A 121,896-nucleotide genomic window follows, 5' to 3' on the forward strand; every position below is an offset into this window, starting at 1 on the left:
GCACAGATGTGTGGAATGTTAGAGCTGGATAGGATGTTGCTGCTGCTGCTGCTGCTGCTGCTGCTGCTGCTAAGTCACTTCAGTCGTGTCCGACTCTGTGCAATCCCATAGATGGCAGCCCACCAGGCTCCGCTGTCCCTGGGATTCTCCAGGCAAGAACACTGGAGTGGGTTGCCATTTCCTTCTCCAATGCATGAAAGTGAAAAGTAAAATCGCTCAGTCGTGTTCGACTCTTAGTGACCCCATGGACTGCAGCCTACCAGGCTCCTCGGTCCATGGGATTTGCCAGGCAAGAGTACTGGAGTGGGCTGCCATTGCCTTCTCCAGGATAGGATGTTACAGGCCCTCTAATCCAGGTGGGGAGTGGGCACAGAGGCTATGGGCTGACTCAAGGTCATACTGCTTTGAAAGGGAGTTTGCTGAGCTGGGTTCCTGGCCACAAATAGGAACACACCTTTCCATGCCAGCGACTCACTGGACAGAAGCCCTTACTTCGACAGTGGGCTCTGAGACAGGATGCCAGCTGAAGCCCTGAGACTCTGCATTGCCGCATGGTGTGATCCGGAGGTGGAGGACCCTCCCTCCTGGCTCAGTCACACCCTGCCACGGACACTAACTGCAGAACCTCAGGCTCAGGGGCAGAAGACCTTATTCCTCGAAGACACTTCTCTGAAAGCACCCGTGCCCTACTGCCTCCCTCCAACTACGGAAGTCGCACCAGAGAGAGAGGTCTAGAACCCTGTGGTCAGCCCTGGATGAATGCTGGCCCCAGGCTCCTGTTCTGGAGGTTTTACAGCCAGAGATGCTGTCCTTCTACTGTCTGCTCCAGCCTGACTCCTGCCTTCACTCCCCTCCTTCTCAATCTGGGCTAGGGATGGGGAGGGGGCATCTCAAAGCTAGAAAAGACCGAGAACATGCCTTTCTGGACGCAGGCCCAGGTCAGGGGTGGGAACTAGGGCCTCCTCCTGCCTGCCGCTCCAGTGGCTATGGGGTCTCCAGCGAGGGCCGTATCACCTCTACTGGAAGGAGAAGCTGCCTCAAGAGGGTGCAGGCGGGGAGGAGCCAGGAGGCTGAGAAGAAGCAAAAGGAGAGGAACAGGAAGAAGCCAAATGACTAAAACTGAAAAGCCATAACCCCAAACAAAACATAATTTGGGACCGGTCTACATCAACACAGCCAGCACGGAAGAAAGAAAGCAGGGGCAGGAAGAAGAGACACGGTGGGGAGATCCAGAGAGGGGAAGACAGAGGCTGGGGAAAGGAGGAGGAGGAAAGCGGAGACAGAGAGAGAGGAGGGAAGGCCAGAGGGAGAGCAGAAGCTGTAGGCAGAGCTGGGGGAAGGCAGTGGAGAAGCGATGGAGCTGGAGCGGGGCAGGGGGCCTGGGGCAGGCAGATGCCTGAAAATATAGCTTTATATATTTATATTTATATTTCACATTCCACACAGCAACTTACTAGGGGAGGAAGCAGGGGATGGGAGGAGGCGACCCTGAGGCAGGGGTCTGGCCAGCGAGAACCTCTCACTGGGGAAAGCTGGGGGCACTGGCCTCTCACCTCCTCCCCATTCGGCCTCCGTGGGATCCAAGCAGGGCCATGCAGAGGGTGCAGGTGTGGGCTTCACCGAGGGCTGGAGCTTGGGGAGATGGGGGGGCAGGAGGCAGGACTCCAAGGCCCCAGGATCCCTGGGCTCATGAGGTAGCTCCTTGAGAGCCATGTTGGGATGACCCTGGGGCTGGGCTGGGGGAGCCCAAGAGCCCTGGCTGCAGGGGGCGGCCAGCAGTCAGTTAGGCAGCGTATCAAGTCCCAGGGATGCTGCGTGCTGCTTGGCCCGCAGCCGCAGGTTCTCAATGCTTGTGGTTTTACTGTTCAGGGCAGCTGAGGCAGGCGCCAGGCCTGCGGGGGGCGCAGGCAGCAGCGGGGACCCCCACACGCCCTGGTGGGCAGCGGCGGCCGCGGACAGCGACTGGTAGTACGACTGGCAGTGCAGTGAGCCCAGCGGGGCCACGTTGACGCCCAGGTAGGGCACGGCGGCCGCGGCGGTGGGGGCCGGGCCCCCCACTTCGAAGGACGAGTAGTGCACCAGGTTGCTGGTGGCGGCCATGTGCTGGCGGAACTGCTCCTGCAGACGGAAGAGGCTCAGCGGGGAGGAGGAGTAGGAGTGGGAGGGGCCCAGCAGGCCGGCCCCCGGGGCTGCAGGCGTCAGGGCCAGGCTGCCCGGGGAGTCTGCAAGCAGAGAATCAAGAACCGGGGACTCAGGACAAGGGTGCTGGTCTGCCAGGAGGGGCTCCCCCGGCCTCGCCTCCCACTTGGCACTGTAGACAAGACGGGCTGTGGCTGAAATCATATCCACCCATCTCAGCCCGGGTGTCCCCAGAATCCTGGGAGGGAGGAACCCAAGCTTCCTGATGGCATGGACTCTGCCAGGGCCCTCATGTCTGACATCTTAGGGAGTCTCCTTTTCTTGTTTTGGTTTTTGCTGTTTGTTGGGTTTGGTGGGACAAAAGAGTTCTATTGACTCTCAAAATCGCTACAACAGAATCAGACTGACAAAGGGAATGGCTGAGCCATAAGCAAATTGGGTGGTACTGAAGTGTTCCACCCCAAGATTCTTGTTCTTTCCAAGGCTGTGCCTCCCCTTTCCCTCGCCTGTCTGTGGTGCCCCTTCCCCTCCAGCTCTCAGCTCACAGCCCCGTCCCCTCCCTGCCTGGATGCAGGGTTTGTGACTGAGGTAATGCTTCCTGCCAGGGCTCTGCTCCTTCAAAAAACACAGCCCAGAGCCTCTGCTACATGTGGGGATCTCTGGTACTCGTGTAGCACTCACTCAGTATGCACTGGCACATCTGTGCTGTTGTTAACGTACTGCACTGATAAATAGCTTCTACCCTGAGCTCCTCAAGTATCCCTCCCCTGCCACACAGCCCCTCCCCCCAAAATTCCCTTGACCTTGCCATGATTCAGCGACTAAAGGGGGATCACCTGGCATGGACCTGCTTGGCCGTGTCCTTTCTCTGGGTCAGGGCCAGTGCCACGTGTCCAGGGTTAACTCTATTTCTGCTCTGACACCTCTGGCAGAGCCAGGCCCCTGGGCAGCTAGACCTGGCCATTCTCCCTAGGCGGGGTCCCAGACCACCCATAGCCCCTGCCAAGCCTCACCTGCCTTGGGGCTGCCCCTCTTGCAGCCCAGCCCCTTGCTCTCAGCCCCAGGGCTCTTCTCAGTCTTGGGATCCTCAGCCCCTGCCTGGGGGTCTTCCTCCCGGTCAGGCTGGTCTTCAGGGGCCGACTCACTGGCTGACTGCTCAGACAGGCTCAGGTGAAGCTCAGCAGGGGGGTCGCCACTGGGCAGGTTGGGGGGCTGGTCAGTCTCCAGCTGGGTGTCTGGGGTCGGGGCCTCGGTCTTGCCTTCCCCATGGGAGCCCTCAGCCTCCTTCTGCTTCTGGAGCTGCTCTTTCTGCAGGCTGCGCTGCTTCTTCCGGAACTTGGCCCTGCGGTTCTTGAACCACACCTGGGAACCGGGAGAGGGGCCGCAGGAATGGGAGGGGATGCAGCGGAGTCATGGAGCAGGGTACTCCCCAAGGGAGGATGTGCAGGATAAGGTCGCCCGCCCTCTGGGAAACACGCACCCACAATCCCTTCCCTCCCCTCCTGTCACCGCAGCCATTCATGGAGACACCGGGTGCAGTTTGAAATGCTGGCTCCTGGGCAGTGAGAAACCAGCCAGTGGGCTGGTGCTTGTCTGCAAGGTCTAGCTGGGCCTTACCTGCACCCGAGCCTCAGGCAGGTTGGTGCACATGGCCAGCCTCTCACGCATCACCACGTCCGGGTAGTGAGTCTTCTGGAAGGTCTTTTCCAGGGCCTCGAGCTGCTGAGCTGTGAACGCCGTGCGGCTGCGACGCTGTTTGCGGTGCTGTGAGCCATAGCGGGCCTCCAAGATGATGTCTTGAAATGTACAGCCGTTGGAGGGCAAGGAGAGGGGGCCCATTTAATTATGGGAAATAGGTTTTAAATCTTACCCTGCTCTGACCTACTGTGGTCCTGCCAGAGCTAGACCCTGGTCTCTTCCCCATGGAAATCACCCATTTCCTCTCCATGTAGCTGGATTTTCAAGATCACTCCACACTATCATTTACTATCAGGCCACTCAGTTGTGTCTGACTCTTTTCGACCCCATGGACTGTAGCATACCAGGCTCCTCTGTCCGTGGGATTTTCCAGGCAAAGGTACTGGAGTGGGTTGCCATTCCCTTCTCCAGAGGATCTTCCCAACCCAGGGATCGAACCCGGGTCTCCCACACTGCAGGCAGACGCTAAATTTACCGTCTGAGCCATTTGGTAGGAAGTTACTATCAGGCCCAATGAGCTTTAATTCATCTCTAAGAATGGCTGTTAGGAATATGCCTGAGGGGGATCTTCCTTATTTGGTTTGAGGTGGGTAGGTGGGTGGGTTGGCTTTACCCTAAAATCCATAAATTCCTAAGATAATAAGATATAACATTCTGAGAGTACAAGATGCTGGCAATTTGGAAGTCCATGTCACAAAAGTTCTAAGAGCCAATGACCCTTAGATTCTGGATACCAACAGAATATCACACTGACCATGAGAAGCCAGGCCGTGAGCTTGGGACCTATCTGCAAGGTCTTGTTAGGAGGAGTCTGACTAAGTAGATGGAATTCACTGGCTCTTGATCTTGTGTCCTCTGGCTATGAACTTCATCATCCCAGCCTATGAATCTCTGATGGTAGGACCTGAGGCCTTGGTTTTATATCTCCTCAACAGAAAGGCTGGCTCTGGCAGGGCTGGCAACCTCAGAAAGGCTAGTTGCGTGCAGTCTTGGCCCTTCTAGCTGCTTTCTCCAAGAGGTAAGGACAAAGAGAGCAGGTACTAACCACCACCACAGGCTAGGAGAGGAGACAGGCCTGGTAGACCACAGATTCCACAGTCCTGCCCATGTGCTGAGAACGTGAATCTCCCAGCATATATATCTGCCTGGGGTTGCTATCTATCCTCCTGCTCTTCCCTGATAGCTCAGTTGGTAAAGTATCTGCCTGTAGTGCAGGAGACCTGGGTTCAATCCCTAGGTAGGGAAGATCCCCTGGAGAAGGGAATGGCAACCCACTCCAGTATTCTTGCCTGGAGAATCCCATGGACAGAGGAGGCTGGTGGGCTACGGTCCATGGGGTCACAAAGAGTCGGACATGACTGAGTGACTTTCACTTTCACACTCCTGCTCTTCTGCTTGACTAGTCCTGGGATGATGGACAGTCAACTTCTCTTTCCCGGCCTCCCATCACTCATAAGTGGGCCCTGGACTATCTATGCTGAAGGGAACCCAAGCTGCATCAGCCTTTGCACAGGGCTGCCTGCACTTCAGGGACTGGGAAGTCAACACAACACTCTAAACGAGGAAGGAGGTAGCTGGGTCTCCAGAAAGCCTCAGACTTTGGGCTGCTCCTTCTTCAGTGTAAAGAGGGAGCCCTGAACTCCACACAAACCAGCACTAATCCCAACCTGGACTGAGCCCCAAGCTCATGCTGGTTACACTGGGGAAGGGGAAGGAGAGAACCCCTCTCAGTGGAACCCTGGGTGCAGGAGCAACAGCTCAGCATCCTGCTGCTGGCTCCAGGAGCTGTAAGTGAGGGCAGGGGGTTGCCACCTGGGAGACCAGGCTGTCTGCACCATCAGCAAAACCTCCTGCTGGAAAGCAAGGCCTCCATACGAGGGCCCGCCTGGAGCTCGTGTGCCTCCTCCTAATTTAAGATTAGAGTTGTGGTGGGAGCACTGAATACTCCACTTCCTCTGTCCCTGACCTTTCTTCTCTGAGCTCTGGAACATGGTCAGGATCTATAATGTCACCACCAGGCCAGGCACAGGGAACTCACTCCAAACCAGAGAAGCAGCCATAGCCGGGCAGGCCTGCACACACATTCCTACACTGGAGACTGATGCTCATCCACAGAAGGTGACCAGGGGCTCGGTTTCATCCTCTGAGCCCTTCCCAGAGCCTTGCAGGGTGGCTGCCCCACCCTCCTTGTCAGGCCAGATCCCCTGCCCAGGCCTCACAGCTCATCCTAGTTCTGTGCCTTTCTCATGCTAGTCCCCCTTCCTTACCCTTTTAAGGCTGGGCTCCTGCCGCATGCCCTCCAGGAAGCCCTCCCAGCTGATCATGCTTCTCTGGTCTGCCCCACCACTTGATCCTGGCCACATTCTTTCTGCTGTGCCCTCTCATGGGTATATGGGCACCTGGCCTCCCTGGAAGTACCCTAAAGCCCTCCCAGGACCATCTGGCACAGGCCCAAAGCAGTTCATCTGCTGCTTGAGGTTTGGCCTGGGACAGGATGGGGTGGGTGGCTTCACCTCTCAGGAACTTAGGTTCCCCACCCAAGCCATCAAATCCTTCCCATGTTCACTGAGGGACTCTCACGGCAGAGCAACCATGGGTGAACAGGAGTAGTGGGGACCAGGCTGGAGCTCCCTCATGGGTGCTTCCCACAGGACCTGGATAATAATTTCCTCTGAGCACCCACTAGTCCCTGCTGAATACCCTACATGTGTTATCTCAAGTAATGTCCCCACCATCCTATGGAATGGGCCCTACCATGTTCCCTGTTTATAAAGGGGAAGCTGAGGTTCAGAGAAGAGAGGAGAGTGGGCAGACCCTACAATGATGGCAAGTCTGCAACTTCAAAGCTCAGATCTTTAGCCATAAGATCCCATTCTAATCTCCCACCCCAGCCCTGCCTAAATTTAGCCTCACTGAGCCTCCGTTTCCTTATCCATACAATGGAGATAATAACCTCCCTTTACTGGAGTTGAATGGTTTGATGCACAGAGAGACAAAGAGCAACTCACTCCGTGCCTGGCCACACAATCAGTGATCAAAATGTGGGCGCTGTTACAGAAGTGGCTCCTGGGGCATTCTGGCATTTCCCAGCTGGAAGGCTCTGGGCTAGTCCCTTACCTCCTACCTCAGTCTCTCCACCTGTGAGAGGCTACTGGGCCCCTCCCCCCGAGGGCTGTTAAGGAAATGTGAAGGAAGGCACAGGGCAGCTCCAGGGTTCAGGGCCCAGGCAAACATGGGTAGTCTGGATACGCACACAGATTTTGAATTGACATCTCCCTGTGCCATAAGTCACCTGGGTCTTCCTGAGTTTCATTCCCAGTGCTCCCTCCTGCCTTCACCTTCCAGACAGAGCCTTGTCCCCCAGATCTCTCCTCCACCCTGCAGCCGCCATCCCCACAAACGGCCCTTACCAGCCAGGCGCTCGGCCAGTGTGAGTGCATGCACTGAGGGCCGGTAGTCGGGGGCGTGCTGGGCCTGCTGGGCCGCCTGCTGGTGCAGGTTGTACATGGTGCTGAGCGAGTTCATGGCATGCAGCGAGTAGCCATTCACCCCGTAGTGCTGCATTGCGGCATGTGCCTGCAGATGGGCGAAAGGGAAGGGACATGAGGCCATGCGGTCACACTCTACCCTGGGGAAGACACCACCCCTGGCCCAGACCTTGGATGCCCACCTCACCCCTGAGCTTCTGCCATCTCATGGAAAAGAGGCCCGCCTTGCCCATAGCTAAGAGCCAAAGGGCTCCTGCCTCTATTTATTTATTCAATCAGCCTCTCATTCATTGATTCACACAGCAGGACTTGTGTAGGGCTTAATGCTCTGGGCCCTGGAGTCAGATTGCCTGAGCTGGACTCTCAACCACCTGCAGGCTTTCTGGCTTTTATAAGTCACTTAACTTCCCTGACCTTCAGTTTCTCCATCTGCAAAATGGGGTGACAGTACTTATTTCATGGGGTCATTGCAAGGATTAAGAGAAGCCTTTACAATAAATAGGGTCTGGTATGTAGGGTATGCTCGAACACGTTAGTCATTGGGATTCAACAATCTGTTTGCTGCTTCATTCGGTCATCTCTTCATTAATCACCCAGGCACCTATTCATTTGCACCTCACACACATATTATTTGTTCAACAAAAAGCCAAGGAGGCTCACGGGACCAAGTCCAGAGCTGGACTGGGAACACTGAGGCATTTGCTCTGGTGAGATAGTGGACTACAACCCTCATGCACCACACAGCTTTAAGAACACTGTTTTAAGTTCTTTAAGTTCTTTAAGCTTTAAGAACATAGTAACAGTGTTACTTTGACTGCCATACACAGACTGCCATTGCCTCCCTCTATTCTCACCATGTGTCCAAGAAGCAAGCAGGCCAAGAGCAAATGAACTCCATTTACAGATGAGTCTACTGAGGCTTGGAGAAAGAGCAGTGACATGTTGAGGCCACACAGCCCATGCAGGGCCTCCTTCACCCCATAGCACTTCAGCCTCATTCTTTGGCGGCCAATGCATCGGAGAGCACATCCCTTCTGCTGAGGTGGCTCGGATCAGCACAAGGCTGCCGGGGCCCCACCAGCCCCAGGGCTCCTCCGGACCCTCCCAGTCCTTCTGCCCACCAAGTGTTGCCCTGAAATGTCAGTTTTGGAATGTGGACCATTTGACAAGAGAAAGACCATGTCCAGGTGTCTTGGCTCCCTACCCTCACTGAAGTGGACATATCACCAAACATCCATAGCACACACACGCGCACACATGCACACACATACTTCATGCACAGACACATATGCAGACACTCTTCACATACACACAAATTCATCAACAATCACAAATGCAATGTCATTATTCCCACAGTTGCACACATACACATTCTCACAGATACCTATCCACACAGCATATGTATCTACACACAAACCTGACGCTCATACACTTTCATATATTACACATATTCATTCAGCAGAGACTCATTAAGCACCCGCCTACTAAGTACCAAAGTCCTTGCCTTTGTGGAATTTTTTTGGCCACACTGAGAGGCATACAGTATCTTAGTTCCCCGACCAGGGATTGAACCCATGTCCTCTGCAGTGGAATTGCAGAGTCTTAACACTGGATCACCAAGGAAGTCCTACCTTCATGGAATTTACCTCCCAAGCAGGGAAGGCTATAAAACCAATAAACCTATATAAATAAAGTCAGACAGGAATAAGTACTCTGAAGAAAAATAGAGCAGAGGAAGAGCATATCAAGAGGAAAGGTGAGGCTGTTTTAGGACATATGGTCAGGAAAGGGCTCTCTGATATTCAAAATAAGCCATGTGAATTTTACTGGGGTGGGGGGAGACTTTCCAGGTAAAAGGAACAGCAAGGACAAAGTCCCTGAGGCATGAACAACTTGGTATGTGTGCGGAACGGCAAGGAAACCAGGGTAGCTGGAGCTCAGAGGGGGAGAGGGGCAAGTGGATGAGACGAGGTGGGAGGGAGAGAAGGGGCCAGATCCCAGAGGGCTTCACGGCCCATGTAAAGAGTTTGAATTTTATCCTGACTGTGATGGGAAGCTCCTGGATGGCCTTGAATAACATGATTTGTTGTTAAAACCTCACTTTGCTGTTGTATGGAGATCAGACTGCAGAGGGTCAAGAAGAGATCAGACTGCAGAGGGTCAAGAATCCCTGGACTGGATTCACTGAAGAATCCAGCCCAGGGGCCAAAGGGCTTTCCACTCAGGCAGGATGGGTGGAGGTGGGGAGAGTCAGGACATGGTATGAAGGCAGAATTGACATGACTGCTGATAGGTTAGTTTTAAGATGTGAGGAAAAGAGGGCAAAAAAGATGACAAGTGGACTGGGCTATTGAGTGAAGATGAAATTAAGACACTTGCTCCTTGGAAAAGCTATGACAAACCCAGACAACATATTAAAAAGCAGAGGCATTAATTTGCCAACAAAGGTCTGAATAGTCAAAACTATGGTTTTTCCAGTAGTCATGTATGGATATGAGAGTTGGACCATAAAGAAGGCTGAGCACCGAAGAATTAAAGCTTTTGAACTGTGGTGTTGGAGAAGACTCCTGAGAGTCCCTTGGACTGCAAGAAGATCAAACCAGTCCATCCTAAAGGAAATCAGCCCTGAATATTCATTGGAAGGACTGATGCTGAAGCTGAAACTCCAATACTTTGGCCACCTGATGCAAACAGCCAACTCTCTAGAAAAGATCCTGATACTGGGAAAGATTGAAGGCAGGAGAACAGGGGGACAACAGAGGATGGGATGGTTGGATGACATCACCGACTCAATGGACATGAGTTTGAGCAAGCTCTGGGAGTTGGTGAAGGACAGGGAAGCCTGGTGTACTGCAGTCCATGGGGTGGCAAAGAGTCGGACACGTCTGAGCAACTGAACAACTGAGTGAAGATGGATCTTTTCCCGAATTGCAAGCTCTTGGAGAGAAGCAGGCCTGGGAAGGAGTGGAGGAGAATGAAACCAGGCTTTGGGGGGACATTGTTGTTGCTGCTGTTTAGTCGCCAAGTCATGTCTGACTCTTTTGTGACCCCATAGACTGTAGCATGCCAGGCCCCTCTGTCCATGGGGTTTCCCAGGCAAGAGTACTTTAGTGAGTTGACGTTTCCTTCTCCAGGGGAATCTTCCCAACCCAGGGATAGAATGCACGTCTCCTGCATTGGCAGGTGGATTCTTTACCACTGAGCCACCTGGGAAGCCTTCTGGGGACATGATAGGTATAAAATATGGCTGACTTCCAAGTAAGAATGTTAAGTTGGGGGCAGTTCCCTAGTGGTCCAGTGGTTAGGACTGTTGCTTCCATTGCAGGGGGCATGGTTCAACCCCTAGTTGGGGAACTAAGATCTCACAAACCACGTAGCACCACTAGAAAAGAAAAAAGAATGTTAAACCGGTAGCTGGATGTAAGATCGGGAGCTGAGGTTTGGGTTTACAGGTTTCTGAGTGGACACTCACCCAAGACACCTACCAACAACACTTACTCACAGAATCCCACTCCATGCACCATAAACATGACCCCAAAGGCAGACATATAGGAGAAGAGAATGATGGGACAGAATAAAATGTTTAACCATTTGTGTAACAGAATATACCGTAAACAAAGCCAAAAGGCAAACAACAAACCTGGGCGAGAACTTGCTGTACGTGACATAGCAAAACTGACCAAAAAATAAATAGCACAAATAAAAACAAAACAGAATGCCCATAAGATATAAAGAGCTCTTATATAGAAACAAAAAGATGGTCACCTTAATAAAAGATGAGCTAAGACCTTCCCTGGTGGTCCAGTGGTTAAGAATCCACCTGCCGATGTAGGGGACTCAGGTTCCATCCCTGGTTGGGGAACTAAGATCCCATATGCTTTGGGGAAACTAAACTCACACACCTCAATTACACCACAGTTACAGAGCCTACACACTCTGGAGCCCACGCTCTGAAATAAGAGAAGCCCACACACCACAACAAAGACCCAGCATGACCAAAATAAAAATAAAACACGGGCTAAGTAAATGAGGAGACAACTTATTAAGGGAGAAAAATAGCTGTCTGATATATGACAAAAAAAGCTCAGCCTTCCTTGTAACCAAAGAAATAAAAACAGAAACAATAAAATAAGAATTTTTACCAGTTTAGCAAATACGAAGAAAAACGATTACGCAGGGTTATTGAGGGGAGCGAGAAATGGTCCTTTTCCTACCTCACTGGCAAAAGAGCTCTTTCATCCTTGCATCAAAAGTCTTTAGAGAGAGCATCTCTGGACTCAACAATTCCATTTCCAGAAATTTATCCTTCAACTACACAGAGATATGGATATAAGAATATTTATGATGGTTCTGCTTATGATGGCAAACAACTGGAATCCTCACTGTCCATAGAGAGAGGATTAGTTCAGTAAATGAGGAAACAGTCACAAGCGCCATGGAAGACAGTGCCACGGTTTAAAACAATGATGTGTATCTGTATATGCTGATGCTCACAGTATACTGGTGACTGAAAGAAACAGGTAACAGTATGCATGAGGTGATCCCATTTCTGTAATATATGTATGTATAAATATGCAGAGGAAAGAAATATGGAAGTAACACAGAACTAACAGAGGTTATCTCTGGGAGTCAGCAGATGGGATTACAGGTGATCTTCACACTCAAATTCTTTCCTTCTTTCTTTAAAAAAAAAAAATTATTTATTTGACTGCGTTGGCTGTGGCTCTCAGACTTAGCTGCCCCATAGCCTGTGGGATGTCAGTTCCCCAACCAGGGATAGAAGCCAAGTCCCCTGCATTCCAAGGTGGATTCTTAACCACTGGATCCCAGGGAAGTCCCCTTTCTTTCTTTTTTTTGAGAGTGGGGATGGGGGAGGGTTATCTTTGTGTTTCTAGGGATGTGGAAACAGAGCCGGTCTCCAAAAGGTGTCACAAGGGCCAGGTGGGAAAGAGGAAGAAGGGTTTAGAAGTGATTTTATTCATCCCCCATCCCCTTGCTGGGCTGGAATGCTCCCCCCCCCGCCCCCGCAACCAAACTCAGGAGCTATGTTGCCTTAAAACTAGCTGCTGTTAATGTGGTAAGTGACATTTTAATTGACTTAATTATTGCTGATCTCACATTTTTTGATGGACGACAAGTCTTTATTAATAGAACCCAGGAGCACTGCTTCTCTCCAACCTCAACCGCTGGCCCTCTGAAGGCCTCCAGAAGCTTCCCAGTCTGACATCTCCCCTCCCTCTCCCTCCAGCCTGATGCCCTCCCTTCCCCCGCTTGTCACCTCCGTGCCTTTGTGCCCACTGCGCCTCCACCTGAGATGGCACTGCCCTTCCTGCCCCTGGACCTGATAAAGCCCCAGTGACACCTACTCTTCAGAAACCGGGCCTTCCCCACCTGCCCCTGAGAAGGTATCTCTCTCCTCTTCAGGTTCCACATAACTACTCTCCGATCCTAGAAAGAACAGTAACAGAAACAGCAGCAGCTGTCATTTACTGGACGCACTGAGCAGGCACCACACAAAGCCTTTATGTGGATTTTCTCAGTTCTAGCCCTGCACCAGAGTAGTGTGGTGACACTTCTATTTCCCCCACAAGGCTGAGCTCCTTGAAGGCAGAAAGTGTAACTCATGCCTTGCTAGATTCCCCACCTCAGCCCACTCACAGGGTCTGGCACAGAGGCAGAGGTCAGGAGACAAGGATCCGATGAATGAATTAATAATAACGACTATTTATTAAGTGCCTCAGATACATCAGACATCCCCATCAATCCTCCCAATGCCCTAGGAGGTAAGGAATGTTATTACCCCCATCTCACAGATGTGGAAATGGAAGGTGAGAATGACTGGATAATTTGTTAAAGACCATGCAGCTAGGAGGTGGTGGAATAGGTTTCCACAGGTGAGGTGAGGCTCTTCCCACCAGCTAGTATTTCCTAACCCCAGTCACAGGCTCTTACTCCAGCATGTTCCATTCCCTGACTTCTAGCATCTCTGGTTTGGTCCATGGCAATAGGACAACAGCAGAGAAAAAGCACCTCCCCTGGTGTTTCTCATACACACACGTGTGTGCACCCATAAGCGTGCGTATATGTTGTAAGATAGGCCAGCCTGAATCCTCCCAGCTGAGTTCCTCTCTCCCCACCTTCATGCTCTCTTCCTTCTCCAGGTGGACATCAGAGCCCCAGGTCTCCTCTGAGGCCACATGATGCTGCTTACCATCCGAGCTGCACACACGTGGGACCACCCGGCCACATGCTTACAGCTCATCGCACTGATCATGCTTGTACATAGCCTGGCTGTGACCGGGCATGTGACGGCAGGCATCTGTGTTTAGGTGGGCATCTGTGGTTATGTACATGTTCGTACGGGTGTGCACATCTGTGGGCCGGCGTGTGTGAACGTGTGTGTGTGACCAGAAGAACATACACTAAATGGTACTCTCAGAAGTCATGTGGCCCTGGACAGGGTCTGAATGAGAGAAAAGAGAAAGAAATAAAAGCAGAGATGGAATTGATGCAGATGGCAAGACAGATCAACACAGAGAAAATAAGCAGATCTCCCTTACCCATTTTGGGTTTCCGCAGCACTTAGCACAGAGCCTGGTAAACAGTCAATGCTTAGTAAAGAATAAATCTTGCATGGAGGAGAAAGACGCACAGCCTAAGAGATGGTAGGGGAGGCAGGGCCCGCACAGCCCAGTATGGTCCTCGGGGTCCTGGTACCACCACCTCCTCTCTCCCCAGGACTCTGAGTCTGGGACTGGAGGAGCCCTGTGCAGCAGGCACTTTTCCAGCAATAGGGCAGCCCAGACCTGCCCCCCTGGGGTCCTCAGCCAGACCCGGCAACTGGAGCTCCATCCACACCCAGTTCTGAGAGCTGTGGGTCCTAAGGGGAAGCCAAGAGCCGCCCAGGCTGGAGTCCGGCAGGGCCAGCTGGAGCCTCGAAAGGGGGCCCAGCACCTCTGGCCCCAGGCCAGGCCCTGCGTGGGCTCAGCCCACTGCACACTCCAAACAGAATCAATTATATATTTAAAAGGTGCCGCCCCGCAATTCCTGGCGAGCCAGGAGAGCCATCCATCATGGCGCGGCCGTGTTTCACAAGCTGTCGAATTGTGCTTACATTGGTTAAAAGAATCTTTATATTTCATTAAGCAAGCAGATCGGCGGATCTCCCGCCACAGGCGCCATATAGATGGCTTTAATTTTCCAAATCTGCAAATGCATCCGTTATGTCCCCGCGTCGCTGCTGGCTGCGGCCTAATGCCCAGCCAATCGAAGAATCAAGCAGAATTTTATTAGGGGGCATTTTTTTATAAATTAACAGCAGCACTGCTAAAAAACCACACGTAAGGCGTCTTTGATTAAAAGCAGAGTGGACTCTCCCTTCAGCTGCACCTGGCTCAGCCACTCCACAGGCCTGTCCCTTCTCTTTTCACCTTTCCTCTCTTTTTCTGAACTTTTCATTCCCTCTCCATTTCTTCTCATTCCCACACACAGTGAAGAACCAAGCAGAACAACTGTCTTTAAAGGAAAAGGAAGAAAGCAGGAGGGGAGGAACCAACACTCTGAGTGACTTGTCTCCTCTGTTCCAAGTGTGGTCAGACACATTATCTCACTACCCATGACAGCTACCTTTTACTGAACATTCACCTTGAGCTAAACCCTCTTCTGCTCACATTAACAAGCTTCAGCACAACCCTACCAGATAGGACTTATTATCACCACTGTATGAATGGGAAAACTGAGACTGAGGGAGGTAAAATCACCTGCCTGAGGCTCTATAGTGACTAACGGGATAGAGACAGGACGGGAACCCCAGGTGGCAGAGGATCTACCTGTACTGATTTCCAGAGTGTAGCCAAGACCTGGGCCCTGGTGAGGACTAGCCCTGGTGCCAAGGGCAGTGGGAGGGGCTGCAGGGGGCCTGCTGCCCTGGACTTTCTGCCCTGAGAAATGCTGCCTCCCCTTCACCACCAGAGGCTTTCCCAAGACCCTCTGGGGAAGAGGCCCCTGCAGCCGCCCCCTTGCCGAGTAGTTGGGAAACCAAAAGGACTCTGGTTTGGCGGGAAAAAGAACATAAATACATAAGCTCAGGAGGTCCAGACCAGGGCTCCTGCCCCAACCCCAGGCTGCTGTGCAACCTTGGCTAGGAACCTGCCATCTCTGACCTCTTCTGACACAACACTGACCAAAATCTTGGTCAGGTGAAGTGTGTAGTTCAAGGCCATCCAGCCACCTGAGGACACTGAGGAGGAGAGAGTCCTTTGTGTGTGTGTGCACGCACACATACATGAATGTGTATGTGTTGGGGTGGGGGTAGCTGACCAGGATGACCTAGAAGTTGTCCAGCTCTGAGCTGATGGGTCCAGGATTATTTTTTTATTCAAAACATTTTTTTAGGGACTTCCTTGATGGTCCAGAGGTTAAGAACCTGCCTGGCAATGCAGGGGACGTGGGTTCGATCCCTGGTCAGGGAACTAAGATCCCACATGCCAAGGAGCAACTAAGCCTGCACGCCTCAACTAGAGAGTCCATGCTCCGTGATGAAGATTCTGTGTGCTGCAACTAAAACCCATGCAGCAAATACATACATAATTTTTTTAAGGGTTTTTAAAGTATAGTTGGGAATTCCCTGGTGGTCCAGTGGTCAGGACTCAACGCTTTCACTGCCAGGGTCTGGTTCAATACTTGGTCAGGGAACTAAGATGTTCCTGCAAGCCACCCCACAGCCAAAAAACTAATTAATTACAGTTGCTTTACAATACTACGTTAGTTTACAGGATTTTAAGAGAAACTCTCTGCCCAGAACATGCCAGATACTCAAGACTGGTAATCTCATGAATCTCTTATCCCAATTCTGTGAGGGAAGCACTATGATTATTCCCACTTTACAGATGAGGAATTGAAGCTCTAAGAAGCCAAGTCACCCTTGGTTTATCTGTTTGGGAACTGGAAAGGATGAGCTGCCATCCCAGTAAGCACCCCTATTCCCACACCTCTTCTGAGTTGCCAGGAACCAGCAACGGGAGCATATCCTGTAAGAGAGCATCGAGACCCTGGCCTTACTCTGACCAGGGACTCTGCAGGTGCCAGGGCTAAGGGCAGACCCGAGATGAGGATACCCCCAGTTGCTCCCTCTTAGATGCTATTTATTTTTCAGATCCATTCTCAGGTCACTGTCAAAACCCCCAACCTCTCGAATCTCCACTGTCAGTATCAGGCACACAAAGGTGCAGAAAGTCCAGGAACCAGCCTCTCTCCCCTTGCCAGGCAGCAGATTCTCCCCAGCTATGCCCCACCCTTCCCAGGAGGGTAAGCCTGGGCACCAACAATTCAGTGATTCGATACTGAAAGCAAGACCACAGAAAACAGTCAAGGACACAGTCTAGACACATATTCGTCATTTCCAATCCCCCACTCTTGCTTCCTCCTAACCCACTGTACCAGCACCCTCTCACCCGCTGAGACACAAAGTCACCCCCAAAGTCACCATGTGACTGCCTTCCCCTCTGGGAACACTGTCCCTCCACCAGCATTACCTGGAGAATTCCTGATCCCTCATACTAGGCTTGATCCCTCATATTTACCATCTTCTCCAGGACACCTTTGATGGGCCAGGTTGGGGCAGGTGACTTCTTGGAACTCCCATGGTAGCATTACCTCATCAAAATGTAGTTGCCCATTTGCCTGTCCTTCACCCAAGATATAATAATGACTATTTTTCACCAGCCATCCTGAGAGAGACCTGACAGGCAGCATCTCATTTATTTCTCACAACAATCTCATCCCATTTGACTGACAAGGAACCCAGAGAGATAAAGTCACTTGCCCAAAGCCACACAGCTAATCAGCTTAGCCAAGATGGAATCCAGGGAGTCTAACTCCAAAGCATGAACTCCATGCTCACCAACAGCCCTTAACCTCACCAGTCTGGGGCTCCTGCAAGGTAGGGTCTGGATCCAGAGCCAAGACTCGGTACCCAGCAAGGAAAATGTTAGGCATTCATCCCACAAGTAAAGATAGAGCCACTCTTTGTCCGGTATAAACTCTGGGGTAATATAAGGAACACCAGCTCCAGAGGCTCCAGTTCTAGCGTAATGGTCAGATGGTCTAAAGTCCTGGGTGAGGGGAGAACAGCTCTGGGAGATGTGAGAAGGCCAGCAGAATGCAGAACTGAGTGAGCCAAGGCCCCCAGTCTCCTCCTCACCTGCCTGCACTGCCCTACTCCCATGGACGACCTCATGACCCCACCAGAAGCCAAGCCACCTCCTGGCCATAGCTTCAGCCCTGATTTTGCCACAGACTGAGCCCTGATCCTGTCCCACACCAAGCCCTGGCCATTGCTCCCATCCTGACCATGGCCCCCTTCCCCGAGTGGCATTTGATACCAACACCATGACTTGCACACTGCTACCATTAACCCACACTGCTTGATCCATGTGCTGAGGGAACAGGCTGTTGGGGTCCAAAATCTCCAGCATCCTCCTTCCAGTTCAGCTGAGGGACCCCAAAGTGGCCCCAAAGTTAGAGCCAAGGACCTCAGACGGTGAGCTTCAGGCTGTGTGGCTTTGCCAGAGTCAGATCTCCAAGCCCTAGAGCCCTTCAGTTTCTCAAAGGAGATGCTCACCTAGCCTCTGGGTTTGGGATGTTGACAGAGAGGGGAGGGAAAGAACGCCATCAGGGAGAGCCCCAGAGTTCTGGGTGGGTCTCAGGGCAGACCCCACCCCGGGGCCCTCTGGAAGAGCCCAGGCGCTTAGTTCCCTACACAAACTGTTATCCATTAACATCCAATTATCCCTCGGTCCGAGCCATTAATTATAAATCAGCCACTAATTGGGGTAATTAGCCCCCTGCAGGCTAATGGGCCGAGACTGAGAGAGGCCCCTCCACCTACCATTCTCGGATTTTCCGAGGAGCTTAATGTTGGGGGTGGGGTGCGGCGCAAAGAAATCAGGCGGCTGGGGTTTTTTTTTTTTTTTTTTTTTTTTTTAAGGCAGCAAAATGCATCAGGGGAAGAACTGGAAGATGAAAAGGGCCGATTTTTGTTTCTCCTCGAATCCCATCCAGCGTGTGCTCTGGAGCACAGGCTGGCTCAGGGGAGGTCTGACCGCAGGCCCTGGGAATCGAACTGGCAGGATAATCGCTTGATTCTCCGCTTCCTTTCCAGCAAAGATGCAGCTGGAAAGCCAGAGAAGACGCAGGAGACCTGGACGGACCCGGAGTGGAGCGGCGCACCAGTCGGCCGCCAGCACGTTTCCGCGTCTCACCTGCCTGGAGGAGCCGGCCCTACTCGCCTGGTTTGCCCCGGGTCCGGAGGCCCGCAGGGACGAGTTGGGCTGCTCCAGGATCATCGAGACCTAGGCCTGGCCAGCCCGGAAACAGAGTCTGCAGAGTCTCTGCAGAGCCACAGCTCCAGGGTCAGGTCTGGGCCTCCGGCAGCTGGTGGGGTGTCTTGCTGACTTGGAGACCCCGGATCCTACTCTCTGCACAGACAGACCTATGGATAGGTAGGTAAAGGGCCAAGCAGCCACAGGGACTCAGACAACCCTGATGCATAGAGCTGTGGGAGCTGGAAGGGGCCTCCAGACCCCGTGGGCTCCAATGACCTAGGGACACACCGAAGCAGCGCCTGCGGCAGCGGTAAACCATTTACAAGTAGTAACTCCGTCTGGGAAAATGCACTCTGGCCAAGTGACGGCAGATCCAGGGGACTCTTCCCTGCCGCTGCCAGAAACCCAGCTTAAATTGGAAGAACAGACGGGCCAGAGCTGTGATCCTGGGTCTGTGTGAGCTGGGATGTCCACCCATCCGGCAGCACTGGGCCGAGTCAAATAAGTTGTTGGAAGAGCAGAGGGGTGATTAAGTGGAAGGACAGCTCGCTGGATGGCGGCGGGGGGTGGGGGGCAGAACAGGATAACGGAGAGCCCAGCTCACCCGTCTTACCCAAGGGGAAACTGAGGCGGAGGGAGGAGCAATGACCTGCCTGAGGTCAGAGATTAGGGTACTCACTGCAGGACGAAGGTCCAGACCAGACCACACGCTTAGCTCACCACTCACCGTCCCCCCAGTACCCCTCCCTAACCCGCCCGCCTACTCAGTAATGGGCTTTGGCGGGCGGCATCGCCAGGGGCCTTGATTAGATATTTATTGCTGTCATTTACATGGGCACCGCAGGGCGGCCGAGCGGGACTGTGAAAAGGGGAGAGGAAAGGAGGGGGAGAGGACTGGGAACTTGGGGGAAGTGGGGGTTGGCTCCACCAAGACCAGAGACTTCCTGGAAGGGGTGAGAGGCCGAGTGAGTGGCGATTCCCCAGGCTAGCGGTGGGAATGGGGGTGGGGGGGAGCAGAAACGAGGGCAGGAGTTATGGACTGAAGCCCATGGGCTGAAATGGTTGAGGAGAGAAGTGGAGCTGTTGGGCCTCAGATGGGTGCCCTGGGAGTGTCTTGTGTGATATGCCTGAGTGTTCGTATGAGTTCAACCTGTATACGTACAGCAGTGTCTGTCTCAGGAGTTTTGTGAGTGTGTGTCCAGCAGATTTACCTGTGTGTCCCTATGTATATGGTTCTCTACCTATGTGACTTCTCACCTGGGTGTGTCCTTGTTAGCCACCCGTAATTCAGGTAACACTAACCCATGCCTTTGACTATGGGTGGTGGTCAGCTGTACATGTGTCTGTCCATCTGGATGGCTACAAAATGTGTGTATACAGGACTAGCTCAGAGATTGAGGGGGAGTTTCTTCCCCTCCTTCAGATTCTGCAACCTATAGGCACGTCCGAGTGCTCTAACCACCAAACTCAATTGGGTATTTTTTCGGAACCCAGGTTTAAGGGTGGTAGGCTCATCCTCCATTCCAGACCTGACAGGGCCAGAGTACTGTCAGTTCAGAGTCCTCTGGAAGCTTCTGTTTCTGAAAGATTCACTAAGCGGCTTGTGACTGGATGTATGGGGCCAGATCTCCAGAGCCAGTTCTCTTCGCATCGGATCAGAGAAACGGCTCCAGTTTCAAGACTACACAGGATTCTGCATGTGAAAGTGGTGGGCACCAGTGCAGGGATTCTCCCAAAACTCACCCTTCACCCTTGAAGCTGACTGGCCAGCCCGAGGTCCGGTGGGGCCCATGTGGAGGCCCGGGTGCTCACCTTTGAAGCCACCTTCGCCCAGGGCGGGTTTCCTTTCCTATGCACTTTCGCTCTCTGTTCCACTTTCTCTGCAGAGTCTGTGTGGCTGCATGGTTCCCGCTTCCCAGCAGGATTCATGCCCATAACATCTGAGGGGGTGGCGGAAGGTGTTTACCCCCATCCTGAGTAGTGAATCCCTGCCTCTTGTCCAGAGACTGTATCTGCCCCAGCCACGGAGATTTGAACCAATTATTCAGATAATTTGCTCTCACTGGGCAACAAATTTTTTTTTTTTTCTGACCTCCTACACACACATGAGCACAGCTGGTTTGCAGAGAGAGGATGTAGGAACCAAATTCACCGACCCTTTGGTCAGACTGTCTTCTCTTTTGGGAGAAGACTGAGGATGAAGAGAAGTGAAACGCAAATCCCTGCAAAATTAAAAACAACTCTTCAGCCCACTCCACCTAAAACTAATAGGCAACAAGACCTCCTAGGAAGATGCTGGGTCCGGCCAACCCGCCTGCAGTGCATGGGTTCCAGAGCTCCCGTAAGAAAGACACCGGGCCACCCAGCCGTCGGGACTGCAAACCGGGAACCTATGCAATTTCGCAGCTGCGGCGCAAACAGCCTCCAGGATGCCAACCGGGCCACTCCTCCGGCCAGCTCGCAAGGCCGATCCAGGCAGTAAAGCCCTCTGCTCTCCCCGACGTCCTTAACCCAGGGCCGCCTCAGAAAACCAGCCCTAGCCCGATCGACTCCGTGCCTTTGCAGAATTTTCTAAAACGAAAAAGATAGTCCCATGCCCTGGGCGGACCGGCGCTCGAGGCTCCACGGGTTCACTACTTTGGGGGATTCGAAACAGGAGCAAAGGGTGGAAAGGGCGCAGATCCCCGCCTCCTCCCACTCCCCAATGCGGGACTCCCTCATCGGACAAACAACGAACCTGAGGAACACACACACACCACCACCACCACCACCACCAGAATCAGGGAAAGTTCAGGCCCCAGATCTGGGGCGAATTTAGAGGAGGAGAGGTTCCGCTCGGCCCCTAAGCGCACCACCAGGGCCGCAGCGGCCCCTGCGGAGAGCCCGGAAACTCCTGACGGACGAGAAAGTTCAGCTGGCAGAGTCCGGGACACCGCCTGTCCCCGTCCAGAACTGGGTCACAGCTACCCGCCATGGGAGGCCCAAGGAGGAGAGTCCATGGCAATGCCCCCTGCCTCTTGACCGCTTCACCCGAAGCACCACGAAGAGGCTCCGGTGCTGGCCCCAGCCTACCGTTCCACACTTAGCTCACCCGACGCACGCCAGTCGAGGCCGCGGAGGCAAAACGAATTCCAGGGGACTAGGCCCGCTGCGCCCCAAACACCCACCTGGGGGACTCCAGCCCTAGGCTGCATTTACGAGGACAGAAGCTGGCTGAGCGCTGAACCACCCCCAACCGGAGAATTCTCGCAGAATCGCAGTCCGGAGAGAAAAGGCTCACTCGCCGCTGGTGGAGTGTGAACCGGAGACGCGCAGCCCGGACCGATGCAGGATCCCGGGCAATGCCCAGGGCATCGGGCGGTTCGCAGGGCGGCGTGGATGCGGAAGCTGGGGAGGCGTGGGGGCGACCCCTGTGCTACCCCGGCGGGGACCTGGGCTACCCCGGCGGGGACCTGGGCTACCCCGGCGGGGACCTGGGCTGCGGGCCGTGCCCCCTCCCCAGTCCCGGCCCCGGGCTCCGCGACGCCCCGAGGCCGCATCTGCTCCGCATTACCCCCGGCCACCTCCTCCCCGCCCCCCTCCAAACTGAGAAGGATTTGTCTACGCTTAATATCCAAACCTTTTTTGTATTTATTTTTTTTCAGGGGCGAAGTAATATCTTCCAAATGAGGCAAAACCGTGACCGATCCGAAGCGTTCTCTGCGGGTGCCTGCGTCTCCGCGGGCCGAGGCTTCCGTCTGGGCCTCCGCGCGTTTCTGCCCACGGCTCTCTCTTTTCCCTCTTTCTGCCTCGGAATTTCGAATTCTGCTTTCGGTCCGGCTCCTTGGGCTGTTCCCTCTCTCTGCCTAGGTATCACTCCCTCCGTCTCACCCTACGCGTCTCCCGATCTCTCCCTGCCTCTGTCTCCCCGGCCTGTCCCTCCTTCCTCTCTGTCCCTTCGCAGTCTGTTTGTCCGTCTCCAAGTCCCTGGCCCCAAGCAAACTTTCCGGTCCTCCCGGAGGATCGGGAACTGCAGGACCACTAGAGGGGTGGCGGTCCCCAGAGTTCTCCCGCGTCCTCCCCGTCCCGGCGCCCCCGCCCAGCTCGGCCCCGCCGGCCGTACCCGCTCGCACCTGGTCTCCCAGGCCCGCGCCGCTGTCGCCGCTGCCATCTACGCGCGCCTCGGCCGGGGCTGGAGTTTTAAACGGCGTTTCCCGGGCGCCCCGCGCGGGCCCACGCGCTCCCCAATGGCCCGGGTGGCTGCCAATCACGCGCCGCTCCCGCCCCCGCCCCCGCCCCGCCCCGCTGGTGCTGCAGAGCGGCTCTCGGCCTAGACTGCCGGGGTCCGACCGTCCTTGGGTCGGTGGGCTCCAGCCGCGTCGGTCACCTCCTTCGAATCTCCGAATCTCCGTCTCCCGGTCCCTAGATCTCTGCCTCTCTCGGGTCTTCAGAAGCCGTAGGCCAATCCCTAGGGCGAGGAGGGGTCTTGAGTAACCTTCCCCTTTAAAAGCCTAACCCGCGGCTGGACGCTTAGCACCAGACAGGGTCAGCAAGTGACGGCCTGGGGGTGCCCTGACTGACTCACACGCTCACCATCTCTCCAGGATCGGTCCCGAGCTATGCATGCGCACACACCACACACACTTCTCTCTCCCCCTATCAGCCTCGCACTACCCGAAGCCTTGTAACCACCGTGCCGCCATGCCACCACACCACCCCGCAACAGAGATCAGAGCTCACCGCCCACACTCTCAGCCCATACACAGGACTGCGTTCCTAGCAGCTGGTCACCTGTCAGTTGGAGGCCTTTTAGAGAGGCTGCTGGCCTGAGACTCAGCTTCACACGAAGCTCACCCACCTGTCTCAAGGGCAAGGGACACCCAGTGCCTGGCCTACATGGGGAACGCCTTGGGCCTGGGATCCTCCCGTGCCTACTAGCGCCTCACTCCCTCCAAGCAGGACCAGTTCACAGGAAGACATGTTCTGGCCTGGCAGTGAGCAAGGCCGGCCTCCTGAAAGGTGCCAGAGGGGCAGGTTAACGCCCACACTGCTGGTGCTGTTGAAGTGGCAAGGGCCTGCACTAAGACTGTGTGTGTGGCTGCTCTATGTGGAGGTGACTGTCGAGTGCTTGGCCAAGGGTGGGTAGGGTGGGGGGTGGTATGCTGCGTGTGCCCCTATTGTATAGTGAATTCTGTGTGGCCTGCCTTTGGGCACAGTGGCAGCGACTGTGAGTCACACGTGGACTGTGTCCTTATGACCTGTGCCTTGTGACCACAAGTCCACCGTGGAGTAACCGTGGAGCCTCATACAGCTCTAAGTCCTTGTGTGGGTATCACCAATCCTCGTGCAGATGTGAGTTCAAGCATGGTTGTGAATCCAGGTGACTGAGTGCAGGATGGACACAGGGCAGGCCCAGGGTCTGACACTCAGGGCAGGGCAGCTGGACCCTGACTCTGGCATTCCCTCTGGTCTGTGAGTGACAATTCTGGGTCTAGCTCCTGGGAGCTGGTTGCTTCCTTGGGGGCAAAGGCATGGAGATGCAGGAGGTATTGACTAGCCGATGCTGCCAGTAGATTTTAGAGTTCTGGCCTGGGTGGAAGAGGTCAGGAATTTTGGCCTGGGCGGGCCAGAATGGGGCACAGACTGATTTGAGGGTCGATCCCCAGGCAGAGTTAGGGACTGAGCGCCTCAGAGGGGGGCGGGGAGCAGTGGGCCTCAGAAGGGAGGGGAGAGGAGGGGGCGGTAAGAGGATTAGGCCGCTTAGACCCTTCTCTCCCACCAGGATCCCCCACCCCCACCCCCAAGCTCCAGAAAAGATTTCTTCTGCCAAAGCAAAACCGTTTAGGCTCCATTTAAAGGGACAAGAAAGGTGGAGGCAGGGGCTTTAAATAACCTTTTAATTTCCCTTCAGGGATCTGGCCCTGTGAGGGAGAGGAGAAACGAGGGAAGGGAAGGGAAAGGAAGGGTACCACAGGCTGACTTTTTGGCTTAAGGAATTGGGACAGCAGCCAGGGGCATGCTTCTCAGGCTGGAGAAGTGGTGGGAAGGACACCATGCCCCCACCTGGCTGCCCTCCACACACAGACACACACACAGATCAACCTCAACGCACACCAATCAGTTACACTCACAGACCTGGATACAGGTGCCCACATAGAGAGTCACATTTAAAGACACACAAATGAAGGTGAGGGGGTCACCAAAGTCTCTCCAGCGGTAACCCAGATGTGGAGTCCCTCCCTGCCCCTAGTCATTCCTACTTGGTAGTCCCAGGGGCGGGTGGGAGTTGCTAAGCTCACTCCCCCCAAGGAATCCTGGTTTCAGTTGGGGCTCCCCTTCCAGCAGGAGGGAGCATCATCTTTCTTTGCCCAGGGACCCAACTCCAACCCATCCTTCCCTTGTCCCCTCCCCAGACTGGAGAGGGCTTGGTGGGCAGACTGGGTTGGGGCTGAGAACCCCACCCCTGCCTGGGCCTGAAGCGGGGCTGGGCCCAGACTCCTGGAGCAGACTTTGAGGATAGCACAGGTTCTGCTAGTGAGCTGAGGGCTATGGAAGGCTCCAGCCGGTGGGTCACAAGGCTCACCTAGGTGCCTGCTCTTTGAAGGGACTTGTCTGCCACACAGACTCTGAGCCCAGTGGGGGGATCCCTTGCTTGCCTCCTATCCCAGACCCTCGCCAGTATCAGTTCTCCCAGTCCTTGAGGTCTGGAGGTGGTGGTGGGGTGGCCAGTATGCCTGGAGTCTCCTGGCACACTCTGGGCCTCCACACATGGGTGGGCTACTCAATCACACTCCACCCCTGTGCACTTCCAGAGACACTGTGACACAGTGCTGGGCTCTGAGATGATGGTGGATTCTTATGGGGAGGGGGAGCACAAAAATAGCTGGCCTGTGCCAGGACAGAAAATCAGAGAGGAAAACAGGGTAGGAGGGCTAAAGGGAAGGTGTTCCTGGGGAGGCCTGGGGCAATGGAGAGCTCAGCATGCCACAGTGTGGGTGGGTTTTACTGATTTACCAAAATGATTCCTAAGGTGCCACCGTCTAGACAGGAGCTAAGAAGTGGAAATGATTCAAGGCCTCCCTTTCTAGCCTGTTCCTGGAGCCTCCCCACCCACCGCCCTAGGGCTGTGGCTGACACCTTCAAAAGACTGACTGGGGACCCGCCCCTAATAGACTTTCCTGGGGTGCAGGGGCTTGAGAGAGGAGGCAGCAGGGGCATTTCGGGATAGGCTTGTATGTTTCTGTGTGTTCATTATCCTGTGAGTTACATGTATGTTGTGGTTACATTACATAATCCTATATGTGTGTGTAACATATGTGTGTACACTTTTAAATATTAATATGTAATACATGGATGCAGACTGCGCCTTTGTGAGCCATGAGCATGGGTGTTCTGGGAGATGTTCCTAAATTGGACAATGGTGATAGGTGGGCCAGGGATGGGTTAACTTGAGAACTTTGGAAAAGCGGGTGCTCACAGGGCTTCTGGGAGGCCTGGAAACTCCGACACCCCCGGGGTGCCAGACGTCTGTGGACAAAGATGGATCCGAGGTTCCCCTGAAGTTCCAGGTCATACCCCAGCCCTGCCTTTTCTGGGCTCCGTTTAGAGTAGCGATGCCAAACCCAACCCCCCAACTCCCCCACCCCCGCAAGTGTACACATTCTGAAAGAGAAGCCCCACTCACAGCACCAGAGGGGAGGGGGCAGATGCCGGGTGCGGCCACCCTCTGGGCTCCCCAGACGGGCAGAGGAGACCCTTGAATTTCGGTAACACCCGACCGGGATGTCGGAGGCTCGGCCCAGAGACTGGAGACCCAGCCGCCTCGCGCTCGTTCCCGGAGGTTCACTGTCTACGTTCCGGACCTGCCGGGAGTCGGAGGCCTGATCCCGGTTTGGGGTTGGGGAGGAAGAGTGGGGGCTCCGGTGCCACTCCCCGTCCTGGCCCGCTCCCGCCCCCACGGCTGGCTCTCCCCGGGGGCAGTGGCTAGGTGGTGGGCGGCTTAGAGCTAATGCGAGAGCTAATGGCTGCGGCCCGGCCCCCCGCGGCCCCCTCTATCGCCCTCCCACTCCCACCCCCAGCCCCGGGCAGGGCCGCGGGCCGCCCGCATCTGCGCGGTCCGCGGCGATTCATCATCTTGATCCATGGCGCGCGCTGACGGCGGCCCCGGCCGCGCTGACAAGACTAACAAAGCAATTTGCCACGAGCCATCTCCTGGACAGGTTATTAGCGCGGCCGCCGCCTAAAGAGCCCTACTCCCCGCCCCTACCCCAGCGCGGGGCAGCTACCTGCTCTGCTCCCTCCCTACGACCGACTACTGCCCCCTCTCGGCTTAAGATACCCTTGTGGATTCCTGGCCATCCCCGACCACCCCAAAGTGCCCCCCCCAAACACCCACTTAGCTGCCGTGCGCCCGGGTCCTTCCCCCTAGCTGGAGTCGCTACCTGTTGGGGGCCCCCTTCCTCCCACCAGTTCCTGCCTCCAACCGCTCCCCAAATCCCCTACAAGCTCCTGGCCCCTTCCCACCATCTCTCAGCCTTTCCCCTTGCACTGACTTAGCTCCTCCTCACTTTCTCACTCCCTGAGGCTCCCTCTTCTCTCCACCCTCCTCACCTCCTCTACCCATCCCATTGCCTTCAGGGATTGGAAAACCCTATTTATTCCCAGCTTTTCAGGGAGCAGTTCTCCTACCATGCCTTTGAGTCTCCTCTGACCACTTTTGCCCCTAGGTAACCTTGCTGTGGGGGTGAGGTGGCCCAAGACCGGCTGGGTGGCTATGGAGGAGGGAGGACACTGGGGCTTCTCCAAAGGTCCCCTGACCAGGGATAAGTCTGGTGGACTTCCTCTGAGGGGAGGCCACGAATGCTGGGGGGAACAGTTTGGGCCCCATCCAAACAGAGGCTCAGAGAGATGCAGAAACTTGCTGAGAGTCACACAGCAGGTCAGAGCAGAAGAGGGACTGGAACCAAAGTGTGTGGCCTCCCAAGCCTGGGCTGCATTCCTGGCTGCACAGCTCTGGGAAGTAATAGAGGCCAAGAGACCAGGGTGCCCTCACTAAGCAACCCACCTCCCACTTGCAGAGAGGGGTAAGGAAAGCTATATATGTGAGTGGGTGTGTGTTGGGCCAGAATTATCAGTGGATAACATAGATAACATGGTAGAGGACCGAATCATACATTCAGATCTCCAAAGTGAAGTAACTATGTGGTCATTTCAGACAAGCCTATTTCTTAAAAGAATTCTCTAGGTAGAGTGGAAGCAGCCTGGTTCTTTAGATACATGGTAGATTTGCGTGGGGAGACTGGATGTACACTGGATGAGCTCCTGGGTGTGTGTCTGGGTACATGGATAAAACCAAGCATCCACCTGCTTGCACAGGTGGGGATCTGTTAAGTGTGTCTCTCTGAATGTATGGAGGGTGTCTCTGTGTATGGGTACACTGGGGGCTAAGTATGTCCCTTTGTATGTACATGGGGGTCTGGGAGAGGCCAGTGTGAGGCAGCTGTGTGAATGTACCAATGTGTCTGTGCACAATTAGGGTAACTGGACTTCAAACCAGGAAGGTGCCCCCAGCCCCTTGCTCCCTCTTCTCTTAGATCCAGCCTCAGTGCTCCCAAACTGTCAGCCTCTGCAGCTGGGCAGTGAGGAGAGACAGAGCCATGTTTTACGAGTCTGGAGGAGCTGCCTCTGCAGGTCCTGGATCTAGGAGGGGTGCTCTTTCTTTAGGGCAGGTAGTCGGGAACCTCCACCATGAGTCAGGTTGGTGCTTAGGGTGTAAGTGGGGGCAGGGGAATGGACCCTGTACCCGGAACCTGGCTTTTTTCTTTTTCTTTGGCCAACCAGGCTGCCAAGCCTTCACCCGCAGGGAGACCCAGCTCTGTCGCTGCCTGCGCCACCACTGCGTCCCTGATGTGAAATATGGGGGGCGCAGGCCGCGCTGGGGAGATTTGTCATCTGTGCTCAGCGGGTGACTCTATCTGCAGACTATTAGAGTATAAAATATATTTTACAAGAGTTTTAGCTACAGGTGACTTGCTCTTTATTACTAGATGTGGGCAAAATCAATACTTCTGTAACTAAAAGATCATTTATTTTGCTTTTTGCAACATTTTTCAACAGGGGCACTGGCTAAGCTTGCAAAGCTATGATTAAGAGTTATGGCGGCGCCTGTTTCTCTTAACCCTTGAAGGTCCGCAGCCTAGACGCTCCTAGCGCTGGTACCTGCCTGTGGAAAGCCAGACACAGACACGCATCCCAATTGTAGCAAACACAGGCACACAGACTGAAGTACATAGGCCCCCACTCCCAGGGTATCTGTCTTGCAGATACACTGATTCTTACACATGTTTACAAAAAGTCTCCCAGGTACACACAAAAATATAGCAGTATACACACACCTTCCTACCCAGAAACCCACAAATCAAATGCACACATGCACAAATGCATGCTGCAAGAAAGTCACCAGCACACACTCACACGTACACACCATGACACTAAGATGTGCAGTCGCATTGTGCTAACTTCTGACCAGTGGCCAGACAAGGGTGGAGATTCTGAAACAGGGGTTGGAAGATGCTCAGGCAGAGCCTCATGAATGCAGCTCTGGGAACTCCTGAGCAAGGGATGGAGACAGCCCAGGAATGTCAGGGATCTGTGGAACCAGGGCCTTATCCTGACAGAGCCCAGCTGTCCTCAAGTCCTCATCCCCATGACAGCCCAGCGCCTCTGTTGTCAATTAAAGCATGGGGTGGGCTTCCCTGGCAGCTCAGCTGGTAAAGAATCTGCCTGCCAATGCAGGAGACCTGAGTTTGATCCCTCTGTTGGGAAGATCCCCCAGAGAAGGAAATGGCAACCCACTCCAGTATTCTTGCCTGGAGAATCCCATGGACAGAGGAGCCTGGCAGGCTACAGTCCTTGGGATCACAAAAAGTTGGACATGACTAAGCAACTCATACACACACACACACACACACACAAAGCAGGGGGTGGTTTTTCTGGAAGCCCTATATAGGAAAGCTGTGAAGTCAATCAGTCGTGTCAAAACTGCTCATTGGTAACCACCCCTGGCCTGGGTGGGTTCAGAACGATGAAGTGGCCACATACCATTCCCAAAATGGCATCCCCCTAACCAGACTGAATGTGTCCTTTAGCTTGTTACCTCAGCATCAGCCAGTTATTATTCATCCCAGGGTTGGGGAGAGACATGGAGGAGACAGTGACTTAACCTATCCATAGGTGAAGCTCTGATGGTGAGATTCCAGACCATGAGGATGCCCAAGTGTATCAGTTATCTTTGGCTGCATAACTAATTACCCCTTGGGAATTTCCTGGCAGTCTGAGGTTACGACTCAGCGCTTTCATTGCCAGGGCCCAGATTCAATCCTTGATCAGGGAATTAAGATCCCATGAACCGAATAGCATGGCAAAAAAAAAAAGAAAAGGAAGAGAAACATATTACACTAAACTTAAGTGGCTTAAAACAAATGTTGATTATATCATAGTTTCTAAGCATCAGGAATCCAAGAGCAGCTTAGCTGGGTGGGATCTGGCCTGGGATGTCTCATGGGTTGCAGTTACACTGGTTAGGGCTACATCATCTGAAGTCTTATTAGGGCTGAAGGGTCCTCTTCCAAAATGGCTCATTCACAGGGCTGGCGGTTGGTGTTGGCTGTCCACTAGGATGTCTCAGTTCTCCTCCCTGTGGTCTCTTCAGCAGCATAGCCTGGACTTCTTTATATGGTGGCTGGTATCCAAAAGAGAGAGAGAGAGAAGGGTCAGAGTATTAATAGAAGCTGTAGTCTTTTGTAACCTAACCTTAGAAGTGACATCTCATCACTTCTGCTAAATTCTAGTCATTATAAGCACATCACTGTGTCCAACCTGTACTCAAAGAGAGTAGAATTAAGCTCCACCACTTCCCAGGTGGCAGTGGTAAAGAATTTGCCTGCCGATGCAGGAGATGCAAGAGACATGGATTCAATCCCGGGTTGGAAAGATCCCCCTGGAGTAGGAAATGGCAACCCACTCCAGTACTCTTTCCTGAAAAATTCCATGGACTGAAGAGCCTGGCAGGTTACAGTCCTTGGGGAGTCAAAGGATCAGACACAACTGAAAGACTAAGCAGGCAACATGCACTCAAAGGAGGAAGTTATCGAAGAATTTGTGGACGTATTTTTTAAATTACCATGACTAGGCCAGGGGACACTTGCATTCTACCCAGCATCTGCAAAATGACAAACACCTCTTGACAGCTCCAAATCCTAGAAAAGCAGTGGGGCATTCTGATATGGGGAGGGCATGGCCAGATGGTGGTAGGGACTCAGAGGTAATCCTTGCTCAGGACCACAGTAGAGCAGTAATGAAATGCATGGACCCTGAAGCCAGGCCATCTGGGTTCAAATCCAGCCTCAGCCACTGACAAGCTCTGTGACCTTGAGCAAGTCACTTAACCCCATGCTTCTTCTTCTTACTTATAAAATGAGGAAATTACTAGTCCTTACCCCTAGGACTGTTGTGAGGATTAAATGAGTTAACATTTAGTGTAGAACCTAACAAGTGGTAAATAACACATAAGCATTGGCTAATACTGTCAGTTCCTACCTCCCTGGCAGCCTGTGGGTTCTTTCTCACAAGGGATTTATCGAGCACCTTGAGTGTTCCTCAGACTGACGCCGTACACCCGCCCACCATGACCCCAATTACCCTGGGCCCCTCTGTAGCCCCAGCCCCACAGGCTGGCCCAGAAGGAGGCTGGGCAGGTCGCTGGGCTCCGTGAGCGCCATTTGACCCCGCCAGCCCAGCACTGCCTTTTGTGGCCTCTCTGGGAATGTTGTGCAATATGTTGGCCACAAACAGTTTATGAGCGAGAGGACAGGAAGAAATTTCCCTCTATCGACCCACAGTCAGGCCTGCTCCCTCCCCCTCCTCTTCATGCATCTCCTTGGCAATGAGGGGGACAAGGCAAAGATGGCCCTTTCAGCAGAGCCCCTGAGGAGCAGCCCAACCTCAGGGCCTCTTCCCCCAGTCACCCCAGGGCCAGACCTGAAGCAAACTATGCCCCCCTCCCAACCCCTGGCATGAGGGGTGGGAAGACCCAGATCCTGGGGACCTGGATACATAAGATCTCAGCCTCTTGTGGCAGGCACTCCCCACAGGGTCACCTGGTCTAGGAATCCCAAGACATTTCACGCAAACATCAAGAAGAGAGAAAATAAGGATTTTGGAGGACATTGTTCCTAAAGCTACATCTATTCAATAGGAGGCTCTAACCTCTCTATTTGGGATTATATCTTTTCAACTTTTGACACTAAAGTATCTTTTCTTTTATGAAATGATTCTGACAGCAGTTGGTAGTTTTTCTCAGTGTCCTTATATGGGCAAATTAATAGCTGGCAACTTTATGCTAGAACCTCCATTTTTCCAATGTTTCTGTCTTCCCTGCAGGAAGCACAAAACTGTCTCCTGCCTCATCAAGAAGGCCTGCTGACCACTAGCCTGGGTGAAAGGGGGCGCTCTCCACATTCCTGACCCAGCTGGACCAGCAAAGCGCTGTGACCCAGGACACGGCCCTTCCTCTCTCCAGCCCCAGTTGGTCTCCCCACCCATTCAATGAGCCCGTTGGACAGGTGGTCTAGACCAGCTCTGGACTCTACCCTGCACACCCCAGCCCTCCTCACCCTGAGACAACCACAGGTGGATGCTGGTGTACTGGGGGCGGCAGGCAAGTCCTGGAAGTCACCTCTAACTGCCCTGAAATGCCCTTCACCGGGTCCACTGGAGACTCATTCTCTGAGCTGGGGGCAGGGAGATGGGAGGGGTCTTCAGCCTTTGGCCAGGGAGATCGTGATGCGCCAGGGAGGGAGAGAAGGATTTGTCTCAGGGGCTTGGTTTGTGCTGAGTTCTCGGGACCCCCTCCTGTCCCTGCCCCCAAGGCTTGGCTGGAGCACAAGGGGCCCCTTTGTGGGGCCTAATCTCAAAGCACTGCGGCTTTAGCGACCTTCAGGGATGAAAGAGCCAGGAGCTGGCGGCCGGGAGGTGGTGTGGGGGCAGCCCCACTAATCCTTGCGCGCTTTCGCCAAACAAAGCTGCCAGGAGGGGCTGGCTCCCAGGAGATGATCCAGAGAACCAATTCCTGGAGCCTAACCCGCTCTGACAGCCCGAAAAGGAGAGGCCCGCTGCCCGCCCCAGTGGCCCCAGCTCGGACTTAGAGGCTGAGGGGGCCTGGCCTGGGACCTTCAGCATGTCCTCCCACCCAGCCACGGAGCCCTCTCCCTGCCTAAGAGAGGATGTTTCTCTACTGCCTTTGTCTCCACGGCCCCCTGGTGCCTCTGCCCTGAACATCTCAAAGTCTTTGAGACTCTGATTCTCTAGTCCCCCCAACACCCCAGCTCTTAACCCTTAGTCCCTAAATTCTCCAATAACTCAAGTCCTCAGCCCCCCAATACCCTGATCCTCAGTATCTCAGACCCCAATCCTTTAGCTCTCAGGCTCCTGTCTCCTCATTTCTCAACCCCAGTTCCAACACCTGACACCCAGCCTCTCAGCTTCCCAATCTCCTCTCTTCTAGATTCTCAGCCTCCAGTCCTTAATTCTCCAATCTCCTAGCCCTCCAGCTCTCATATCCTGTCCTGCCTCCAACCTCCGTAGCACACCAACTCCTGTTCTCCCAGCCCCTCCCCTCCGCGTCTGACCTGATATTCCTACTGTTCCTGGGGTATACCTGGCTATCATTGTCCCTTTCCCTCCCACCTGGCCAGGCATCCTGCACCCCTTGTGCCCAGACCTGTACTCAGCTCCTCATGAAGAAGACTGAGGAGGGGAGTGATTCTGACTCAACCCTGATTAAACCCACGCCTCCCACCAGCTGTGATCACCCTGGAATCCGATGCTTCATCCCAGCCTCACAGGTAAGCACATCACGTCCAGAGGAAGGGGCCGGAGTCCTGCTGGGCTCACTTGTCTGAGAAAAGAAGCCCAGAGGAGGGGAAGGGGTGTCAGCACAGCTGGGCTTTCTGCTGTCCCATCTCCACCCCCCAGGGTAAGGAGACCCAGGATACAGAAATCTCCACCAGACTGCAGAAAGCCAGGTGAAAGGTGGGATCGCTCAGGCCAGCAGAGGCCACTGCAGAGCCAAGATGGCTTTGGGGCCCACAGGGGAGGGCTTGGGCAGGGCACGAAGGTTGGATTCCCAGGAGAGGGGTGGGGGCCAGGCTAGCCCAGAGCATTTTCCCACCATAGCCTCTGCTGTCTCCACTCACTAATCTGATTACGATATTTACCAACCTCCCATGGCCTGCTTGGGGCCAAGCTGGGGGTGGGGGGGTGTTACACTGAGGATCTCAGTTCCAGTTCCCAGCAAAATGGGAGGCCCAGAAAGGTGTTAGTGGGCCTGCAATGACTATACCAGGCCCTCCCTCCTGCCTGCCTGAGGTCACAGTGCTATCTGAGATCCCCCTCCCCGTCAAGTTTAACCTTCTTCAGCAAGTGTCCCCTTGCCACTGTCTGTCTCCAAGTCACTTCTGGGTCCTTCATGCTGTTCCATCCCAGAACCATGACTACTGTGACGCTATGCAATCCTGGGGCAGTGCCTTCCTTCCTAAAGGTAGAAACTTGAGTGGTGAGCTTTTGGGCACTGAGGACTAGGAGGGTGGTGGCAGGCCCCACGGGGCTGCTCCGCCTAATTGGAGTCAATGTCACATACTTGCTCTGACCTCATACCCAGGCTCAACCCCTTCCCGAAGTGTGTGTGTGTGTTTGTGTGTGTGTTGGGGCAGCGGGGGGTGCCCGGTAGCACCTGTCTCAGATTTGCTGAGAAAAGAACAGAACAAGCCTTGTTTTCACCTTCTCTCTTTTCTTTCCCTCTCTCTCACATACACACACCTGTGCACACACACGCATTCACTTTTTATTAGTGTGTCACAGACATGGTCACACCATCACACAGGGAAGGCCCAACCTTCCCCTCCTCCGTGGACGGTCCGGCCTGGTCCCTCGGGCTTGGCTTGGGTGTGTGTCCTCCTCCGCTGATTCAGGGGAGTCCAGTGGAGGGAGAACACTGCCTGTGGGTGGGAAGGGAGAGCTCTTAAGGGGGCCGAGGGGAGACTCGTTAATCCTTGCCTCCCCCAAGTGGGACGGTTTACAAGGTAGAATGCCAGTATCCATGCGGGCTGAGGACAGTGGAGGTGGCCACCCCCCAGAAGAGGAACGACAGCAACCCTCCCACCTCCCTGTTCCCCAGAGGTCCAAGGCCAAGCTCATTCATCCCTCTAGAAGTTCAAATAGAGAGGTTACTCTGGGACACAGGTAAGTGTTTCTTTAAAATGCAAACAGTACAAGACCAAATGCAGTCTGGGACAAAGCTCACTCTCTGCTGAGGGCCCGCTAGGGGTCCAACCCTCAGTGTACTCAGCACTCACCCCTATGGGCAGGTACAGCTGTGGGGCCTGAGTAGAGAAAGGATTGGGCGCCCCCTGCTGTCAGGCCTCCAGAACTGCGCCCTCTCCCCATGGTGCTCCCTGGCCAAGCGACCCCACCCCAACCCCCAATCACACAAGGCCTCCTCCTTCCACCCCCACCTCCAGATGCCCTTGGTTGGAGCAGAGAACCTGTCCGGTCTTGGGGTCAGGATTCCCCACTGGCAGCTGATTGGAAAAGGGGATGGCCCGGCTGAAGTAGGAGCAGTTGGTGGGGAGATGGAGTTTCACAGGCTGTCTTAGCTTTTTTTTAATCTCCTATGGGGCCAAGTGGGTGGAGAGACTAACACAGGAAATTGGCTTAAAAAGAGGAAGGCTGTGACCCAGGGGAGGGGAACAGGGAAGAGGAACCTGATGGGGGAACAGCAACAGAGCAGAAGGGCACAGGTGAGAGGACATAGTGGGCAGGACAGGTGAGGTAGGCACAGGTGAAGGAAGGACAAAAGGCCTGCACAGGTGAGGGCGCCAGTGATCTTGGCAAGACTGAAGGGGGCAGGGAGGGCATAGAGTGAATGAGGCCACCAGGGAGTCCACGGGCTGGAGTCGGTGCCCCCCTCCGCCTGCCTTCCACTGGTGTACACCCAGCCCTTGTGTCCAGCCAGCCCTGTGACTGATGGCCAGGCCCCCGCTGGGGCACTGAGGGCAGGCACTCAGGAAAGGCAAGCAGCTTGGATGTCTGTAGCCTCTGGACTGTGGGGCACAGTGGGGGCAGTGGGCAGAACAGATTGAATTCAGAGCTGGGGGTGGTTTAGGGGACCATGGTTGTGAGCCAAGCCCCAGGGGTCCTCACACAGGCAGGCCCAGCCCCTCTCTCCTGTTAAAAGCCTGGAGGGGAGGCCTGTCCCGCTGGGCTGGGGTCCAGAGTGCTCAGGCTTCCAGTCTGCTGGGCCCCCTTCAGGGAAGGACAGAGCCCTGTGTTCTGACCACCACCACCACCACCTCCTCCCCCCGCCCCCCCCCCACACACACACACAGTGTCCCACCTGGGACAGCCAGGCCCAAAGAGGGGAAGGGGCAAGCTCCTGCTCTACTCTCAGCTCCATCTTCCTCCACACCCTTGCTGTTTTGTGTGTGTGTGTGGGGGGGGTGTTGTTAAGGAGACCATACATACAGATTGTCCCACCCCAAATCCATGATTTCTGCCTCCCAAAGCACTTACCCAGTCTGTCCCCTGAAGGAGAAAAGCCAGCTTCATTATCTCCCTTTCTCAGCAAAGGCCTTTGGGGAGCAGGAGGGAGGCAGGCTAGGGTGGGCAGTGGGTAGCTCTCCTATCGCCACCCAGCAGATGCGCTGGACTAGGACCTGGGTGTCCTGCCCTATCCGGGGCCCTGTGGTGGGTTCATCCATCTGCTCCCCAGCCTCTTGGAACCTTTCCAGACACGTATTTCACAGAAGCCAAAAGATCTGTGGCCATAAGGAGGGATAAGGTCCTGGGGAAGCAGACTTGAGACCCACCCCCCACCCCAAGTCCTGTGAGGTTGTCTTAGTCATAAGGTGAATGCCCCTAAGGGGTCTCAGGGCTCTGGTACCAAGAATGGCTACTCAGGACCCCAGATGAGGAAGCACAAAGCAATGAGATGGCCAGGATGGTGCTGAGCTTCCCGTGTCTCAGAGAGTTCAAGAAGAGGCTGGAGAAGGAGGCTGGATGGGATGCTCTTGAAAAGTCCTTCCAGTCCTGGAGCTCCCGACATTCTGGGTAGGAATGGGAAGTCACCCACCCTAAGTAGGGACCTCTTGCTCCCCAATCCCCAGCGCATAGTCAGAAGAGTCTGAGTGGCCTCATTTCTCCAACTTCCCTCCCCCGACCCCCAGGTTCACCCAGGGAGCCTGGAGTCCGAGGTTTAAAATGGCCCAACCCAACCCCTGCAGCCACCCCCTCCACGAGCTCCCCCACCTCCAACAAGCCTCCTGCTCTGCCTGACTAGGTGGGGGATGGGTGTGCCAAGGGGCTGGGGAGGGGGGCTCATCAGCAGTCGCGGGGCTGCTAATAGACCATCCTCGGCCACATCCTATTACCGAGCAGCCCCTCCTCAGCCCCCCAGCCTGGCTGGCCTGCGCCTCTCCGCGGCCCCAGGGACCAGGCATCAGATTGGAGTCAAGATTCCGAGAGTGTCATTTGCCGCCGTTGATGGTGCTGATAATAGGGACCGGCTGGCGGGCGGGAGCGGCGGCGCAGAGGCGGATTCTCTATTAAGGCTTCCCCACTCAGCGCAGGCAGCGAGTGTGGGAGGCAGGCCAGAGAGAGTCCGGTGATGGGCTGGGCAGCTTGCCTCTGCCGCTGTCTGCTCCATTAGCGCAGGCCGGGCCCTTGGCAGGCAGCTTCAGGTCTGGGCATTGATGGGGTCAGAGGACGCCAGTCCCGGGAAGGGGGTGGAGGACAAACGGGAAGCCCAGCCCACCGCTTTGTCGCATGGTGCCTGGAGAGTCAGCCTACTCCCATCCCGTTTCACTGCCTGGGACCCAAAGCCTCTGATGCTGAAGGGAAGGGAAGGGAAGAGGGGTCCTTGCTATGCTACCTGCTTCAGAGCGGAACCATACAAAAGGCTAAGAACATACCCACACACCCACCCACGCACATATACACATACACACCCAGCACCAAGGAAACCTGCCAGAGCCTCGCTCAGGAGCCAAAGCCCTGCTGGGAGCTTGGCTAGTGGATGTTCTTGTAGAGGACATCGCTGCCCCTGCACTCCTCCGGCACTACCACTGCCCAGCCCCCTCCATTACCATCCCCCACAGCACACAGCCTCACTATCTGTCCCCAACGCCATCACTGTTGCCGCTCAGCAAGTGGTTAAGCGCACAGACTCTGGAGCTCCTCCATTTACTAGCTGCGTTACCTTCATCATCTTTAAAATGGGCATAATATTAGCTGGTTCATTGGGTTAAAATGATTAAACAAGTTACTACATACAAAGAGCTTAGACTAGCACAGGGCACATAATACTCTGTGTTGTTGTTATTATAATTCCTGTTCTCACCATGATCAATTTTATTACCGCCATCTCCATGCTCATCGTCCCCACCTCCACTGCCTGCTTTAATAGTAGCAGCAGCTATCAGGTACATAGTATTCACCAGGTTCCAGACACTGGTCTAAGTACTTTACATATATTAACTCATTTCATCCTTATGACAACTCTATGAGGTAGACACTATTATTATCAGATGAGGAAACTGAACCACAGAAAAGTTATAAAATAACTTGCCTAAGTCCACATGTCAGAAGCAGAAGTCAAATCCAGGCCGAGGTCTGATCTGCTATGCCAACCTGTCTCCCACTAGGGCCTGCTTCTTTACCTATGGGATTGCCACCTTTTGACTGCTGCCAATGCTTCCCTACCACCTCCCTCATTATCAGCACCCTAGCTCTTTCCTTAGTACCACCACCGCCACTCCCTCCATGACCGTTTCCATCTCCATGATCATCAACTCTATGCCAATCTGAACCACCACCAGCTTCTCAGCCCTGTTACGCACAGCCTACCCAGAATCCAGTCTTGCTTCTGTCCTCCCCAGGCTCCGTGCCCTAAGAGGTATGAATGTTCCCAGTGATACAGACCTGTTCATGTGGTCAGATCTGGAAAGGACAAAGAAATTTAAATTGCTACAGAGGTATTCAGGTGCCAGCTAGAATTTAAGGTTGGCTGGAGCCTGCAAGATGCGTTTTGCAATGCTGACTTCTCAGTTCCCCCCAGGAGGCCCAGTATGGTTTAAACACCCTTTTAGCATTCTGAGAGCCTCTGATGTTAAAAGACACCTTCTACCTCACAAATAGGTGGGCTGAGAACAGATTTATCTACACAGACACAACCCCCACCCCATTAGGCTACTTAGAAGTCTGTCTTCTCAACCTACTGAAACTCTGGAAGTGAGCAGGGGGCACAGCCGCATTCCTCTGCTTGTCCCATTTCTTCTCCAGTACATCCTTCACCCCCCACCTCCACTCCACAACACACACCCAGTGCCTGTGAATAAATGGACAGAGGAGCTCCCTTTGGGGCTGGAAGGGGAGGAAAGATCTTGCTGTCCATGGTCCTGAGACAGCCTTGCTCTTTAGGGATACAGGGGCATGCATGTGTGCTCAGTCGTACCCAACTCTGCAACTCCATCGACTGCAGCCTGCCAGGTTCCTCTGTCCATGGGACTTTTCCAGAAAAATACTGGAGTGGGTTGCCATTCCCTCCTACAGGGGATCTTCCTGACCCAGGGATCAAACCCATGTCTCCTGTGTCTCCTGCATTGCAGGCAGATTATTTACCACTGAGCTACCAGGGAAGCCCTTAGGGACACACAAGTTCCCTCTTATCCTTTACAGATAAAAACCAGTCTGTCATTTTTCCAGGGCCCATCACAAGTTGCCACTCCCACCACCATTCCCTGAGCCTATCCCTATTTACAAGGCCCATTATTATTTGCTGAGCCTATCACTATTTGCAGAGCCTTAATTATGTGCCAAGTTCATCAGTGTTTGCAGAGCTCATCACCATCTGCAGAGCACATCCCATCACTGATTCCTGAGAGTGTCACTGTTACAGATCCCATCATAATTTGCAAGGTATGTTACTGGTTTTAGAGTTCAAGAATTCACAAAGACCATCCTATTTCCCCTTCATGGATCAGAGCCTTGTCGTGGAGAAGGGGCTTGCACAACTCAATGAAGCTATGAGTCATGCCTTACAGGGCCACCCTGCAAGACAGATGGGTCAGGAGAGTTCTGACAAAACATGGTCCACTGGAGGAGGGAATGGCAAACCACTCCATCATTCTTGCCACAAGAACCCCATGAACAGTATGAAAAGGAAAAAAGATATGACACCAGACGATGAAACCCCCAGGTCAGAAGGTGTCCAATATGCTCCTATGGGGAAGAGCAGAGGGCAATTACTAATAGCACCAGAAAGAATGAAGCAGCTGGGCCAAAGCAGGAATGACGTTCCATTGTGGATGTGTCTGGTGGTGAAAGTAAAGTCCAATGCTGTAAAAAACAATATTGCATAGGAACCTGGAATGTTAGGTTTATGAATCAAGGTAAATTGGATGTTATCAAGCAGGGGATGACAAGAGTGAACATAGATGTCTTAGGAATCAGTGAACTAAAGTGGATGGGAATGGGTGAATTTAATTCAGATGACCATTGTATCTACTACTGTGGACAAGAATCCTTTGGAAGAAATGGAGTAGCCCTCATATTTAACAAAAGAGTCTGAAATGTAGTACTGAAGTGCAGTCTCAAAAACGATAGAAGGATCTCTTCATTTCCAAGGCAAACCATTCAGCATCACAGTAATCCAAGTCTATGCCAAACCATTGATGCTAAAGAAGCTGAAGTTGACCAGTTCTATGAATACCTACAAGATCTTTTAGAACTAATACCAAAAAAAAAAAAAAAAAAGTACTTACTTTTCATCATAGGGGATTGGAATGCAAAAGTAGCAAGTCAAGAGATACCCAGAGTAACAGACAAGTTTGGTCTTGGAGAACAAAGTGAAGCAGGGCAAAGGCTAACAGAGTTTTGTCAAGAGAAAACATTGGTCATAGCAAACACCGTTTTCCAATAACCCAAGAGACAGCTGTACACATGGATATCACCAAATGGTCAATACCAAAACCAGATTGATTATATTGTTTGCAGCTGAAGATGGAAAAGTTTTGTACAGTCAGCAAAAACAAGACCTGGAGTTGACTGTGGCTCACATTATGGGCTCCTTATTGCGAAATTCAGACTAAATTGAAGAAAGTAGGGAAAACCACTAGCCCATTCAGGTATGACCTAAATCAAATCCTTTATGATTATACAGTAGAGGTGAGGAATAGATTCAAGGGATTAGATCTGGTAGACAGAGTGCCTGAAGAACTATGAGCAAAGGTTCATAACACTGTACAGGAGGCAGTGACCAAAACCACCTCAAAGAAGAAGAAATGCAAGAAGGCAGAATGGTTGTCTGAGGAGGCTTTACAAATAGTTGAGGAAAGAATAGAAGTGAAAAGGATGAGATAAAGGGAAAGATATACCCAACTGAATCCAGAATTTCAGAGAACAGCAAGGAGAGATAAGAAAGCTTTCTTAAATGAACAATGCGAAGAAGTAGAGGAAAACAGCAGAGTGGGAAAGACTAGAGATCTTTTCAAAAAAATTGGAGATAATAGGGAATATTTCATGCAAGGATGGGCACAATAAAGGACAGAAATGTAAGGACCTAACAGAAGCAGAAGAGATTAAAAATATAAGAATACACAGAAGAACTATACAAAAAAGGTCTTAATAACCAGGATAACCATGATGGTATGGTCACTCACCTAGAGCCAGACATCCTGGAGCGTGAAGTCAAGTGGGGTTTTGGAAGCATTACTACAAAGATAGTGGAGGTGATGGAATTCCAGCTGAGCTATTTAAAATCCTAAAAGATAATGCTGTTGAAGTGCTGCACTCAGTATGTCAGCAAATTTGGAAAACTCAGCAGTGGCCACAGAACTGGAAAAGGTCAGTGTTCATTCCAATCTCAAAGAAAAGCAATGCCAAAGAATGCTCAAACTACCGCACGGTTGCTCTCACTTCACATGCTAGCAAGGTAGTGCTAAGGTAGCCTTAAAGGTAGCCTTTAAGACAGGCTTCAGCAGTATGTGAATGGAGAACTTTCAAAGACAGAGGAACCATGATCAAATTGCCAACATTTGTTGGATCATAAAGAAAGCAGGGAATTCCATAAAAAATATCTACTTCTGTTTCATTGAGTCCACTAAAGCCTTTGACTGTGTGGATCACAACAGACTGTGGAAAATTGCTCAAGAGATGGGAATACCAGACCATCTTACCTGTCTCCTGAGAAACTTGTATGTGGGTCAAAAAGCAACAGTTAGAACCTTACATAGAACAACTAACTGGTTCCAAATTGGGAAAGTATGACAAAGCTGTATATTGTCACTCTGTTTATTTAACTTATATGCAGAGTACATCATATGGAAATGCCAGGGTGGATGAATCACAAGCCAGAATCAAGATAGCAGGAAGAAATATCAATGATTTCAGATATGCAGATGATACCAGTCTAATGGCAGAAAGTGAAGAGGAACTAAAGAGCCTCTTGATGAAGGTGAAAGAGGAGAGTGAAAAAGCTGGCTTAAAATTCAGCATTCAAAAAACTAAGATCATGGCATCTGGTCCCATTGTGCATGCATGTTAAGTTGCTTCCATCATGTCCAACTCTTGTGACTCCATGGACTGCAGTTTGCCAGGCTCCTCTCTCCATGGGATTCTCCAGGCAAGAATACTGGGGTGGGTTGCCATGCCCTCCTTCAGGGGATCTTCCCAACCCAGGGATTGAACCCATGTTTCTTGTCTCTCCTGCATTGGCAGGCAAGTTCTTTACTGATAGTGCCATCTGGGAAGCCCCTTCTGGTCCCATCATTTCATGCCAAATAGAAGGGTAAAAAGTGGAAGCAGTGACAGATTTTATTTTCTTGGGCTCCAAAATTGATATGGACAGTGCCTGAAGCCATGAAATTAAAAGAAGCTTGCTCCTTGGAAGGAAAGCTGTGACAAACCTAGACAGCATTTTAAAAAGCAAAGACATCACTTTGCTGACAAAGGTCCATATAGTCAAAGCTATAGTTTTTCCAGTAGTCATGTGATGTGAGAGTTGGACCATAAGGAAGGCTGAGTACTAAAGAATTGATGCTTTTGAATTGCAGTGCTAGAGAAGGCTCTTGAGAGTCCCATGGACTGCAAGGAGATCAAAACAGTCCATCCTAAAGAAAATTAACCTTGAATATTCATTGGGACTGATGGATGAAGTTGAAGCTCCGATACATTGGCCACCTGTTGCAAAGAACTGACTCATTGGAAAAGACACTGATGCTGGGAAAGATTGAAGGCAAAAGAAGGGGACAGCAGACAGCGTGATAGATAGCATTACTGACTCAATGCACAATAATTTGAGCAAACTCCAGGAGATAGTGAAGGGCAGGGAAGCCTGGCGTGCTGCGGTCCATGGGGTCACAGAGAGTTGGATGCAGCTGAGCAACTGAACAACAACATCCTTATTTGTTGAGCCAGACCCCACATTTAGATCTCATGGTTTACAGACCTGTCACCATCTGCAGAGCCAAGGTCAAGGCAGAGTATACACAGGGTGCTCAAGCAGCTCTTATGATCCATCCTCCCCAAGTGTAGAGTCAGAGAAAGACAGAAGGAAAGGGAGTCAGAAGGAAAGAAAGGAAAAGAACAACAGAGAAATCTGTATTAACAACACTCCTGTGGGCCTAGGTCTGTGTTGGGCTCTGTAAACAAATAAATGGCATGATACAATTGTCCTGGAGTCAGGCTCTGTGTTAAGTGATATATAGTCATGATCTCATTTTATCTTAAGTATAGTCCAGAGAGATAAGGAGGATGTACCTGGCTAGGAGGCATTAAATAACTTACCCATCATCATAGAATTTGTTAATAGGCCTGGAACTTGAACCTGGATTTGTTTGTCTCTAAAAACCATCTCTCCTGCTTTTCATGGGGTAAAATGGAGGGAAAAAGTGGTGAGAGGGTCCAGGGAGGCCGGCTACCTGTTTGAAAAATAGACAATGCCCTGCGTTTGAAACAGTCATAAGGGGGAGGTAGGCCTTTGAAAGCTTTCCTTTGCGTGCCCCTAGCCTGATGCAGACTGAGTCCAAGAGGGACCGAGCCGTCCACTGAGCATCTAGGACATCCTGTCTCCCCACCTTGGCACAGGCCAGTTTCCTCTCTCCACCCAGGTCTGAAGCTCCCATGGCCTTCAAATCTGAGCATGAAGACATCAGAGAGCCACAGAGAGGCTTGTCCAGGGTGAGAGACAAGCCCTGGAGACAGAGAGACACAGAATGAGAACCATCAAGATTCAGAGAGATAGACAAGTCAGAGACAGAGTCACAGAGACAGATAGACAGACAAAGTCAGACACGGGGAGACCCCTGAGAAACAGAGAGCCCAGGAGTGGCAGAGACAGTGGGTAGGAGCTGGGAGGGCATGACATGGGGCAGGGCTCAGGGCATCAGTCTGCAGGAGCACCTCTTCGGGCCCCACTCAGAGGGTCCATAGCACCTGGAAAAGGTGGGGGAGGCTCCTATTAAATAGGCCTTCCCAGGACGCTCTGGATACAGGAATGAAAGAATCTGCTGGACACTACCCCATTCCTTGGGCACATAGCCCAAGCCCATGGTTTATGCCTATCTTTGTCCCCCTTTACCACCTTGTGGGTGATCAAGAGATTGGCACATTGAGCTCAAGTGGGCTCCAGGCATGGAATCTGGTAGATGAACGCTTTCCCTGAGCTTGATGTTTCAGCGCTCTCCTCAATCATCTGCACCGAGTCACCCCACACAGGCAAGCAGTCTTCCCAAAACAGCACACTTGCAGTGGAGACTCAGCAGGCAGTGTCCTGAGCGATCCCTTTGCCTCTGGTTGGCCGCCCCTGCTATCCCTATATGGAAATCCTCTGATTCCTGCTGCCAAGTCTTGCCCCCCAGGCTAGATAATTGGATGCCTTTCTTGAAAAGATCCCTGCTGGTTTCCAGCTGTGTCGAGGGTACAAAGTAAACATGAGATGCTTGGGGGACTTGCACACAGTAGGTGCAATCAGTTATCAAGGCACTGTGGGCAGGGACCCCTTCCTCTTTGCTGGTCTGTCCCCACCTTCACCCCCAGGGCCAGCATGGAACATGCCTAAACTGGAGAAGACTGAGTTGGACTTCATCTCTTCACCTGATCAGAGAAAAGATATCTAGGAGGCCCCAGGCAGACGTGGGGTCTCATTCCAGTCTTTATTCCACTCGCCCCTGCCCCCAGCCTCAGATGGGCCATGGGCTTCTCTCTCCAGGAAGGTAATGGCTTCTGGCCTGAAACAACTGAGCCACTGAGCCACTTCAGGTCGGTCTCCCTCTCCCCACTCACTCATATACATGTACTTGGGGGCTGGAGGGAGGGGGTTTGGGCTCCCCTCCCCTAAGGGCAGACTGCCCAGACTGGCTCCCCATCCTCTCTGTGCTCTCCTAGGTAATAAACATGAATGGGGGAGGGAAATTGTAGTGGGTCCCAAGGGGTTCCCCTTCTCCCCAGCCTCCCTCCTTTGGAGGAGGGATGTGAGATTTCATTGGCTGCTGAATTTTTCGGTGGTCTGCCTCTTCTAAACTAATTATAATAATAACAATAGTAGAAGTTCCCACAGCTTGAGCACCTACACTCTGCTAGCCACTCTGCCACATGCTTTACATCTCTTTTATATAGATCCTAGGAGGAAGGGTCATTCTATCTCCATTTTAAAGATGGGGCCTGAGGCATACAGAGGTGAAGTGCCTCCCCCAAGGATATGTATCTGTTGAGTGGTGCAACAGAATTTGGATCAGGGCAGGCTGGGGATAAGGAGGGCCTGACCCAGCCAAGGACCACTGAGATGCCACTGAGCCCAAATCTGGAGGACCCCTGGATGTGTCAGGTGGGTGCTTTTCCCATCTTCATTCCCTTTAATCCTGCAGGCCTCCTCCCCTCCCCAGGGTGTACCCCTGAGGTGTCCTCTCCCCGTAGCCTGTGCTGTGTGCTCAGTCATGTCCGACTCTTTGCGACCCCATGAACTGTAGCCCACCAGGCTCTTCTGTCCATGGGATTCTCCAGGCAAGAATACTGGAGTGGGTGGCCATTTCCTTCCCTATAGCCTGGCTGCTGATTAACTGTGACTCAGCCCTCCCTGTAGCCAGCTAATCAGATCTGCTCCATTGGCAGCCAGAGGAATCCTCCCTGAGCATGAACTCAAGACCCTCACACCTCTATGGGTGTGAGGGGCCCAGCCAACTGGAGGGTCCTATCTAGTAGGTTGGGAATACCCAAGAGAATTTCTTCTTGATGGTCTGATTCCTCCAGCTTTACCTCCAGGGGTTCCGGACCAGAGGGGCTGGAGCTGGGAAGGTCAACGAGAGAGCCAAGCCTAGACAGCATCAGCATGTGGCTATGGTTGTACAAGGAGGGGACTCTCCTCTACCGTGCGCAGCAGCCTGAGATACCAGAGCATATCTTCACCCCACCATAGAACTCCCCTTCCTCCATTGCCCAGGATCCAGGGGTCAGCCCAGACCACCTAAGGTGGATCCCAGATTTTGAAAGTAATTCTCTCTCTCTTTCTCTCTCTCACACACACACACACTCACACATATCCTCTTGTCAGTGACAACAATGGTGTGTGTGATGGACACAGGCACACATATGCACACAGCACAGGGGCTGGAGGCAGCAGCTAAATGTTTGCTAAAGACTCATTAACCCTGACCCCACTTCCCCATTGATCGAGTCAGCCACAGGCTCACTCTATCACTGCCTAGGGCACAGAGTAAGATATCCTCAGTGCCACAGCAATTGCCCTCTGCCACCTTGGCAGTATTCACTGTCTGCCAATGCACGGGACTGGCCTCTCTCAGGCGTGGTGTGCATGTGTGTGATGTCCGTGGTCGTTTTGTGTGTCCAGGATGAGTGCCTGTTTGTGTCACTCAGTTGTGTATGGCTGTGACATTCGTGTGAGGGGTGTGAGGCTAGGGATACACATATCAGCAACCACAAAAGCATACATGTTACCACGGGCATACACTGAGTATGAAAGCATGTGCACTCCCTGGACACACGCCAGTCGTACACAGTGAACATTTTACAGATGAAAAGTGGCCAAGGCATTCCTGACAGCTTGCTTGTCTTGGAGCTAGACTCTGTGCCCTTTTCCCGGAGGGTTAGCAGTAACCCTAGCCCTCTTTCCTCAGCCTCCTCCCTGACCACACCTAAGGGAAGCAGCAGGCCCAGAGACCTGGTGAGGAAAGTGACTCCGAGCCCCGCAGAGAGGACCCCCAGCCAGTCACCAAGAGGTCTCAGCTTATTTCCCAGCCCAGCTTCATGCCTCAGTCCCTTCCACCCTATCGCAGAAGCCCAAGAGGAGAGAGATTTAGAGATATGGGCCACGCTGGCAGGTTCATACTCAACAACACACACACGCTCACAGACACTGGCACACACTTGTCCCTGGGGTCCTTCCAGGGAGGAAGGCAGGGAGGTCTGTGAGCGTGCAGACAGGAGCTGTGCAGCCGGACCACACGTCTGCAGAGCCCAGTGTGCAGCCGCATCTCCACCTATGCCAGGGGGGTTTCTGCTGGAGCGGCTGCGAGGCACCAAGTCTGAATGCAGGATGGTGTGTCTGTAAACGGTAAAGGGGCTGCCTGTGTCTGCAAGTGTGCATGTGAACGCTCGTGTGACTGAGCCAGTGTTGCCTCAGTGTGTGAACGATCGTAGGCTTGGCTTACACGTGATGCTGAGCCTGGATGTGCCTGTATACACGCCTCTGTGTGTTCTCATGTGTTTTGCAGCTTGGGAAACATACACAGTGTGTGCGTGTGTGTTTGTGGGCTTGTGTACGTAGTGAGCGTGTGCCTGGAAAGGTGCGGCGTCTCGGGCGCGGCCCCACCTCGGGCTCCTCTGCGGCCGGCGGCCTCCGTCACCCAGCTGGGAGCTGTGGGCAGCCCTCCCGCCCCGGGGAGGCCCCGCCCCCTCCTCCCGAGTAAACTTTTCCCAAATCCCCGAGCCGCTTAGGGCGAAGCCGCCCCCGCGGCCTAATCCGCGCCCCCCGCGGATCTGCATAATCGGGTTAGCGGCCGCGCTCCCTCCCGCTCCCGCCGCCGCCGCCGCCGCGCGCGATTCTCTCGCTGTCACTTAGGGAGGCTCAGCGCGATTTGCGGCCTAATCCCCCGGGATCGCTCGGCCGCCGCTCCCCGAGGGGCCGCCAGATTGTTCCCTTCATAATTGATTGACTCTATTTGCCGGATTGGGGACTTCAAAGCGCCGGCGGCGCAGGGGCGCCTGGGAAGGAGCGGGGCCCGCGGCGTGTCGGCCGGCCTGGCCCGGCTAGGCCCCTGCCCCGGCCGGCGCTGTCCTCCCCGCGGCCGGCCGGGCCCGGAGCCGCGAGGCGGGGCAGGAAATCCGCTCGTGAGGACGAGGGTGGCGGCGGCGACGCCGACGAGGTTGATCACGTCGTGACTGCCCTCGGCGGCCGGCGGTGAGGTCTGGGCCGGCTCGGTGCTCAGCGCTCCCCGAGTCCGGGCTTTAAACCCCCGCTCATGACCTGAAAGCCTGCAGAGTGTGAACAGCCACCCCCCTCCCCAAATGCAGGTGAGGACACAGGTTCAGAGAGATCGCTTCCGTCTGGGAACACCTTCTAGGGGCCGTGCTGTGCTAGATGCTGGGACCCAGCTGTGAACCTCACCGACCCGGCTCTCAGGCACATGCGCCCTATTCCAGTGAAGAAGGCAGGTGGGCACATAAGAAATAAGTCAGGAAATAACATGCACAGAAAATAAGGCAAAGTGGTGTGATAGTAACTGGGGCCTGGGCAGGCAAATTAGCCTGAGCTGTCAAGGAAGGCTTCTTGAGCTGTTGATGTGTGTTCTGGAACCTGAATGTTAGGGAGGAAGCTGCTCTGTGAAGAGCTGGGGGACAGGCCATAGGGCAGAGCACCAGCCCTTACCAAGTAGTAAAGCTATGCCTGCAACTCAGGCTACCTGACTCCAGCGCCCAGAGAGTGAAGTCTCCCCTTTCCTTTTCCACCTGCCCAGCCTAGACTAAGCCCCAACCTCTACACAGGCTGAGCCCTTAACAGGAATGCCTAGACTCTCTTGCTCAGGCAGCTGTCCAGTTCCATCCAGCCCACCCCGCTGCTGGCTCCTGGACTTGCTGATTTGAGCTGACCCCTGAGTGCTTCTCTATCTCACTGATCAGAGACTGCCTAAGTGGGCAGTCCTGAACCCAGAGACTTTTTGGAGCTTGGGTCTGCTGCTTCCCCCACTCCTGAGGAGGCAGGGGCAAAGGCATGAGGGAAGCTGGAGGGGTTTCCTGCACCCTGCCCAGCCTTAGCCAAGCTCCCAGGAATCCCTGGCCCAGACATGGGAATCCCCAGAAACGCTTAATTAATTCTTGATTACCCACTGTCTCTGCAGCTGCCATTAACCACCTCCCCAGCCTGGGCCCAGTTAGGCCACGTAATTAAATTAGTGCAGGGAGAACACTCCCAGGCAGGAGCAAAGTACTCCTGCTGGGCCTCTTAGATATTCTAGGAGACTGATAAGGAAAGGCTCAGAGATATCAGGGTCACACAGTGGGGCTAGAATGAGGGCGCAAGTGTAACTCCCCCACATCAGTTCTGGCTCCCTCGTCCCACCTCTCTTGAGACCTCTACTCTCAGCACATATTTTAAACCTTAAATGTCTTTATAATGACAAGAGATTTGCTTGCTGTCCTTAATTAAATTTATGCCAATTCACTGAGCTCTTGGAAGGGTGGATTTGGGGCAGGAGAGGGGAGACCCGGATTTCCAAGGAAGCAGGAGATGGAGATGAGGGGTGTTCTCTATGGAGGCATTTCCCACCTTCAGGATCAGGGGGCGGGGCAGAGGGAGATGGTTGCTGCAGGATGGCAGCATGGTAGGGGGAAGGGGGGCACCACGGAGGACTGAGACTGTCCACAGAGCTCACTTGGAGCAAAGGGGGAGTCACTTTCCTTTTCACAAGAGAAACTAGAAAAAATAGCCTAAAAGAACACCCTGAGGGTGGAAGTATATCCACCATGTAAGCCAAGGAGAATCTGGGCCTCTAGAGTGAGGAGGGCCTAGCTGGAGTCTCCACGGCGACATCCCATGAGCCAGGCTTCCCTCCCTTCATCTTCCCTCCCTCAATCCTGGAGGATGCTGGCTGACAGCCCTCCCTCCCCCAAACCCAGCTCCTTGTCACTTCAGGAAATCAGAAATAAGCCTTAGTGATTAGAGGGAGACGCGAGTGAGATGGGGCTTAGAGGCCTGAGCTCAGGGAGGTGTTAAGAGGCAAGTGGGACTCAGAGTATTAGGGGGGCAGAGTTAATAGCTTCTCTGGATACTCCTCCCCCCAAGGACTGTGGTACCCAGAGGAGGAGGGAGAAGGAGAGGGAGAAGGCGAAGGGATGAGAAGATCATGGGGAAGAGAGAGGAAAGGAGGGGAAGGGAAGTAGGAGGTGAAGGAAAAAGAGGACCTGATGGGAGTGGGGGACAGAGAGAGAAAGAGAGGAAAGGCAGGAGGGATGGGACTGAGGAAGAGGAAAGAGTGAGACGTGAAAGTAAAGGAGAGGCGAGGGAAATAGTAGATGGGAAGAGAAGAAGTACAAATTAAATCACAAGATGTCATTTTGCCTATTTGGTTGAAAGATAATTTTTTAAAGATAATACCCACTATTGATAAGAGCAGAGGAAATGCAGAATTGAGTACAAATTGGCACAATCTTGGAGGTTCTGGAAGTGGAGAGCATTTTGGCAGTAATTATCAGAGTTTTAAATATGCATCCTGGGGCCAAACAGTTCCATCTGTGGGTGTCTACCCCACAGTAGTGCTGGCCGCTGTGCACAGCCCTGGAGGGACAGAGGGGCTGCTGCAATGGTCGTCATCGCAGACCTCAGAAACAACTCAACGTCCATCGAGAAAGGACTGACCAAGTACATTATGGAGCAGCCACACTGTGGATTACTATGCAGCCAGGAAGAAGGAAGAACTCTGTCTGCCGATGTGGAGAGAAGTAGCTGATGAATTGTTCAGTGAATAGAGTAGGTCATTAAACAATATGCATAGTAGGGTTCCAATCTTAAATGTTAAAAAGAAACACTTAAAACTACATGTGGTGTATATATGTAAATGTACAGAATCAAATATCTGAAAGGAAAGAGAATCCCTGATTACTGACTGTGGGATTTATGGGGCAGGAGGCAGGGTGGGGACTTAGCTTTTCACCTTGTATTCTTTTGCATTATGTTTTCACAATGAGGTTTTTTTTTTTTTTTTTTTTTCCAAACCATGTATTAGTTATGTACTAGGACAGAGGAGCCTGGTAGGCTACGGTCCATGGGGTCGCTAAGAGTCGGACACGACTGAGCGACTTCACTTTCACTTTTCACTTTCATGCACTGGAGAAGGAAATGGCGACCCACTCCGGTGTTCTTGCCTGGAGAATCCCAGGGACGGGGGAGTCTGGTGAGCTGCTGTCAATGGGGTCGCACAGAGTTGGACACGACTGAAGCGACTTAGCAGCAGCAGCAGTAATATTTAAGAATACTACATTTTTAAAGAGGGATGTGGAAGGAGGGGAGGGTGGGAGTAAAGACTGGGAAGGATGGAGGCAAAAGCAGGAGAGAGCTGGAGGCAGAGAACAGACAAGAGGGCAGGAGGAGCAGGGCTTGTGGGGTGGCAAGGGAGGGGGGCTACCACCAGGCAGTGCCCCAGAGTGCCCAAACACATTCCTCACCCCTGTCCCCATTACAGAAAATCTGGCTGAGGCCTGAGTAATTGAAGGCTAATTGGGTTTTAGGCTTGTAATGCTCCTGCGAATGTTTGCAGTGAGGAGAGCCAGTCGATCCGGATAAATGACTCCCCGTGGGACTCCAGGGTGGGAAGAGACACAGAGGAGGAAGGGCCTTATGGATGATGAGCAGGGGCGCAGGGTTTTTTAGCCCACCCTGAGGGGAAAGGGGTGAGCAAGGGAAAGTGGATGAGTCCTCGGACTTTTGCGGGGGAGGGAAAGTGGAAGGGAAAGGCCGGTTCTGGGGCCGAGCAATAGTGGGTCAGTGTTCAGGCAGGCGGCAGAGAGGACACTGGGAGCCAGAGCAGGGCTGATGAGCCCAGCCCAAAGCCCACAGACTGCAGGTCTGCTCTCCAAACGCAGTGAAGTGAGAAGGCTGGCCACCGGAGGTGCCACTGGGGCCTCTGCCCACACTCAGGAGTGGGTTGTTTGGCTCACAAAGGGATGGGCCCCTTTTTAGAACTATTCCCTGGGCTGAGCTGCAGTGGACCCTTCACACCCACCAGAGTATCCTGTACCTCCAGGCCCACACTACAGCCCTCCCTCCCAAATTCCCTACCACTGAGTCCAGCCCAGGAGCTGTCCAGCCAAGAGGCAGCTTGCCCACTGGGCTGGAGAATCTCAGAAGCTTGCCCTTCTCTAACCAGTGGGCATTGTTGGCTTATGACTGTGGAAGCTTAGGGAGGCACCGTGACTCTGATGTAAAGGCGGTGGAAGTGGGGAAGGTGCTGGAGGAAGCACCGCATCTCTAGTTCTCCCTGAAGAAATCGGCTGATGCAGGAGACTCCGTGAAGGGGAGTCAGACCCAGGCAGCTAAAGAAGAGAGAGGGAGACTCTTAGCATGGAAAGGTTTTGTCTTGCAGAGTAGCTGCCCCGGGGAGCTCCGTGTGCTCCAGGAGATGGAAATCCTGACTCCTGACTCCCAGGAACCCATGAGGAGGCCCTTCTGCGGGTAATCCCCACCCTCGATAATCCCCTCTCTTCTCCAGGGGTCAGGGATACAGGATGTGCTTTTAAAGGATCAGCTGCACATTTGTTCCCTCCTCCTCCTCCTCCTCCTCCTCAGGCCTGACTCGGGGACTCGGGTCCCTGTAACAAGGCAGGGAAACGTTTAATGAGTTTGTATTCCCCAAGAGCACAGTGACTGACAGCCGCCCCAGGGGTCACCACTCTTCTTGTCCTAGAAGGCTATGCAGCAGCTGCTGGGCTCTGTGTGTGCGTGTGCATGCACACCTGGGGCTGGGCCCGAGAGGGCCTGGCCCGGGACACCCTTCCCGTGAACAGAGGCCACCATGAGTGTCTGAGAAAAGGGGAAGGACACGGGGACTGCTGTCCCTTTGTGGGGTACCTCTAGCCACACGGCCCAACCCTTTGCCTGGTCTCCTCAGGTCACCCTCCACACTCAGCCCAGGCCAGCTTGATGGGAGGGAGGCCGGAGGCTGCCCACAGTGGGGTTTGAAGGAATCGGGGGGCATGGTCGATGTGGAGGCCTGCGTCTGCATGGGTAATGAGGCCAGGGACTGGCTTGTCAATAGCATTTAAGTACTTTTCTCCTGTTTTCAAGCCAGACTGAATTATTTATTCGTTTCTGGTCAATCGCTGGTAATGTCATTAGCATTTGTCCATCAAAGGTATGGAATAGAGGGGAATGGTCCCCCTCAACACACCCCCATATCCCAAACTGACTCTCAAAGGTCAGTCAATCCAGTCCCCTAGCCCTGTTCTCAAGTTGCCCAAAGACCAGGATTTCTGAGACCTTGCTGGTATCCAGGCCATTCTCTGTCCCCACGAGCCACAGCTTCTAGCCTAATGTGAGAAGGACCCAGAGAGTGGGCATCCCTCCTTTTCTTCCCACACACACCCCATCATTAACTTAGAAAGCCGGCCCACCCACATTCATGCATCACAGTCCCAGGCTGATCCCTCGGACAGCAAGCGAAGCTGGCGGTAGAGGACCTGGGTGGGCAGTGGGGTGGAGGGCCGGGGCGCAGACAGTCTGAGCTGGGGGTGCCTCTTCTCTTGTTTCAGAGCCTGGCCTGCTTCCTCAGACTCAGCTTCCCCACAGACTAGGCTCTCAAAGCAGAATTCTGCTCTTCTTCTCACAGGAAGCGACCTGCTACCTGCTCAGATGAAGCTCTCAGACCAGGTGCTTTCTCTCTCCTCAATCAATCCCCTCTAGACAGAATCTGCCTCCCCTCTCAGGCCAGGATCTCCAGACTGGGTCTCTCTCCACGCTCAGTCCGCTGTTCAGCCTATACCACTGAAAAAAGGGGGCAAGGATTAATCCCAGGGGAAGGACAGCTGCGCTTCTGGGCTGCAGGCATCTAGGTCAGGAGCTCCTGTATCCAGACCCGTCACTGATCAACCTAATCTTCTCTCCCTGAACTTGAGACTTAAAAAGGAAAGGGAAGGGTGAGACTTCTCACAGAGATGTGGGAGGGATTGTGCAGGGGGGCTCATGGGGAGTGCTCTGGGGAACAATACCCATGAAAAAGTGGGGGACAGGGCTGGGCAGAGGGAGAGGTCGCACTGCGATGCAGTTGCCACAGCAGCCTCGGCCAATCCCGCAGGAAGCTCTGGCGCTGGAATGTTCTTTCAGAGTCACCCCAGATGGAGGTGAAGAGGCCAGAGCTTTGTACTCCTGCGTTGACCAGTCACCCTGTGGACTGCCTCCAGGGAGAGGGCATAACCCTGGGGGAGGCAGCCAAGGGCAATACTCCAGGGAGGAACTTGACCATGAGCCCTCAGAAGACAACACTCTGGCAGCTGCAGGAACAAGTGCCTCGGCCCTCAAGGAGGTTCCGGGCGGCACTGAAGCATCCACTGTGGGCTCTGGGTAGCATGGATGAATGGGGCACCTGGAGCCTCCGTGGGGTGGCTCAGTTCATGGACATGCAGGTAGCTTTGAAAATTGATGAGCACGGCCGGCCAGACAGTTCCAGTAAGCACAGCAGGGTAAGTTTGGGGGCCACATGAAGGGCAGGCACAATGTTGGGGACAAGGCAGAGAGAGTTAGGAGACACCAGTGGACCAAAAGTTTGGAGGAGAGGGTGGGGGCAAGGGGCAGTCTTCTGCCTTCTGCTCCAGCCTGGGTCCAGGCCAGGGCCTGGTGGGCCCGGCAGGTCTGAGCAGCCAGACTGGTTGGGAGGAAGGCCCCCCTCAGCACTGCCAGCTCCTCAGTCGATAAGCAGGATTAGCCTCCTCTTCCTCAGGAGGAGGGGCTCGGCTCCTGCATCAGCCACCAGCTCTGGCCCTAATCCCCCTCGCTTTCTAATCCACCCACGACTTTCTTAGGCATTAACGTTGGGCTCTCAGCTCCCTAAGCACCACCCTGAAGATGGGAGCCAGGCTCTGAAGGGAATTAGGCCAGCCTCAGAGGACGGCTCTGCAGACAACTGGAGGGAGGCTGAGAAGCACCCCCACCCACCCCACCTCTCCTCCTCTGCAGGCCACCCCACCCCAGACAGGGTCCTGGGTCTCATGGGGTCTCTTCCAGCTAAAGCCAGGCAAGGAGGGGGTGCAGAGAGGGGCTAAAGAGGAAGGGGATCCCCTCAGCTGTGTGTGAAGTCTAGGGGTGGTGCAGACGTGGAGATGAGGGTAACCATAGCTTGGCAAAGGCAGAGAGGAGAGTTCAGGACACGCTGTGCCACGTGAGAGCCCAGAAGGCCAAACTTAGGCCAGGTTGTGTAGGGCCTTGAGATGCCCCTGCTGAGGAATTTGGACTTCCCTTTGGGAATAGAAAGGCTCCTTGGTGGGAAAGCGGTAATATTTAGAGCAGCTGCTTTGGTGCCTGTGAAGCACTCGGGAGAGGGGCAGAGACTGGGGGTGAGCAGGTTCTTCTCACCTGAGGCAGGCAATGAGATCCTACAAGGACACTCGCCCAAGGTCACCCAGCACCATCTCCCAGTGCGGTGGGACAGCACAGCACCCCCAGTGGTGGCAGGGGCGGTTGCAGCCCCAGCCTGCTCAGGGGCTCCCTGTGGAACTGTGAAGGAACACCCTGGGGTGCCCTGGAGAGGCGAGATGGAACAACAGCCCATTAACTGTTGGCAGCTGTCCTACCAGGCCTCTTCGTTGTTCATTATTCCAATTATTCAAAACAGAGTGCAGCAACCAGGCCACAGTCCAGGGACAGAAGTGACCTTCACCTGCCCCACGACACCTCCCTCCATCAACCCCACTCCTAGGTTCGTCAGAGCGACCACACACAGGCTACTTTCCTCTGAGTGGGGCCCCAGGTAGGGAGCTGAGAAGGCGGGAGAGGGTGTGAGGCTGGGAGTGCCCGGGTCCTGGAAGCCGGGATGGCCCATGTCTGCTCAGGAGCTGCTTCCTGGCAAAACCCAGCTTCTCCCTCTCCACCTCCCAGCCCCCATCCTGGGTTAACTCGTCTGTAGATGCTTCTTGTTATTAGTATTCATTAAACAAAGTACTTACTGAAATTCTCCTTACCATATCCCTCGGGCCGGGAGATGGCTGTTTGCCCACTTTTTACAGATGGGAAAAGCGAGGCTCAAAAGGCAGTCACTTTTCCTAGACCCACAAGCTAATGACAGCATAGAAACCAGGGAAGCGGAGGGGACAGCCACCCACAATGCGGGAAGACAGAGCAGTGCAGTGGTTACAAGTGTGACTGTTACAGTCTGATGGGTTGGGGTCCAAATCCAAGGTCTGTCTGCCAATTTCTAGCTGGGTTCCAAGTTTCTCATTTATAAATGAGTTGATAACGCTGACTCACAGGCCCCATTCTGTGAACAGACACACAGGGTCGCAGCGGGAACCCCAGCGGAGGGCAGAGAGACACACAATTGCTGTTCTCGCTACCGCAGGACCCTGAGCGGACAGGCAGAGGCAGAGGCTGGTCCCCCACTCTGTCTGCTTCCAGAGCTCTCAGATGTACCGGTCCGAAGGGGTTGTCAGGCAGTTGGGGTCCCCAGGCTCCTTGAGGGTGGGCGGGCAGTAGGGCCACGGAGTATCGAGCGGGCGGTGGGATGTTACAAGGAGGGAGGTTCATCACGGTGGGTTCATTAGGCCACCCCGGCAGGCCCCTCTCATTGGGCCCCGATAATGAGCTTGCACTGGATTATCTGCTCCTCCCTCCGCTCGGTTTACTCTGTCAAATCGAGTTTGCATTTTAAATGGGAATTTGACAAGACGGGCAATTTGTCTGCTGACGAGGTTAATAGGTGTTAGCCCTGCGGACTGAGGCAGGAGAACCCCTGCCCCAGCCCAGCCTGGCCTCTGCCCAGATCAATGACCCTGACTGCTGCTCCTCCCTCCACTGCAGCCACCCTGGGCCTCCCAGTGGCCAGAGGCTGTCCCTGTGTCTGGCTCACCACCTCCAAGCAGTCTTCCTAAAGACACTCTGCTACTGCTCAGGTGGGTTGACATCCCCTCCACCTGGACTCAGGGCTCCTGAGGGCTGGGCCATATGATGCGTCTCAGACCATGGGCCTCCCCTCTCAGACTCAGGTTCCCAGGGCAAGGCCATCTTATCCCTCAGTGTTGGGCTTCCACGGTCTGGGCAGTGTCCCTTCCACCTCCCTCTCCCACATGGAATTGGAAATGGAGCCAGGGCGGTGAGGGTGGGAGGAGCTGGCATTGCCACATCTCAAATTTTAGCACTGGAATGTGGCTGGAATGGTTTCTAATCTTGGGGCCCCATCTAGACCAAGCCTCAATATTGGGGCTCACGGGGGGCTGGGGAACCCTTCTAAGACTTCCTGATGGTGCCTGACTTCCTCGAGCCACCCCCTCCAAGGCTGAACAAGACCCCAGGTTTCTGGGACCCTCGCAGGAGCCCAGGAGAGGCACCAGGCCAGGGTGGGCTCAGACTGTAGAAGAAGATGCTTCAGCCACCCCTCCTCCCGGGGCCCAGCGCCCTTCCCCACCCTGGCTAATGTGCCACAATTACCTCCTAAGTGCCCAAACAAATGTGGCTGCTGGGGAAAGTGACACGGGCTCCAGGTGATGGATTCGTGCCATCGGGGAGCCAGGCGGAGCGGGCCCCGAGCGGGGGGGCAACACTAATATTGTATCAGCGTCGGCGCCGGCACCACGAGCCGGTGATGAATATGTGTCACTTTACACGGCGCACACTCGGGGGCCTGGCTGCGCAGGCATGGAAAATAGAGTGTCTGGGATTAATGATATTGAAAATGATAGAGAGCAGATTGGAAATGGCTTCGCCCGCCCGACCCGCGGAGATGGAAACGTACCTCACAGCTATCTGCCCGGCCTGGCCCCCACCTGCCCCCCACCCTCTACCAGCTTCAGAGGCCCATGCACCATGAGGACACTGCATCTCTTTCCCACCAGCAGCTCCTTGGGCTGGCACTTATGGGGGTACACCTATAAGCAGAGAGAGGGGGCATCAGGGAAAACTCCACCTCTGACTGACCTTTGATCTTGGTCCCAGCGGACCCCAGTCACCCAGTGAATCTTGACCTTGGACACTGAAGAAGCCCCGACCCTGGCTCCAGCTGAGCCCTGCCTCTGGCCCCTGCTGGCTGAGTCTGCAGGAGCCTGAGCCTCCTACCAGACCACAGGGGCTGAGCAGTGGAGAGGGGGCAGTGCAGGGATGAGGCGGGAGAGTGTGGACCCCTCGGTGTAGTGTATCCCCTGCTGGAGGGCAGTCAGGGCCCAGTCAGGCCCTTCATGGTGAGGACTCCTGAGTCAGTAAGCCAGGGAACAGATGTCTTGTCCGTTTATGCTATTTTTAATGTTTAATTATGTTGCTTTTATGACTGTGTCTGCACACACATAGGTAAGTGTGTGTTTGTGTTTGTGTGTGCTCAGTCACTCAGCTGTGTCCAGCTCTTTGTGACCCCATGGACTGGGGCCCACCAGGCTCCGCAGTCCATGGTATTTTCCAGGCAAGAATACTGGAGTGGGTTGCCATTTCCTCCTCCAGAGGATCTTCCCGACCCAGGGATCGAACCCATGTCTCTTGCATCTCCTGCATTAGCAGATGATGCACCTGCTCTTCACCACCGAGCCACCTGGGAAACCTGTTTATGTGTTCACAAATATACCTGTAGGCTTGTGTCTGGCATGTGTAGGAATGCAGGTGCTGGGCATATCCTTCTGTGTGCCTTGGTGTGCACAGGCATCTATGGGGATTCTGTGCATGCTTGTGCCTTATCTTAGGCCACTCTGTGCAAGGGTCTGAATATGTCTGTGGTAAGTGTGTATGTGTCTATGTGTCTATGTGTGCCTGTGTGTATATGCTTACCCACAGATGGAGGGACTCTGGTATGTGGGCTTCAGTCAAGGAAAATTCTTGTATGAGGCCTGATCCTAATCACAGGTTAAATTCCCATCATTAGGGTGAAATGCCTTTCTCTATTGGAATGGCAGCTATTCCACCGGGATTCTAAATCTGCCAGATGGACAGCAACCTGAGATTATCAGCCCACCTCAATGTCCATCTCAACATCAGTCCCCACACACCAAGGTGAGGAGGATTCACTTATGTCAACATCATCCATTCAGTAAGTAAGTACTGGGCTGGCCAAAAATTTCATTCGGGGTTTCTGTACAGTGTTATGGAAAAACCCTAATGAAATTTTTGGCCAACTCAGTACTTCCTGAGGGTTTGTAATGTGGCAGTTACTGTCTTTGATGAACAGGACAAACCTGTTTCTGACTTCATGGAAGGTACAATCCATTGGAAGACACTAAACAAGCAAACAGATAATGACAGTGTAAAAAGTTTCACAAAATAAATATTCAGAAAGCCACGATAGAGTTAATGGAGTGACCGACCCCAGTAGAGGAAGTGGTCAGGATGGGCTCCTCCACGCAGGTGACACTTGAGCTGAGGGACGAGAAGCCAGCCCTGGGCAAAGAGAACAGTGAGTGCAAAGGCCCTGGGCACATTCTAGCCCCTGTAAGGAGAGAGAAGTCAGGGGAGACACAGGAGGGGAGAGTGAGGCCAGGACAGATTGCGCCTAGGAAACCAGGGTGAGGAGTTTAGGTTTTGTTTTCAGTGGGATGTGGGGCCACTGGAGGGGTGAACCAAGAAAGCGGTAAGATCATATTTGCTTTTTAAAAGAAATTGGAGGTGTTGAGAGGACAAGCAGGAAACCTTCCAGGAGGTTCTGGTCTCAGCATCAGGCCCAGGACCTATATCGTCCCAGTCCTGCCAGAAGCTCCCACATGCACCATCATTAATACTAAATACTACCAGCTGGTGCTTCACTGAGGCCCTCCCAGCAGCATCCTGGGGCCTTGGGTCCCCACAGTCTCCCCAGTCCTGCCAGGACACCCCTACCTGGACCCCCTCTGCCTCACTCTTCATCCTATAGGATCTCCTGGAAACGCTGTCTCCCCAAAACCACCTGAGTCTTCCTGGCTCTGCTCTCTTCCAAAGACCAGTCCTGGGAAATCCAAAAGCTAGTGTGAAGACAGCAGGAGGGGAGGAGGGGGCCTCCCACTAACCGTGAGAAGCCCAGATCTACAGAAGCCTCCAATTCTGAAGGGTGAGGCACAGCTCCTTGGCAGCCCCCTCTCAACTGTGGGAACTCTGAAAACCACCGCCATCCACACGTGTCCTCAAGGGGTCCTAGCAGAGTGGTACTACGCAGGGAACATCCCAGTCTGTCTGCCTCCAAGTGTGTGAGCTGCTGGAGGGAGGAATACTAGGTGTCTGGTTCCCCCCAAGCCCACCACTGGCATGTAGAGGCCCACAGGGATGTGAGTGGAAGGGAAGGACTGGCATCAAGTCCCAGGGTTCGGACAGGGAGCAGAGCTAGGTGACCTGACCCCACCCTAGAGCCAGCACCACTCCCTTGCCTGGGGAGGAGACAACCCCCTCCACCCACACCGGGCCCCCCCAAAGGCTCCCTGCAGGCCAGGACTTTTTTTGGAGGAGGCGGTAACAGGGGGCTGAGGTCTCTGGGCTGCGTCTCTCCCCCTGCTCTGCTCCAGCCTCCGTCTCCTGCTCACTCGCTTTCTCTCTCAAGCTCTCAATCTCTCCCGGTGTCTCTCTGCTGCTTTCTCTCCCTCCTTCCCTGCCTCTCTCTCCCTGAGTCATTTGCAGAGCGGAGATGGCCTAGTCCATCTGGGAGCGAGAGCGCGGCTGCTGACGGAGGCGCAGGTAATAGCCGAGTGGAGGAGAGAGACGTGGAAATTTATGACATTGAAAATGACTGAGAGAGAGAGTGTGTGTGTGAGAGAGTGGGAGGAGAGCGTGGGGTGGGCGGGAAGGGACAGAGAGGGAGTGCTCGCACTCTCTCCAACACACACACTCACGGGCTCACACTCCTGCCCTCCCCTCCTCTCCCCTCCAACCTTGCAGAGAGGAGAGGACGTGGGGAGAGGGCTGCCAGTGCAGACAGAGGCAGGCAGGCAGGCAGGCAGACAGTGGGTAGGGGTAGGACAGATTGGGCAAAGGGAAGGAGAGGGGAGAACAGCAGGGAAACCAGGAGACAGCGAGACTGGGGACCTCTGGGGCAGAGACAAGCAGTGTTCGCCCGTTGTGTCTGCTTGTCCCTGTCGTGGTCCCCACTTCAGGAGCTCTTATCTGAGGGCAGGGGTGTCCCCATGGCATATGGCAGCAAGGAGTCTGGGGCCTGAGCTAGAGCTGGAGATTATTTAGGGCTGAGTCTCAGAAAGGGCCAGAATCTGCTGCAGGCTGCACAGAAGGCCTCTGTCCTCTTAGCATGGCTGTCTCCCCAACTCCCCAACTGGGTGAGGGGGCAGGAAATGGATGGACTAGCCCTGGAGACCGCTCAGCTCCTCCCTCTGACCATGGGAGGCAGGCCAGAATGACCTGCCCATATCCTCTTGAAGTCACAGGAGAATCTGTTTCTTTAGGGGTGTTAAGCCCCTAATCCCTTCCGCCCTAGCCACTCCTAGACCGCTCCTCCCCACAAATGGCACTGCTGGAGACAGGAGTAATTAGACAGCCTTCAGAGAACTAAGCCCCCACCCCACAGCCACCCAGACCCAACAGGCTACACTCCAGTCCCATCCTTGGCTTCATTCTATTACCTCCTGGTTCTAATGCTGCTGAGTCTCTTCCCAGCAGGAGACCTTAACCCTGGGTGCAGCTCTTTGCTCAGATTCCTTTCTTCTCTGGGCTGAAGATGCCTCATCTGTAAAATGCCTATACCCATCCCCCTTGGGCCAGAGAAGCAGTGCCAAGGCTCAGGGTAGACTCTGGTCTACCTAAGTCTAGAGACTCTTCTCCCTTGGAAAGTGTGGGTCATCCTAGCTCTAAAGGTGCTCTCAGCAGTTCTGGCTGACTTTGTGGGTGAAGGTGGAGGAGACAGAACTCCTAGGCATTCCCCCCGCACCCCCCTCACCCAACACACAGCTGTCTTCCAAGGAAGCCAATGTATCAGGTACTCCAAGGGCAGAATCTTCCATGCCTTGGTATCAACAGAAGGCTGAAATCACACAGCTGAGAAAGTCTAAGCCAAGCCCTGGTCTACCTGCCCAGGCCATGCACCTGGCCCCTTGTCCTGCCAAATGTGGGCAAGACAGGTGCATTAGGGCTCTGAGAGACCTTGCCCACCATCTCCAGCAGCTTGGAGCCCAACTCTGAACAGGTGTCCAGATTTCCCCAAAGTGTAGATCATTTCCCACTTCACAGCCCTGCCCCCAACTCCCTGCCAGCCTTACACTGAGGCCCCTTCCTCTCTCCTCTCTTCTTCCTTCCCTGCTCTGTAGCCCTCTCTGCTGGAAAACTTCCTTGGATTAACCCCTCCTGGACCAGGGCACCTGAAATGCAGTAATTGAAAGCATAAGCTTTAGGGCCAGAAAGGCCCCACATTACAGTTCTGCCCTTGGGTTGGATGACCTTGGGCTCTTTATTTAATGTCTCTGAGCCTCATTTCCTTATCTGGCAAGACCAAGTGAAGTCGCTCAATCATGTCCGACTCTGCGACCCCATGGACTGTAGCCTACCATGCTCCTCCATCCATGGGATTTTCAAGGCAAGAGTACTGGAGTGGATTGCCATTTCCTTCTCCAGAGGACCTTCCCGACCCAGGGATCAAACCCGGGTCTCCCGCATTGTAGGCAGACGCTTTACTGTCTGAGGCACAAGGGAAGTCCTCATTTCCTTATCTGGCAAACAAAGCTACAAATGTCTGGCCCCAGGACATGATCACAGGAAATCATGGATGTAAAGTGACTAGCACAGAGGAGGTGCTTGGTAAATGCCAGTTGGCATCTGGCCCCAGGTACCACCACAACTGTGTCTTAGCTTTCTGGGGCACTTAGAGGGATGAGGGTGAGAGCTGAGGGTGGGGAGAGAAGGAAGAGCAGTGGTAGCAGCTCCAGAGGACTCTTGCTCACTTGGAAGAGATGGAGCCAGGCTACAGGGTAGCCCCAAGAGGGACCTCCCCATTTTGAGACCCAGGAGGAAGCTGCCTTGTCCAGGGTGTTCTGAGGCCCTTGCCCTCATTCTGGAGGCAGCTCCAAGGCAGCAGTGGTTGCTCTGTCTGGGGAGCAGTGGGGGAGGTGAAGAGTTCACTAGGCCCACAGGCTGCAGGCCGAGGGCCTCCCACCCAGCCCCCGTGCCCTGGCCCAGCCCATTGTGGCCGCATAAAAGGTGACGGATGGTTAATGGGGGAGATAACGGGATTCATAAGGGAAATTTATCGGTCACTCTGGTGGTATAAATATGTTTATAGCAGACCAAGGGGAAATGAGGAAGCCCTAATAAATCACTGTAAAGCCACCAGCCATTAATAGGCGAGTGGCTGCAAGAACCCCTGTATTGGCGCTTGCAGACACCCCCTCTGGCTGCCCGCTAATGGGGTGGCGAGGCTGCAGACTCATCAGGCAAGAAGCTGGCCCCCACCCCACTACCGTGGTGGGAACAAGACCCTAGGGGCCACCTCTGCCAGACCTGAGCTGACCTGTTCACCTTTCCATGGCCCCCTCAATAGACCTGGGCTCAGTCAGACTGGAAGGGCTGAAGGGACAGGATGGGGGTGGATGGGATGTTCCAAGTCTGGGAGGCCCTGGGGCATGGGGATGAAGGAGGATCTGGAGTCAGACCTGACTTCAAACCTTGACGCTGCCAGTTCCCAATCCCTGCCCTTCTTTGAATTTTCTTGTCTGCAAAGTGACTTCACAACCTCAGAAAGCTGTTGGGAAGAAGAGAAAGATAACTCACTCGTCACAGTGCTTGACACCCGCAAGCCTCAATAGGTGGCAGCTATTCTTAGTCTTACTTTAGGCAGGGTCTTCCCCTCTGAGGCAAAGTGCTATGCACACATGAGAACACCCGTGTAAAAGTGGATTGCACTGTCCCCATTTTATCAGGAAGGAACCTGAGGCTCAGAAGTTAAGAGGCTATCAGAAGCCACACAGCTAGAAAGAAGGGGCTCTGCTTGATTCCCAAGCCTAGACTTTACCCTCTGCCCTTTAAGCTCTACTCCTTCCTCCTTCCTGGGGGTTGCCTGTCCCTACCCACTGCAGAAGAAGGGGCCCTGAAACCCTAAAGGCAAAGCCCTGGGAGCCAGGGCAGCCACTTGCTGGTGCTGGTGATCCAGGCCTAAGCTCCCTGGCCTCCAACCCCTCCCCTCCGTGCACTGCTCCTGCCCTCACCCTTTGCAGAGCAAGTGCTAGACTCAGTAACTGTGAACTCAGCCCAGCACCAGGGTTGCTGGAAGCCTTTCAAGTGATCTGCACAGAGTGGTTTGTACTTGGCTTTTCCCACCCAAACTCTTGGTCTTGGTCACAGCCTCAGACCTGGCCAAGGGCCCCTCTAGCCCAGCTCACTCCTTCATCCATTCAGATGTATGTTGCTCCCTCCACAGGGCATAATACTCACCAAGGCCCTGCCCTTATGGTACTTGACTGAAACCTCATGGAAAAGTCACACCTGGATCATAGAACAGAATGGAGTCTGTGCTTAGGCTAAGGCAGGCAGAGCAGCTGGGGAGGCCCAGAGTCAAAGAATGAGCAGGAGCCCAGTAGGAAAAAACGTTTTCCGAGAGGGGAGCCTGGGAGGCAGACAAGACTTCCTGAGCCCCTGGGGCTGGCTGGTTTCACCTCTCCCCTTTCCGTGCTGAGGCTGCACAGAGACCTCCGCATCAGGCTCTGTCCTCACTTCGTCCCTGATCTTCACCGAGTGCTCCCGGTCACCTGAATGCAAGGCAACCTGCTCCCCAGTTTCCTGCCAGGACAGGCTCCTCTGCAAACTATGCTCCCCACCCTATCGGAGCCCCACATCTACCCCCAGGGCCCCAGCCAGCAGTCCAGCCTTCCTTAGCCCAGGAGGACCGGGTCTCCACCAGGACGTGGGGAGGAGGGGCTGCTCCACCTCTACTGCCCCCACTCTGCGGAGAAGGAATCAAGCCAGCTCTGCCTGTCCGCTTCTCGGCGCGTTTCTCCAGATCTCTGTCTCTCGGTCTCGCCCCCCTGTCTCTGCGGGTCTCTGGCTCTCTTCCTTCCAGCCTCTCTTCCCCGTCGTCGCTCTCTCCCTCCCGGACTCAGGCTGCGTCTCTCCCGCCTCTGCCTCCCGAGGCCGGGCGGGGGGAATCGCTCCGTAAATAGGCGGATGGCCCCGGGCGCTCCGGGCGCAGACACTCGTTTTTAGAGCCGGTAATTGACTCCTTTCAGTTGATAATTCATGGCTTGCATATGCGCTTTAATGCGGGCGCCTGGGGAGGGCGGCGGGCGGGGCGGCCCGTGCGCGGAGCTGCGAGCGGCGGAGCGGCTGGGGAGCCGGCCGGACTCAGGCGCTTGGCGTCCGGCCGTCTGTCCCGCCGTGCGAGGGCGGGGAAGGCCGCCTCCGCCGGGTCCGTCTGTCTGGCCCACGCGAGACCCAGCGCGGGGGGATGAAATCTGAGTGCGGGGAGTGGGGCGCAGAGGCCCAGACAGCGCCCTGGGCAGCGAAGCGAGGCGGACCGTCAGAGCCTTCGAGATGGATGGGGAGGAGAAGGACACCCCTTCCCCTTGCAGCCGAAGGGGAGACTGAGGCCCAGAAAGGATTTAGGTCTTATCTGCCTCCCACAGCGCAGAAACAGGACCGGAATCCCAGGTCCTGCTTCCTAAAGGGTCCTAGTCTGGGGCCTCAGTCCCAACCTCCGTAGAACCAACCACGCCCCTGGGGAGATTTCCTGTCTCTGAGCTCAACCCTTCTCCGTGAGCGAACCACGCGAAAGCTCTCAGAGTGGCCTCCCCAGGAGGAGCTGGGGATTCTGGACACAGACTCGGAGACCTGAACCGACTTCTCGTCCCATAGTGACCCCCAGGATGAAGAGGGGCAGCCCTCGTCCTCTCCCACCTGGCCTTCACCTTCTGTGGAGGTCTTATCCTGAGGCCGTGACTGGGCTTCAGATGCGATCATTATTTCCATCTTACAGAAGAAACTGAGGCTTGAAGAAGCTGGGAGACTTGCCCAAGGCCTTGGAGGAAGCAGAGCCAAACCTGGACCTGTCAGGGGCACCCAGATGAAGCTCCCCACGACTGGAAGTAATAGGAGTGGGAAGAGGAGGGGGGGGGGCGATGCCAGAGGTATCTCTGGCACCTCGAAGAAGCCCCTAGGAAGAAAGCCTCTGAGAAAGCCAGTGACGTGCTAAGGTCAGGCAGACCGGGGGTGGGAACGGGGGGAGTGGCTTCAGCTGAAGACGGTGCTGGCAAGAAGTGAGAGGCTGAAGTCAGCGCTGGAGCTGGAGCTGGGGCTGGGGAGGAAGGCAGTTGTTGACCCCAAACTTCAGCTCAGGAGAAATGAGAGCAGTCCAGCCTGTAGGGAAGTCTGGCTCAGGGCGAGGGTTCCCATTTAACTATGATCCTTGAGCTGGTATCTGCGACTCCCTTTCCCCAAGCTAATTTTAGCCAAAAATAGGATTCTTCCCCCATCTCCTAAAATCTGCAAATACACCTGGTTTATTCCTGGTCCTCCTATCTCACTACATCTCCACCCACTAGTTTTCTTAGCAATGGAGCTAAGACTGGAAAAGACCTGATGACAAGGGAGAAGGCCAGGTAATGTATGGACTATGTGAAGCTCAATGCTGCCCCCTGGTGCCCAGACTTGTGCGGCCAGCGGGGTGTAGGGAAAGGGAAGCAGGAGGCATTTGAGATAGAAAACCTCTCTGCTCCTCCACTTCTCTGAGCCTCTTGACAAGGTGTGTGTGTTGGTGGACAATCGTGTGGTACTCTTTTATGACCCCATGGACTGTAGCCAGCCAGGCTTCTCTGTCCATGGGATTTCCCAGGCAAGAATACTGGAGTGGGTTGCCATCTCCTTCTCCAAGGGATCTTGCCAACCCAGGGATTGAACCTGTGTCTCCTGCGTCTCCGGTATTGGCAGATGGGTTCTTTACCAGCTGAGCCACCACGGAAGCCAAAGACTTGAGTGCTTGCTATGCGTGCATCCTCAGCTGCTCAGTCGTGTCCAACTCTGCGACCCTTTGGGCTGCAGCCCACCAGGCTCCTCTGTCCATGGGTTTCTTTCAGGCAAGAATACTTGAGTGGGTTGCCATTTCCTTCTCCAGGGGATTTTCCTGACCCAAGCATCAAACCGAGTCTCCTGCTTTGCAGGCAGGTTCCTTACCTGCTGAGCCATCTGGGAAGGCCTGAGCCTCTTAGACCTCCCTCTTATGGGAGAGGAAGGACAGAGAAGGAGCCATACTAACCCTGACTGAGAAGGTACAATGAGGATTCTTCTCCTCCAGAGAACTCAGACTCTGTGCTAGGGCCTGAAGAGAGGTGGAGGCCAAGGTGAGGTCAGCAGTAGCCCTGTCCAGTCTGCACCTGGACACCCCAGATGGTTGTTTCTATTGTAAGTAGAGTCAGGGCAGCCTTTTTGGTATGATTCCTGGGGTCTCCATCTTAGTTCAACTTGGGCCTTTTTCTGCCTAAAATTCCATCATATTTGTTCCTGAGGAGGTACTCAACAAATGTAGAATGAATGAATGGATGGATGAATTCCATTTATTTGCACTGGGATATTATCTCCAGGAGGTCTGGGCTATCAAGCACAGGGAGGAATGAGTTCATAAGTTTGCCTAGTTGATTGGAAGTAGGGCTACAAAGAAGAATGGGATACAGGAAGGGGAAGTTTTGTTGGGGGAGAACCTCAAGAGAGTTTAGGTGCACGTAAAATCATGGAGGAGACTGAGGGCTCAAAGAAGGCTTCCTGGAGGAAGTAACATTTGACATAGGACTTGAAGGGCAGCGAAGACAGTGATGGCGTTTAGTTGAAGAGAACAGTATGAACAGAGGCACAGACACACCTTGTACTGGCAAGAAGGCTCCAGTTTGAGAGAATGGAGGCAGGTTACGCTGTGGTGGAGCCACACCAAAAGAGGCTGTACAGGTCCTCAGGAGGTGCTGGGTGTCAGGTCAAAAAATTTAGCAGCTTGTGGGCAAAGCACTGGACGGTGAGTGGGGGATTAACTCCCAACACAGGCTCTGTTCTGACTTGGTTTCACTCCCATGGCCTTGCTCTATGGAACTTTAGAAAGTGGGAGCCATGGCAAGTTCTCGATCAGAAAAGTGCCTAGGAATCACCTCTCCCATAATAGTTGAGTACTGGCAGGTAGGACAGACTACATCAAATCTAACCCCCTCAATGTGTGGATGATAAGACTGAGGTCCAGAGAGGGGAAATAACTTGCCTAGACCAAACCAGTGGCAGAGCCAGGATTTGGACCAGCTCTCCAAGCTCTCAGTTTGGGGCCCTCTCCCCTCTGTTGCAGTCTAGGATAGCATCTCAGAGACTGAACTGGAGGAGAGCAGCTGGAAGTAGAAGGCCATGGGAAGTCTACAGCCCTACCTCCCCATCTAGACCAGAGATCCCGAAGCCAGCCAGTCAAAATGTTTATTGAACACATCACCCTGCTCCCCATGCTGGGATAATCTGGGAAGTCTGTGTACTGAGCAGCCACACAGAGAGACAACAAAGAAAACTTGTGGTGGGCTTCCAGGAGGAGGAGAAATAAGGCGGATCTGGTATTCATGAGAAGGAAGGAACATTGAGAGCAGACTTGGATGAAGATGTAGAAAGACCTCCAGGAGAAGGAGTGTCTTTTCACTTGGGTTCCATCTTGCTCTTGACCAAGGTCTCCACCTCCTTCATGAACCGGAGACACAGTTCCTCTTCCCATGGCAAAGCAATGCACTGCACAGCCACTGGAAGCCCCACAGATCCTCTCACCGCCTGCAGGGAGAGAGGGCCTATGGACTCAGAGCCTGCTTCCTGCTCACAGGCCCCTTGCCCATCCATCCTCACCACCCATAGGTGTGTATTAATCCAAATATCTCACTCCCAGTCTATATTAAAGTAGACATGTCCTGGATCTCAGAGTTCCAGGCTTCCTCAGCTCTCAGCAAAACCTGGAAAAACTGTTCTGCTTTGGCTACAATTCTCCAGGGTTAGGATGGAAAACTTGCTCCCTGTGTAGACAGCTGACTCTAAGGATGAAATATAACACTGAGTATTCACCCCGTGTTCTCAGCAAAGGAAAAGAGAATGTCCAAATCCCTGACCCAGGGCCTGATTGCACTTCTGCAAGGAAAGGGGTGCCTTGACTCCAAAACACAGCTCCAGGAACATGGGAGTTGAGCCTGAGTCCCTGCCATGAAAATCAAACATACTTGTAGGCATTCAAACATGTTTTCATTGCTTCAAGATGATACCATATACGCCCTTACTTGCCTTTGTCTCTGGAGCCAGGTCCCATGGCTTCGAGTCCTGGCTCCTTCAGTTCAGCTGGCTATATGGCTTTGGTCAAGTCCCTTAACCTATCTGTTCTTTCATTTCCTCATTTGGAAAACCTCATGGGACAGTTATGGGATTTAATGATTTAATATATATACAGCACTTTTAAACAGCTCTTGGAACAGAGTAAGAGCTCAAGACACATTAGATAGTATCGTTATTGTTATTTTCACAGAATTCAGGTCAGCAGTTCCACTGGGTAACTCTAGCACTAAAATCAATTTCCAGGAAAAATAAGTTACTTAATGTCTGACTCAGACACATGCATACTTTTCAGAGCCAGTTTCTCTCTTTCCCTCTCTCTCTTCCCCTCTCTCACCCTAGTCAGGGCTGTTATTTTAGACCATGAATTCAATAGGTCCATAGAAATATTTCCTTTGTGAAGCCCTCTTTGAATTAGTAATAGCATTTATTCAACAGTTCCTACATACAGGGCATTATGCTAATTGCTTCACTTTTTTTCGATTTAACCTTTAACACAACCCCACAAAGTAAAAGTAGAATGAAAAGTGAAAGTGAAAGTCGCTCAGTCATGTCAGACTCTTTGCGACCCCATGGACTGTATATAGAGTCCATGGAATTCTCCAGGCCAGAATACTGGAGTGGGTAGTCTTTCCCTTCTTCAGGGGATCTTCCCAATCCAGGGATCGAACCCAGGTCTCCCACATTGCAGGCGGATTCTTTACCAACTGAGCCACCAGGGAAGCCCAAATTCTGTCTTCCTAGAGAAAAAAACTGTGTCCAGTTCAGTTACATAGTGACCTGCTAACAAGTACCTTCACCTTGTAACCTTCACAGTAACCTCCTAGCCTTCACCTTTCTTCACCACCCCTGTCTCTGGGATCGACCTTCCCTACAGAAGTGTCGAGGAAGCCACTGCTTTTGCACAGTGGTTCTCCCCTCACGAGGACAGAGGCTGACTTGGAGGTCAAAATAGTGTGTCTTCAGTGATGGGGTGAAACTGTAACTGAGGTGGTAAAGAGAAACACTAAGAGGGACCAGCCCCACCCTACCCCAACAGCAGGAGAGGCAGAGAGGGAAACTGACCTCCTGGAAACTTTTGTCGACGTGATCTCTGTAGTAGCCTCTGTAGAAGGCCAGTTCCTTCTCGTCCTGTGGCGTCACGGTGGTGACAGGCACCACGCCGGCAGGGAAGTTCAGGAGGTTGTAAAGGCCCAAGTAGAAACTGCTTGCTGTAGGAAGATCCAGGTAAGCTCAGGAAAATGATCAGCTCAGAAAAGACTCAGGGGACTTCCCTAATGGCCCAGTAGTTAAGAATCCTCCTTGCAATGCAGGGGATGTGGGTTCGATCCCTGGTCAGAGAACTAAGAGCCCCTATCCCTCGGAGCAACTGAGCCCAAGCACTACAACCAGAGAGGCTGTGTGCTGCAATGAAAGATCGCACATGACACATGAGAACTCGGAGTGCTGCAACCAAGACCGGAGGCAGCCAAATAAATAATTGATTAAGACAGGAGGGACAGAATGTGAGTGGGTCCCTCCTTGGGATCTTTCTTGGAACTGCAGCCTTCTGCTTGCAATAGCTGTTTCAATGCAGGGAGTCGGTCTAACAGCTGCCTACTGCTCCCCACAGTGGAGGGAAGGAGAGAGTCAGAATCTGCTCTGTGCAGATGGCCAAAAAGCACATGAAAAGATACTCGACATCACTAATTACTAGGGAAAGGCAAATCAAAACTACAATGAGGTATCACCACACACAGGTCAGAATGGCCATCACCAAAAACTCTACAAAAAATAAATGCTGGAGAGGATACGGAGAAAAGGGGACCCTCCTATCTACACTGTTGGTATGAATGTAAATCAGTGCAACCACAATGGAGAACAGTATGGAGGTTCCTTAAAAAGTTAAAATAGAGCTATTCTATGATCCAGCAATCCCACTCCTGGGCATATATGCAGAGAAATCCATAATTCAAAAAGATGCATGCACCTCAGTGTTCATCACAGCACTATTTAGAGTAGCCAAGATATGGACAAGTCTAAATGTCTATTGACGGAGGAATGGATAAAGAAGATGTGATATGTACATACAATGGAATATTACGCAGCCATAAAAGAACAAAATTATGTCATTTGCTACATGGATGGACCTAGAGATTGTCATACTGAGTGAAGTAAGTCAGACACAGAAGGACAAATACCATATGATATCGCTTATATGTGGATTCTAAAACAAATAATACAAAAGAACTTATTTGTGAAACAGAAATGGAGTCCTGAATATAGAAAACAAACTTATGGTCATCAAAAGGGTGGGGAAGGGATAAATTGGGAGATTTGGATTGACTTATACAGTGGAAGTGACAAATAGATTCACGGGATTAGATCTGAGGAGTGCCTGAAGAACTACGGATGGAGGTTTGTGACACTGTACAGGAGGCAGTGATCAAACCAGCCCCAAGAAAAAGAAATGCAAAAAGGCAAAATGGTTGTCGGAGGAGGCCTTACAAATAGCTGAGAAAAGAGGAAAAGCAAAAGGCAAAGGAGAGAAGGATATATCCATGTGAATGCAGAGTTCCAAAGAATAGCAAAGAGAGATAAGAAAGCCTTCCTCAGAGATCAATGCAAAGAAATAGAGGAAAACAATAGAATGGGAAAGACTAGAGATTTCTTCAAGCAAATTAGATACCAAGGGAACATTTCATGCAAAGATGGGCTCAATAAAGGATAGAAAAGGTATGGACCTAACAGAAGCAGAAGATATTAAGAAGAAGTGGCAAGAATACACAGAAGAACTATACAAAAAAGATCTTAATGATCCAGATAACCACAATGGTGTGATCACTCACCTAGAGCCAAACATCCTGGAATGTGAAGTCAAGTGGGCCTTAGAAAGCATCACTACAAACAAAGCTAGTGGAGGTGATGGAATTTCAGCTGAGCTATTTCAAATCCTGAAAGATGATGCTGTGAAAGTGCTGCACTCAATATGCCAGCAAATTTGGAAAACTCAGCAGTGGCCAAGGACTGGAAAAGGTCAGTTTTCATCCCAATCCCAAAGAAAGGCAATGCCAAAGAATGCTCAAACTACCACATAATTACACTCATCTCACATGCTAGCAAAGTAATGCTCAAAATTCTCTAAACAAGGCTTCAGCAGTATGTGAACTGAGAACCTCCAGATGTTCACGCTGGATTTAGAAAAGGCAGAAAAGCCAGAGATTAAACTGCAAATATCTGTTGGATCACAGAAAAAGCAAGATAATTCCAAAAAAAGTTCTACTTCTGCTTCATTGACTACACCAAAGCCTTTGACTGTGTGGATCACAACAAACTGGACAATTCTTAAAGAGACAGGAATACCAGACCACCTTACCTGCCTCCTGAGAAATCTATGCAGGTCAAAAAGCAATAGTTAGAAACAGTCATGGAACAAAGATATTGTTCCAAATCGGGAAAGGGCTGTATATTGTCACCCTGCTTATTTAACTTATATACAGAGTACATCATGTGAAATACTGGGCTGGATGAAGCACAAGCTGGAATTAAGACTGCCGGGAGAAATATCAATAACTTCACATATGCAGATGACACCACCTTTATGGCAGAGAGCGAAGAGGAACTAAAAAGCTTCTTGATGAACGTGAAAGAGGAGAGTGAAAAAGATGCCTTAAAACTCAACACTCATAAAACTAAGATCATGGCATCTGTTCCCATCACTTCATGGGAAATAGATGGGGAAACAATGGAAACAGTGACAGACTTTATTTTTGGGGGGCTCCAAAATCACTGCAGATGGTGATTGCAGCCATGAATTAAAAGACGCTTGCTCCTTAGAAGAAAAGCTATGACAAACCTAGACAGCATATTAAAAAGCAGAGGCATTATTTTGCCAACAAAGGTCCATCTAGTCAAAGCTATGGTTTTTCCAGTACTCATGTATGGATATGAGAATTGGACTATGAAGAAAGCTGAGTGCCAAAGAATTGATGCTTTTAAACTGTGGTGTTGGAGAAGACTCTTGAGAGTCCCTTGGACTGCGAGGAGATCTAACCAGTCAATACAAAGGAAATCAGGCCTGAATATTCATTGGAAGGACTGATGCTGAAGCTGAAGTTCCAATAATTTGGCCACCTGATGTGAAGAACTGGCTCACTGGAAAAGACCCTGATGCTAGGAAAGATTGAAGGCAAGAGAAGGGGATGACAGAGGAAAAGAAGGTTGGGTGGCTTCACCGACTCTGTAGACGTGAGTTTGAGCAAGCTCCGGGAGTTGATGATGGACAGGGAAGCCTGACATGCTGCAGTCCATGGGTCGCAAAGAGTCAGACATGACTTAACCGATGCACACTACTGTATGTAAAATATATAACAAATAAGAACCGGCTGCATAGCACAGGGAACTCTACTCAGTACTCTGTAATGGCCTATGTGGGAAAAGAATCTAAAAAAACAGAGTGGGTATATGTATGTGTGTTAGTTGTTCAGTCGTGTCCATATCTTTGAGACCCCATGGACTGTAGCCGGCTAGGCTCCTCAGTCCATGGGTTTCTCCAGGCAAGAGAACTGGAGTGGGTTGCCACTCTTCTCCAGGGGTCAAACCTGGGTCTCTTGCATTGAAGGCAGATTCTTTACCATCTGTGCCACCAGGGAAGCCCCCCTGGCCTCATTACATTGTTTTGGTTTTTTTTTAATTTTTTAAAAATTTGAGTCAGTTGTGGCTCACAGGGTATACATATATATTTACTTTGCTATACACCTGAAACTAAGGCAGCTTTGTAAATCACTATATGCCAATAATTTTTTTTTAATAAAAAGAATCCACACTGCAAAGCCTTACTCAGTGCCAGGCACTGCACTCCCCTCTCTACACTGCTGAGTCCTTGACTCCTCCCCTCCTCTGTGAGATGAGGATTACTAGTCCCCGTGTACAAATGGGAAACCAAGGAGGCAGACAGATACACAGCTAGTGGCTGGCAGAGGATGCAGCCATGCCCTCCAGTACTCAGGGCTCCAAGAGGGCTGGAGTGCAATCCTGAGTTGAAAAGGTAGCTCCTCCCAGCAGCCACCTGTGTGCAGGGAGTGAGAATCAGAGTGTCAGGGAGGTGGACAGAAGACGCTAGAGCAGAGCCAAGTGTGGGTTATGCCTTGGGCAACCACTGTAGGGGGACCCAGAAGAGAGGAGCCCAGGCTTGACGGGGGTTTGCATTCTGCGTGGCATCGCCTCTGAGACCTGCACCTGCGCTACACATGGGTGGCTGCCCTGTGTTGAGGCTTGCTGGCATCTGCAGGTGGGCTGCTGGGCTGAGGGCACCTCTGGAAGTGAGGCTGCAGAAAGCATGTTAAGAGTGAATGGATATGCTAAGAGAAAGAAGTCAGACCCCTGCGCCTCATACCTTTTGATTTTACTTATGTGAAATCCTAGATGAGGCAAAACTATAGTGACAGAAAGCAGACGAGTGGTGGCATGAAACGCAACAAAATATGAGGGAAATTTGGCTAATGATGGAAATAGTCTCTATTGTGATTAGGTGGTGGAGGAGAAAGGGAAGACAGAGGATGAGATTCTTGGATGGCATTACCAACTTGATGGACATGAATTTGAACAAGCTCTGGGAGTTTGATGGACAGGGAAGCCTGGCGTGCTGCAGTCCATGGGGTTGCAGAGTTGGACATGATTGAGCGACTGAACTGATACATGTATACATACATATGTTAAAATTCACCAAGTTACTTAAAACTAGTGAATTTTATCTCATGTAAATTATACTTCAATAAAGTTCATTTAAAATGTGAATGGAGGGACTTCCCTGGTGATCCAGTGGCTAAGACTCTGTGCTCCCAGGGCAAAAGGCCCAGGTTCGATCCCCGGTCAGGAAACTAGGTCCTGCATGATGCAACTAAGATCCAGTGCAGTGAAATAAATTAAAAAAAAAATTTTTTTAAGTGAATGGAGGAAATCCCCTGGTGGTCCAGTGGTTAGGACTCCATGCTTCCACTGCAGGGGGCACAGGTGCGGTCCCTGGTCAGAGATCAGGGATCTCTGATAAGATCCCAGAAACTTCACAATAAAGCCAAAACAAACGTACAAACAAACAAAGGGAATGAAAATTGGTAGGGACTGGTAACAGGTACGGGGTTTCTTTTCAGGATGATTAAAATGTTCTGGAACCAGACAGTGGTGGTGGTTGCATGACATTCTGAATATACTAGAAACCACTGAGTTGTACGCTTTAAATGGCGAATTTATGTTATCTGAATTTTATCTCCATTTAAGACAAAATTTTTAAATAGTAACTAACATCAGAGGTAAAGGCCAGAGGCTGTGGGAGGGCTCAGAAGTCCTGGACATCACAGCCCCACCCCCACCCTGCTCCCTGCCAGGGACCCGGTGTTCGCTCACCTTGCACCTTGGCAGGATAGCCAACATAGAAGGCGGGGTCCAGAGCTGGAGACAGCAGCACATCCAGGTCCAGGGACCTCCACTTGGCTATGAACTCTTGCTGATATTCCTGCAGGAATAGTGGCAGGCGGGAAAGGTGAGACTGGCAGAGGTCACTGTTTGCAGGACAAAATCAGATGCTGCCAGGCTGAGTCAGGTCAAACACCAGAAAGAATTCCCAGGCTGTGAGGTGCAGACTGAGATGGGGGTGGGGCGGGGGGAAGTCAGGGTTTTCCCAGGGGCCAAGGAGGAGGGATGAGAAGGACAGTCTCAAGCCACAGTGATCTGGGGACAATGTATCATCCTGGCCCCAAGGAGACAGACTACATTAACCTCCTGGTCATCACCCGGGTGCAGCTGAGCCTCCCCTGAAGGCCAACACAGAGATCTACCATCTACTGGGCTACTCCTGTTGCCACCCAGGGGTCTGCTGCCCCAGTTCTGGCAGTACCTCAAGGTCTCCCCAGGCATGTATTACCTCCACTGCTGTGTGCTGCTCCCACAGTTTCTTGGGTGTCCTGGGGAATGAGGAAGAAGGAGAAGTCCAAAGGTCAGCATGGGAGGACTGCTTTTTATACAAACGGGGACATGATACCCAGGAGGCAAGTTCTGGACTCTATGCAGGCTGCAAATCAGCTGGTGGACTGGGAATCACCCTGTATCTTGTCCCCTGGCCAATATCCATTACCTGTCCAATGTTCCTAAGAGGACCCATCCCCTGGTCAAAGCCCCAACACCTGTGACAGGGACCCACAGGCTCCCTCGAAACCCCAGGTCCTTTCCCCTAAACTGTGAGGCCCCAAGTCAACCCTCAGGCTGCTCCAGCCCCAGTTCTAACCAGCCCCTTAATTCCAAGCCCACCAGGCCAAGTCCAACAGCAAACCCAAACCAGACTCCTCTCCCAATCATATCCCCACCCCAACTCCAATCTTAACCCCAACCCTGACCCAAAGCTAACTTCAACTCAGGCCCAACTTTTGTCCCAATCTAACTCAGTTCTAGTGTGTACTCAGAGTTCAAGTCCAACTAAAACCCCAGTCCCACCCAAAAGTCTAAATTTAACCCCATGTCGGGCATGATTCTAAAGCCCTAATTAGATTCCAAAACCTTAAACAGCCCTGCTCACAGTGGACAAGGCCCCCAGCCACATGACCCTCACCCAGCTCCCAAGGAAACCCCTTGTGAATTGGACCTGAGGAGGCTTGATCACTTACCCTACTCCACACAACCTTTCTAAACTCTGGCTAGCCCGGGGCTCCTGGAGGTGGGGACAGAGGGGGAGGGCACTTTCAGAAACCATAGGGCAATGCTACCTGCCCGGGACAGAGGTCTGGGAAGAGAAACTCTGCCCCGCTCCCCGCCGAGCCCCTGACCACAGCACCAAACCCTGATCCCCCTCTCTAAATCCCCTTCCCTCTCGCTGAAGCTCCATCTCTTTGAGCTTCTCTGAAGCCCCCCTCCCTCTCTGACAGCATTGCTCTTTTGGCCCCCATCTCCCGTCTTTCAGTTCCTCTCCCATTGAGCCTTTCTCTGAACCACCACATTCTCTGGGCCTCATCTTCCTCTCTGACCTGACCCCCACCCCCACCCCACCCTTCACCCCCAAGGGAGCCCCCTCCCCTTTCTGAGCCCCATGTCCTCTCTGGGCCCCTCCCCCCTCCAGCCCCTCCCACTCTGAACACACACTCACGAAATACTTCCAGATCCAGGCCAAGAAACGTTTGAGTGAGTTTGGCAACCTGAGAGAGGTGACTGTGTTCTTCATGGAGGGGTCCACAATGTCCCCCTTACTGAGGAACCACAGACACACAGCTGGTCAGTTATGGCCTTCAGCTGGCCATCACCCAGCCATCAGCTTCCCCTCCCTAGATAAGCTACAGAGAGAGGTTTGACCCAAAGAAATACTCTGTTCCCAGCAGCACCACCCCAGAACATGTGCGTCCTGAAGGCAGGGCTTGGTTGGGTGACTTGCTGCTTACCGTCACACAAGGAGCCAGAGGCACCAAAGGAGCCCAGGCCTGCAGCTCCCCACCTAGGGCTCAGGCTGCCACAGCCCCTTCCTCAACCCCATTTCCATCACACCCCACATCTGAGTCCCAGCAGACATACAGTTTCTCCAGAAGGCTGGCCCCTCCATCAGCCAACAGACTCCCTGTGTACAGGTGAAAGAAGGCATACTCTGTTCGGGGGACAGAGAAGGGGATGACCTGGGGAGAGAGAGGCCGAGTCAGGGCCTGGAGCTCCTCCTGCTCTGCCCCATGTTCTCTCTGCATCTCTCAGGATTTAAAGAGAGAATACCACATTGGGAAGCCTTTGTGCTCTGCCCACTCTCTCACCCCCACACAGTGATGAGGCAGAATTTGAGCTGCTTGCTTAACTGTGATCCAGCCCCTTGCCAAGTGCTTTATTGGGAGCTCATTCAATCATCATGGCCACCCAGTGCGGTAGCAACCTGAGGCTCATAGAGATGAAGAGACTGGCTCAGCAACTCTCAAAGGGGTGGCGGGGCAGGGACAAGCCACTGGGGCATGGGAAGTAGGGGAAGAAGAGGGGCACTCTGAGGACAAGAGGCTCCTTACAGCCATTTGATGGAGACAACAGAAACCCAAGCTCTAGGAATTATAGGAGTGAGTCTCAGAGTTCCCGCTACTGAAGGGGGATGCCTTCCTCACAGGATGGGACCCACCCTGCCCCAACCTCCACTCCATCAGTCTCCAGGAAGCCTAGGGGAAACACAGTGATCTCACTAGCACAAACTCAGATGTAACCTTCCTCTCCAAGAATGGACCAACCCAGCATTCTCACTGATCTGGTCTCCCTCCCAAGGGCCAAGTAAGCCTACCTGGTGTCCTGCATCCCGGAGCAGCCTGGATGTGAGCTTCACAGCCCTGGCCATACTAGGTGATGGCTGGGTGAAGCCATCTGATTCGTAGTAGCCAATTCGAAGGGGACGGTTACTGGAGTACACCTTGGGGAAAGAGGGGCTGGGTTAGGGGAGATTGGCCAGAAGACAAGGTGGCCTCATTCCAAGGGCCCCTTGAAGCCTCCCTATATACTCTCCAGGGTTTAGGTCCTCTGAAGAACTCTCCAGAAGAGGAAGAAATGGATGGGGACATGACTGATTGGGTAGCTGAAGTGGATAGTTAAACAGATTCACGAATGAATGGGTGGGTGTATGAGATAGTGAATGGGTGAGTGGGCAAGGGTTAAACAGATAAATGGGTGGGTGGATAAATGAATGGATGGAGGTGAGTGGGCAGGCAGGCAAGTAAGTACATGAATAGACACAAATATCTTAAAGCCAAAGAAGGGTCAGGAGAAGAAGAGGATGAAGAGACCAATAGAGGCGAATAACAAATAACAGACAGTGACCACAGGCTGATTGTACTATAATATGTGTAGGGAATCAGATGAATAGATACTGGCTGATCAGTAGACAGAGGCTCTCCCTATGCAGCAGATCCTGGAGTCAGATAGGGCTGGGTTCCAAGCCACTATGTGATCATCAGAAAGTCATTTCATTTCCCTTCAGCTTCCTCACTTGTAAATGGGAGGAGTGATGCTCATTCTATAGAGTGAGTGTTAGGATGAACTACAAACAGCCACCACATAGTAGGTACCAATAAATTTTCCTGAGTGAGTTAATGCAAAAATGAAGAGTCAGAGTTAGAAGGGTCTGCAGCAAAATTCTGGTTCTACATCTTCATTGTACCAATGTGGAGGCTGAGGCCTAGAGAAGAGATGTGACTTGGTCAGGGTTACCTAGAGGCCTAACAGCCCAGCTTCCCTTGATACCAGGCTCTCTACACCACACTTGCTGAGTTTACTGCCCCTGTGTGTTGGGCAAATGATGATGGAGTCCCTCTCTGGGGTAATATCATCTATGGCTCCAGGTGGCACAGAAGCCAAAGCAGCTGGCATCTGGTCGGGTTGGGGAATGAACTGACTGAGCATGTGGGCTTCCCGCTCAGTGCACTTGGGCTGGAAAAGGAGGGCTTCACAGGGAATGGTCCTAGTGGCTGGCTGTTGAGGACTGAAGGGAGAGGAGAGGGAGCCCTCCAGGCCTGCTCCCTACCCAGCTCACCTCCTCCCTGAAGGGCAGGAAGGGCACGGTGGGGTCCAATCGGTGCATGTGTTCACTCAGCAGCGCTCGCAGGCACAGTGCCAGGCTCTCCACGTCCCAGGCCAAGGGGCCAGCCACTGTGACCACTGTACAGAGAGGGTGGAAAGAGGCAGACATGCTGCATCCTTTCTGCTTTGGGGACCCACACTGCCTGGCCTCAGAGGGTGGGACCCAGGGCCATGATCAGGGCAAAGTGAAGAGGCCCTGGGGCTGTCTTGGGTCAGGGGTTGAGAATGAGTGGAGTTGGCAGACTAGCTCAAACAAACTTCCAGCCTGAAGGGAGATTTTCCTCTGGGGCAGAACACTAGGAGACCAGCAAGTGAGGTGAAAGCTAAAGAACAGGAAGCACCTCTCCAAGGGGCAAGAGTCACTAGACTAGAAAGCCAAGCAGAACCTTCCCCCATATTCCTTGGTCACTGGTGGGGCTGGTCTGTCTGAGATACAGTGAAATGTCCTTGGGAGAAAGGCAAGCAGGTTGCCTTTGAATGGATATGGCCAACACAGACAAGAGCTTACCTGCTTTCCTGCCCTTGACAGCTGAGGCAACTCCGGAGTTGCTGCAAAACCCCACCCACCCAGAGCCCAGCTCAGCACCTGAAGGGAAGGACTTAGGTGCCAAAGAGGCTTGAACACCCAGCCAGTGCACTCCCCCAGGGCCCAGAACACAAGAATAAGAGCTGCCTCAACCCTCCCATGACTCTTTACTGAATAAATATGAGCCCTTTTACTGCCCTTCAAGGCTCTAAATTATCAACTCTTTCCATAACTTCCCTTTCTAGCCCTTCCACACATACTCACACATTGCTCCAGGCAAAATAGGCTGCTTATAGAATTACAGCCTTCTAGATGCTACTTGATGGACATGAGTTTGAGCAAGCTCCAGGAGTTGGTGATGGACAGGGAAGCCTGGCATGCTGCAGTCCATGGGGTAACAAAGAGTCGGACACAGCTGAGCAACTGAACTGAAGATGCTTCTCCAACTCTGCATGTCCATCCTTCAAAACCAAGCTCAAATGCTGCATCTTCCAGGAAGCCTTCCCTGCCTTTGACCTGCTTCTAAAAGTGTAAAATCTTGGCCTTTAATAAATTCTATTGAAGAAAATGTCAACTTCATCCCTCTCTTTGACCCTCTCTTAAGCCTGGATTCAGTTCAGTTCAGTCACTCAGTCGTGTCCGACTCTGCGACCCCATGGACGGCAGCACACCAGGCCTCCCTGTCCATCAACAACTCCTGGAGTTTACCCAAACTCATGTCCATTGAGTCGGTGATGCCATCCAACCATCTCATCCTCTGTCATCCCCTTCTCTTCCTGCCTTCAATCTTGCCCAGCATCAGGGTCTTTTCAAATGAGTCAGCTCTTTGCACCAGGTATAAGCCAGTTGGATGTTAAAGAGCACAACAGGGCTTGGGGCTGGGTCTGAGAGTGTTCTGTGTCCCTGCATAGGGCCACACAGTGTAGGTAGTCGGAGTGGGGTTGAAATATGGGTGGATGGGTGGATAGATGTATGAGTGAGTGCAAAACAGATGGAAAAATTAATGGAAATATGGATGGATTGGTGGCTGGATGGATGAATGGAGGCAAACGTGGATTGATGGATGGCTAGTTGAGTAGGTGGATGGAGAGATAAATGTCCGACTGAATGAATAAATGAATGGAAGGCAGGATGTAAGTTCTTCAAAGGCTTGGATATTGTCCATTTTGTTCACTGATGCATCCCAAGTTCAGTGTCTGGCACAGAGTAAACACTCAATAAATATTTGTCAAATAAATTAAATGGCAGATGAATGGTGAAATTGTTTGATGGATAGAAACTGGGATGGCGACTGCATGGATGCATGAATGGATGAGAAATTGATATAGATGGATAAATGGATGGATTGATGTATGAGGAAGGAAAAGGGGGGTAGCTGAGCAGATGGATGGATGAATGAATTAGTGAAATAATGAATGAGTGGACAGTCTATCCCACTCCCTCTTGTACCAAACACGGTGTGTTTAGCTGCGGGGCTGAGGCAGGAGTTACTGGAAGCCCTCCTACCTTGTCCACTTCCCCTACTACTGAGCTACTGAGAATCATTATATGGACAAGACCCCTAGTTTCTCCAGGCTGGGCTGAGCCTACCCAGGCCCCCCCCCACCAAGTACCTGAGGCGGTATCCTGTGACCCGGATACCACAGGCACCACAAAAGCTGGCTGGAATACGGATACTGCCTCCGGTGTCGGTACCCATGCCCAGGATGGAACCCCCTTTTGCCAGGAGAGCTCCTTCACCCCCCGAGGAGCCCCCAGATGTCTTCTTTAAGTTCTGAGGGTTCAGAGTCTGTCCATAGATGGGGTTGCTGCAATCAAAGCTGAGGGAAGCAGAAGAAATGGGGCTGGGAGGGGAAGGTATAACTGGAGAAGACTGCTCTGCCCATAGAGAGGCCAACCTCCCTCAGAGTCAGCCCCAGGACTGGTGAGCTCCTGCCACGGGCCAGGAACCTCCTGGTGTCCCTTCAGTTGAGGCGAGAAGCTGCTGTTGCAGGGGAGACCAACCAGGACTCCTAAAAGGAGGATCAAGGAGCCAGCAGTTCTGCTGGATAGTGGGGAACAGGTTACAAGAACAGATAGAAATGGATACCCTACCGGCTGAGTGGGGTGGGAGGAGAATAGGTTATGAGAACAATTAAAGAGCTGGAGTAGAAACAAAGATGTAACTTTTCAGTACATCTGGGCCTGAGGGCCCTTAAAGACCATGGAGTCCACACACATGTTGTCAGATAAGGACACTGAGGCTCAGAGGGCAGAAGAGACTTGCCCAAGAGCCTCCGTCCCAAAGTCTACATGACCAGCCCCCACCTCACCCTCAGCCCTTCAGCGACAGCTTCATCCTGGGCCCAGCCTTGGACCCAACCCCAGTCCCAGCCCCGGCCCCTGCCCCAGCCCGGGTTGGCCTGCCTGTTGCAGAGACCTGAGCAGCGTCTGGGAGATGTTGGTCTTAACAAAGGGAATAGCTCCCTGAGCCTTTAACACTTTCACGATGACTCCATCCTTGGCTGCCGGCTTCTCCAGGAACTGGGCCAGGCCACTCGTAGAGTCATGGCCCTGCAGGGAAGTGACACAAGCTCCAGCCCCTGGGGGTCAGAGTGGAACAAGCCACCAAACAGATTATCTCCGGCGCTCCACTCCGCTCCCAAGCATTCTCTCTCCTGCTGAGTTGCAGGTGCTACACCCTTAGGATTCATGAGTGACAGGAGAGATCAATGGTGAAGAGATTGGGTTTGGGAGCCTGACTGCTGGTTTGGTTTCCAGCTGGCCACTTTCTAACCATGGGGCCTAGATTGGGCAAGTAACTTGCCCAATGTCACACACTCAGGTGCTCACATGTACACATGCACGTGTATCCCCAGGGCTCACCATGCAGTCATAGACGTCCTTGAGACTGATGGGGACCCCATAGAGAAGTCCTCGCTCACTCTTCTTGAGTTTCTTCAATGCCTGCAATTGTTCCTCACATTCATCTAGGAAATCTGTCAGGCAATTCACCTCCTGGTGTACCTTCATTGCCTGAGCATCATTGAGGGAAACCAGAGAGGGGCTCAGGGCGTGACCAGGTGCAGGATACTGAGTCACCCCAGCCCCTCTGCCCATCCTGACTCAGAGCAGAAGTGACAGATGACTGTGGCACAAGCTCCCTCCCAAGCTGGCTGCAGTGCCACAGGGTCACACCTGTCCCTCAACTATTCCACCCAGAGCCCCAAGATTGGGCTCTGACCAGAACCGCACCTCCTCTAGGTAACTGCAGAGGACACTCTCCAAACTCAGCTCATCAGCAAGCAGCTTCTGGACCAGCTTCTCCAGCGGCAGCTCCAGAATGGGCTTGGGGTCCAGCTCTGGCTCCTGCAGAGATGGGGGATATCACACTGCTCCACCCAGGGCCCTCCCACCATGAACATCATGCCCAGGTGGGCACAGAGTACCCATCACATGTTCCTGGGCCCATCCTTAGCTTTAAAGACATCTCCCAATCAGTCTCCAGGTTGGCATAAGAGCCCTCCAGGGGCACAAGTGTCCTCCTCTGTGTCAGCCTCCCCAGAGTCCAACCCCAGGGCCCAGTGCAGAGAAGGCCAGCCCCCTCCTCATGCAGCTATCCAACAGGGCCCCCCATGGAGTGGGAGGGACTCTACATGCACATCTTGGGATGCAGGGCTTATGAAAAGTGAGGCTCAGTTCTGTGAGGTTTGCCTTTAGGAGTCACCCCCTCCCCCAGCATCCCACCTTTCCTTCTTCTCCAGTCCTCCCACACCTGCCAATCTGACCTTGTGGAAAGGTCAGGGTGGCAGGAGAGCTGGGAGCCAGCCCTGACCACCTGGTCAGCCTAGCCCTGGTCAGTGGGGTAACGCAGGTGAACCCCTCCCCCTCCCGTGGCCTAGGTCTCCTCAGAGAGGAAAGTATCAGAATACAGTCATGAGTCAGCCATGCAGCGGAGCACAGACAAGCCCCCCAGCTGCCCTGAGCCCAGAAGCCTGAATCACCCTGAGGACTCCTAATCAAGGACCCAGCACACAGTGGGCATTCAAGAAGATGAAGTTGCCTCTTTTTGTCCTCCATGGTCCCAGCTGAGCCCCCGATGCCTTCAAGTTGGAATGTGGGTTGGGTGGGCCTTTCTCAGTCCTGGAGGGGACATAGGGAGACAGAGGGATTTTCCTGGGAGGTTGGGGCTTCAAGGCTTCTTGGATTCTTCCAGTCCTCATCTTATTCTCCTCTGTAGCATCTGACTGTTAAGAAACTTCCCTCTGGAAGTGCTCCATGCCCTCGACTCTCCTGACTTCCCTCTCCCTTCCAGCAATTCCTGCTCCGTCTCTTCTGACCCTCTTCCTCCAGTAAATGTTGGCCACCTCTCTCCCTACCTGTCTATCTTCTCTGGTGAACTCAGTGGCCAGTTCTCCCCATTTCTCCAGTCCAGACCTACTTCCCATCAGGCCTCAGGCCCATTTACCCACCCATGGACCCACAGACATCCAGGACTCATCATTTTTCTGTCAAACCTGTTCCTCTTCATGAGATTCCCAACCGATGACACTTGTGTCATCAACACAGTGAATCTCAGATCCCCTCACCCAAGTTCTGATCATGGCTAGATAAATACCAACACAATTACACATAAAATGTGTTACAACATTTAAATATATGTCGGGCCACCTTCCAAGAATTTTACAGATAATAATTTATATTATTCCTTGCAACAACTCTAAGAGGTAAGCCATGTGATTTTCTCATTTTACAGCAGAAGAAGGTGCTGAGGCACAGAGAGCTGTTTACCCAAGGATCTGGGTTCACTGGGCAGTGCAGTCCCAGCCACCATTCTCTTATCCACACTCAGTGCTGACAGGTGGCTCTGCCTCCTTCAAATCTCTCACTTCTGACTTCTCAGACTCCTTCCTGCCTAGAACCTTCTCTCTCTCTCAGTCTTCTTACAGCCTCCTCACTGGCCTCCCTGCCTCTAGTCTTCCCTACCAACCCAGCCTCTTCACTACGGCCAGGGTGATACTTGTAGTTGTTGTATTCAGTCCTCAGTCATGTCTGACTCTTTGTTACCCTTTGTATTGCAGTCCACCAGGCTCCTCCATTCATGGAATTTTCCAGGCAAGAATATTGGAGTGAGTTGCCATTTCCTCCGTCAGGGATTTTCCCCACCCAGGAGTGGAACCTGAATCTCTTGCATTTCCCGCTCTGGCAGGTAGATTCTTTATCTGCTGAGCTATTGGGAAAGCTCAAGAATACTGTGTGGATAGCCATTTCTTTGTCCAAGAGATCTTCCTGACCCAGGGATCGAAACTGTGTTTCCTGCATTGCAGGCTAGTTCTTTACCGCCTGAGCCATAACTATTTACATAAAACCCACAACATGTTCCTAGTGCAGTAAGTACTGGGTAACTGAGAATATTGGTGTATCTATATGTGAACACATTAGATGTTTATGGTGACCCTTGTAGAAAGAGAATGTTGTTGCAACTTCATTCTGAGGGCTCCCCTGGTGGCACCATGTGAACAAGTGCCCACCATCCATATAGACCCCTGAAGCCATTGCTCCCTGGCAGTTGTCCTTATGTGGCCACTGGTGAAAATGACAGCCTGCCAGGAACTGGGTAGAGGTGGGGAGAGAAGGCCAGGGTGGTGAGAATGGTGGCCCTGCAGGCCTCTGCTGGTACTGCCCCTATGCCAGCACTCCAGTGACATGGGGTGTGAGGCTTTCAAGGGTCCAAGAAAGCTTTTTACCAACCCTGATGAATGGAACAAATCTACTAGAACAAATTCACTGAAACTCACTAGAAACCCACTCAGCAAGGACAACATTATTGCTGAAATGAGAATATCATTTAGAAAATGCATGCTGTGTACCCAGGCACCACTGTCAAAATTATTAACTTGTGGACTATAATTATAATGATCATTCCATCATAGAGGTGAGTAGGTGCAGGCACAGAGGAATCATTTAAAATGTGAGCGTTAGAGTCAGGATTCGAACACAGTCAGTCCAGCACTGTCTTAACCACCACACTCTTAGCCCACAGGTTACACAGCTTCTCCCAAGGCTTGTAAGATTAGGGTCAATGAAATTTATATGAGATTCTAATAACAATGTTTATTGTTGAAAACAGAGATCCCTGAAGACTATATAAAATCTCAAAAGGTATCAGAAGAGCCAGGAATTCTGAGTGTCACTGCTACTGGTTCAGCAGAAGCTGAACAAAACTCAGCCTAAGAAATGATACATTAGTGTTGAAAGTTTCTACTTAATGAGACTGCAGGTCACCTAATGACCCAGCTTATTGAGAGAGCTTAATAAAGCTTTTAATAAAGCTCTAAAGATAGGGACATCTTCAAAAGATGATCATCACATCAGAAAAGCCCCACAAATTCTCAAAAGATCAACAAATTATTTGGAAATTATTACAATAATTTGATGAAAGAATTGAACTTCAACTTATATCACTTTTAAGCCATTTTAGTATACAGTTTAGAACAAATCACCCCTCCAGCCAAGCCCCACAGCTCCCAGGACAGCCGGCCTTCTGCACACTCCACTAGGGCCGCCTCCATGTGTGGTTTGAAAATCAAAGAAAATATACTTCAAAGTTTTTAGTAAATTGGTTATTAATCTTTCCAAAGTGGTCGTTACATATGTTTAATATCAAAAAATCCCTCAACCTTCAGGGTGGCAGTTTCCACCTGAAGTGACCAGAGCCTCCTAGCCAACAGCCGTCAATCAGTAGATCCTACAAATATTATTTTCTAAGTGTTCTATAGCAGCAGTGCCCAGACTTTTTGGCACCAGGGACTGGTTTCATGAAGACAATTTTCCCATGGGTTTGGGTGTTGCAAGCAATGGGCAGAAGCTGTGAATACAGATGAGGCTTCGCTCACTCAGCTGCCACTCACCTCCTGCGGTGAGGTTCCAGGGGTTGGGGACACTCCCCGCCTCCCCACCACTTTGTAGAAACAGTGCCTTACCTCAGGCTTTTCTCTCTCTGGTACTGCCTTTCTTGTTCCCTCCTCCTTTTGAAACAGCTCCTACATATCCTTCAAGGCTTAGTTCCAAAACCACTTTCTTGTGAAACCTTCCCCACACAACCGTCTCCGGGTAGCAGATCACCTCTCCTGCCAAGTCCCACAGCTTTGAGGGCATCTGACCTTTGCCACCATCCGCTGGATCATCGAAAAACCAAGAGAGTTCCAGAAAAACATCTATTTCTGCTTTATTGACTATGCCAAAGCCTTTGACTGTGTGGATCACAATAAACTGTGGAAAATTCTGAAAGAGATGGGAATACCAGACCACCTGACCTGCCTCTTGAGAAATCTGTATGCAGGTCAGGAAGCAACAGTTAGAACTGGACATGGAACAACAGACTGGTTCCAAATAGGAAAAGGAGTACGTCAAGGCTGTATATTGTCACCCTGCTTATTTAACTTATATGCAGAGTACATCATGAGAAGTGCTGGACTGGAAGAAGCACAAGCTGGAATCAAGATTGCCGGGAGAAATATCAATAACCTCAGATATGCAGATGACACCACCCTTATGGCAGAAAGTGAAAAGGAACTAAAAAGCCTCTTGATGAAAGTGAAAGTGGAGAGTGAAAAAGTTGGTGTAAAGCTCAACATTCAGAAAACGAAGATCATGGCATCCGGTCCCATCACTTCATGGGAAATAGATGGGGAAACAGTGGAAACAGTGTCAGACTTTATTTTGGGGGGCTCCAAAATTACTGCAGATGGTGATTGCAGCCATGCAATTAAAAGACTCTTAGTCCTTGAAAGGAAAGTTATGACCAACCTAGATAGCATATTCAAAAGCAGAGACATTACTTTGCCAGCAAAGGTCCATCTAGTCAAGGCTATGGTTTTTCCTGTGGTCATGTATGGATGTGAGAGTTGGACTGTGAAGAAAGCTGAGCACCGAAGAATTGATGCTTTTGAACTGTGGTGTTGGAGAAGACTCTTGAGAGTCCCTTGGACTGCAAGGAGATCCAACCAGTCCATTCTAAAGGAGATCAGCCCTGGGTGTTCTTTGGAAGGAATGATGCTAAAGCTGAAACTCCAGTACTTTGGCCACCTCATGCGAAGAGTTGACTCATTGGAAAAGACTCTGATGCTGGGAGGGATTGGGGGTAGGAGGAGAAGGGGACAACAGAGGATGACATGGCTGGATGGCATCACTGACTCGATGGACGTGAGTCTGAGTGAACTCCGGGAGTTGGTGATGGACAGGGAGGCCTGGCGTGCTGCGATTCATGGGGTCGCAAAGAGTCAGACACGACTGAGCGACTGAAGTGAAGTGAAGTGACCTTTGCCACTCTCAGCTGAACTGCCTGCCTCCCTTCATGGTTCTTGAAGCTCTGCTTCCATCACACCCCACCCAGACTAGGAGCCTCTTTAAGGCAAGCTTGGGTCCGATGTCAAATGTCAGATTACCTGAATAATGAATCTGTCCTCAGGGTCCAGCAGAGAAAGACCCAGGAGAATCCTTTGTAAAATGTTCCTAAATGGAACTGAATTGGATTTGTTTGAATCCTGTGAGGGTTTGACCTATGTTTCAGCCTCCCATCTGCCTGGATCAGAAAGCTGGTCAACTGACCTTGAGGGTAACCCTGGCAGAGGAGTGATCTGATTGGAAAGGTGTCCAGGACAGATCTGTATAACTTTGTTGGGAAGAGAATAAGGTGCTGAGAGCCAAGAGACTTTGGTTGGAGGCACCATGGGTGATCTCACTCCAAACCCTTTACAGTCTTCCAGCCACCCAGATACCCCTTTCCAGGTACCCAGCCTAATAACTACTTATCCCAAATATCCACACGTACACCAACCAGATGCCCAGTGACAGTGAATTCACTCAGTCATGTCCGACTCTTTGCGACTCCATGGACTGTAGCCTACCACGCTCCTCCATCCATGGGATTTTCCAGGCAAGAATACTGGAATGCGTTGCCATTTCCTTCTCCAGAGGATCTTCCTGACCCAGGAATCGAACCTGGGTCTCCCGCATTGTAGGCAGACGCTTTACTGTCTAAGCCACCAGGGAAGTCCAAGACACACCCCAAACCAGACATCCTCAAACACCAGACACAATCACATGGATACATACTCAACCAAACATACAGACCCAAACCAGCTACACATATCCAGATGAATATACCCCAATGAATAACACATGTACACTCAACCAGGCCCACACCAAGGCAAATAACCAAACACAAACAGCTCACAGCCAGATACACACCCAGCCAGCACACAGGAGGGACACACAAGCAGACCCTGGTGTTTGCAGTGAAGGAACCTAAAGCCGCCACTTTGCACAGATGGGGCCTCCCCGCACACACAGGAATCCTCTCCATCACGCGGCATCGCTGCAGCAACCCCATTAGCCCAGATTTCCTCCTCATCAACCAGGGAGGGGCAGCTGCTCTCTGGGGGCAGATTGATTTATCCAACTAATTAGCCCCAATTAATATTAATACACAGTCTCAGAAACTGCAGCAGCTAGGGCAGAGGAACTGTCCACCGGGGCCATCAATCACCATCCGGGGAGATGGCAAAGGACACTCAGGAACTCTGGAGCATGGGGATAGCACCTCAGGCACTACCCCAACCCCCACTCCCAGAAGGAGTCCACCACAGTCACCCAAGATACCACGAGCCCACCTCTCCTTGGGCAGATGGGGAATACAAGGCCCAGGAAAAGGATGGTCACATTGTGCAGGCTACCCAACAAACCACAGTCGCCGTGTAGAGTTGTCTCCATGCCTCTCCCTCCCCACTCTCTGCCGCTCTCGACAGGCTCCGCTCTCGACAGACACACCCACATCTCAACTGCCAGCCACAGTGAGTGCCTCATTGTCTTGCACCATTGGCCGTCAAACTGTCCAAGCCCCTGGGTGAGAAACATAGCTTCCGGGCAGACTCACAGATTTAGAAAACAAACTTAAGGTTGCCAGGGGGAAGGATGCAGGGAAAGGATAGTTAGGGAGTTCGGGATCGACACGTATGCACTGCTATATTTTAAATGGATAACCAACAAGGATCTACTGTATAGCACGGGAAACTCAGCTCAATGTTATACGGCGGGCTGTATGGAAGGGGAGTTGAGCGGAGAATGGACACACGGAGACATGCGTATACATGGCTGAGTCACTCTGAAATCCACCTGAAACTACCATAGCTATACCCCAGTGTAAAATTAGGTTTAAAGGACAAAAAAATTAGTAAACTCAGATTCACTTCAGAGCCTGTGCTCTTAACAATTAAAGGAAAGAAACAAAGCTTCCTGTGAAGACCCCACCTTCAGTGATCCCCAGTGTTTTGCATCTGTCGTGTGCTCAGCAAAAATTTGCAGAACCCCCATGTGGGGGATGAAGGGGATGAGAGGCAGAATTTGAAGACCAGGGTCCTGTCCCAGTGGGGTCTAAGGGTGCTCAGGGGCTGAAAGAAGCCTGGCCTCCTACCTCCAGTTGCCTCCATCAGTTTTAGTTCAACAAATAGCCCAGGTAAATACCCACCATGCAGCCGAGCCCTGTGACAGGCACTGGAAGAAAGAGAAAACACACTGCCCCTGACCTCAAGGGGCTCAAAGGACACAGATGAAGGAGGAACTGATGGGGACACAAGAAGCCAGCTTAGGGAGCTGGCGGGGGGTGGGGGGTTGCTGCTCCCTGTCTTCTGAAGGAGATGAGGTCATGGGAGGAGCTCTGTCCTGAGGTGGGACCCACTATTGGGATTGAGGGTCAATGTCCACTCACCTGCTGCCGGAGACGTTCTGCCAGGGCTGCCATCCGCCTCAGAGCCTCCTCCCTACGCTTCTGCGCCCTGGGGATCTTGCTCCATGCTGGAGCCTGCCACCAGAAGAGCATGGTGGCCCCCAGCAAGACAACCCCTAGCAGGGCCACCGGGAGTAACACCACCAGCGAGTGAGATAGCCAGATCACCCCAGGCATTGTGGGACCCGTGCAGATGCACCAGCTGCTTCCTCAGGAAGGCTGCCTTTTTATTTATCAGCTCCACCCTCCCACGCCTGTTTCCCAAAGAGGCGGAGCCCCAGGTGTTGGCAGAACCTAACCTCATCCCATCTAGCCCTTACAGCCATCTGGACATGTCCTTATGCAAATAAAGTCCTCCGTTCCTCGGGCCAGGCAGATGAAGGGGCTGTGGCAGAAACTAGCCTGAAGAGGAGCCCAGGACACCAGGTGGGCAGGTGACTAGGCTCTGATCCCACTTTCTTTACATTCTCCTCCCTCATCCCACCCACCCCTCAGACACCCCACCAGCACCCCAACCTGACCCTCTCCAGTTCTCAGTGGGTTGCTCCTATGGTTTCCTGTGGTCTGCAGGATAATCACCAACCCCCTTAACATGACTCTCAGGCCACAGGGAGGTGGACTGAACAGCCCACCTGCCCAGAATTAGCAGCTCACTCTGGGGGTATCTGAGGCCCAGGCAGGGAAGAAAGGAAGGGACACCTGGGGATGCAGGCAAAGTTCAGAAGGCATCCGTCCCAGGAGACATGATGTCAGAAAGTGAGGACCAAGGCAGGCAGGCGTAGTCCTCGCCCCTTCCCCTGCCAGCCCAGATGAACTTCTGTTCCTGATTCCCCAGGCAAGGCCACTGCTGCCCCTGGGACTGCTTCACCCTAGTCGACTGCTTCACCCTTCCAGACCCATCTCCCATTTCCTCACTGGACTAGGGACTCCCTACCACCAAGGAAAGCAGGCATCTTCAGGGTGAGGTGGGATGGGGTAGGGTGAGGAGGTGGACGTGACTTCCTGCAGGAAAGACCAAGAGGATGTGCAGCAGCAGAACAGGAGGAACTTGATCTTGGAGTCCTTCTACGCCTGTCTGTTTGGGCCTGATCCTCTGTATCAGAGAGGGAGAAGGGAGCAGTCGGAAACATCTGAGGCTGCCAGTCACTGGCAACCTGGAAAATGGTGGCTCCATCCTCAATACTGGAAAGTCAGCAGCAGATTTGCCGGGAAAGAGATGAGTTTGTGGTTAGTAATGTTGAGTCTGAGCACCCAGAGTGGATTGGAGTCAGCAGTTGACCTACCTATCATGTCCTAAAGGGTAACCCCAAGGTCATCTCCCTCTACTACTCTTCACCATCTCCAAGAGGCCTCTGGAATTAGCCTTCCTTGACATTTGCAAACTCCCTGTGACTTCCTCCTGTTCTCCCACTGTTCCTTTCCCCACCTCCATGCACTGTCACTGAACCCTGACTTACCCTGACAGCTCAGGTCCCCCAGACATCAATTAGCAGAAATGCCCCTGCTGTGCCCTGGGGCTTGTTACATCACCCTTTACAGAAACACACCCCTCCATTTCATCACCTCATTTTATCTCCGCATCACACTTACCATTCACTGAAATCATTGTTACTTATTTCTTGCCTCCCTCCCTGAAAAATAAATTTCTTAAAAGCAAGTACCTCATCAATCTTTTGCAAAGTTCCTGGCACATGGCAGTTGCTCAATGATACTTCTTAAATGGAGGAATAACAAATAGGTCGAGCCCTTTATTTCTGCCTTTATTACCTTTATGGCTCCTTTCTAGCAGCATTTAACACCTATGTCTCTCCCATCTTAAAAAAATAATAATAAAAACAAATTCTTGAAGACCTATTCAGATCTGCATCCTACATAGCTACCACATTGACATGTTTCTTCTACTCCCAGTTATCTTCTCCAGTTATCTTCTTCAGTTAAGCTTCTCCAGTTATCTGCACTTGCTGCCTTTATTTGCTCATCTTTCATTCACTCCTCCACCCAATCCAGTCTGATTTATGCCAAGTTATTCTGACAATCTTCCCAAAGTTAACTCAGCAGTATTGGAAGTTTTTCCTCCACCTTCTTCCTTTATTAATTTATTTGTGGTTGCGCTGGGTCTTCATTGCTACATGTGGGCTTTCTCTAGTTGCGGTGAGTAGGGCTACTTTTCCTTGTGATGCAGGGGCTTCTTATTTGGGTGGCTTCTCTTGTTGCAGAGCGTGGGCTCAGTAGTTGTGGCGCACAGGCTTAGTGGCTCTGCAGCATGTGGGATCCTTCTAGACCAAGGATTGAACTAGTGTCCCCTGCATTGGCAAGCAGATTCTTAACCACTGGAACACCAGGGTTATCACTCCATCCTTCTTTTTTTCAATTGTATTTGTTTATTAGCTACACCATGCAGCATGTGAGATGCTAGTTCCTTGACAAGGGATTGAAACTGTGCCCTCATGCCTTGGCAGGTGGAGTCTCAACCACTGGACCTCCAGGGAAGTCCCTCCACCCTTCTTAAAATACATTCATTTCCTGGCTTTTGTGAAGTGCTGTTCCTGGCTTAAATGTCCCTTCCTTCAGGAAATGTTCCCACACACACACACACACACCAGGATGAACCAGGTACCATTTAGTTTACTTTCATAACACACAATAGTGCTTCAGCTTTATGGCACTTCTAACAAGTGTATTTATGTGATAGTGCATTTGGGGTCTGTTTGCTAGAAGAGTGGGGAAAGCTTCCTTCAGGCAGGGACCATTTCTGATGGGTTACCCAGAGGTGATACCTGGGGGAGGAGTTCAATATATTTATTGGATGGATGGTGATGAAGGGGGTATCCTAGAGATGGGGAAGGGGATGGATGAGGACTTGCAGACTAGGAGAAAGTCACAGGTTGAATATAGACTGGGAGGTATTTGTCCTTATGGGCACAAGTCAAGGTCACAGCTGTAGTAGGATAAATGCAAAAAGGGCTGAGGGCCAGGGCTGACCAGGACACTCCTGTTTAGGATGAGAGAAGGAACAGGAGGTGCCGATGGGTTCACTAATAACAAGTCAACCACTCCTCCATTCAACAAGCCTTTTTTGGGTACCCACTGAGTACCAGGCACCTTGCTGGGTGCTGGACCTACAAGGGCAAACCCCACACAATCCTGACACCAGGTCATCTCGTTTGCCTCAGTACTTAGGGACACATGCCACCTGTGCCATCAGATGCCACATATAAAGAGTACCACCACTCCCAGTCTACGTGTGGGGAAACTGGCAGGACCCACCAAGACTGGATGGGATGTTCAGGACATGATGAGACCTGATTATGTGGCTGTCTCTTATGCCTAGGTTATCCAGGGTATAAAGGCTCTTTCTTTGGTTCTGATCTGATTGGTAACTTGAATGAGGTTGGAGAGGTTCAGTGTTCAGATTTGTAGATAGACAAAGCTGGGAGGCTGAACAGAAAGAGTGAGCAACAGAGCCAGGATCCCAAAGGCTCTCAGTGAGCTGGGGTTCTGGGATAACCCTACAAGATGGTGCCTCTTAGGGACAAGTGGCGGGTACAATACTGAAACCCTTCTGTAAACACCTGTAACCAGATACCAGCAGAGGAGCACAGTGCTTGGACACGGCTTCTGTCTCCAGGGTTGTGGGCCCTTAGCACAGAATTTGGCACTCAGAGAGGGTATACTGCCTGTTCTTGGGCTGATTGTTCAAACAAAGAAAGTACACTAAGTTCAGAGTTGGGTATGTAGCAAACTGGCTGATCTACCCAGTGTGTGGGATCTTAGCTCTGACCGGGGATTGAACTCACGCAGCCTGCATTGGAATCACTGGGTCTTAACCATTGGCTTGTCAGTGAAGTCCCTGTTAGTAACCCTTTCTGAACTTCAGTTTTCTCATATACAAAATGGAAGCAATAGTGTCCATTTTTTCCAATGAGATAATGGATTATCAACTCCACAGCCTAATTGATGTTGGATTCTATTATTAAGATGCAGACCCTGCTTTCATGCTTTCAGGCATGGACAGAAGCATCAAGAAGCCCTTTCAACACAGCCTGACTATTGTAAGAGGATGACCACTCTTACCTTGGATTGGTGGGACAGGGGGCTCCTTAGGTAGAAACATGAAGAATTCCAGGCAGAGCAAGTACAATGAGCAAAGGGCATGGAAATGGGAGCTATACAGTGTCCCAAGAATTCCCTCAGGCCCCAAGGAAGGGGAGGAATCCAGATTGGTCAGTTGCACAATCAGGTGAAGCATGGCCTTGTGGGTCAGAGCCAGGAGTCTGGACTGAGTACAAGCCCTTAGGCGTGATGAGATTTGCTTTTAGAGAGGTCACTTAACTGCCATACGAGTCCTGGCCACAAGACTGGAAAAGGTCAGTTTTCATTCCAACCCCAAAGAAGGGCAAATCCAAAGAATGTTCAAACTACCACACAATTGCACTCATTTCACATGCTAGCAAGGTAATGTTCAAAATATTTCAAGCTATACTTCAACAGTATGTGAACCAAGGACTTCCAGATGTACAAGCTGAATTCAGAAAAGGCAGAAGAACCAGAGATCAAATTGCCAACATCTATTGGATCATAGAAAAAGCAAGAGAATTCCAGAAAAACATCTACTTCTGCTTCACTGACTACACTAAGGCCTTTGACTGTGTGGATCACAACAAACTGTGGAAAATTCTGAAAGAGATGGGAATACCAGACCACCTTACCTGCATTCTGAGAAACCTGTATTCAGGTCAATAAGCAACAGTTAGAACCAGACATGAAACAACGGACTGGTTCAAAATTGGGAAAGGAGTATGTCAAGGCTTTATATTGTCACCTTGCTTATTTAACTTACATGCAGAGTACCTCATACAAAATGCTGGGCTGGATGAATCCCAAGCTGGAATCAAGATTGTTGAGAGAAATATCAACAACCTCAGATAGGCAGATGACACCACCCTTATGGCAGAAAGTGAAAAGGAACTGAAGAGCCTCTTGATGAAAATGAAAGAGGAGAGTGAAAAGGCTGGCTTGAAGCTCAACATTCAAAAAAACTAAGATCATGGCATGTGGTCCCATCACTTCATGGTAAATAGATAGGGAAAAAATGGAAACAATGGAAAAAATGGAAACTATTTTCTTGGGCTCCAAAATGACTGGACAGTGACTTCAGCCATGATATTAAAAGACATTTGCTCCTTGAAAGAAAAGCTATGACAAACCTAGACAGCATATTAAAAAGCAGAAACATCACTTTGCCAACAAAGGTCCATATAGTCAAAGCTATGGTTTTTCCTGTAGTCATATATGGATGTGAGAGTTGGACTATAAAGAAGGTTGAGCATTGAAGAACTGATGCTTTAGAAGTGTGGTGTTGCAGAAGACTCTTGAGGGTCCCTTGGACAGCAAGGAGGTCAAACCAGTCAATCTTAAAGTAAATCAACCCTGAATATTCATTGAAAGGACTGATGCTGAAGCTGAAGCTCCAGTCCTTTGGCCACCTGAAGGAAAGAGCCAACTCACTGGAAAAGACCCTGACGTGGGTAAGGATTGAGGGCAGGAGAAGGGAGCAACAGAAGAGGAGGTGGTTGGATGGCATCATCAACTCAATGAACATGAGTTTGAGCAATCTCCAGGAGATAGTGAAGGACGGTTTGACCTGCTGCAGTCCATGGGGTCACAGAGTCAGACACGATTGACCAACTGAACAACAACAACTCAAATGCCAAATGAAAGACAGTTGGAGATGACCAGTCTGGAGTGGGGAGGTCAGGCAAGAAGCTCTTGAAGTGGACTAGGGAGTAAAGGAAAGGCTGAGACCAGGCAGTAGCCACGTGACTTAGAGGGCCTTGAGGCCACAAGACTGGTGGTCAGACAGGAAGAGGCAGTGGCTGGATTATGTTATCACTCCTCTGGGCCTCTGCATCTGGGGACATCAGGCAGAGGTTCTGACATAGAATAAATCAGATCTTGATTCTAATTCCCCACCTCATTTCTATATGTGGAAAACTGGGAGGATCCACCAAGGCAGGCTGGGACATTCAGGACTTGATGAGACATGTATTATGTGGCCTCATCCAAGTCACCAGTAAGTACTCAGTCAGATCAGAGCCAAGGAAAGAGCCCTGGGGTTGTCGTGCCCAGAAAGCCTGGGCATGAGAGATAGCCACATAGTCAAGTCTCATCAAGTCCTGAATGTCCCAACCAGCTTTGGTGGGTCCTCCCAGCTTTTGCACATACAGAAATTATGTGCTTCTAGCTGTGGGGCCTTTCTGCAAAGTGAGAACACAAATACACATAACATGGTTAGTAGGATAAAATGACATGATGACTATGAAGGGCCTAAATATTAGTTGGCTCATATTCAGAATGTCCTTCTCACTTGCCCTGATTAAAAATAATCTTATCACTCCATGTATTAAGTATTAAATATGTGGAGGAGAGTACGGCAACCCACTCCAGAATTCTTGCCTGGAGAATCTCAATGGACAGAGGAGCTTGGCAGGCTACAGTCCATAGCGTCACAAAGAGTCAGATACGACTGAAGAGACTGAGCATGCACATTAAAGATGTAGGTCTTTAATAGCACACCTGCCTGCCTTTCATTCAAAAAATATACTCCAGAATGCAGATCTGAGAGGACAAAACCCTAGTCTGCCCCATATATCACTGCAGTCCCAGCATCAAATACAGCTCCTGGTCCCTAGTAGATGCTCACTTGGTGTTCACTGAATTAACTAAACACCCTATAGGAACCATTCCACATGCTGAGTTCTGTGATGAGCATGACAAAGTGCAGTTCTCAGGAAGCTTACTTGAGTGGAGACAAAAAAAAAAAAAAAACCAACCCATATGATCCTAGATAGTGACAATGGTATTAAGTCCAAGGGGTGACATGTTAGAAGACGTCAGAGGAAGCTGTTCTCCAAGTAGGTGATCAGGGAGGGTGACATTGGTGTCAAGAGTTCCGAGCAGAGGGACAGCTAACACAAAGGCTCTGGAGCAGGGACCAGCTTGAGATGAGCAAGAGACCATAAGGTGCTCGTGTGGCTGGAGCACAGGGAATGAGAGGAAGAGACATCCAAGATGAGGCAGGGGAGGTGGGCAAGGGCCATGTCACTTAGGACCTCAAAGGACTTGAAGAGACCAGATTTTCATCTCGGTTGATTGGGAAGCCATTGCAAGGTCTTAGGGAGAGAGGTGACTCAACCTGATATACACTTTCATGGGATCACTCTGGCTGCTGTACGGAAAATGGATTGATTGGACAGGTGGGGAAGGAAGCAGGGACCCCAGTTGGGTTATTGGTGTCCAGGTGAGAGGCAGGAGGCTTGGACCAGGGTGTAGCTGTAGGGGTGGAATGCAATGGGCACTTGCTTCCTCACTGACCACCTCCTCTGCCCTTGGCAGCACTTGGCCCCTTTGTCTAACCTTTCCCTCATCCCTGATTATGATCGAGCCAACATGTTTGTACCAAAATCTGCCACCCACACAGGCCCCAGAGCCTCTGAGAGATGACAGACAGGTTTGGAGGAGCTTCAGCACCACTAAAAACAGAGCTGGGCATGGGCATGCTGGGATTCAAGAGGGGAATCAGTAACCCAGTTATTGATTGGAATTATTGACTGGAAAGAATGGAAGTGAGGTCTGAAAGCACAAGGCTATCATTAACCAAAGACAGAAATGGTCAGGAAGCTGAGGCAGATGCTGAGTGATTTCATGGAAATATATGAGCCAAAATGACAGTAGCAGCAGATAAGAAACCAGGGCAAAGTGCAGCAGCTTCTTGGTCATCCCAACCTAGGTGTCTGTGCGGATTAGGCCCTCTAGTCAGCTCCCAGGGAGGCTCATGTCTGCCCTGAGACTTGCCCCAACTGAGGCTGGGTTACTATTGACAGAAAGTATAGGTGCCACTGGGCACGTGATGTGGAGGGGAAGACACCTCTGGAGAAGCAGGAAAATCTGGGCAGAGAAGGAAGCCTTGGGAAAGCAGTTGTCCTGGAAAGAATCTGATGTTAGTCAGGTGGGAGCCAGGGGCCCACCTGAGCTCGAGGGCTCAGGCCAGACACATCTTCAACAGCAAGCAGGAGAGTTAGGGCTGGAGCCAGGGAGGCATGAGGAAGCTCTGCTTGTGGGCCCAAGCAGCCCCCAGAACAGCCCAAATGAGCTACCTGCCGCCCACCAAGCAACACAGGCCCAGACAGCTCACCTGCACCCCAAACCACTGCCCTAGCTCAGGCCTCAGGCCCCCTTCCTCACACTAGGATCATGGAACAGCCTGGTTACGCTCTCCAGGCTCTGCCATTCTAGTCTACTCTCCTCAGCACACCTGGGTGATCTTTCAAGAGCACCCCACTGCCCTGGAGACTGGATTCAAGTACCTGAACTGGCCCCCCAAACCCCCTTGATCTGACCCCCACCTACCTCTCTGCTGCTCCTCCTGGAAGCACAATGCTTCCATCTACCAAACTCGTCCTAGTTTTCGGGCATATTTTTCCCTCTCCCTGGGATGTCCTCGTCCCCTCCCTCAGCCTCTGGGAAACTCAGTCTCTACGCAACACAGGTTCTCCTCCTTCAGGAGGCCTTCCCATAATATCCAGTCCTTGACTGGTCCTGCAAGCACTCTCTGCCAGATCGTCTTGTCTTGGGCTTGCCTCCCCAGGCCTGTGGGCTGCTCTCCCCAACAGCATCCCAGGCTCCCTGCTGCCCTGTACCCAGCCCTGTGCTGCCCGCTGAGGACAAAGATGTAAAAATAGTGCCCCTGCATCAAGGAGAGCCAGTGTGCTGAGGCAACCCACCTGCAGATGCCCACCACACAGGGCTGATTGGACAGAAACAGCCCCCCTACTCCAGGGTTCAGAGGGAGAAAGAGGGATCTGAGCTGGGCCTCAAAGGATTTAATGGTAGAGGAGCAGAAAGGGCCTCCTCAGCAGAGGGAAGGAGCAAAGGGAGAACAGAGAGAGAAGACAATGTCTAACTAAGTAGGGCTTAGTCTGAGGGTTGGGAGGCGGGGACGGGGAGACAGTGGGTGAGGGTGAAGAGCTGGGGCTGCAAGAGCCACCCTGAAAAACCTGTGTCCATGCTGTGAGTGATGGGAACTACAGGAGGTTTGGGAGCAGGAGATGGACATGGCTGAAGTCGGGTTCTAGAAGGGCAGGTGTCCAACCCCGGGGCCCTAACAGTGACCGTCAGAAAGCACACACACACCAGACACCAGTTCTTGACTGTTAGTCATCATGTCATGCCCGCTGGCTGCCACAGCAAGGCGGGTGGTCAGGACAGAGAGCGGACCTGGGGAGGAAGTGAGGTCCAGAGTCCAAGGGTCTGGGCTTCTTGTAGGGGGTGACGGAGGGGGGACTCGGAAGCCTCAGCCCAGGCTGAACACTTCCTGGTGGGGCAGCAGCTGTGCCCTGACCAGGCTGGACGCAGCTCCAGGCGGGTCTCGGGTCCTCCAGGGCCGGGTGGGCCGCAGTCAGGATAGCTGCTTGTCCGGGTTCATCAGCTGCTCCACCTCCCGCATGAACCGCAGACACAGCTCTTCCTGCCAGGGCAGAGCCACGCACTGCACAGCCACGGGCAGCCCCACGCTCTTCCTTACAACCTGAGGGCACACAAGCATCAGGACCCGAGGTCTCAAGGCAGGGCCCCACCCAGACCCGGGAAGCGCCCCAGCTGGGGAGGAGGGGCAGCACAGCAGGGCCTGCCCGCAGTCTCTAGGGGTCCTGCATTAAGAAAGGCCGACAAGGCCTGTGCCTGGTTATACTGTCCTCTCCACTAGAGGAAGGGGTCCTGGCGGGGAGGCAAGGGGAAGAGACTCACCTTCTGCAGCGTCTTGTCCCAGATATCCCCAAAGTAGCCCTTGTAAAGCTGCAGCTGGGCCTCGTCCTCAGCGGTCACCATGGTGACGGGTACCACCCCCGCGGGGAAGTCCAGGCAGTTGTAGAGCAGAGTATAGCTGACAGCCCCTGAGACACAGCACAAGGGGCTGGAGCAGGTCAGCCAACCTTCCGTGATGACTGTCCGCTCCGAGCCCCCATCTTCCACCCTAAGAGATGGCACTGGCCTCCACCAGCAGGGAGGGTTCTCTCCTAGGGCTGAGACTTGAGTGGGAGTGACAAAGCCCGGGAACCTGGATTCAGGGCAGGCTGGAGGGCCTGCTAGTGCTTGCCCTGTGCCTCCCCCTCTGCAGCTTCATTGCTGTTTTCTTGGTTTATCTAAATCCCACCTGGACTTCAAACACCACCTCCCAAAACCATAGACTCTGTAACAAGACCTCCAACTTGAATATCGCTGAGGACGAGGAGCTCATTCCCTCCCAAGGCATACCACCTGACTCCCTTCTCTCCAGCCAACCAGACCGTGAGCCTATCAGGAGTGGAGTCCTCCCCCAGGGGTCCTCTCCTCCTACTTCCCAGCAACCTCACCAGGCACAGGGTGGAACTCAGAAGAGAAGAGACAGCTGAGAGGGATGTGATGGGGCTGCCAGCCTCACCTGTGGCCTTGCCTGGGCCGTTCAGGTCCAGAGCAGGGCCCATCATGGGGGTGAGCAGCACATCCAGCTCCAGGGCTCTCCACTGGGCCATCACGGAGTGCCGGTATACCTGTGGAGGACACCCGCACACCCAGTGAAGCTCTCAGACCCAACCCATTACATGGACTCTGCAGCACAGGCACTGAGGCGGGGTGACTGGCCCCATGCCTGCCCCAGATCTGAACTGAGCCACGATAGCATGGAGGACCTTGGGATATTCAGACAGGGATGCTTTCAGGGGGCATCAAATGCTCCACGGAACCACAGAGACCACTCTTCCTGCCAGGGTGGGGCCACGGAGTGTTGGTTACAGGCAGCACCAGAGTGGCAAAGAGGTGTCCAGGGCAGGAGTCCCACCCAGGCTGACCCAGGCCCCTACAATGGGCCTCCGGGCAAGTGAGGGTCACAGAGCAGGCCCCAAATGGTCCAATCCAGGGAGTGCGAGCAGGGGATGATGGGCCACTCCAGGGGACCAGAGGGACCAGTTTCCAAGAGACCCCAAGGCATATGCCCTGTCCGGCCCCACCCCCACCCGCCCTACTCTAGTCCAGGGGCTCTGGCCTCACCTCAGTCTCATGATGTAGTTCCCAGAGCTTTCTGGCTGACCTGGACAGAGGGAGTGGAGTCACCAACCATGATGATCACAGCCATGGGGATTAGCAACATCAGGCCCCTACTCTCAAAATCTCCCAGATTCCCTTCCTTCTCAGACCCTTCTCAATTCCAGGGCACTCTGAGAAGAAAGCAGTGCGGGGCAGAAGTTCTAATCCCTAAGTTCATACCCCATGGAGTCCCCAAGAGGGACTTAGGCCAGACCACCAGCTATTCTTAGGACACAGAGCCACCCAAGGTCCTCAATGCCTGGTAGTGAGAGAGGAATGGGCTTCCCCCATGGCTCAGCGGTAAAGAAGCCACCTGCAATGCAGGAGCCACAGGAGACATAGGTTCAATCACTGGGTGGGGAAGATCCCCTGGAGGAGGGCATGCAACCCACTCCAGTATTCTTGCCTGGAGAAGCCCCTGGACAGAGGAGCCTGGCGGGCTCCAGTCCATTGAGTCAAAAAGAGCTGGACACAACTGAAGCGACTTAGCACACACACATGAAAGAGAAGGCAAGTCCACAAGCTGTAAGGGCCTGAGAATCAGGCAATTTACTCCCATCTTTTCTGGCTTGAGGCCCCGAGGGGCAGGCAGGAGCAGGCGCAGTGCAGTTTGGTCTCTAAAACCAGCACCTCTCACGGGTCCCCAATATCCCCCGCTCCTTGCCACCCACTAGCTCCTTTCTGGGCCTTTCCACCCATGTCCAGGCAGGGCAATCTCCTCCTCTTCATTTTCTCCCAACCTTGCTCTCCTTCAGGACCTTACTCTCCAGCCTTTCCTGTATCTTGCTAAGACATATTCAAGACTGCCCCCCCGCCCAAGGCCACAGAGGTTGCCACCCTGCTTAGACCACTTCCAGCCTCAGAAGCTACTTTTCTCATCGTTTCCCATTGGAAAGCACTTGGACCCAGGTCAGGGGAACAGTTGTGCAGGCATCTAGGCGTGGGAAAAACTCTTACCGAGACTTCATATTGTTGAGAAAGGCTGATAACCTTGGGAACTGCAATAGAACAGACACTGTCAGTGACTAGACTTTAGGCCAGGTGTGGCAATAATCTTCAGGCCAAGCCACCTAGGCCTCCTCCTTCTGTCCCTCCCCGCAGGCCCCAGGTCAGCACTCCTCTCAGCAAGCAGGTTGGCTGAAGATTGAAGAGCATGAGCGGAGGAAAAGAGATAGGGTAGGGGCTGAGAAGAAAAGGAGGCTAAGGGAAGGGGGAAAGAGCCCAGTGGTGCCCACCCTTCCATTCCTTGTGCCCTCACCAGAGGCTTCATCATGAAAGCCAGCAGTCCTTTAAGCCATCCGGGCAGCCTCAGAATTGAGATCAAGTCCCCCAGGCAGGAATCCACGAAATCACCTTTGCTGGGAGACAAAGGGTCCAGTCCAGGCACATCTACCCAAGGCGTCCCTCCTGGCTCACCCCCACCTGCGGCATCCCCCAGTCTCCACTCAGTGACTCTACCTCCCTCCTCACCAGACTCCAGTAACCACAGCCTCCAGCCCCTTCATCCCAGCCTCTGCTTTCCAATATGCGACATGTGTCTGCAGACCCTTTGGGATGCTTAGGCTCTACCCATATCCACTGGAGCTCCCTAAGGCAGGGCTCCCTGTCTCCCTCCATTGCAAACTCAGCTCAGAGCAATAAGAACTGTGGGAAGCATCTCCCTGGCCCAAAGATACTGCCGAGGGCATCCCCCCACAGATGCTGATGCCAGCCTGGAGGCACAAGTGGTTTAATCCCGAGTGGGTACAGTAATCCTTGCCTCTGAGGCTATCTCTGCTCTCAATCTCAGGGAAAGGTCTCAGGCAGCTGATTCTGAAGTCTCACCCTGAGGGCCAAACTGAGGGGTGGCTCTTTCCACTGAAGTGAAAGTTGCTCAGTCGTGTCCAACTCTTTGCAACCCCATGGAATAGTCCATGGAATTCTCCAGGCCAGAATACTGGAGTGGGTAGCCGTTCCGTTCTCCAGGGGATCTTCTCAACCCAGGGATCGAACCCAGGTCTCCTGCATTGCAGGTGGATTCTTTACCAGTTGAGCCACCAGAGAAGCCCAAGAATACTGGAGTGGGTATCCCTTCTCCAGCCGATCTTCCCGACCCAGGAATCGAACCGGGGTCTCCTGCATTGCAGGCATATTCTTTACCAGCTGAGTTACCAGGGAAGCCTCCCAGATCATACTTGGCTACTGGCAGAAGTCCATTCAATCTGGGCATGTCCCCAGGAAGCATCTTCACAGACCTGCCCTGCCCCCATCAGCCTTTAGAACTGAAAACATCCCTGTGGGACCAGCTTCTCAAATATGAGCTCTGCAAGCCTCATAAAGTGGGTGTGGTCCAATCTTCTGACTTTTCAGACAAGAAAACAGATCCTGCTCAAAGGCGGAAGATGTGGCACAAATCCAAGGAGTGTGGAGTAATGGCAGGTCTACACCCTTGCCCTCCTGCTTGATTCCACCCTTATTTCTCAATCTTTCCCCAATAGATAAGCAACATCCTGCACAACTCAGCCCAGGGCCAGGCCAGGGCTGCTCAATCCTGCCTCTCCCCACACTGGCACCTTTCCAAGGTCTCCCTGACAAGGCAGCTCTAGGCTCAGCTTGAAGCTGGAGGGATGGTAAGGTCCCTGCCCAGGAAGCTCCAGGCCTTCTTCAGGTTCTGCCAAGGCCTGTCCTCCATCTTCCCCAGTGGCCTGTCCCAGGGAGGAACACAGCACTCAGCTGCTCTCCCTGCATCTACCCATGTCCTGATCCCACCACCCACCCCCAAACCCAGTCACTCACAAGTTCTGTAGGAAGGTCGTGCCACCATCACTGAACAGCCCACCCGTGCCCAGGGTCTCCAGAGCATGAGGTATGTTGCTTGGCAGGAAGGGAACCAGCTGCAGAGATGGAGGCATGTAAGGTTCCCAGACCTAGAAACCCTTGGGTCCCACCCCCAAAAACACACTGTCAAGGCAGCCCTCAGCCCTCACGGTGCCCTCACTGGAGCCACAAAGGCACCCTTGTTGGCCTGTGATAACTCCCCATAAGATGTGTATCCTGAGAGGAGTCTGGAACCACATATAAGCCTGTCTCAGGTGAACGGCCCCAAGCCTGCCATCTCAGGGCGCTGAGAACCCCTGGACAGCTGTGCACCACTGTTTGTGGTTGACGAGGAAGGACCACTCCATGCAGCTCCCACATCCCAGCTCAGAGGTGAGGTCACCATCAAGCATGTACCCCAATACTTCTGATCAGCCCTTTTTACTGGTCCCCCAGGGATCGAATTTGCGACCCCAATCTCAGAACAATCAGGGTGCAAGGGTGCCAGGGATGGGTGGCAGCCATGGGTACCTAGAAGGCTTCCCTGAAGGAGGGGCAATGCCAGAACCTTTGGGTTCCCTCCCCCCGCCCAGCATACCGTGTGGCCAGCAACCTCGAGTCTCTGCTTGGTCTCCAGCAGGGCCCGCTTCATGGCCGGCGTGGGCATGGTATAGTTGTCAGTCTCATAATACCCTACACGCAGGGGCTGAGAGCTCCTGTAGATCTGGGGGCAGCATGCACGAGTCAGAGTCAGGTCAGGAGACGGTGGCCCGAAGCAGGGCTCCCAGAGCTCAGAGCCATTACTCAGCCCCAGACACAGCTTTGAGGCTGCTGCCTAGATCCCCAGAAACTGACCTCCAGGGAGGCCAGCCCCTGTTGTATCTGACCCCTTCACAAAACACCTTCCCAGTGACTTTGCAGGTGGACAGAGCAAGAAGGAGGATTCCACAGGCTTCAGGTCTAGACAGGGAGACAGGCCCTGAGCAGGGCCGGGACTTGCCCCAGGCCACTTGTCAGGGTAGAGTAGCAACATCAGGGCAGAAACCCAGGCGTCCACAGCCTGTTTCAAGGATGTAAGTCCTGGCTCCCATAATAGATTGTTCCAGGCCCTGGGACAGGGATCTCATTGCCTCTCCTCCCTCTGGGGAAGGGAGCCCTTGGGTAGAGTTAGAACATCTCCTCAGCTGAGGAGTGGGAGCTTGCCCTCCCTCACCCCAGCCCAGATCTCATGCTGCCCAGGGGCCCTCACCCCTTCCCAGGCAAGAGGTCTGTAGGGAGTAATGCCAGATCGCTGAGAAACGGCACTTACACCACACAGCTTACACAGTCTACATAAACATAGCTTTACTATACCTCCTGGAGGAGGGCATGGCAACTCACTCCAGTATTCTTGCCTGGAGAATTCCCATGGACGGAGGAGCCCCAAGGGCTACAATCCATGGGGTTGCAGAGTCGGACACGATTGAGTGACTAAGCACACACTATAGCACTGCTCACATCTCTAACTTGAGTACTCCTGAAATCTGTTGCTCGTAAAGTACAGATAACTTTATTAGTCATTCTTAAAAGACCCATCAGCTCTTCAATAGGATCACCAAATGACAGTTTATCCTCCAAGACTTCTTGAATTGCTCTCCTCAGAATCCTCACCTCGCTGTACCCACCAGTCCTAACCAATTACAGTATGACTCAATCCTAACCAACCCCCTACACTGACATGAAATGACTCTTTGCGACCCCATAGACTATACACTCCATGGAATTCTCCAGGCCAGAATACCGGAGTGGGTAGCTTTTCCCTTCTCCAGGGGATCGTCCCAACACAGGGATCGAACCCAAGTCTCCCACATTGCGGGCGGATTCTTTACCAACTGAGCTATCATTGACATATCCACCGACAAACTAACGTCAATATTCTAACTTTGTGCTCCTCCCCCATGCTACTAAGGCTCTGTGTGGGCAGCGCCCTCCCTCACCACAGACAGTTAATACACCCAGCCTTATCTGATCTACAGGCTGGTGATACTTGGAGGAAGCCAGTATCTGATAGATCCCTGCCCACAAATCCCAGCTTTCTCTGGGAGAGAGAACGCTCCGCTTTTAACTGTTCTTAACTCACTCAGCCTCCGTGCCAAGCATTCTGCCGGAGGCTGGGGATAGAGAAATGAATGCTGTAAGAAAGGCTCCTGTTTACTGGCTTGTCAAACACGGAAGAGGTTCAGGAGTTCTCCCTCAAGCTGTTCTTAGCCTCAAGTCCCTCCTGTTCCACAGCGACAGCTCCAAGGCTCTGGCTCCCAGCCAGCCAATTTGAAAGACTTGGGATTTCCAAATGCAGGAAAGGGCACCATCTGGTGGCTGTTTGCAGAGGTGCTGCTGTGCTCAGTCACTCAGTCATGTTTGACTCTTTGCAACCCCATGGACTGTAGCCCGCTCGACTCCTCTGTCCATGGGATTATCCTGGCAAGGATACTGGAGTGGGTTGCCATTTCGTTCTCCAGGGAATCTTCCCGACCCAGGGATTGAACCCATGCCTCCTGTATCTCCTGCATTGGCTGGCGGTTTCTTTACCACTGTGCCACCACCAGCAGAGGTGCTAGTGCTGGCCTTAGACCCCCGGGGGCTGGTTTTCAAGAGACAGGGCCTCCCAGGCCTGCCTGCAAGGGCTCAGGAGCACCAGTGAGCCCTGAATCCATCCCCATGCCCACCCCCACCACTGCTCACCTCCTCCCTGAAGGGCAAGGGGGGCACGGTGGGGTCCAAGCGGAACATGTCCTCACACAGCAGCGCTCGCATGCACAGTGCCAGGCTCTCCACGTCCCGGGCCATGGGGCCAACCGAGAGCTGTACTGTGGGGCAGGGAGGGGAGGAGAGAGAGATCACCCAGCCCCGGGGGGTTCCGGGGCTGGGTCCAAACAAGGGTTGGGCTGGAGCCCTGGAGTGTGAGCAGATAGGAGGTAGAAAGGCAGACCTAGAGTGGCCTTGGGGCCCAACACTGCCCCGAGGAGAGGCAGGGGCAAAGGGGCAGACCCCCCTCCTCCAGGGCACAGAGGGAACCACAGACCTCACCTGCTACCTGTCCATAGACACAGCCCTTCAGACCACTCTTGCTGGATAAGAAACACAAGATGTTGGAAATGGGAAATGGCCACCCGCTGCCCGGCCCCACATCCAGTCAGCAGCCCCCAACTCTCTCACCACTTTGGAAACGAGGAACCAGGGGCTGGTGGTACTGTGACATTACCTCCTAGCAAAACCCCAGTCAGGGAATCCCTGCCTGGAGCCCGGAGAGGTGGGAAGCTAGGCCAAGGTCACACAGCAGGACTCAGGGGCTCCCTCCACCCACCACCTACATCCTACCTGAGGCGGTTCCCTGTGGGTTTGAGGCCGCAGATGCCACAGAAGGCTGAGGGAAAGCGGATGCTGCCTCCAATGTCGGTGCCTAAGCCCAGTGGGGAGCCCCCAGCGGCAATGAGGGCCCCCTCGCCCCCTGAGGAGCCACCTGGGCTCTTGGAAGAATTCCATGGGTTCATGGTCGGGCCAAAGAGGGGGTTACTGCAGTCAAAGCTGGAGGAAGTGGGAAGGGGTCAGCCCCTGTCATGTTGGTACCGGTGCCCCTGCCCCCCACCCTGCACCCCTGGGACCCAACCTGAACATGGACTGGGGGACATTGGTGTGCACGAAGGGCAAAGCGCCCTGCAACTTCAGCACCTGCACCACCACACAGTCACCCTCCGCTGGCACCCCCTGGTTCAGGCTCAAGCCCAGTGTCGAGTCCTGGCCCTAGAAGGACGGATGGGTGAGAGGGACATGGTTGATGAGCCAGGGGGGCTTCAACACACAGGGTTTGCTCCCACCACCGCCCCACAGGCCAAGGCAGGACACACCTGCGGTGCCCTCTCAAGGCCTTTGGCCCTAGGACTTCCTCTGAGGGCCCAGGGTGACCCAGGACCCAGAGCTGGCTGGCAGGGACTGGGGCAGGGCGCACCTTATAGCTGAAGCACTCCTTGAGGCTCACGGGGACACCATAGAGCAGGCCCTGTCTTGGGACCTTGCACAGCTGAGTCTCACAGTCTGCCAGGTAGGTGGTCACACAGTTAGTCCCTTTGTTGACTTCCCAGGCCTGGGGTAGGGAGAAATGGACATACGACAGAGTGCGGTGAGGCTGGCTTCTTTTGTTTTTTCAACTGTGGCAAAATCAACATAGCGTAAGATTGGCCTTTTCAAATATACCACCCAGTGACAGGGTAACCATTAACCTGACCCAGGGCCAGGAGCACAGAGGGTAAGCAGGCCCAGCACTGGCCTCATTGCGGACATGCGGCCCAGCCTTACCCAGGCTGTCTCTGACCTTCAACTCCAAGACAGACAGAGGGAGTGCTCCGAGGACCAGGACACTCAAAGGAACAAGATACTGACCTCACGTGTCCTCCAGAGATGAATAGAGAGTATGTGTGTGCTCCGAGGACCATGACACTCAAAGGAACAAGATACTGACTGACCTCAGATGCCCTCCAGAGGCCGACCTAAGGGGAGGGTGACCCTTGGCCACCCCACTCACCTCCTCCTTCAAGCCACACGGTGCCCAGTGAGGCTAGATCCCCATGTTGAGTCGCACCAGGAGTCAGTGCAGAGCAGGGCTAGACCCAGGCTTCTGCTTCCTGGCATGCAGCACTCTCCTCTGTCCCAGGCCCGGCCCACACCTGCCCAGGTGAAAGGAACACCTGAATCTGAGGAATGGCTGACTGATACCAGCTGTTAAGAACATGACTGTGGCCCTATTGCCAACTCAGGTATGTGAAATCTGTCTGCTGACCAGGGCAGGAAAAGAGGAGGCCAATCTGTAGCCAGAATGCTCTCTGTGGATGCTCCCTCTGAAGGGCTGGAGCTTTTTCAGGGACATGGATTTGAAATAAGCAACCCCATCTGTTCAGACTGTGTCCTTTCAATGCGCCCGACCCAGGGGTGTCCAGTCCTTTCTCCACAGTCCCTCTCTGCCCCTTCTCAGCTGCAGTCACTCACACCACTCTCACATGCCTGGCACTCATGTCCACCTGCTTAGGGGTCACAGTCACTGCCACGTACTCTCTTCCGAGAGATCAGATCACATACAAGTCATTTTCATAAAGCACAATTTCTTCCTTCATTTCGTTTCAAACACATTTCTTGAGCACGCACTATCAACATATAAAGGACATCGTGGTAGGCCCTAAGGTACAAAGACAAATAAGACTCTGTCCACCAAAAGCCCACACATGTGCCTTGGGAAAGAGAAAGACAAGACAAGCCCCAAAATGTGATGAGAAATGTGCTGTTAGTAAGTGACCACTGAAGAGGAAACCCTAACCCAGACTGGGAGGGGAGGAGGGTTATGGGAGGCTTCCTGGAAGACGTGACTCCTCTCTGGGCCCTGAAGACTCAGGAGAGCCTGTTGCACTGAGCAGGGCAAGAGAAGGGAGAAGAGCCTTGCAGGTAAAGGCAACCCCAGAGCACAGCAGGCTATGGGGGCCAGGTAACTGCCAGCAGCTGAGCTGCCGATGCCCCAAGCCCCGGAATCCTTGACCAGAGAGGATGCTGGAATGCTGAGCGGGCAGCTGGCCAGGAGACTGGTGCTTGGTCCTGGACAGAGACTGGTGGAAGACCAGGGTAGCGGGGGAGACAAGGGGATGGTCTAGGGGGAGCTCTAAAAGGGAACAGACCAGACTCAGTGACTGATGGGGTGGGGGCGGAATGGGGTGGGAAGTCTGGGCTAAAAGCCAGGTTTCTAGGTAGGACAACATGCTCAGTGTCCCCAGCACATGCACACACACAGAGCCTTCTCTCTCTCTCTCTCATACACACACACAGCTCTGGCTCCCTCCCTCTCTCCCTGGCAGCCCTTGGCACTGTGGTCCCACCATGGCCCTCCAGCCAGGTTTTCCCACAGCCTTGTACAGAGAGGGGAGGAAGGAGTGGGGTCACTCCCTGGCCTTACCTTTCCTATGTAGGTGAAGAGCACAGCCTCGGGATACAGGTCCCCACTGTGTAACTTCTGTACCAGTTGAGGCAGGGGCAGGGCCAGCAGCGCCTCTGAGTCCAGGTCAGGGTTCTGGGGAGACACCTCGGATCAGTCCCCTACTCCCCCCAGGCCCCAGGTGCCTGCAGCAGACACCTATGGCCCATGCCCCCACATCCCAACATCTACCAAGCATGTGCTCACTGTCACATGCCAGGCCATAACAGACATGCCCACCCGCGTCTCTGACATCACAAATGTGCTCCAGCTGGGCAGGCCCTTGCCACCTGTGGACAGTACAGATCTATCTCTTCCAGAAGCTCACTTGAGGGGGGCCCAGGGAGAGGCCACGCCCAGGCTGAGTATTAGACCATTATGAAAAAACTTCCCAGGTGGCGCTAGTGGTAAAGAACCCACCTGCCAATGCAGGAGACGTATGAGACAAGGGTTCAGCCCCTGGGTGGGGAAGAGTCTCTGGAGAAGGGTATGGCAACCCACTTCAGTATTCTTGTCTGGGGAATCCCATGGACAGAGGAGCCTGGCGGGCTACAGTCCATAGCATTGCAGAGAGTTGGACAAGACTGAAGCAGCTTAGCACAGTGGTTGCTGAGTGTGGCCACACACCTTGTTGATATGCTCTGTGTTTGGATTAAATGTTACCACCATTCCCATTGCACAGCTTAAAGAAACTGACGTTCACAGAGGGAAAGTGCTTTGATTAGGAACTTACAGATAAACTATAGTTCTCTGCCCATTCAGCACAAGCTGCCCACTGGCTGTCCACCTGCACTTAACTACTCAACCCTTTGGCAGGGGAGGGCAGAAAGAAGAAAACCCTGTCTTAGGTGGCTGGGGTTGAAGCTAGAGCCACATCAAAGAGAGAGGTTTTTTCCATTCATTCCATAAATACATATATTAGGCATCTACTCTGTACCAAGGACCATGCTAGACATGGGGATACAGCAGTGAACAAGAAAGTCGCCTCCAGGCTTTGGGGGAGCTTCAACAAGGTGTAGAGTTGGGAGTGAGGAGATAATTTGGTGGCTCGGTGATAAAGAATCTGCCTGCGATGCAGGAGACCTGAGTTTAATCCCTGGGTCAGGAAGATCCCCTGGAGAAGGAAATGGCAACCCACTACAGTACTCTTGCTTGGAGAATCCCATGGACAGAGCCTGGGGGGCTACAGTCCATAGAGTTACAAAGAGTTGGACACAACTGAGCAACTAACACACAGAGATCATTTATAAGTAAACAAATAAGAATTTTAGATAGCCAGAAATAAAGAAAATAACATGCATGTACTGAGTGGGCAGCACACAGGTAGAGGGTGGTCAGGGAAGAGCTCTCCGACGGAGGAGGGACGTTGGTCAGACACTCACTGCCAGGTCTCAGAGGCCTCCAGAGTCTCTGGGATCAGCCCTTGCCTGCATACCTCACTGGCTTCCCCCTCAAGGGCTTTGGGCTAATTAGGAGAGCATCTGAGTTCAGCCACCACATCTCATCTCTACCCTCCTCTGCTCTTGCCAAACTCACCAGGGACTTCCTCGTTGCCCAACACAACAAACACTCAACTCTTCATTCTGCTCCGAGTCTCATGGAGGCGTTCACAGGGCTGACTTCAGACTCCTCCTGGGCACAGGCATACCCCTTTCCCGGGGTTCCCTCCCTCCTCTACGCTGCTTCTGTCATCCACTCGTTCAGCCAGTCAACACACATGTTCTGAGCACCTACTCTGTGTCGAGCACTATGTTAGGGCTATGAATTTAGAGTTAGCCGAGACAGACAAGTCCCTGATCTTAGAGCTTACCTTCAAGAAAACAAAGTAATTGAGAAAAAGAATTTGAAAAAGAAAAGAAATTTTAATAACACAAGGGACATCCCCGGTCCAGTGGTTAAGAATCTGCCTTCCAGTGCAGGAGATGTAGGTTCGATCCCTAGTTGGGGAACTAAGATCCCACATGCGGCAGGGCAACTACTGAGCCTCCAGGCTCTGCAGTAGCAGTCCCCAGCCTATTTGGCACCAGGGACTGGTTTCAAGGAAGACAATTTTTCCACAGGAAGGAGGGGTGGGAAGGAGGTATGGGGGTGGGGGGATGTTCATCAATAATGCGAGCAATGGGGAGTGGCACATGAAGTTTCAGTCACCTGCCCTAGAGCTCACCTCCTGCTGTGCAGCTGGTTCCCAACCCGCCATGGACTGCTACCGGCTGGTAGGGGCTGGGGACCCCTCCTCTAGAACCTGTGCTCCACAACAAGATAAGCCCACACAAAGCAACTAGAGAAAGCTGGCGTGCTGCAACAGAGGCCCAGCACAGCCAAAGTTTTTTAAAATAAAATAAATTTTTAAATAAAAAAAAGAAAGAAAGTTAATAAATGATGGCAGATCACGATAAGTGTGAGAAAGGAAGTAAACAGAATCTGTGACAGAAAGAACAGTGGATTGACTCAGATGCGCTGGGCAGGCGGAGACATTGTTTCAGCTATGACCTGAAGCACAAAAAGGAGCCAGACATAGGAAGAGTCAAAGGCTCCCGGAGGTTCCTCTGGGCACCTGCTCTTCCCTCTCTGATGCTAGAAGTCATGCCGCCTCTTGGCTTCCCTCCAGGCCCTACACCTATCACATGGCCTCTAGATGGTCCTTCCGCCTCCAAATCATCGTTCGCCTGACCCAACTGAGCTCAGACCCGCTCGCTGGGCTATTCCTTTTGTTCCCTCTGTTCCTGTGTCCTTCCCCTGAGCTCACTGCCTCCTATCTCCTTTCCACCGGCTCCTCTTCACGCAAGGAAGGACGCTGCCATCTGTCCTCAGCTCCCCCTTCTTCCACCCACATCTAATCGGTCACCACGCCCCTAAGTAGCTCTGGAAAATGGCCACCTCTCTGTCTCCTCTACTGAGACACTTGCCACTGCCGACCCTTTCTCTACTGGGTCACACAGAGGCCACCTAGCTGGCTTCTCTGCCAAAGCTTTGTCACCAGACCACACAGCACAACAACGACCTCACCTTGCCTGTCCCCTTCAGGTTGCCTCCCACCACAAGGTCCAGGAGATGTTTCTAGGCTGAGGTCCTGTCAGAGCCCCCTCTGCCCCTTCAATGTGACACAGCCCACTCACTCCCACCTCACACCCAAAGCTGAACACCCATCGCACACACCCACCACACAGCCTTTGAAATCCAGCCTCAATATCAGGAATATTCTTCCCCAAATTTGTTAAAGGGATACAACATTTACTTGGGATTTTTTTCTTTTCTTTTTTCTTTTTTTAATGATACAAGGAGCTACAAGGAGAAAAAATGGATCCATGATCTACCCCCAACATACTAGATAACCCCTGTGTGCTAAATTGCTTCAGTCGTGTCTGACTGTGACCCCATGGACTGTAGCCCGCCAGGCTCCTCTGTCCTTGGGATTCTCCAGGCAAGAATACTGGACTGGGTAGTCATGCCCTTCTCTAGGGGATCTTCCCAACCCAGGGATTGAATCCAGGTATCTGCACTGCAGGCAGATTCTTTATAATCTGAGCCATCAGGGAAGCCCAGACAACCCCTGATGACTTTTTTTTTTTTAAGATATGCGAAATGGAAAGGAAACACTCCCCCCACCTCTAGGACCCCCTTGACAAATTCCTCTTCTGAAAAGGAAACCATAGTTTACAGTTTCTGATGAAACCTCATAGGAGAAAAAAAAAATGTTTGTGAAGAATCCACAATGTATATAGTTGTTTATATATATTCTATTTTTGGACAGAGGGATCATACTATACACACAGTTCTATGCCTTGCGTTTCTCCCCTCACAATGAAAATAGCAAGATTTTTTTCCAATTATATACATATGTGCTCATTGTAAAAAACGAAAAACTGCCTACCAGTTTGTGGAAGAAAGTAAATATCACCAGAGAGCCCACCACACTGGGGTAATGACCAGCAGGAGCCTGATCACCACCATTCCCCACCTCACCCAGGGTGTCCACAGAGGCCCTGTGCATCTCAGCTAGAAGCTGTCAGTGAGCTCCTCTCAATTCTCAGCACAAATGTTCATTCTTTCCTCTGCTCTTCTGTGTTGACAGTTGATGACACTGTTGTTAACAGCTATTTTTAAGTCTTCAACTAGTTATCAGGCAGCTGAGACATTTTCTCTTTCACAAGACACCAGAGTAAGTCTGCATGTCCAGGAGGCCAATCTAAGAACATGGAGGAAATTAAAATTTATATGGAGAATGCAGGGAAGTATACAAATAAGATCTCACCAAGCATGTGGCCATCTGTATGCCTTTTTTTCCAAGCATAGGATATTACAGCTGTCATTGAATCACTGCCCCTCCTTAACCTGTTTTTCTCCTGAACCACCTACTGTCCTAATTTCAGATACCCTAGATGGTCCTCCAAGTTGTTTTTTTTTTTTTTTTAAATTTTATTCATGGTTTATTGTTGTTATTTTTTTAATCACATCTGTTCTATTTCAAGATATACATTCCATTCTATCATGTGACCATGGACATTGACTGAAACAAAAACCATACTGTTCTCCCATTCATTTACTGACTTGTTTTAAAATCAGCTTCAAGTTGGTCTTGGAGATGCCAGGAGATGGAACTACAGGTCAGATCCAGTTGAAGGGAGAGGCATTTGTAATCCAGTGGGATTTTGACAAAGGGGCTTGGAAGGTCTGTGCGGGAAGGGCATTCTGGTTAAAACCAGAGGTGCAGAGGCACCGAGGTGTGGGCAAGTGGGATGGCTCTCCCAGTCGTCATAGTCTATCAATGGCAGTCCCTCACTTCAGTCTAGAAAGGATATTAAAACTTACTTAGGGGGCTTCCCAGGTGGCTCAGTGGTAAAGAATCCACCTGCCAGTGCAGGAGATAAGTTCAATCCCTGGTCCGGGAAGATCCCACACGCCATGGAGCAACTAAGCCCATGTGCCACAACTACTGAGCCTGTGCTCTAGAGCCCAGGAACCATAACTATAGAAGTCCACGCACCCTAGAGCTTATGTTCGTCAACAAGAGGAGGCACAGCAATGAGAAGCCCGCATGCCGAAAGGAGAGAGTAGCCCCAGCTCACACAACTAAAGAAAAGCCCGCACAGCAATGACAACCCAGCACAGTCAAAAATAAAACAACTCATTCAGGCAGTAAGGTGGAAGCAAATGGGCAAACGCATATTTCAAATTAAGCCTCACATGGTCAATAGAGTATATGAAAAGCATGCCTCACTCTAAAGTTGCTTGAGAGTCCCAAAAGAGATAAACCATTTTGTGATGTTCAGGAGGCGCTTGGGACCTCCCCTCCTCTAGCAGCACCTTGGGACACAGGACGTAGCTGGGTCCCAACTCACTTCTCTGCAATCTATCAGGCAGGAGCTGTACCATAGGCTGCTGTATTCACCCAGAGGCCCCCTGACCTCAAGGCCCCCTTCTCAGTGTGGGGCTGGGCTGAGAAAGACCCAGAAGAAAGACTATTGAAACAGCCTCAAAACCCCCAGCAGCTCCAGCACCAAGCAGAAAGAGCCTTAGGGGTGGGATAGAGGAGGGGCTTCTCCCTAAGGTTATGTGTGAGCTCAGCTAAACTGCCCACCTTCCCCAACGGCTCAGTGGGTTAAGAATCTGCCTGCAGTGCAGGAGACGCAGGGTTCGATCCCTGGGTTGGGAAGATGCCCTGGAGGAGGAAATGGTGACCCACTCCAGTGTTCTTGCCTGAAGAATCCACGGAGAGGGGATTCTGGTGGGTATACAGACCATGGGCCAAAAAAGAGTTGGACACGACTGAGCAACTAAGCACACAAACTGCCCACCTCTTACTGATCCCAGAGCTACTGTCTTCAAGACCTCAACCCCTGTGCTGACTGCTCAAAACAAGACTGCTGAACTAGTTATCCCTTTCTTCTGCCAGTCACCAGAAAACCAAAAGGGAATTTCCCTACTTACTCATCTGGAAGAGCCAAGTTTTGGTGTTCTGAGGCCAGGCTCTGACCCACAGAGGGTGTTTAAACACTTTTTGGTATTTCAAGGCCAAAACCTGCGCTGGAAGTTATTGTTGTATTGTTGTTCCATCACTAAGTCATGTCCTGCTCCTTGCAACCTCATAGACTGCAGCACGCCAGGTTCCTGTGTCCTTCACTATCTCCTGGAGTTTGCTTAAATTCATATCCATTGAGTCCATGATGCTGTCTAACCATCTCATCCTCTGATCCCCACCCCATTCTCCTTTTGCCTTCAATCTTTCCCAGCATCAAGGTCTTTTCCAATGAGTCAGCTCTTTGCATTAGGTGGCCAAAGTCCTGGAGCTTCAGCTTCAGCATCAGTCCTTCCAATGAACATTCAGGGTTGATTTCTTTTAGGAAATCTACCATGGAAGTTCAGTTCAGTTCAGTTCAGTCGCTTAGTCGTGTCTGACTCTTTGCAATCCCATGAACCACAGCACGCCAGGCCTCCCTGTCCATCACCAACTCCTGGAGTCCACCCAAACCCATGTCCATAGAGTCAGTGATGCCATCCAGCCATCTCATCCTCTGTCGTCCCCTTCTCCTCCTGCCCTCAATCTTTCCCAGCATCAGGGTCTTTTCAGATGGGTTAGCTCTTCTCATCAGGTGGCCAAAGTATTGGAGTTTCAGCTTCAACATCAGTCCTTCCAGTGAACACCCAGGACTGATCTCCTTTAGGATGGACTGGTTGGGTCTCCTTGCAGTTCAAGGGACTCTCAAGAGTCTTCTCCAACACCACACTTCAAAAGCATCAATTCTTTGGCGCTCAGCCTTCTTCACAGTCCAACTCTCACATCCATACATGACACTGGAAAAACCATAGCCTTGACTAGACAGACCTTTGTTGGCAAAGTAATGTCTCTGCTTTTGAATATGCTGCCTAGGTTGGTCATAACTTTCCTTCCAAGGAGTAAGCATCTTTTAATTTCATGGCTGCACTCACCATCTGCAGTGATTTTGAAGCCCAGAAAAAGAAAGTCAGCCACTGTTTCCACTGTTTCCCCATCTATTTCCCATGAAGTGATAGGACCAGATGCCATGATCTTAGTTTTCTGAATGTTGAGTTTTACACCAACTTTTTCACTCTCTTCTTTCACTTTCATCAAGAGGCTCTTTAGTTCTTCTTCACTTTCTGCCATAAGGGTGGTGTCATCTGCATATCTGAGGTTATTGATATTTCTCCCAGCAATCTTGATTCCAGCTTGTGCTTCGTCCAGCCCAGCATTTCTCATGATGTACTCTGCATATAAGTTAAATAAGCAGGGTGACAATATACAGCCTTGAAGTACTCCTTTCCCCATTTGGAACCAGTCTGTTGTTCCATGTCCAGTTCTAACTGTTGCTTCCTGACCTGCATACAGGTTTCTCAAGAGGCAGGTCAGGTGGTCTGGCATGCCCATCTCTTTCAGAATTTTCCACAGTTTATTGTGATCCACACAGTAAAAGGCTTTGGCATAGTCAATAAAGCAGAAATAGATGTTTTTCTGGAACTCTCTTGCTTTTTCCGTGATCCAGCAGATGTTGGCAATTTGATCTCTGGTTCCTCTGCCTTTTCTAAAACCAGCTTGAACATCTGGAAGTTCATGGTTCACGTATTGCTGAAGCCTGGCTTGGAGAATTTTGAGCATTACTTTACTAGCGTATGAGATGAGTGCAATTGTGCAGTAGTTTGAGCATTCTTTGGCATGGCCTTTCTTTGGGATTGGAATGAAAACTGACCTTTTCAGTCCTGTGGTCACTGCTAGGTTTTCCAAATTTGCTGGCATATTGAGTGCAGCACTTTCACAGCATCATCTTTCAGGATTTGAAATAGCTCAACTGGAATTCCATCACCTCCACTAGTTTTGTTCGTAGTGATGCTTTCTAAGGCCCACTTGACTTCACATTCCAGGATGTCTGGCTCTAGGTCAGTGATCACACCATCGTGATTACCTGGGTCATGAAGATCTTTTTTGTACAGTTCTTCTGTGTATTCTTGCCACCTCTTCTTAATATCTTCTGCTTCTGTTAGGTCCCTACCATTTCTGTCCTTTATCGAGCCCATCTTTGCATGAAATATTCCCTTGATATCTCTACTTTTCTTGAAGAGATCTCTAGTCTTTCCCATTCTGTTGTTTTCCTCTATTTCTTTGCACTGATTGCTGAGGAAGGCTTTCTTATCTCTCCTTGCTATTCTTTGGAACTTTGCATTCAGATGCTTATATCTTTCCTTTTCTCCTTTGCTTTTCGCTTCCCTTCTTTTCACAGCTATTTGTAAGGCCTCCTCAGACAGCCATTTTGTTGTTTTGTTTTTTTTTTTTTCCGGTTCTTAAAAATAAGGAAAGGCTGTTGCTCCAGAAGGAAACTGGATGCTTGGATCCAGATGCTGATGCTTGGAGCTGAAGTGAGGGAAAACCCACCCTTCTACTACCCCACACCCCTGCCAGCTGGTGGGTTCCTTGCAACCAGGAGGAGAGTTATGTAGGCAGAAACTGTGGGCAGATTCCTGCAGCTGCCCCCACACATTCCTTGGAGCCAGGAGAACTCAGCTAGCTAGCTGCACAGGACTTGGAGTCTCCGGAGCAGCCGAGGGTCTCTAGGCTGGGCCTGGCATCACTGCAAGGATCCCTGAGCAGGGCACCAGGGAGCTCTGCCAGAGAAGAAGGATTAGACAGTGATGAAGCTTTGCTCAACTAGGTAGGGAAGGTGGCCAATTTGGATTGAATACCTAAAAATGAACTGATTGTGTACTTTCGCTGATTGTGTGCCATGTCAGTGAGTGAGGGCTAGAACCAGATATGTTATTATTTCACTAAACAAACAAATAAGACATTTTCCTGGTTCAGGAATGGTATGGTGTAAATTCATACTAGTACATCCAGCGAAAACCGCAAAGCAATCAAGGCCATACCCAGGGCCTGGCATCCAAGGCCTGGGTCTCCCTTCCTGATCTTTCTTCCTTGCTCCTCTCCATTGGAATGAGGCTGGATGGTTCCACCAGGCATCTAGGTTCTAGTTCTAGCTCCTGCCTCATCTTGTCCCATCATCTGGAATGCCTTCCTACCTGTCACATCCAAATTCCATCCAACACCCCTTGGGGCAAGTCTTCTGTCTCACAGCACATAGGAACTGAGCTTGGTATTTCGACTTGGAACTGAGTCCAGTGTGGCATACACCTAGAGGAAAGCCTCCTCTTCCAGGCCGCTTCCCTCACCTCCATACACACACTGAGCTGATCCAGAGGGAAAGAAGCTTGTTGACAGGTCACCCAGGGAAGGGCTGGAACTAAACCTATCCATGAAAGGAACTTATAACCCATCTGACTCCACAGCCAGGTGGCAAGAGTCCACCTCAGCCGGTAACTCCCTGTGGACTTGCTCAAGTCCCTCCCCAGCTTCCTCTGAGCATCCTCAATGAATTTGAACTATAAGCTCTCAGAAGGCCCTTGACCATCACTTTATGATTCCAAAGTCCTAAACCCAAGCATCCTATTGGTTCTCATCTTGCAGTTTAAGCGTCCTAGTAAGTCCATGATCTTGAGATTATCTGGCACACAGCAAAGCTCCTCTTTGACCCAGTGAGGCGACAGCCTTCGACGACCTGTCCTGTCCCTTTCGTTTCCATTCCTCCCCTAGGTCCCACTTGGTTCAGAAAAGAGTACAGAATGCATGATGGCGAGAGGGGTGTCAGAAAGTTACAAAACCTGCGCTGCCCACACACCTGAGCTGCCGGCCGCCCGTCCCTCCCACACACCTGAGCTGCCGGCCGCCCGTCCCTCCGAGCGCCCAGGCGGCTCAAAGCGCTGCTGCCACCCCGAACCCTCCCCTTCCACACCGATTCCAACCCCGGCTGTCACCTGGAGCCGGAAGCGCTGCGCCGCCTTGTCCATGGTGTCCAGGGCCGCTTTCTGCCTCCGTCGCGCCCGGACCGCCGAGGCCCGCGCTGTCCGGCGACTGGACCAGCGCAGGGCCAAGGCCGCCGCCACGAAGCAGCAGGCCAGGGCGGCCCCGGAGACGCCGGAGAGCGCGGCCCATGGTTCGTCCAGCACCATGATCTCCCGCCGCCGACCGCTGCCACGGGCAACCGATGAAGGAGGAAATCAGCGATCTCGGACTCCGCCGCAAAACCCGGCCTGGATCAGCCCGGGATCCAGCGCCCGCCTGCGCCGGAGTGGAGGCAGGGGCGGTAGAGCCGCTCGGCCAAGCGTTGTTGCCTGGCAGCCGGCTGAAGACAGGTGGAGCGCAACGGTCAAGGCGAAGAGCCGCGGTTCCGCTGGGACGGCTCCCCAAGTTCTAAGGCTCTGGGCGGTGCGGAGAGGGAGGAGCACCCGCTTCCCGTGGGCGCCCTCGGAAGCTCGAGCCTAGCAGCCGTTCGGCGCCCCCGTCTGGCCTGGCCTCAGCCCGGTGCACCCAAGACCCTCAACTCACGGAAGATGCTGTCCAGCCCGAGCCACTTCAGGAAAGAGGATGGAGAGCAGCGACAGACTGTGCTCGCGGACCTGATAAACCCTGCAAAGAGTTTACCAGTATCATTCCTGGAGAAGCTTGTCTTAGGCTGTGTACCGCAGGGCACTCACCTCTCCCCTGCGTGGGGCTTAGGGGTGCCAGCAGGAGAGGGAGGGGTACAGGATGTTTCTCAGGGAGCCCACCTGCTGCCCGCTCCCCTCCCTAGTCCTGGGACCCGGTGTCTTTAGGGAGGTGGGGGGAGGGGAGCGGATTATCTATATACACACAATACTTCTCCAATCTAGGCCTCTCTCACAGGTCTTTATGTGCTCAATTTCATTTGTCCTCCCAACAGAGAGATGAGGAAAGCATTTTTATCATCCTCGTTTACCAATAAGGTAACTGAGGACAAGAGGGATTAAATTACCCCCTCTGTGGGTCATGCAGGTGACTGAGTGGAGATTCAAACTCAGGTCTAATCCTAAACCATTGCTCTTAACCATCAAGCTGTACTACCATGACTGCCCCTGGAAGTGAGGATGTGTGGAATCAAATGGGATGTGGGGAAGAGTGCTTTGTGGCTAGAAAACGCTGTCTGCCAAAACA

The 121,896-nt window shown here is 52.4% G+C and overlaps 3 protein-coding genes and 1 non-coding gene across 7 annotated transcripts; 1 reads left to right on the forward strand and 3 right to left on the reverse strand.

Moving 5' to 3' along the window:
• Positions 1 to 264: 264 nt before the first annotated feature.
• On the reverse strand, positions 265 to 7,410 carry DMBX1 (diencephalon/mesencephalon homeobox 1). Its single transcript, XM_027537375.1, has 4 exons — positions 7,248 to 7,410; positions 3,757 to 3,935; positions 3,153 to 3,501; positions 265 to 2,222 (listed from the first exon to the last, which is right to left on the reverse strand). The coding sequence occupies exons 1-4, from the start codon at positions 7,399 to 7,401 to the stop codon at positions 1,780 to 1,782; spliced, it is 1,125 nt and encodes a 374-aa protein (XP_027393176.1). The 5' UTR covers positions 7,402 to 7,410; the 3' UTR covers positions 265 to 1,779.
• On the forward strand, positions 5,011 to 5,082 carry TRNAY-GUA. The gene has a single exon. It is a non-coding gene; the product is annotated as a tRNA-Tyr (tRNA).
• Positions 7,411 to 68,239: 60,829 nt separating the features above from the next.
• Positions 68,240 to 91,437, reverse strand: LOC113889939 (vitamin D3 hydroxylase-associated protein-like). Of its 2 annotated transcripts, XM_027537376.1 has the most exons (15): positions 90,962 to 91,437; positions 83,449 to 83,562; positions 83,080 to 83,229; positions 82,634 to 82,767; positions 81,828 to 82,034; positions 80,197 to 80,237; positions 79,642 to 79,766; positions 78,400 to 78,525; positions 77,667 to 77,764; positions 77,248 to 77,347; positions 76,772 to 76,815; positions 76,036 to 76,075; positions 75,519 to 75,627; positions 70,203 to 70,348; positions 68,240 to 68,594 (listed from the first exon to the last, which is right to left on the reverse strand). In XM_027537376.1, the coding sequence occupies exons 1-15, from the start codon at positions 91,154 to 91,156 to the stop codon at positions 68,466 to 68,468; spliced, it is 1,758 nt and encodes a 585-aa protein (XP_027393177.1). In that variant the 5' UTR covers positions 91,157 to 91,437; the 3' UTR covers positions 68,240 to 68,465. The 2 variants fall into 2 exon arrangements, with proteins under 2 accessions (XP_027393177.1, XP_027393178.1); XM_027537377.1 differs by lacking the exons at positions 76,772 to 76,815; positions 77,248 to 77,347.
• An 8,739-nt stretch (positions 91,438 to 100,176) lies between these two features.
• LOC113889940 (fatty-acid amide hydrolase 1) lies at positions 100,177 to 121,221 on the reverse strand. Of its 3 annotated transcripts, XM_027537379.1 has the most exons (15): positions 120,702 to 121,216; positions 110,865 to 110,978; positions 108,879 to 109,013; positions 108,540 to 108,673; positions 108,251 to 108,457; positions 107,960 to 108,000; positions 107,615 to 107,739; positions 105,492 to 105,617; positions 104,873 to 104,970; positions 103,356 to 103,455; positions 103,055 to 103,095; positions 102,062 to 102,101; positions 101,457 to 101,565; positions 100,784 to 100,929; positions 100,177 to 100,565 (listed from the first exon to the last, which is right to left on the reverse strand). In XM_027537379.1, exons 1-15 carry the CDS (start codon positions 120,894 to 120,896, stop codon positions 100,437 to 100,439), a joined length of 1,740 nt encoding a protein of 579 aa, XP_027393180.1. In that variant the 5' UTR covers positions 120,897 to 121,216; the 3' UTR covers positions 100,177 to 100,436. The 3 variants fall into 3 exon arrangements, with proteins under 3 accessions (XP_027393180.1, XP_027393179.1, XP_027393181.1); XM_027537378.1 differs by lacking the exon at positions 100,784 to 100,929 and having other exon boundaries at positions 120,702 to 121,221; XM_027537380.1 differs by lacking the exons at positions 100,784 to 100,929; positions 120,702 to 121,216 and adding an exon at positions 114,841 to 115,022.
• Positions 121,222 to 121,896: the final 675 nt, after the last annotated feature.

This window comes from Bos indicus x Bos taurus, chromosome 3, assembly GCF_003369695.1.
Source record: "Bos indicus x Bos taurus breed Angus x Brahman F1 hybrid chromosome 3, Bos_hybrid_MaternalHap_v2.0, whole genome shotgun sequence".
NCBI lineage: Eukaryota > Metazoa > Chordata > Mammalia > Artiodactyla > Bovidae > Bos > Bos indicus x Bos taurus.

Coding starts and splice junctions, on each gene's coding strand:
- DMBX1 (XM_027537375.1), bottom strand. CDS start 7,401: ATGCAGCACTACGGGGTGAATGGCTACTCGCTGCATGCCATGAACTCG. Junction 3,936..7,247: donor ACTGGCCGAGCGCCTGGCTG/GTAAGGGCCGTT, acceptor GTACATTTCAAG/ACATCATCTTGGAGGCCCGC. Junction 3,502..3,756: donor TGCCTGAGGCTCGGGTGCAG/GTAAGGCCCAGC, acceptor CCCGGTTCCCAG/GTGTGGTTCAAGAACCGCAG.
- LOC113889939 (XM_027537376.1), bottom strand. CDS start 91,156: ATGCCTGGGGTGATCTGGCTATCTCACTCGCTGGTGGTGTTACTCCCG. Junction 75,628..76,035: donor AGCAGCACACAGCAGTGGAG/GTAATACATGCC, acceptor CTATTCCTGCAG/GAATATCAGCAAGAGTTCAT. Junction 70,349..75,518: donor CTATCCTGCCAAGGTGCAAG/GTGAGCGAACAC, acceptor ATCTTCCTACAG/CAAGCAGTTTCTACTTGGGC.
- LOC113889940 (XM_027537378.1), bottom strand. CDS start 120,896: ATGGTGCTGGACGAACCATGGGCCGCGCTCTCCGGCGTCTCCGGGGCC. Junction 101,566..102,061: donor AACTACATCATGAGACTGAG/GTGAGGCCAGAG, acceptor TGTCCTCCACAG/GTATACCGGCACTCCGTGAT. Junction 100,566..101,456: donor CGGCCCAGGCAAGGCCACAG/GTGAGGCTGGCA, acceptor GTGTGCCCTCAG/GTTGTAAGGAAGAGCGTGGG.